This window comes from Osmerus mordax, chromosome 9 (assembly GCF_038355195.1).
Source record: "Osmerus mordax isolate fOsmMor3 chromosome 9, fOsmMor3.pri, whole genome shotgun sequence".
NCBI lineage: Eukaryota > Metazoa > Chordata > Actinopteri > Osmeriformes > Osmeridae > Osmerus > Osmerus mordax.
Window position 1 is genome coordinate 4911069 of NC_090058.1, and position 140833 is coordinate 5051901.

Consider the following 140833-nt stretch of genomic DNA (forward strand, 5'->3'; position numbering starts at 1 on the left):
CAGGCAGGAGTAGCAAAACTGGAAAGGAGATAAAAATTTCAGGACAAAGATCCAATTTAAAAATAAACGTTGAAATGCCAGTTCCAACATGCCGTGAGCCCAGTTCTGGTCTATGTGCTGTGTATCTGCCAGTCTGACCTGGATAGCAGAGCTCATCATTAGGACTGGCAGGGAGACAGGGGCTACTCTGGGCTGTCCGTCATCATCTGCTGTGACCTTCAACACTGATAGGCCCCACTTGAATCAATCTGACTGTGGCTAATGATGCCAGGGTACTGAGGACACAGCCTCATAAGAAGGAGACCCGGGAGAGCAGGTACATAACCACATGTAGCAGAGGTGGTTCAGAGCTACAAACAAACGTTCAAGTTGAGTCGGTGAACAGATAGCTGCTTTGATCCACTCTGTAACGTATTAACATTATACTTGACCAACACACACACACATAAAATTTGTGAACACATAAAACCATTTTTTTCCTTATAATCTTTTTCCAAGAAGTAGCCAACTTCTTGGGAACCAACATGATTTCATCCTCTTGTTCACGCTCTCTGATGGCTTCTGTGTGACTCCCTTCCTGTCCCTCATCATTCCATTTCCTGTGCCTCCCTTCCCTTCCCTCCTGCCCTGCCTTGCTGTGTCCCTGGTTCGCTACTGTCAAATAGGCCAGGCCACGCCCCTCCACCCCCCACTTCCTGCCATTCTCCTGTCACATCCTCCAGGAAGCATCTGGGTCTCTCTGACAAAGCCTGGCAGCAGAGGCCGGGTAGAAGTACTTTACTGGGAGGACATTGTGCACACAGCACATCCCTGGTGAGAGCCCCTGGATGCACTCTTCCACATTACAACAATGACTCTCTCTGAGTTTAACTTTCAGGGCTGCCGAATTCACAGACTAGTGTGGTTACGTATGTGTGTGTGATGTGGAGGGTCCCCTAAAGAAAGGAGTCACGTTTCCCCTGTTTGTCATCCCATCCTGCAAGCACTGCAGAGTTATGAGTGGGTCAGGCTGGCACATCCTCCTCACATGGTTGTTTATCCAGTTGGATCAGAGTGCGAGCCACACCAGCGGTGCACAGAGCTACGGTCTTGCTAGTTTCTCAATCGCTGACTTCCTGCATCTCCGGGATAAAAATCTGTTTGTTTTGGCAAGCCTGGATTTGTCCTGGAGGAAAAACTGACCGTCAAAGGCGGGTCAACTCTTACGGTTACACCTCTGTGACCTGAACCGTTACAAATCCTCTCCATAAGGTCTCCTCCTGAGACTTGGACCATAGCTGCTTGGTGGGTTGCGAACTACAGTTTTGATGAGTTGGGGTGATTCGTTTTTGAAGTTGCTATTGTTTGTCTGTGGCGACACCCAGCTCCACCCCCCTCTGCAGAGGAAAGAGAGAGCTGTATCAAGTCGGAGCACACTTCCTGCGCTTGTTGTCTTGGGAGGGGAGCTTAGGGGCAGCTAAGAAAGCACTGGGGAAATGAGCTCTGTCAGACTGTTTAGTCGAGGGGCTGCTATCACAGCCAGCCAGTCTGCCACAAGAGAGCTAGCGCAGTCAACTGGTGTGTCAGAGGGAGCGGCTAAAACTAGCCCTCCAGAGCTGCTCTGCTGACAGAGTTTCAGAGCAGAGGCGAGCTGGGCCGTATGAGAGCAGAGGTTCGAGGGAGATATTCTAATGACCACCATCAAGAGGCTGAGAATGGCCGAAGCTGGAAAACAAAAAAACTGGATCTATCTCTTTATTACCTTGGGGATTGCTCTCTGTGTGACTGAGGCACGTTTCACCATCAATCAAGACGTTTTCAATTTTGACAAAGCTCTGGAAGCCTGTCAGCCTGATGGCTTCCTGGCCAACATGGCCAGTTTGGAGGAGGTCTCCGATATCCTGGGAGTCATCTCAGACACACTTCGACACAATCCGACATATAATTCGACCCGGGAGTTCCACTTTCGAATCGGCTTGAAGAGTGGCAGGGACAACTGCGTGGTGTCCGGTCAGCCCCTGAGGGGATTCAAGTGGGTAGAAAACGTGATTACTGACATTCAGAATCAGAATCAGGTTGGGGTTTGGCAGTGGAGGGAGGAGCCACTTGAGACTTGTACTGGGACACGCTGTGCCTTGCTGTCTGGGGAGTTCAACGGGACAGACGTTGTGAACTGGGGCTTGATCTCCAGCACCTGCAAGAGCGAATACCCCATCGTCTGTAAAGAATGGGAGGGTGGAGCCCAGAAGGGACAATGTGACCCCTACGAATCCCCTAACGCACGATCACAGGACATTAAGCCAGATGGAACTCTAATGGTGGAGTGTTGGAACGGGGACATTCACACACTGACGTGCTCTGCTGTCACTCACAAATGGAAAAGTGATGATTTATCCGCTAAAAATGGGGACATCTGTCCCTCATGTGAAGAAGGCTCGGTGAGGGACAAATCTGGGAGCTGTGTGGATGTTGACAAATGCTTGCCGAACCCCTGTAAAAACGTATGTATCAGTAATAACGGTTCATACACGTGTTATTGTTTCAACCAACTTGGAGACATCCAAGAAGAGGGTTCACCATCATGCAGTGGGTCAACAAATACCTCAGTCCCTCCAGAAGGAGTTACCAAGCCGCATGCCAATGTGACTCAGGTCAACACCCCCACTGTTGACCTGTCTATCCCGGAGAGGCCGTCTCCCAGCTCCCCTCCGGCCCCCCCAGGATCCCCAGCCTCCCCCACAGACAACAGCAAAGTGCAAACACATTCTAACGTGTTCATCCCAGTGCTGATTGCGGTCATGGGTCTGGTAGTACTGGTGGTGGTGGTCCTGGTGGTGGTCAAGTGTTGCCTCAGGTCCAGGAGCCGGAAGCTGGCCATGAAGAAATCAGAGCAGATGGCCATGAAGAGGGCTGAGGCCTCTAAACAGGCCGGCCTTAATGGCCAAGACTCAATGGAACACACCACTGAGAAGGAGGCCACATAGAGAGGTGTGTGTCTGATAAATGAAGGTTGCTGGTTTGGACGGTTGAACTCTGTATGACTTAATTTTCCATAGAGCTCAACACTATGACGTTAACTCTGCTTGTTTGCACTGTGCCAGAGATGCTGTCTTTGAAGAGACTGTGAGTATGGTAAGGTCATTGTTCAGTCTCTAAGGAATAGGAACACCATGTCCTGTCTTTTGTTTCCTTTTTATAGTGTTCTGTAGAATGTTCTACTGTATATATGTGTGGCTATTGATTTTGTTTGTATTTGAAAGAAATTATTTGAGATATCAAGTCCTGATATTGAAGATGTTTATGGGATATGCCCATATTACACTGACCAAAGTATTGCTATAAAACAGTTTGAGTACATTAAAATAAACTTTAAAACAACATTTATTTTCTTGCACTTTCATTTTCTTGGACAATAAAGTGGAAATGAACAGTACTCAATCTAAGATGTGGTGCATTGAAAGGTGTTTTTCTTTAAATCAGCTTTGGGTGCTTTCCATTCAGTTCCTCCCTCCTTTACACTCATAGTCAGCTAGGTCAGAGGGGCAGGGATAGGTTTATTGAATATAACTTAGCCCTAAGTAGTAGATCTGACGGGCAGGGCCTGACCCGAATTTTGTCAGAATGTGCTAATTTTGTGTCGTTAAACAAATGTTTTCTGTCTTTCTTGTATTTAGGGTTCCTACAAAAAATATCTGCATGGCTTTGATAGCGCGGACAGTTCCTTATAGGCAGTATGGAGACTAAGAGATGTTACACAAATCGGATTTAGAAAGCATATGCATTAGAAAGCACATTCATTTAGAAAGCACGTGCATTCGTGCATGATAAATGATGAGGAATGAATTCATGTATAAGGTAGTGTTCACATTGTGTAAATAAAACAATAGACAATTAGGCCTATAGGACATTTTTTATTTGATGGAGTCAAATCTTATTGAGATATTGTTTCCAGTCCCGTCTGAAGGTATGTCAATAAATAATTAGACGCTTAAATTCATCCAATTTTAATGCCGCGTTTATGGAAAACATTTGCAAGTTAACAGACGTAGAAGTAACAGTCATATTAAACACTCAAGCGGCCACATTCATTTGTTCATATCATAAAGCCAGTCATTATGCTACAATGTAGTGGTCCTAGAAGTACAGGTGCCATTCCGGTAAGTGCTGTCTGATTCCATGTTGTCCGGTTGGAACTCGTCCACACTATATCCGCGACTTTTCACAGCCGTTGCATAGTAGTCTATGGGTTCCTCGGTTGCGCTATCCATCCAGCGTAGGCACAGGATTCTTTGGAAAGAACGTTTGAAATTGTCCGAAAGGAACCCGTACAGGAGAGGGTTGGCGCAGCTGTTAGCGTATCCTAAAATCACAGCCAGTTGGCTGAGTGTTGCGTTGTGCTGCTGTACGAACACGTTAACGAGCTGGACGATGTGAAAGGGCATCCAGCAGATGACAAACACGGTCACCACCATCATCACCATCAGTGTGATCTTTCTCTCCGATTTTTTGCGCTGCTGCCATCCAGCCTTCAGAGCCACCACTCTCAGCTTGGCAATGATGAGGATGTAACACATACAGATGGCAATTACTGGGAACAGAAAGCCCATGAGGAAGGCATATATCACAAACACAGCCATCCACTGGCGCTCGGGCTCGGGCATCTGCATGTTGCATGCGACAGAACCGTCTGAGTTTGGTGCTGTCGTAGAAAATATGATAATCGGCAAAATGACTAGAATAGAGAACATCCACACCCCTAAGTTAACCATTTTGGCAATTGTGGGTCTGCGGTACCGGGACGCCTTGATGGGATGTACAACTGCAATATAACGGTCAATGCTTAGGACAGTTAGGCAGTAAATACTGGTGAACATATTGATAGCGTCAACACTCAGGACAAGTCGGCAAAGGAGGGAACCGAACGGCCAGTGGTGCAGAAGTGAAGAAGTCACCAGGAACGGGACGCTTAGCATGAGTAACTCGTCCGCAATAGCCAAGTTCAGAATGTAGATATTGGTAGCCGTTTTCATTTTGGCATACCTGAAAATGACATAGATCACCATGGAGTTGCCACACAGTCCAACCAGGCACACCACTGAGTAAATAAACGATATCAGGATTGCGCTGCCGTGTGTTTCGCTGTGCGTTTCATTTCCAGATGAATTCGTCAGAAAAAATCCGTCTGTTTGGTTTAGATTCCTAAAAGAGCCGTTAGGCATCATATCTGCTTGAATATCCATCAAAAGAAAAGTGCGAGACAATATATTGTCCGTGAAATAATCCTTTTTAAACAGAGCGCGAGTCCCGAGCATCCATCTACTCACGGCAGTTGCAAAGCGCTGCGGCGCACGGTGCGTTTCAGGACCATGGAGAGCGAGCGACTGGATGCTCCAGCAGTCTCGAGACGCAGCGTCGTCAGACGTCCCTAAATGACGTTGGGGTGGGCTTGGGTCCTAATCGATATGCTGTTTTCTAGAAAACTCTCAAGGAACGTCATACCACGCTCAATTTCCGTAGCAAACTAGTGAACAAATGGCTTCATATGTATGCTGACAACGTACAGTAGAGCTTTCTCTTGTGTTCCCTGAAGGAACCAGGTTGGAACACGTCTGGTACTTTGAGACAAATGAATCCAATAAGCAATTCCATCAGAATAATTTACATGAACAGAGTTTACACTGAGATACACATACAGTCATCAACAGGTATATGATATAGCATGCCACATTTAGTAAGTTACTCAACGTAACAAATAATAAATACAAGGTTTCCTTCTTTGTTTCCAAACACAGTTGCATGAAGCGAGTCTGCTATGCCGTGGGGTCCAAGCTGGAAAGGCAGCTTGAGTTCTCATCTTGCTGAGAGGCCTGAATGTCCCGACAGGATGGCAGGTAGCGGAGCAGACATGCCGAGACACAAGCTGTTGGGTGCGAAACCACAAGAATAGGTTTCTGATTTCATAGCACAGCGGTGGGTACAGCTCACTTGTAGAGAGGTTGCAGGATCAAATCCCCCTCTGTAGGTCACTTTGCATTAAGAGTCTGCTGACTTAATACATTATTTATTATTATAGTCCTTCATTTTGTTAGTCCTCACAGGGTCATATTAGCCGCACCTGGTGTCTTAGTGGGAGACCAAAGGTGTTTGGAGACACTGCAGGTTCCTCTCAAAGGCAATACAGGTCTGGGTTAATTAAAGAGTTTACAGTACTGGATTGGTTTAACAAAAGTGTTCTTCACAGCTCAAATATGCATTGACAAAAAAATCCCATAAGAGTCTCACGATGAAAGCATGCGTCTGAATGCAGGTAATGATGTCGGGCAGGAGAGAAAAGGCTTGTCTCTATAGAATAGACAGCTTCAATCAGATGATATAGCCGACATTGTTCTCCCAGAGAATGCCCTGGAAACCCGATGGGCTGAACCAGTGTGGCCCTGGGAGGAACAGATGGCTGTATTCACACTCATCGTTTCCATCCCAGTCCTGTCTCTCTCTCCCTTTACTCCACTCTCCTCCTTTCTCGGTTGCCCCTGTCGCTGTCTCTCATTCCCCCTCACAAAACACTCCATACTCTGTATCCCTCCATCTTAAACATCTCTCTCATTCTGCCTCCCTCTCCTTCCACCCGTCTCTCTCTCTTTCTCTCCTGGAACCAGGCCAATTCCTTTGGCAGGTGTTTTTCATGCTCAGTGTAGGCCCCTCTCCTCCCCTCTCTCTCCCCGCCCTCCTCTCTTCACCCCTCAGTCTCTCTCCTGGTCGTCTGAGCTGTTTCATGGCATCTGAGTCAGCAGCTCACTCATGATGTGAGAGAGTCGAACACACCTAAATACAGTTGGTGAGTGTGTCTGCCTGCTGAAACAGAGAGCTCTGTGTGACTCAGTCTCTGCAGGCTGCAGCATCTAAAGGCCAGATTTACACAGAGTCTCACACCGTCTGGCAAGCAGCTATTACTGAAGCATTTTATCAGCTCAGTGGTGTGTTTTCTCAAGAAGCTGCCACAACATAATAAAGAGGGATTACACACACACAACACTCACACAATGTACTTTCTCCAAGGACTTGTATTACAATTAGAAGAATATCAGACAGAGAATATGCAGTGTGTCAAATAATGTTTAACGTTTCGCATTTTCAGATTGATCGCAGCTTAAAATTTGTACCGGCATCAGCCACTTGACGAGGAGCCTCCTAAAATAGCCAAAGGCTGTCTGCACGTGCATGCATGAGTGTGTGTATGTGTGCGTGAGAGCATGTGTGAGTGTGTGTGAGAGTGTGTGTGTGCGTGAGAGCATGTGTGAGTGTGTGTGAGAGTGGGTGTATGTGTGCGTGAGAGCATGTGTGAGTGTGTGTGAGAGCATGTGTATGTGTGCGTGAGAGCATGTGTGAGTGTGTGTGTGAGTGTGTGTATGTGTGCGTGAGAGCATGTGTGAGTGTGTGTATGTGTGCGTGTGTGCGAGCATGTGTGAGTGTGTGTGTGTGTGAGTGTGTGTATGTGTGCGTGAGAGCATGTGTGAGTGTGTGTGAGAGTGTGTGTGTGAGCATGTGTGAGTGTGTGGGTTTCATCCTTTCACCCGTCCATGCCCTCCTGCAGCTCCACTGCTGTCCTGTAGTCCTCCACAGCCTGCTGGGTCCAGCCCAGGTGACCTCTGACATCAGCACGCAGCTTGTAGACCAACGCATCGCTGGGCTGCAGATGGAGCACTACACCAGGGAGCAGAACACACACTTCAGATCTCTGAGAACACTCTAGAACACACACACTTCAGAGCACTGAGAACACTCTAGAACACACACACTTCAGAGCACTGAGAACACTCTAGAACACACACAACACTCCAGATCTCTGAGAACATTGTAGAACATAGAGAACAAATATGAAAGCTAGTAGGGGAGCTATCAAACAACTAAAACACATAGACACTAAAACAGTTGTTCAAAGATAGCGGGGGTGCGACACAAAGCAAATTAAACACACACAGTAGCTCTGGTAGAAACTAAATATTGAAAATAGAAGTATGTCTTACACAATGCAGTGCATTACAGCCAGTTAGAGTTTGGTTAATTATCACTTTAATTGTCTATTTGTTTCTTTAAAGTACTTTTTATAATATAGATCATGTCAGCCCATTGGAGTTCAGAGGACAGGCAAGAATTATAGAGCAACATAAGATTTTGGGGCGTAACACAACACCCTATTTGTTAATAGCTGGTCTACTTAGGAGAGGTATTGGATAATTATAATCAGTGCGGGGATATTACAATGTTTGTTTTATTGTCTCCATGGAAACCCCAGCTCCCTCTTCCACTTTACCATGAATGAGTAGTGTGTGTGTGAGCGTGTGTGTGTGTGTGTATGGGTTTGTATGTATCTGTCTGTCTGGTCTTTGTGTTACAGTGGTGTTGGCATTCAAGTGTGGTGCTGGTTATTGCGACACACACTTGTACATGACAGATCCCTTTTATAGCCAGTGTCACTCAATCTAGAGAGCTAGCTAAGAGGCTCTGTCCCCTGCTACAATAGAACCCAACTGAACAGAACAAAACAAAACACAAAGACAGAAGGTGCCACACACCCATTTCAACCTATGTTCACAGTATCTTTCAAGTAATCCTCTATTATCTAACTGTGGTTTGAAATGAATTGTGATAGAAAGATAGACAGCACCCTAAATACTAGTGTGGATCAGCCTTGAAACACACACACGGAGAATGTAAGTGTAGAAAGTCACGGGGCTGACATGTCTGTGAGTGGCCTGTCCCTCTGCATCGCAGACTGTACCTTGGGTGAAGTCTCTCTCTGCGAGGGTGTACTTCCGCAGGGAGCAGTAGAGGTTGGCTCGGTTGAAGTAGACATGAGCTGAGTCGGGGTTGAGCTTCAGGGCCAGGGAGAAGTCCTGCAGGGCCTCCGGGACCTTCCGCAGCAGCGCTCTGGTGATGGCCCGGTTCAGAAGCGCTGACTCGTCCTCTGGGTCCAGCTCAAACGCGTGGCTGTAGTACTCGCAGGCCTGCAACACATACAAGCCCCTGTAGCGTCTGGAAGGGGGATTAAAGCCAGGACTCTCTGTAAGGGCTAATGCAGTGTAAGCTAACGCCTAGGCCTTTGTGACGCCTTATGTACACTAGGCCTTTTGACATCTAGACTTGAGGCACCTGGAGCACTCTGACAAAAATGACTTATAGAGAAGCTTGTGACCTTGTGGAGCTGCCCATCACCCCTCCACTGCCCCCCCCCCCCAACCCCCCATGTGTGCCCTCTACCTGTTCAAAGCGGCTGTTGTAGAAGTAGAGGTTGGCAGCGTTGAAGTGTGCCAGGGCGTAGGCAGGGTTGACTGAGATGGCCTTCTGGTAATCTCTCATGGCGCCCACTACGTCCCCCATATACTGGTTTATCACCCCGCGGTTGGTCAGCAGCTGGTCTGACAGCGGGTTATACTACAGAGACACAAGGAGGTTCTAGAATCTTTTAACGTTCTGTTGGAACCACCAGTGCACTGGGAGTCCAAGCCTCGACAGAGTTCTACTGAAGCGGCTCCCAGCTACCATGTGTGAGGAAGATGTGAGGCTTCAGTCAGTATGGTCTCCCAGGGGAGTAACAAGGAGGATGGGTGAGACTCTAAAACACAACATACTTCCCACCTTGAACCAAAAGGATTAAAAGAGGTTGGAAGCAGCTTCCCTCAGCTCAGATACCTTCAGGGCGGAGTTGATGTCTTGGAAGGCAGCGTAGGTGCTTCCCATCTGGAGGCTCACCACGGCGCGGCCCTCCAGTGCTATCCAGCTCCTGGGGTTGATCTCCACCGCCACGGTGAACTGGTTCCAGGCTCTCTGGAAAAACCCGAGAACCTGGAGGCAGCAGATGGGTAGTTACACACACATACACTCATGCACACACACCTGTACAAACACACGCACACATAAACACACACACACTCAGACAACAGAAGGCTTTCTCTCTGCTTGTGGCAACTCTATATCTTAGGAACAGGCTGTCAAGTACAAGTTCACATGGAACTCAGTGGTCCACTAGACACACCACAATAACACCACCTAATGGATGTCGTTATTGGGCCTTTACGAACCCCCGACCTTTCAGTCTCTCAATGTGGTCTTCCTTCTCCTCTGTACACCTTGTTATCAACAACACGGAGAGACAGACATGCATGGTTCTGCTCCTCACCACTCTGCCACAAGTCACCACTACCAATTAAAACTAATTTATTCCAGTTAGACAGTGGTTTGGAGAGAGTGAGCAGCGACACAGGGACAAGCGCGGGGCACTCAGCTGTGAGGCCCTCTTCACTCTGAAGAGCTTGATCAACAAGTCTGATACCGGTCTTTTGGAATACGTCTCTCCAGTATCTGCTCGGTCTGAGCACTCTACTGATAAAGGAGTTTTTAAAGACCACTGTCAGAGCGTAGGACAGGCATAAAGCACATTAAAGGTTTGCAAACCATGTTTGGAGGTCTAGGGTATTTAACACAATCTACTGTACCAAAACACTGGAGCCAGAGACCATAACATGGGAGCATAGATCCAACACGCCTCGACTGCACATTGACATGATTACATGATACTGCCGTTCCGAGGAGACTGTTCCACAGGGACCTTTTTTGCAGAATAAACCAAATCAAACTAAAATGTTATTTTGTGGCAGTAAATCTCAAGTCTCTACTCTGTGGTTCCATGTCAGTAACTGTGACCGTTAAATGCATGAGGATGACCAAGGGTCAATCCCTGCCCGCATCACACATCCATCCAACAGTGTGTAGAGCAGCGCTCACCTGCAGGTTGTATGCCAGGTTAATGCGTGCAGTGGAGCAGAGGGGATCCAGGTGCAGGGCTGACAGGAAGTCTCTCTGGGCCTGCTTGATGGCGTGGGCGTGGCCGTAGTCCATGTAGGCGTTGCCCCGCCCCACGTAGGCATCCAGGAAGAAGGGGCTGAGCTGCATGGCATGGCTGAACGCCTTGACGGAGTCCTGCAGCTGACCTTGTCTGAACACACGTACACATGTATAAACACTCACAGATACACGTATTCACACACACACACATAAACACTCACACACACACGTATTCACACACACACACATAAACACTCACACACACACACATTCACATAAACACACACACACACACACACACACAAACACTCACAGACACACGTATTCACACACACACAAAACATTAAGACACTGCTGTTTACTAGGGTATGGATTCATGTATTTGGGCCAGAGAGCTATTCCTCCAGTTTCCTGCGCTCCCTATAAAAGCTCTGAGGTGAGAAGAGTCTGGAGCGCAGCAGCACCATGTCTGAATGACCCAGCTGAGAGGTGCGCATCACTGCTTTCCACAGTCCCTCCTTTATATTTCACCACTCTTTTACTCTCATTTTACTCTCATTTTACACACTCACTTTCTCTTTCAAAACATCCTTTCATTCTCCTCTCTCTTTCGCCCCCATGGCTCCATATTGGAGATGATTACCCACGGCAATCATAGCCCTACAGTTCCTCTTTCAGAGAATAGAGCCTGTATAAAACCTAGATGAAGATGTTTTTGTCCCTCAGAGACGGCCGATAACATTGCTCAGGATGTTTGTCTTCGCTTGAGCACAATCAGACAGGGAGGGATTGCAGGTTCTGGAAGTGACAGATGAGGGTGTCTGAGCGTGTCACGGTGAACACTTCCTCCTCATGCAATTACATGTCAGATCCTGTTTCCACGAGTTGGAAAGCATGAGAACAGACAGATTGGAGCTATAGTTTTCCCAATCAGAGAAACCATTAATAACATTAATGGGTATTAATGTTCCAGTTCCTGACCCTCGGGTGATTTTATTTTACCTCAAAAATCAATAACACAATGCAGAAGTCAAACACTAGACCTCACACAAACTCACACACACCAGACCTCACACAAACTCACACACACCAGACCACACACACACTCACACACACTCAGCCAATACGAGGGATGCTTGTCGTCCTGGAGGCAGAGTAGGATTATAGCTACATAGAGATTTCCCATACTTTGCACTGGTTATCAGCACATCAGAAAACAGAGCTAATAAGATTCCCCCATCACCCTCCATCACAGGTCCCTCAGTCGTGGTCCTCTCACCCCTCAGGCTAGTGACCCAGTTTCAGTCTATGTAGGAGAACAAATCATATTTATATGAAATATTGACCTGTGATGAAAAACTCCTAGAGCGTGGTAGATGTTAGCATCCTCAGGGCTTCTCCACGAAGCAGCTTTGAAATCCTACAACACAATCAGTACATGTACCACAGAACACAACATCAGCACAGGGGGATGGATGGATGGATAGATAGATGGATGGGTAGATAGGTGGTACCTGTAAGGCACTTTCATGGTCCCCTAGTTCCAGATAGAGGAGAGCTCGATTGATCAGGACTTTTAAATCAATGTCCTGCTTTCCAGGGACCAGTAGAACTATCCCATAATCTATGAGAGCCTGGGGATGATACACACACACACACACACACACACACACACACACACACAGACACACCAGCCAGTCTTTTAGTGTAAGTGGCATTCTGTCTTTGAGGGTGTCACAGAGTCAGTGTTTGTGATTTCAGGCATTAAAAGTCAAAGCACAGCTGCATGATGGAAAATCAAATGCAAGAAAGGACTGAAATCAATTATTGAAAGAGGCTGGCTAATCTACATACGGAAATGAGAGGAGAAAGGGAGGGAGGCACCAAATCCGAAATGGAGAAGGGAGAGAGATGGAGAGAAAAAGGAAGAGGAGAGATAGAGAATTCTAACCAGATGATAAAGTTTAAGCTGCTGGTAGCAAACTCCTCTGTTGTAGTGGGCAAAGTAACAGGTGTTGTCTATCCTGATGGCCATGGAAAGGTCCTCCACCGCCCCCTTATATGTCTGAAACACACACAAACACATACTTATACACTTTAAACACAACTACACACACACACATATACCCCCAAAATACAACCACACACACACACTCACACAAACACGTACACACCTACAACACAACCATAAATAAACATACCGTACATACACTTATACACCTGAAACACAACCACATACATACTTCCACCTGAAACACAGCCATCTCTCGCCCACACACACCATCCCCCCCTACACAAACTCTCTCTCCCCCGTCTATCTCCCACACAAGGCATCTCTCCTCCAAAACTCCCCCCCACACACCATCTCTCATATCCTGTCAAAACACCCCACAGCAGCTTCTCTCCAATCTAATAACCTTACTCTGAAATAAGTACCAATGGAGACTGATTTAGAACTGTTATTTATATCTCTATGACAGACAATGATGGGCTTCAGCAATAAGGGAGGATATTGTTTTAATCAAAAATACATTATAGAGAACTGAATAGTGAGTGTATTCACATAATACAGTAGAATCCCACCCACCCACACACACACACACACACACACACACACACACACACACCCACACACTTCTCACCTTGAGGTAGAACCTGAGTGCTCCTCTGTATAGGAATGCCCTGATGCTTTTGGGCTGGATCCTAATGGCTTCGTTGCAGTTGAGGATGGCCTTGGAGTAGCGCGCCTGCGCTCCGTAGAAGGCAGCACGACTCAGGTACACCTGCAGCACGCACACACACACAACGCCATCACACCAGAGAGCAGTCACATGACACACACCGCCATCACACCAGAGAGCAGTCACATGACACACACCGCCATCACACCAGAGAGCAGTCACATGACACACACCGCCATCACACCAGAGAGCGGTCACATGACACACACCGCCATCACACCAGAGAGCAGTCACATGACACACACCGCCATCACACCAGAGAGCAGTCACATGACACACACCGCCATCACACCAGAGAGCAGTCACATGACACACACCGCCATCACACCAGAGAGCGGTCACATGACACACACCGCCATCACACCAGAGAGCAGTCACATGACACACACCGCCATCACACCAGAGAGCAGTCACATGACACACACCGGCATCACACCAGAGAGCAGTCACATGACACACACTGCCATCACACCAGAGAGCAGACACATGACACACACCGCCATCACACCAGAGAGCAGTCACATGGGCTGTAAAGTAGGAGGGGGACGGGGAGGAGGAAGGAGAGGGGGGGAGGGACGGTAGAGTTGGAGGAGGATGGGGAACAGCTGGAGAAGGAGGTGTTGGAGAAGAGGGGGGGTAGAGCCAAGTACTGCAGTCCCAGAACCATTCACGATGGTTCAACAGGCCAACCACTCACATTCAAATACACATACAAGGACTCTAGACTGGATTATAGACTCTCAATTCCAGTGGTTGGCCTGTAGCCTAAACTGACCTGGAAGAGGTTGGGGTTGATGCTGAGGGCTCTGTTGAAGTCCTGGACGCTCTTGGACTGCTGCAGCCTCATGCGACACAGCCCCCTCTGGTGGTAGGCTTCTGCGTAGTCCTGGTTGATCTTCACTGCATTACTGAACGCATCCAGTGCCTTACACCCATCACAGACACCCACAAACACACACATCATATTCACGCACAAACACACACATCCCATACACGCACAAACACACATCAGGAATTCACACATTTACACAACATGCCAAACACACATCACGCACATATCTCACAAATATCAAAGCGCATAACCAGCTCAAACATATTCAGGAGAGATTTTAAAGAGCTTCTTTTGATGGCCATCAAAACATTTCATCCAAAGCACTCAAAGGGATTCACTGAGAGGTTTTCAATCAACGTAAGATTGACTAGGAAGCGCTCAGGGGGGATCTAGAATTTGAACTGTTTTGTTGACAGTTTCATTCATCCATTCAGGTAAAAAAAGCTAGCTACTTTATTTTTGCCTGGCTGTCTGACTGGCCTAATGCACATGAGATTTCTTAATACATTTTTAGTTTGAATGAAAGGCTTTGAATAATAATCCTCCCTCCCTCCATCCCTCCCTCCATCCATCCATACCCAGATGTACCTGTGTGAGGAGGCTTTGGTACATGTAGCAGAGCCCTATATGGTAGAAGACCTCTGCAGCCTCTGGGATGGTACACAGGTTGGTCTCAATGGGGCTGAGTAGAGTCAGCGCCTTCCTGAAGCTCTCTACTGCATCCTGCAGCAGCCCTCACAGTAGTTTACACACACACACACACACACACACACACACACACACACACACACACACACACACACACACACACACACACACACACACACACACACACACACACACACACACACACACACACACACACACACACACACACACACACACACACACACACACACACACACACACACACACACACACACACAGACACAGACACAGACACAGACACACACACAGTAACGTACAAAACATGAAAGTATGCAGTTATATTATAGTGCAACCTCTCAATAGAAATGAAATCAGATGGCTCAGGGCCAAGATGGCTGAGCGGTTAGGGAATTGGGCCATTAATCAGAAGGTTGCCGGTTTGATTCCTGGCCGTGAAAAATGACGTTGTGTCCTTGGGCAAGGCACTTCACCCTACTTGCCTCAGGGGGAATGTCCCTGTACTTACTGTAAGTCGCTCTGGATAAGAGCGTCTGCTAAATGACTAAATGTAAAATGTAAATCAACCATAGCAGATATCAAGGAGGGACAGGAGGAAGCAAAGGACTATGGCAGGCTCAGACCCACCATGAAGTTGCGGGTCTTCATCTGGGTCTTGCCCAGGAGCAGGAGGATGGGCAGGGACGGCTTGTTGCTGGAGGCCTCCTCCAGACAGGTGATGGCTTTGTGGTCATTCCCCAGAAAGCACTGCACAGCTGCCTGCTGGAGGGGAGACGAGCCTAGGGCTGGAGGGAGAAGGAGAGCTTGTGTGTGGGAGAGGGGAATGTGGGGCTGTACAGGATGTTTGTGTGTGGTTTGTGTGACAGACAGAGTGAGGATGCTTTCACTATTTGTTTCTGGCATGTAAGACTTTCCAACAAGGTCAGAGAAAGCTGAATTGTGAAGCTAACCATCGTGATCCAATTGTCTTCTCTGGTGTGTGTGGAGTCATGTGGAGATGAGATGTCTACAGCCGAACAATGCAGACAGGTTCTCCCTGAAGACAGGTTGTCTCTGTTCAGGGAGAATGTTCTGTGCTGTGAGTGCCTGGTACCTTTGTTCATTTCAGCAGCATACTGGATACAGAAGGTGGCCAGGTCAAACTGCTCCATGTCACATAGATACTGACCCCTGGAGGAGGGAGGAGGGCGGGAAGAGGAGAGGGGAGGGGAAGGAAGACATGATAAGGACACATGGATGCCACTTAGAACTGCCCCAAACATTTCAAAATGAGGTAAGTACCTCATGATGTAGAATTGTTGGGCATCAGGTCTCATGTGTGTGGCTCGAGTCAGATCCGTTAGAGCTCTTTTTATGTCATTCGCCTGGAGGAAATGGATGGAATCTGGTTGGTCACTATTGGCTTTGAAGTAGGAGGTATTACCCTGTGGTAGGCCGGTGTTCAGGTCTAAGAAGGAGGTATTACCCTGTGGTAGGCCAGTTTTCAGGTCTAAGTAGGAGGTATTACCCTGTGGTAGGCCGGTGTTCAGGTCTAAGTAGGAGGTATTACCCTGTGGTAGGCCTGAGCACGGCAGATGTAGCCTCTGATGTAGGTGGGGTTGGCTTGCAGGGCGTTGGTGAACATCTTGATAGCCTGCATGTTCTGGTTCATCTTCAGCATGTAGATCAGACCCAGGTTCACATGGGCCACGGCCACTGATCTGCCCGGGCAGCAGCAACAACAACATCATCCTCAACATCATCCATAACATCAATAACATCAATAACACAACCTCTCTCTCTCTCTCTCTCTCAAAAGCATCTTTGGTCTTTGGACCAGAGAGCAAGGCTGAGCCAATCTCAGCGAGGGGCCTAGTGGTACAGTACCCCTGTACACACACACACACCCCACACACACACACCTCACACACAGCAAGGGGCATGCTGGTTGAGTACCTGTCCAGCTTGATCACAGCTTCAAAGTCAGACACAGCCTGCTGCCACTGCTTCCTCTCTGTGTAGAGCAGGCCCCTGTGCAGGAAGGCTTTCAAGTTGTCCTCCCTATCATTGATCAGAACTACACACACAGACGGACTACACTTATAGACATCCACCATAAACGCACACTTAAGTAAGCTTGTACTCTTGAAAGCATGTGTGTGTGTGTGTGTGTAGTGCTCTACCTGAGGTGCTGAGGTCCTTGAGAGCCATGTCAGGGTTGATCCTGCGGAGCAGACAGCCCCGGTTGTAGAACGCCACCCAGTTGTTGGGGTCCAGATGGAGGGCCAGGGAGAAGTCCTCGGTGGCCTCCAGGTGCTGCCCCAGCCTGAAGTACACGCTGGCACGGTAGGTCCTGGAGGTCATAGGAAGACTCATAGGAACAGAAATGATACAGAGACACTCTACGAGGGTTGTAAGAGGTTCGATGAGGATGATGGTCCTGTTGTCACAAAGGTTATAGGGCACCCCGAGGTACTGAAGATGAGCAGGCTTGCTTAAAGATAGTTATACAAATCTATAATCTTGTTTAAGGAGTCATATGCACAGATTTATACACACATGCATACACACACACACACAACTTCACAGACCTGGCCTTTGAGTGGCCTGGGTCCTGTTGCAAAACCTGGGTGAAGTCGTTCAGAGCCACCATCCAGTTGTTGCTGTGGAAGTAGTGCAGACCGTGGATCATCAGGGCATCAGTCCGCTTGGGGTTGATGGTGGACGTCTACAGGAGAAAGACAGGGACAGAGAGAGAGACAGGGAGAGACGGAAAGAAAGGGAGAGAGAAGGAGATAGGGTGAGTGACTAGGTGAGTGAGTGAATGAGTGGGTGGGTGAGTGTGTGTGTGGGTGGATGAGAAAGTGAGTGAGTGGATATGTGTGTGTGCATATCTGTGAGGTGTCATGATCACTTTAGCATAGTCCTCCATGGCCAGAAGAATTTCCTTCCTCTTCTCATACATCTGAGCCCTTTTGAAGTAGTTCTCATCATCTTCCGGTTTACACTTGATAGCTTGTGTGTAGTTGATGATCGCCAAGAGGTTCTCCCCTCTGAGCCGGTAGATCTCTGCCTTGGACTTAAAAGCATCTTGGACACACAAGGAAACAGAACCTGAATCAGGTCAAAGTTCAAATGAAAAATCAGAGTCAGACGTTTGATAGATACTGAAACTTTCCCAAACCATTTAGGTTATTCCAGAAAATGTATGACAAGCCCTTTCCATCTAACCGAGGCCCTTTTCAAATCAGTATATCTTCATCTATCAGTCTACTCCAGTCTGCAGTCTCAACCTTGGCTGCTCTGATGCTGTTAGACCCGACATGATGCACGGAGGAACAAACTGTACAGTAATCATGTCAGACATCGGGATGAATTCTGTGACAGTCTCTGGTGCTTTCTGAGTGCTGCCTTGATGTTCATGAAATAGAGTGCTCTAGCAGTCAGGTAAGACGAAAACTGAAATGAAAATATTCAAATGTAGGTCACGAGTTTGAAAGCCTCTCCTAAATTCCTGTCGCTGCTGGAACGAGGAATTACCCTAAAAGTGTGAATCTTTAATTCATATCAATATGGTTGTGCAGTACTGTAATACACACTAGCTTGGGCTAGATGTGTGCTTCTTAGCTCTGTGCTTGATGATGAAGTTCCTGCCTGCGTGCTTCCTGTTGTGCTTGATGATGAAGTTCCTGCCTGCGTGCTTCCTGTTGTGCTTCCTGTTGTGCTTGATGATGAAGTTCCTGCCTGCGTGCTTCCTGTTGTGCTTCCTGTTGTGCTTGATGATGAAGGTCCTACCTGCATGCTTCCTGTTGTGCTTCCTGTTGTGCTTGATGATGAAGGTCCTACCTGCATGCTTCCTGTTGTGCTTGATGATGAAGGTCCTACCTGCATGCTTCCTGTTGTGCTTGATGATGACATTGAGGTCTTCCAGGGCGCTGGACGGCTTGTTCCTGAGCAGGTGGATGCTGTGTCTGTGCCAGTAGGCGTTCAGCAGACGGGGCTCCAGGGAGATGGCCTGGAAGAGGGAGGCGACGGACACTGATTACAACACCACCAGCTGGATCACAGTACACGACGGTCCAACTTTATTTCCTTTAAGAAGATATGTGATTTTTCCTGTCAGATATTGTCCCTAACCCTTTTGAAATTGTTCAATCCTGTGACAGAAAGGAGAGGGAGTACAAATGGCAGTGTGGTTTGGGGTTCCAGGCACTAACACCTACAGCGTTGAGGTCCTCGAGGGCCAGGTTGAGGCGGCCCAGCTTCCTGTGCAAGGCCCCACGTCGACAGAGGTGGAAGGGGCTGGGCTTGTCAGTCTGCTGGGCCAGGGTCTGGCTCAGACGAGCCACCTCGGCCTCCAGGTCTGCCGGGGTCAGGTCTGGCTCCAGGCTCAGGGACAGGTCCACCTGATCAAGGGTCTGGATCTCATCTGGAGTCCGCTCCTTGTCCCCGGGTCTTTTGGAGGCGAGGAGGGTAGACGAGGGTAGAGAAGAGAAATAGTTAACAATGAACTCCTAAAACTGCTAATCTCATCACATATTTTATGTATTATCATAGTATTTTGCGCTTTTTCGCCCTCTACCTCAGGGTGTCGATTGGGCCCTCCTCCCTGCAATCGGTGCTGTTGCTTTCGTCCAGGGGGGGGAATACCTCGTCAAACCAGACTTCCCAGATGTCCCTCACCCACTCCCGGGTGGGCCAACCCTCCGGGATGCCCCCCCTTCCCTCCGTGAAGCTCTGGAAGTCCAGAACCAGGGGCACACTGGGGCAGTGGGACAGGGGTGCCGGGAGGGGGGACTTCCCATGGGGTTTGGGGGGGGGTTTGGATGATAACTGGAGCATGGATTCACTCCTAGGAAGACAAGGAAGGAAGACGGAGATTATAAGTAACCGTCCTGCTGTTACAAGAGCCTAGCCCACATAGCGAGAGTTGTCAGTATATGAAGCCACCTGAGGATAATAGGCATGTAGTACCTGATAAGTATGCGCGGTGGCTTCTTAAGTGTCTCAAAAATGTGGGCCAGCTTGGCAGGGCTCAGCTTCTTTCCCCCCCTCATCCTCCTCCTGCCGTAGAACACAGAGGTGCGCCGCCGACTACCCCCCAGCACCACCGCCCGACCTTCATCTCGGCGCTGCTGCTGCGGGGGGAACGGCCCTGGGCTGCCCCCCGGGGACAGCTCCTCTCCTGCAGGGGGGTTTTGGGGGGAGTCCTGCTGGGAGGGGGTGGATGCGGGCTGCCCCAGGGGGGCCTCAGCAGCACGGGCGGGGGAGGAGAGCTGCTGGCTGACCAGCTGGAGCTCCTTGGTGATGGTGGCGTAGTCACAGGACACCTTGAGGGAGGCCTCGGGGTCCAGGGGGGGGTTGGGGGCCGAGAGGGGCCGCTTAACAAAATATTGAACCATTTATGTAATGGATATGATACACAGTACATAGTGGTTACAGTATATATTTAGGAAAAAACATATTCACATTTATGTAGGATACAGGATATCCTCATACAGGATATCCAGTTATTCTAATGTGAACCACACCTGACTAAAATGAATACTCTATCAGCAGGCCATAATTCATCTCCTAATGCAGACTAGCACCAGTATATTTCAGCAGTCTGTCTGTGTCTGACCTGCCTGATGGAGGACAGGTCACCTGACGGCTGCAGGGTCTGGAGATCCACCACAGACTGGAACTTCCTGGACAGCACATTCTCCTGAGGAGGCGTATTCAAGGTTCAGACAAGATGGTTATGGTTACGCTATATGGTTTTTGGAACACTGAACACAGTGTGGCAGGTCCTCTAGGTTGAACACTGGGCTTAAACTTTTTTTTAACTCCCATCAAATGATTCTTAAAGTCATGGGAGGCAGAGATGAAACCAGGACATTACAGAGAGAGAGAGGTCAGAGGTTGCATGACTGACCATAGAGAAGTTTATCTCCGTTCCAGTGACATCCAAGCCAGATTCCACCCGGTCCGGCAGGTCATCAAACAACTCCTCACTCGACAGATCGTGCCTGGTTGCCTGGGTGACAAAAACCATGGGTACCAAGCAACAAAGTGAGGCAGAGTGGCTGAGGTCAAGAGTCCTATACACAAGATTAATGGAAGGATTCTGGGTTATTTCATGATTGGAACGAGTGAGGAGGTGTATTTATAGGCATTGTGCTGCTGCTCAGAGGGCCTGTCTGCAGTCTCTCCGGTCTGGCTTGAGCAGATGGAGAACATCTCTGAGGCGATGTCTGTTTCTAGTCTGCCTGCACCTATGTGTGTCACTTTGCACACACAACAGATACTGAGCTACGCCTGGCTACAGTCTGCCTGTACCTATATTCAATTCAATACACTTTGACCCTGAGAGGCCATTGGCACAGTCATGTAGAGTAGTACCAAATGTAAGGATACATTTTTTAAATGACATACAATGCACACACAGTAATATACAATACTAATGAGCCTGTCTCCATACACACATATGCTGAGCTACATGCCTTGCCACAGTCTCTCTGTACCTCTCTGTCCATGCACACGGATACTGTGTCTACCTGCATTCTCAGAGTAGTGGTCCTACTGCAGTCAGACCGAGACTAGTGGTGCTATGTCTGTTCCTGTCTCTAGTGAACAAGCCCATCTGCAAACACACGCCCAGGCTCAGCAGTGGATCATACCTGGGATTTAGCTGAACTTGCTGAAGAGCCCCAACTAAGCTGTACCAGTGCTGTGTTGGTACACACACACTGTCTGCCTCACCTCTTCTTTGGTAGAGAGCTGTTTGCGTTGGTGCTCAGCTGTAGTATGTATACTACAGGTGCGATATACATGTTGTATGTTGTAAATCTGGTGCTGTATACACTGTGTGTGTGTGTGTGTATGGTGTGCAGTATCTGATATTTTGCATGCATTTGTGTTGCATGTTGTATATCTGGTACTGCATAGAGTGTGTGTGTGGTGTGCAGTACCTGGTATTCAGGGAAGAGTTTGTGCTCAATGAAGGCAGGGGAGCAGCTGAACTTGGGGGGGGCTGGGTTCCAGAACATCTTCAGCTCGTTGGCACAAAGGGGGCTCTGGGGGAGGGGGGGCGTGCTCAGTAACTAGAACAGACAACCTTTCAAGAGACCTGCTTAGTGATAACTAGTTGCACATGTAGGTGGTGCTATCTAGTGGCCAAAGACAGAATGATCAACATCCGGCTGAATCGCCATCTTTCTTCAAGTCATCGCTGATCTAACAGGTGTTGAATGGTGAAAACAAGTATTCGAGCAAGGGAAAAGATGAATATTCTGACTTTGAAGGACAGGAAGTAACCAGATGCCCTTCAAGGGAGACTAACCATATGTCCCTGCATCACCATCCTGGGTTTCTCCACATAGTGCTCTGCTATCCTCTGCCAGTCTGCCAGGCTGTCTGAGGTGGCAGGGGGCAGGTGGACCACACTGTCTGGTACCTCCTCTGGTAACTCCTCATAGGGTTCGCCTTCTGTCAATATCCTGGTACAGCCAATGGGAATGAATGATTAAGGGTTCGATTGGTTTCTTACATTTAAGTTAACTTTCTTTTCCAGGTTTTGTTTTCACTCTAAGTTGTGTTGATGCTCTGTACATGATTAGTCTTATTTGTATTTTATATTAAAAGTTAATTCGCACAACTCCACTCCAACGCAGGCAGTGAATAATAAAATTACAATTTCAACAGGTTTTCTCTCACCTGTGACGGTCAGGATGAGCGGCGATGAGGTCCAGTGCTGCCCTCTGCTGGCAGAAGAGAGGTGGTGCTGCGAGCATGCCGGGGGTGTGGCACACACGGGAGGCTAGGCACAGCTCCGGGCGGAAGGTGTGGCTAGCTGGGGTCGTACACAGGTGATGGATAGTCTTGTACTCTGAACAGCTTGTTGGAGGGGGAGAGGGAGGTCGTAAAGGGAGGAAAAGATTATGTCACATAACTGTAACTGCCATATGTTATGACGACCATAAGTCTTGATGAGCTGAGGCCATATATTTCAAAATATGGGAGATGTTTATGATAATACGTATTTCTACAACTCTTTAGTGTTTCTATGGTGAAAATATGACAGCCAATTAAACCCCCTGTGAGTCTTGAATTGTGTCATTCAATAACAGTATGAAGACATGCTCTCAATCCAGTGCTGTCTCAAGCAGCTGTTGGCCCGTTCCCCGAGGGGGGAGTGGACCTACAGAACATGTGTCACTTCCAAATGCCAGACTATGTTGAGATATACTTCTATTTCTGGAACAATAGTTGGCAGCAGCAATTCATAGCCCACATATACAGAAAACATTCTCAAGGCATTGGATCCTCACCCCACTGTTTGCTTTGATGGAGGTGGAAAAAAAACATTGATTTGTTACGTTCAAGAATGTCAACGTTTCAACAATCCCAGTGTTTTGGAGCTGTTCCGCGATCCTGCCCGGGAGCTGGTCCAGCAGGGAGGCCCTCCCTCACAGCCTCCCCAACAGATGAGCTGGGGGTTTATTTGTGCAGATCATCCGCTGCCATAACTCCTCAGTAGCCTTTGAACTGCAGACAGACACAGGCCTGTGGTCTAGGTCTGTGTGTGGCCTCTTTGTGCTGAAAAAGAGGCCCTCCTCCACCATCCCTCTTACCAACCCACCTGACTGTGGACATTCATTGGACCTAGCATGTTCACTGTGAGGCCTGGCTGAAGGGAAGGAGAAGGCTCACTCTGGCTGTAAAACAGTTTGCTCAGGTAGCACAGCCGCCTAAGCTAGCTAGCACAGCTACACTAGCTAGCTCAGCTCCACCTAGCACAGCTGGTCAGGTAGCACGGCTAGGTCAGTTAAGGCCGGCTAGGTGTGCTAGCACAGCAAGGTTTGCTTTCATGCAGAGTTCAGATAGCTTGGAAAAAGAGAGACTGTGCATGACTGTGCATGTGTGCAAACCTTCCTGGGTCTCTGTGCTCTGTGTGTGGGGGGTAGTGGAGAGAGGTGAGAGCTCTGGGTCTATCAATCTTTCCACACTCAGCCTGTCATCCATGCAAGAAGAAAACCTCTCAATGACCCACAACACATACAAGTACACCCCACTAATTAAATGGCTTTTGTTGTGGCTACATTATTCCTGAATGGGTGGAGTGGCAAGGAGGTAGAAAGACAGATAGAGACAGAAAGGCAGGCAGGCAGGCAGGCAGGCAGGCAGGCAGACAGGCAGGTTGGCAGGCAGGCAGACGGGCAGGCAGGTTGGCAGGCAGACAGACAGACAGACAGGCAGGTTGGCAGGCAGGCAGGTTGGCAGACAGACAGGCAGTCAGGCAGACAGACAGACAGACAGACAGACAGACAGGCAGTCAGGCAGACAGACAGGCAGGCAGGCAGGCAGTCAGGCAGGCAGGCAGGCAGGCAGACAGGTAGACAGACTGGCCACCCCAGGAGACAGGTAGGCAGAGAGAAAGAGACAGAAGTAGGCAGGCAGAACGGGCAGACCTCCAACTCACTACTCATGTAGAGTATGTTAAAGAACGTGTGTCATAAAAGCAGCATAATTACTCTCTGCCTGTCAGTGGAGATGACTAACTGAGAAATGGGAGTTTACATTATTGCCTTATGACTGACGCACACCCCATAAAAGTCCCCCCTCCTCTAAGCAACTCCAACCCCACTCGTAAACGCCAAGGTGGGAGAGATGGCAGGTGAGATAAGGGCTGAGTCGAAGAGGTCACCGGAAACTTGAGTACAGAGACTCATCCCTAATAACAGTCATCAGGCACCATGTTATGTCCTCATAGCTCTACCTAAACAAGCCCTCCTTGTGATGATTGAGACACTGTAGTCTATCTCAATAGTCAGAATCAGTAATACCTCAATATTCAACGCACTTAGAATTTGCTGAATTTTGTTGTTGTTGAGATTTTACACGTGTGGGTGATACAAGTACAATTATAGCATGATATTATAGATCTCCATAATCGGCTCATGAAACTCAACTCTCCATAACCTTGCTAAAGCACTTCCAGAGGTGTACCTGGTTTTGGGCCTCCAAGTAGCCAGCAGGGAGAGATCCTGCAGGGTCTGGGTCTGTAGGGAGACCCTCCTGGGCCTCTGGGCTCCGGACATGGCACCTCCTCTCACCAACAATACATCCTCACATGGCACCTTTAGAACAGAAAAAGAAAGATGATTGAATGTAGACACTTGGAGTATTCCTCCTTCCACAATTAACTAACTTAATTGAACATATATATTTTTAATCCAAATTCACCTTTAGTTGATGGTGTGTGTGTGTATTTTTTACTGTATGGGTCAACACACAATACTGTTCATAAACATAAATAGTGAAGTCTAATGAATTGTTGGGTCATGGGAGGATGATGGGTCCATCTCCAGCAGGTTACCGTGTGTGGGAGGGTGGTGGTCATGGAGACGATGTCCTCCTGATCCTCTGGTCCTGGGGTGGCCATCTTGTAGATCCTTGAGGAGTCTGGTCGCTGGGTGGACTCAGAGGGACTCATCTCCTTCCTCACCCACCTCTGAGGAACGTAGACCTCTGTGTAGACTACCTCCTGGAGGAAGTATGACAGGACACACATGTGCAGTTATCTCTTACAGACACACAACAAAATACCTGACTTAATAATGAATGAAATTGTCTTCTGAATATTTGAGGAAAGAACTATGAAGGGCCCGGTGTTGCAAACAGCGGACAAAATCATCTCTTCAAAAAGGTGACATAAAATAATGACTTAATCGATGTGGTTTGTACAATGTGCCTTTCTGATCTAAGAGTTGGTCTATCTGCAAGGGTACCTTTTTGACACGGCTGCCCTCCATTTTCTTTTCCTTCACACGTTGAGGTTTATACTTGGTTAGCTCCTCCTTCGTGATGTAAAACAACAATACAAGGTCATTTGTAGCCTATGCATAACAGTACATTGATAATGCATTCAACAAACCTATTTAATTGCTTCACTGTGTGTTTTATTCATGTTGTGATTGTATAATCAGAATTCTGCTGGTGGCAAGTACAAATGTACTAGTAACCACTGGAAATCAATAAAGGAATCATTTGCTTATCATTTCCTTCTAGTTTCTGCATGAGTATTCTGGGAGTTTGTAGCTCACCTGGTAGCTGCCTCCCAGCACCTTCTCCATGAGCTCCTTGATCATCTGATCGGAGGCTGACGGGGTGTCATTCGTCCCGCTCTGCAGCGAGGCGATAATCTCATCCACCGTCCTCCCTCGCTCCCTGACTAACATCTTGGCCACTTCCACCATCTCCTCTGGAGTGCTCTGCTGGCCGTGGAGGTCTTCACCCACCGCCTCTTCCCCAGGGCCGACCCCAGCGATGTCCTGCGCCTCCCGAAGGAGCTCCTCTGCTGAGCGGACGCTGCCTCCCCCCCCAGCGGCCTCCACGGGGGTCCGGGTCGCCCGAGCCTTCCTCTTCTTTTTCTTCTTCCCGAGTCTCCGACCCACGGAGCTACTCCGTGATTGGTCAGAGCCCAGGTCCGAGCTGTTCGCGCTCTCATCCTCAGAGCTGTCAGAGCTCTGGACCCGCCCCCCGCGAGACCTACGATAACTCCTGTCCGACGGTTTGTTCACCGAGTCTTTTGTCTGGTTGGCAGACTTATTGGTCTTGTGTGCGAGCGTCCTGGTTGTCGTGGAGGGGTGCTCTGAGCGGGGTTTGGAGGGGGGGAGGGGTCTCTGGGTCATATGTATGACTCTAGTGGTCCCTGCTAGCTGAGCAATAACTGGCCTGGGCTCAGGCTTCTGTCCAGAACAGACAAACCCTCTGGCGGAGTCTAAAGCCTCTTTGGCCTCCCTCTCGTTAGCCAGGTCTTTCAGAGGTTTCCCCTGGGCCCTGCTCTGCTCCTCACATCTACTCCTAAGCAGCTCTGGATGAACGGCACTGTGTGTAACAGAGGCTGGTGGGGAGCGGAGCAACTGCACATTGAACTCCACAGGGCTGGTGGACAAGGGGGGAGGCAGGGGTGGAGGCAGGGGTGGAGGCAGGGGTGGAGGCAGGGGTGGAGGGGAAGTACTGGTTGTAAGTGCTCTTGTTTGGTTCCATGGTTCATTTGATGTTGTAGGGTTCACCTACAGGGGTGTAAACAACATATATTTCAAGGTCAAGGTCAATTATAGCTGGATGGATGAATTTGTTATTTATCATGTTATTTATGTCAAGGATCATAAACTGCACAGATAAATTGACCCTGCCTTAGCTGTTGTGGGCTTAAATGTAAATGACTAAAATGTAAAATGTAGTCAAACTGGAGGTAGTCAAACTGTAGAGAAAGGGCCAGAAAGTGTAGCTGCATGCCCCAGGTGCTATTGTCCTTTACCTCTCTTGCAGACTCAGCGCCTGGGGCTACCGCCTTGGTACTAGGGTTCCTGTGGGAGTCATAAAACAGCTTCTTCATCTGCAGAATGTCTTTCTGGCAGTCTCTCTTCAGTGCCTCTACTTCCCTTCTCCTCTTCTGCTCATCACTGTGACTCGGCAGCTTCCTATCCCTCTGCATGGTCCCTGCTGGTGGCTGCGAATGAACAAATGAATCAATAAATCAATCTATTATTAACTAAACAACAAATGCTTTGATAATTCTCAGGGCAAAACTGTAACAAAATACAATATATTAATGAAAAAAACTGCCACTGTACGATTTGTTACTAATGTTGTATCTTAACTTGAATGTTTGCTACTGTGTTACCAGTGCTGCAGCATTACCGAAAGAACAGAGGTCTAACATACGTTGGCGTAACTCACCTTGAGCTAGCATTAGTAGCAAAACAACCCCCCCCCCCAAAAAAAAAATAGTTTCCAATTGTAAGCAGTCACTGCGTTTAAGACAATTGAATGTTGCTAACACGTCGAATGTTTGTATTCCATGTGTTGACCAAACTGAAAACCAGATAGTTAATGCTACACTGTTGCCAAACTTTTTTGCAAGTTCTGACATTTACCACTTCTTTGCGCCAGCCGGCACAATCTCCTAGCAACCAAACTAGACAACCAGGCTGTACAACACAGACACCACGTGGGTAAAAACTCCGACTGCCAAGAATTGCACGCGCTTGGACTAGCTAATAATTTAGGAATAGTATAATTAAGTTAACTAGACACATCGCTATAATAATAATAATAATAAACAATCAAGCAACAAACAAATAAATAAATCCGACCAAATAAGTGTGAATTAGAAATGGCAAGTAGAAAAACGATTAATTCCTTCCATCACACCTAAATCGGAACAAATGAATGTATCCATCAAATTTACAGTAAGCTTTTGCTGAATAAAACAACTCAAGTTTCAGTCTATTTTGAAGGGGGGGGGGGGGGGGGGGGCATTTAAGAGCGTCATAAAATAAATACAAATATCCTACTATGGTTAACATAAACTTTTTTGTTTAGCATTTGGACTATTTTCTTCCAAATATGTGCCTTCATTTAAAACGTGAACTGTTTGCTGTAAAACGATTGCAATCCAACCTTGTATTGGACAAAAGGGCATACTTTAAACAAATATAGATAAAATCATCAAGTTATCTATCCAAGTAACACGATATGTCCAGTCCGGTCCATCGCATCAGAATTCAAATGCAGCAAACCTAATTTCCCCTGCTTGTGGGACGTTTTAATCCGCCTTGAACAAATCGATTTTCCCTGCCTGACGGTGCTACAGGTCAGATCACCCAGAGATAATCCCGATGTAAAGGGGTAATTATCGGTGTTATTCGCTCATTAACGGGGTCAGAATCGAAGGAGCACAGTTGACAAGATAAGTGATGATGCGGCTCTTTTCACGAGATGCTGGCACTTGTTTTATCAAAATAAGGTGTCCAGCCACCTGAATTTACATTATGGTAAAATATTTGTATATATGCCACAATAGCCCTAATGTTATTGTTATGGCTTTAGATAGGCTAAGAAGCCTACAAGGCTAGGTAACAGAATACAATATATGTCAACAACTTATCACCAAATATAAATCGGTTACATTTCAGTGTAGACTAGGCCTACAGAATTCCCTAAAATACTGAATAACGTGTTATAACAAAGCACGATCTCTATATCCAGTCTCCCTTCCAGTTGTGATTTTACGTTTTTATTATTAACATTTATTATTATTATTTTGTTGTTATTATTATTATTATTAGACCGATCTGTAATGAGTGGGACTTTTCATAGATTCTTATACATTTATTTGAACTAGTCTTTTTGTCATCTAGGAAATTTTTGAAGGACGCGCGCTTTCTTGCATCCAAAGACATGCTTTGACGTACAGTAATTGCTTTAACCATGGTATTTCAACAGTCCTTTGTGTGACAGTTTACATGGGCAATTTTACGCAGGCTGCTCCTCGAAATGAATAGGCTTATCGAGGCTATATTTAGATGAAATGCGTAGCCAGTGTCCAGTAATGAATGCTTGTTTGATCTCTTTCAAATCAAGTTTTATAGTTGCCCTTGTTTACATCTTGCAGGAAGAAAAAAAGAAACTTTTGTCTTCACTCGGCTATTTCACCAAAGACGCAGTTGCTGAGAACAAGAAGAGAGGTGTGACGCTAGCCTGCAGCTGAGGGAGAAAAAGCCAGTGAAACCAACACTGAAAGTGGGTTGTACCCTCGACGTAACAGCAGAGGGAAAGCTCTACACTACAGGTCACGCTGCATTCAACATCTCCACACTTTACTCTTTAGCTACCCCTCCAGCAGCCAGCCAGTCAGAGAGCTGCGTTGTTCTGGATACATTTTTCTGCTAAACTTGGGTTCTGCGGAGCTGCATGTTGACGCCTTGCGGATCCCGACCAGAATGCTGGGCACTGTGAAGATGGAAGGTCACGATACCCCAGACTGGAGCAGTTACTACAATGACGCACAAGAGGTTCGTGTCTCATACTTTTATTCCATTTGGTAAACAATTAAATAATAAGTTCGAATATTTGCGTTCTGTAAATGTGTGTTCAAACTATGTGTTTAGATTTAGCGTTCTTAGGGGGACGTTGTATTTATGTTCTTTATTATAGTAAACTGTTTTTTTGGGGGGGAATATTGTTACTAAATATAGTTTGGGTAGATTTCTCCAAAATGAGAAGTCTAATCCAGCCTGGTGGCAGCAGTGAACGCAGTATTGGGGGTTTAACAGTGCCAATTGGTTCAGACACTAACTTCCCACATAACAAAGCTTGTAAATATAAGACTGTCTTCAAATAAAATAAATTATGCACGTAGGTTTTAAATAGGATGCGGCCTCAAGAGTAGACCCAGACTGCATGCAGTCAGGCGAGTTGGTTTCAATTCCACGTTCCAATAAAGTTACTGTTGGATCGGGATGCTCACGATCTAATTTCGAACGTTTGTTTGACCCCAAAAGATAATGCACTTTGGTTGACCTGTGTGTTTGCGCAAGCAACAAGACATAGATTGCAGTCTTTATCTCTTAAACGTTAACCTGATTCTATGGCTTCAGTGGCAGCACCAGATTCCACGAATACAATGAAGGAATATTTAACTGTGATCTGACCCTGTTTAGCGTGGATAGTCTATTTACCACAGTTTACAACTGAAATTGTACTTAATTGGGAATACATGCTTATCGTTTGATGTTAAATATAATTCTGTGTTTGTTTTATTGTAATGACTTTTGTTACTTTCACATCAATAGGTTAAACTGTGAACGTGTCCGATTATGTTACTGCCATTACATTTTAATACAATTCTATTTGTCAGAGAACAAAACATAATCATATACAGTCATTTTCATCTGAATAGCCTATCTGAATAACACATTTTCTATCCGATTTTAGGTCTATTCACCGATGACAAACAGCGGCATGAACGCGGGCCTGGGTTCTATGAACACTATGAACAGCTACATGAGTATGTCTACAAGTGGAAATATGACATCCAGTTCATTCAACATGTCCTACGCCAACCCAGGTCTGGGGGCCGGACTGAGCCCAGGAACCATGTCCGGGATGCCCCCAAATGGCCCCGGCGCCATGAATGGGATGGGTGGAGGGGTATCGACCATGGGCACAGCTCTGAGCCCGACCAACATGAGCGCTATGTCGGCCCAGCAGGCCTCGATGAACGCTCTTAACCCGTACGCCAGCATGAGTCCGACCATGAGCCCTATGTCCTATAGCCAGCCTACCCTCAACCGGGCCCGGGACAACAAATCGTTCCGGAGAAGCTACCCTCACGCCAAGCCACCGTATTCGTACATCTCCCTCATAACGATGGCTATACAGCAGGCGCCAAGCAAGATGCTCACCTTGAGCGAGATCTACCAGTGGATCATGGACTTGTTTCCTTACTACAGACAGAACCAGCAGAGGTGGCAGAACTCCATACGGCACTCCCTGTCTTTTAACGACTGCTTTGTCAAAGTCTCTAGGTCACCGGATAAACCCGGAAAAGGCTCGTACTGGGCGCTGCACCCTGACTCTGGAAATATGTTTGAAAATGGCTGTTACCTCCGAAGACAAAAGCGGTTTAAATGTGATAAAAAGTTATCGTCGAGTAAAGGGGATAGGAAAGACCCATCTGGCGGGTCCAGCTCGCCTCAGAGCGACAGCTCCAACACCAAGACTGGGCACATGGACTCGAACTCTCTCTCCACCTCCAACCAGTCATCCAGCCCTCACGGTATGGACCATCGGAGCACTTCCAGCGCTTCGGACCTAAAAAACAGCGGCCCACCGATCCATCCCGCCGCCAGCTCAGCTACTTCCCTCTCCTCTCTCCCTTTACCTCCGCACTCGATGGCGCACGAGTCTCAGCTGCATCTAAAAGGGGACCCCCATTACTCCTTCAATCACCCGTTCTCAATTAATAATTTAATGTCATCTTCAGAGCAACAGCACAAACTGGACTTGAAAGCCTACGAGCAAGCTTTGCAATACTCCTCATACGGCTCAGGGATGTCCAGCCTCCCTCTCGGCAGCGCGTCTATGGCCGGCAGAGCAAGCATGGACCCGTCCGCACTAGAGGCGTCATACTATCAAGGTGTGTATTCCAGACCCGTTCTCAACACCTCTTAGTATACTCTCTTACTTCTTGCTTGACAAAAGGACGACAGAAAAAAAAAAAACATTTATCTTATTTTTGCATGCACTTGGTGCATAAGGACTGTTACTTTAATGTATAAGAAGAATGTGTATGAGTAGCCTAAAATACAATAGGCCTGTAAAGTGTTACCATTGAATGATTGTATATCCAGTTGTAAATCATTGCTAGTGTATTTAAAACAATTTTGAGCCTGTAAAATAATGTTGTATTACCCCCAAACTTGTAGTCTCAAACTATGAATATATGTCCATGTGTTACAATGTGCATGAATGAGAACCAATAGGTGACACAGGTAACCCGCGCCCTGAGATACCCGCTGTCCCTGACATAGGCCTACTTTTTGATATGGATGTTGTCCTTTTACGCACCGCTTTCGTTTGCCACACATCTGACAAACATATGTCCAACCCAGTCTTGTATACTACGTTATTAAATCAACCTGGAAATGCATTCTGAATAAAGATGTGTTTCTTCAGACAACGATGGTCCAGTGGTTTGTGGTAGCCGGAGAATGGGGTGGTTTGTATGTGCAGCCTTTGTCGACGTTTTGTCTCTCCCTGTTGGTTTTGATGAATCTGCATGTTCTTAACTTATTCTTGTTAATTTTCAAATAAAACTATTATAATTTATTCCCTGATTGTTTTAATCATTTATGTTAATTTAAGTATACCCTATTTTAACGCACAACATGCAAATGTGTAAAATTCCTTGGCTCTGTAACAATGCAATTGCTTTGTTATATTATATCTTATATTATAAGTTTATTATTATTGGTAAAACGTCACATTGTACTGCGTTTTATTAAAGTTTGGTACAACACAACAGGCTATAACCCAGTATAGACAACAGCTGCTTTGTTTTGATCCTTGTCTAATATTGTTCAATCCTAAATGCGTAAAGGTAAAATAATCATATATTTTATAAATCCTCTTCTTTATTATCGTTAAATAATTAAATTATGATGAATTGTAAATTGTGATTTTCATAATAATTATAAAATCCTGTCTGTCAAACTCTTTAGTCTTCTGACGCACGCTCGAGTCGGTTGATCAATGAGCCTGAGCAAAGCCAAATATAACAGAAATATAGCCGCAAAGCCCTCCTTCAAAAAAGACGCGGGCGTGTTGTAAATGGATTTTCAACAATATCAGAGAAAGGCCAAAGCATCTTTTTTTGTGAACCGTAACCTACATGATGGGCTCGTGAACCTGAACAGATTTCACTTTGATCGTGGTATTTTGCAGACACACATTTTGGCTGAGTAACCGTGAAATGTGTTTAATTATCATGTAATTGCCCCCCGAAGCGCAAATAAAATGGAGAGTGGAGTTGAGTGTCGTAATACCGAGGAGAGTAAAGGATGTACGCTCTGCTCTCCACACAACTTGCCAAATTAAAGATTACTTAAATTAGCGTGCACTAATGTTGTTCAAGCGAGGAATAGCCATATATTTATAAATACAAATTAGAATACAAATAAATATAAATACATAAATGACATACATGCAGGTAAATGCGACTCCAATGCACCTGCCCATTGCGTAATGCAGATACAAACTAATGTAGACAATGTTTAGATGAACTGAAGCTAAATGACGGACAAAATCAGTTTCTTTAGCTAAACTTCAATATGAAGAATTGGCTAAACGTTTAACATGTGAACTGATATGGGATATCCCGGATTACTACCCGTACAATGTTATAGCCTATGGGCTTGGTTATGGTCTGATCAAATATAATTCACAGTAATGTTATTAATACTTATATTATTATTTATACATTGAAAATAAAACGGGCCTATAATACACAATTCATTCATATTTCCAATTGAGGGATTAAAAAAAAAAAGACATAAAAGTCAATTGGCACATTCAATTATGTAATATGTGAACCACTTTTAACATGATTTCGATCTCACATCCCAAATCACATAATTTGATAAGATTATAGTGTTTAATGATCAACAACATTCCAGTGAGAAGCGTATTTGAGGGATATTTGGCTGTAGTCTCAGAGAATCCAAGGCCTTATCTGGCATTTCATTTTATGTTCTCAACATTCCACCTCCCAACAAACATGTTTTAGAAGCATTGTGGTTTGTTTACATATTTAAATAGACCTACCTTAATCACACAAAACACATACATCACAAAAATATGTATATATATTTACATATAAATCAACAAATCTATATATAGGCTATATTGTCCACGCATAGGTGTGTTGCATAAAATGTGGTTTGCGATTTCGAAACGGCTCCGCGTTTCTATGAGGAAATCGTTGAACTTTGAACAAAGATCTTGTTCATTAGTTTACCCAGCTGTTGGGAAAGGCTCTGCAGTGCGCGTTTCAGTATGGAGGCAACCTTTTCACCGTCGACAGTGAAACAGCAAGGGACACGGCGACTCAATCTGGCTGTAGTAGCCTAGGCTACTCCGTGTGGTGTTCATCGGTTGAGAGGATCGAACTCTTATCGGTCACTCAAAGTGGACTATTGTCCTTAGAGAAGTAGAAATAAAACATTTGCCTTAAATTATTGTCTTCTACTAAGTAATGCTATGTGAGCTAACTGCAGTCTCAGCATACGACCTGGTAAAAATAGCCTTTAATTAATTCAGGAAAATAATGTAATGTATTTGTAAGGGTCCTTTTAAAAACCTAGCGCCTGAAGGTCATCTTACTAAGACTAGTTTTTCAGCCAATAAGCAGTTTTTAATATTAAAATTACGATTATGGCCAGTTTGACAATTACAGTTATTTGATAGGCCTATTATTATGATCTTGTTATTCGTTTTAGGTCCATAAGGACATTATTGTTGCTGACTTTGTCATTATTATTGCAGGCAATTAAATTGTGATTTACAAGTTTGTGTTATTAACCTTTACATAGAGACCCTATTAATGATCTGTTCACTATTTGATTTAAACTTATAAACTGGTTCTGCATCTCCTCACAATAAATAGTCCTAATCAGTTGAAGTTGACCAACCTTTATTAATGTGTGACATATGTTATCAGCGGGCAGTGTGCCCGGTGGTTTCAGCAGGGTCTTGCTTCCCCAACTCATGTGGCATTTCTCGTTACCCCATCAATAGCGGTGGCGCTTTCTTCAGCCGTATGGACTACAATTTCGACAACAATGCGCCATCTCCTTTACATCAAAAGCGGCCATCAGCTAGCCTACCCGTAGACCTTTCTTCTCTCTCCTTTCATTCTCAGTTTAGAAAGCTACTACAGGCCCAAGGCGCGTCTAATACCTTTTGATGGGGATTGAATTAATTATCTCCAATAACACAATTGTGCTTGGCCAACGAAAAGAGCAAAGCAATACCCCTTCAGATTCAGAGACGAAAGAAAAGAAGGGGGCTTTCAAAGGGTGCGGGAGAGAAGAGGGAGAGATCTCTATCCGAAATCAGCTTTAAAAGCAGCTGGTTTTCCATTAAAAATTATACGGAAGAACTTTATTAGGGCTTTGAGAGCCCCTAATATGCATCGACTAAGTCAGGTTGGTGGTCCCGGGTCTCGCCTGCCTGTGGATCCCGCTCTGTCTTCATTAAAACCTGCCAGAGGCCAGAGAGAGGGACTGGGGTTGTTTTTAAGTTAACGGAAAAGTCCACACAAACAAATACTGATAGAAATGAATAGGCCTATCGTGGCAAGGCATGTAGAGGCTTGAAATAAGTGCAGTTATTCAACTGTTTTAATTGGTTCTGCATTTTTGATGTGCTTTGTTACACGTCGACTAAACATAGTAATAAAACAATAAAGTCTGAATAAATAGCCTCCATTTTCAAAGTATATTCTCTCTGAATTCAACAATGTATTGATGCTTTGTTATTAAAAAGTTTGCTTTACGGCCCCATGTTCCATTTTTGGTCTAGGTGTAGGAGGCCAATACCAATTTTATTCGTTAAGTGGAAATTGACAAGAATGTCTTCCAAGGTGGAAAGATGGAGTGCACTATTGAAAAGGAATATTTTGAGTCGTTATAGCAACAGGGCCAGGCCAGCAATGGGTTTCTACTGCAGGTCTTTCAAGCCACTGCCCGCTGAAACACATAATTAAAACGTTTAAAAGTACTTTCGTAGTCCTCTCAGAATTGTTTTTCAAAATGGATACATTTGATTCTTCTATGCACGCGTTTATAGAGCGTGGGGGACATTTTAAACAAAGCCAAACCAAGAACAAAGGCTAAGGTCAAATATCATAGCTAAATTACATTCATGGTGTAAAAGTAATAAAATCAGAAAAGTCCACATTAAGTATAATTTTTTGAGTGACTAATCAATGATGCCTATGCCTTCCATAGACTGATTGTCTGAGGATAACTGAATATCAAAAGTTTTCAGATTTCAACAAAGTGGAAGATTTAGCCAACGTATTTAGAACAAGGCGGATTATCTGACGGAGAAACATACATTGGGAGGACCTAGTGGGATTAAGCGCGAGGACACCCAAGTTGTGAGATCTCCACGGATACCAGCGCGCAAGGAATCGACAAGCTTGTCAGTGTCACGCCTTAACGAAGGGGAGGGCATCACAGCGGCAAGTCCCGCCCAGACAAGGCCTCCTGTCTCCGGTATACCGCAACTGGAGGACATCGGTGAAATGAACACATTTCAAGAGTAGGCCAGATAATCGATTGTGGGACGCCCATACAATCTCTGCGCGGCCATGTCCATTTAATTTAAGGACTAGGCCTACAGAGAAAGTAGAACTCGCAAGGGAGAAACACATCAACAAAATAAAGAGGAAACGTAAAGGATGCTGATATGATTGTTGGGTGTGTGGACAGCTGTAAAGGTCGTCCGATCTCTGGCCTGCAATGTTCGTAAATTATCAACGTGTAGGCTAAGGAGGTGGGAGAGTGGGTATGTAGGCTACAAAGGAATCCAAATGTGTTTGCTTTTAAAGAAGCAACAATCAAACGCCTCAACATGTAGAAGCAGGCAATGTCCATTCAACAGAATCTGTACAATGGATTTTAAAACGTTTTATTGCACAACAGCAGATTGTCGAACCCCATTGAATAAAAGCCAGTTCCCCTGAAGACCTTATGCCCAACACATGCGTATCGTTTCACACAAAATTGACGTGCACGAGAGGAAGTTAACAAAATACACGATATACTTTGACCTTCTTTTTAGAGTTCTAAAAAGTTAATATTTCCTCTGGAAAGTATTAAGTCCGTGGGAGAGAGCAAGGAAGATAACTTTGTGCAATTTAGACAGGTTTGTCATATGGATCTTACAAAATTAATATCCGAGGTAGTGTCGTTTTCTTCCATCTCTCTTTAAGACATGCTCCAAATTAGCACAGGTTCAGAGCAGAACCCTAAATAAATAACAGCGCTAGAACAGTTTTAGCTTCGATTAGGAACAGGGATAGGCAATTATCAGACCAGATATAAGAGACACCCAAAAACTCTAAACGAAATACTGCCTTAAAATTACACAAAACGCTTGAAATAATTAATCATACAACCTATATTTGAACACTGAATAGATATACAGTTTGATTGTTACATATTGAATAATAATATTATGTATGTGTTTTTATTCAACATTTTACATTACATATACCACAAACAAATGAAAGTCGGTCCATAAAACAGAGTAGTAATTGTTGACCAAATACAATTGCGTTAAAATACAAATGTGTAAAACACTCATGATGTAACCTAGTTTGAAAACACTGAATTGGAAAAATATAACCAAAGGCAGTATACTGTAGAGCTCTGCACCAGCATATGCAAATACATTTGCTGATTATCTGAAAACAACAATAAAAAAAGTATAGCAATAATAATAAGACCAAAGCACCCGTCCTTCAACTCAGACTGACCAAGAGAATGGTAAAAAAAAATGTATACAACACGAAAAAAAAAATCAATTTTAAGCACTCTGAATTCAAAGTGTGCCCAGAGAGAGGGAAAGAGAAAAAAATAGCTGTGGCAACTAACAACAACAACCAAGTGGTTAAACATTGACGGTGGGGCTGGAGCAAGGGTCTGGAATGGGGCCTTGAGAGTAGCACTTCTAACGACTGTTTGCCCAGTTAGGGCCGGCTGTTTGTTCAGCCCTAAACGCTCTGACCAGGACTGCCTGCTCCCCAGATGTGCATCCCACAGTCAGGTTGCTCCAGTCTGGACCAAAGTGACAGCTCCCCTGCCCCCCCCTCCCCCCCCCCCTCCCCCCCCTCCCCCAAACACTTTAGATCACCGTGCGGACGCTCCCTGTCCCAACCTTTTTCCTCAAGACCTCCACCAGCCGCTCCAACCTGCCGAGGGCGAGAAGAGGGACCAGAGGAGGGAAAAGAGAGGGAGGGGAAGAAGACGATTAATGTAATGCTTTCTTTCCAACCGTACAAACTCCAGAAAGAGGATGAGGAGAAGGACAAGGAGGCAACAAGAGGAGCACCCTAACATTAGGGGTTCAGCTAGTACACACACTAAAGATGAGGAGTTTATTTAGTATGCACTCTAAGACGAGGAGGTACTTGTGGAAGGCAGTGAGACTGAAGCAGGACGCAGAGGCCACTTGGTGCCCAGCAGACACCAGCAGCTCGGCCAAACCCCTCCGCACACATCCTTAAATACAACCATGTTATTCTCCCTCTTGCCCTCCCCCCTCCCTCTCTCTCTCTCTCTCGCTCTCTCTCACTATTTGACAGGCTTCAGGGTCCAGTGCTGCAGAGGTGGAGGGACTCTCAGGGTGTCCTAATGGTGAACAAGGAAAGCAAACGATTCCCTGACAGTCTGGAAAAAAGCGAGGGAATTGATGGATGGGAGGAATGCGTGGAGAGAGAGAGAGCAAGGGGCTGGGCGACGCCGGGAGAGAGGAAACATTACTGCCTTTTATTTGGGCCCTGTGCAAACGAGACAGGAGAGGTCGTCCAAAACTGCTGGGAGCAGCCTCCAGCTACAGTCTAATTTTAACTTCGCTCACTTACCACATCAGATGCACTGACATTTAAAATATATCACCAGGCTAAACATGAATTTAGACATTTAATACGTGTATATATATTTTTTTGATTTAGATCACGTTATGAGTCTTGAAACAGACGCCATCATGCATCATCCTCAGCCTCAATCTGGCTGAGGATGAACCTGGGGCTCAGAGCTCAGGTGTGAGAGACTGAGGGGGAGTGGGGGGGAGTGGGGGGGCAGGTTTTACTGTGGGCCCAGAATGCTCTCTTCGTTAACGCGTAATCAGATCCCATTTCACACGACTTGAGAGCATTTATCTCTCTCAATGACAAAAGAATTCCATGATCATGTCACATGGAGGAAATCATAAGCAGCCTAAATCCCAATGAAATGGGATTCTCAGGAGTGCCCTCGCTAAGAGTGGAGGATGGGAAGGAACGGAAGACAAGGAAATAATATGGAGGAGAGGAAGTTGACCCCTCCTGCTGGAGGACGAGAACAGACTGAGCAGTGAGAGAACCAAATTAAAAAACCCTAATGTCTTCATAATTGGCGGGGAGCGATCTGTCGGCCAGGGAAGTTTTCCTGTTCGTGTGCAAACAGATCTTTTCCGTAAAATCTAAAAACTTCGGTGCACTTAACGGTGGGAACCCTCCCGCTGTGAATGAAATTAGAGACGAAAGCTGCATCTGAGTCCTGGAACACAGAGCCCTCTGCAATGGAGGCAAGACTTAGAGCTGGCGGGATGAGCATCTTATCCCCATCTCAACCGTGACTCCAGCTCACTGGTGATACCCAGATATAGAAATATGGAAACGAATGGGACACAGTGGGGAAGGCTCACAACACCTTTCCTGTGATAAGCATCAAGAATATGAAAACAAATTCTTCCTTTCTGAGGGCTAAAAGATTTCAAAATTGATTAAAGGTCTCAATATGATTTCCTGTACAAATTATAATTTAGTTGTGAGGATGGTTATAGTACCTTTTGTATACAGGCAGGTTATCTGTTTGTCTAGCACTCTACTTACTAGATGTATGAAGTCAAGTTTGTTTTGTGTGAGAGTTTGTGTTTACTGCCACGTTAGCAAGGGGGACAAAAAATAAGTCCGAAAGGCTTGTGCATGTTTAGGAAAGGTCAGTGAGACTAAATGTTCAGGCCATGCACACAGTCTCGAACACACTGACACATACGCAAACACTGTACTGGTTCACATGATCAAGAGATTGGACTTCCCTGCCTACTCTCTCTTTCTCACACACACAAACACACAACATGCCCCGTTTCTAAATATATGCATTAGCTTCTCTGTCACGTTTGCACAATCAGTGTGTTTTCAGCAATTGCGTGTGTCATTAATCTGTGTGTTTGTGCGTGTCTATGTGTGCGTTTTGTGCTACGTGTCCGTGTGTGTGTGTGTGAGAGTGTGTGTCCGAGGTGCGAGGTGTTGGTGGTGGGGATTTGGACGTTGGTGTTGACAGAGGCTGCTGAGTAAACCCGGACACACACGCGAGGGAGGAGCCAGGGAAAACATAAATCCTGATTAAGAATTCACAGTGTCCCAAAACCAACAATTATAGCTGCAATAAAACCCAGTAAACACGCAGCTTGCCTTAATTTCTAAACAACAGCCTCTTTGCCGTAGAGACATCGAACGGACACTTGCGAGTGGAGGGATGTTCTGCCGTCATGCCTACGGTTAAAATACTTTACGGCTACACTCGTTCGTAACATCCACCACATGACAGCATCAGACTGAAACCAGAGATGGGGCCTTTAGCTGTCCTTCTGTCTTCTGATCTCGTGTTTACCTCTCTTCTTCTCTCCCTTCCTCTCTCCTCCCTACATCTTCTCTCCTCGCCCTTCATCTCCCCTCCACATCTCTTCTCTCTTCCCTAACACTCTTCTCCTTTCCTCTCCTCCCTACATTGATCTCTTCTCCCGTCCTCTCATCTCCTCCCTACATTGATCTCTTCTCCCTTCCTCCCATCTCCTCCCTACATCTTCTCTCCTCTCCCTTCCTCCCATCTCCTCCCTACATATTCTCTCCTCTCCCTTCCTCCCATCTCCTCCCTACATATTCTCTCCTCTCCCTTCCTCTCCTTTACTTCCCCTCCCCTCTCCTTCTGCCCTCTTCAACTCAATGAAAGCCGTCTTTGTCCTCCATGGCCAAGTGTGCTCCAGAATCCATTAGACATCCAGTGAGCGGGCCTGTCAGAGGAGCAGCAGCGCCCGCACAGAGGTGCCACATTCTGGGACGCCTCTCTGCTTCCTCTGGCAGGATTGACCTGGACTGGAGGTGTGTGTTTGAGAGAGAGAAAGAGAGATATGGAGAGGATGACTGCGAGTGTGTTTGTGAGACAAAGTGTACGGGACTGTACGAGCGTGAGATTAAGAGTGTGTGGGAGAGAGAAAGCGCGAGTGTGTGTGTGTGCGCGCGTCTGCATGTGAGTGTGTGCGCATTTGTATTCATCCCCCCCCCCCCCCCCTGCATTCCTCTCACACTAGTGTGTGACAGGGCTCACGTCAGAGTGGATTCCCACAGTCCCCCCCCCCCCCCCCCGTTTCCACCAACACACACACCCAACCTACCTGCCCACCCCCTATAACCAACCCACATCCTCTCTCTCTCTGCCACCCCCCCTCCCCCCCTCCCTATCTCAGGACCAGGGTGACCCATGCAGGGTCAGCTAGCAGGCGAGTGTGAGGGCTCTGATCACAGCTTCTCTGAACTCACCCCTCCACTCCTCTATCGCCAGCCGGCCTCCTGGTACCTACCCCGTCACTGGCTGCCCCCTCTCCCCGGCCCCTCCTTATACCCCCTCCACAACCGCCTGCCTCCGACCTCCCAAAACTGACAGGCCCCTTTCTAAGAAACCAGCCAAATGATGGAGAGAAAGGAGGAGAGGTATAGACAGAGAGAGGGTCGAGTGTGTATTTTTGTGTGGTTTATATATGTATATGTGCATGTGTGTGGAGCTTCGCAGTGGTGAGAACTTCCCACCCCCCCTCATTCTTCATCCCCTCCCTCCCCCCGGTAATTCAGCAGGCAAACAGATGAGTGGGACCAGTGTTGTTTGTTTAGGGTGTGGAGCCCCAGAGTACTGGGGGGATGGGGGGGGGGAGAGGCTGGTGGGGCAGAAGAGTTGCTATGGCAGAGATGTGGCTGGGAGGTGAGGAGGGGGCCTTGGGGGCAAGGAGAGGATGGGATGGGACTGGGGTTAGTGAAAAGTGTGTGTGTGTGTGTGAGTGTGTGTGGTGGGGGGGGGTACGTTTGGGGGTGCAGCCCCAATCCGAACACAAAACGACCATAGACAGAGCGGGTGAGGGGGAGCATGGAGAGTGGTTCTGGGGTCATGCTTGGGGCGCCGAGGCGGGAGATGAAGGGGAGTCAGGCTGGAGGTCAGGGGTCACCGTTTCACGGCTACAGTGCGGACCAATCATGTGTTCATTCAGATGCTTTTATTCAAAGCGATATATACGGGGGGAAGGGAGGATTTGAACCAGCAACCTCATCATTTGAAGCCAAATGCTCGAGCACTGAGAGCGATACCCAGTGGGGTATTCTTGTGGATTGGTCTGGCCATTCCATCTTAAGTTTAGAAATGCTCAGCAAAGAAGAAAAGGACGCAAGCAGGTGTCATCTTCAGTATTGGCTTCACCCTAACCTGCCATGTTTTTGTTACTCACTTCTGGACTCTCTCATTGGCCTCCCTCTCCGCCTGCTGGCTCCGCTGCAGCAGGACCTGGGTGCTGTGCTGCTCGGTGGCCATCTGCTGGAGCTGGGCCAGGAGGGGGGCAGGCTGGGCCAGGCTGCCCAGGGGAGAGGAGGCGTCCCTGGGTACCAGGGTCTTGTCAGCCCTGGGGGTCAGGAGTGAGGGCGAGCTGAGGGAAGAGCCAGGCTGGCGGTGGTCACACTGGGACTGGTGCAGGCTGGGGAGAGTAGACAGTTGGAGGGGGTGAGAATTTTTTGGAAACATTTTGTTATGTGTAGAAAGACTGGAAGATCCTCTGATATGATTATATCTTGTTTAAATGAGGATGTACTGTACTGCCAGGCAATAGGACACACTGTGCAGGCCTTAAGCAGGCCTGGTTTGCTCCCTAACTAAACGCCCGTGGCTGGACACACGCCTCTTTACACAAACAGACAGACAGCTTGACCTGAATCACACAGAGCCTGACTCCAGTTTACCTGACAGAGGACAGCGTTTCTCTGTATCAACAGCCCATAGCAGAGAGAGCATCTTCATATTCAAACACAGCCCAGATACAAGACACAATAACTGTAGGCAATAAGACCACTGAATGTCACAGGAATACATTAAAGAGAGAGAGAGAGAGGGAGAGAGGGAGAGGTGGGATTGTGCCACAGAGAGTGAGCAAGCAAAAATAGAGAAAGACAGAAAGAACAGTCAAATGAGGACTCAAGGAAGTGCTTTGGCTGTGAAAGAAGAGTCACCTGACGTCTTGTTATCTTTTAAATGACTGGATATCACCAATGGTAGCTTACTGTTATTACAACTGAAACACTACTGATCTATCCATGAGGGGTTATCATCATCATCATCATGAATCATGAAAACTGTATATACATTTTCTTTTCTTCCAATGAATATTTACAGTATCCTTCACTGGAACCGTGTCTGTAACCATGGATATCCACCAGAGAGTGACTTTATTAATCCAAACCAACTTCACTGCATGTTTTGGGACAATCACATAAGATGCCCTATGGATGACTGATTGAAAAATATATTTGAAAAGAGGTCTCACTTGCACTCTGATTAAATTGAGCTAGGGTAATGAGTTTCTACCTCTTAACCTCAATCTCATCTCTCGCCTTCTCTCCTCCTCCTCTCTCTCTTATCTATCTCTCCACAGACCAAAGAGTCATTACCACTCCTCAATTTAGATCAGAGCTAGTAATTCCACAGCATTAATATTGACCCTACAGAAATAACACACATAAATCATCATCCACAATATAAATAGAGAACATCATAAAAAAATAAATGCATGAATCTGGTTTTAGCAAAAAAGAAAAAAACGACTTTAGAACGCAAGACCTGAGGTTTGATCATCAACATACGAATCGTTTAAGCAGCTGTTGATGACTGAGTTGACAGGCTGTCGTTGCAGTGGCCAGCTCTGCTGACAGGCTAATCATGACTAATGACCCTGCAGCCCCAGGTAGACCTGCAGGTCCCTGTGTACACACTGCTCAACATCATATCCATCATCGTCTTCAGCTACGGTGCCGCTAATGAGTTTGAGGCGGGTCAGGGGCTTCGCTTTCTCCTACTCCAATGGAACCTAAAGGTAATCAATACCGATGGGATATTGATAGGTGACGGGAAGTGCAGTTGTAAAGCTCCGTGTGTGTGTGTGTGCGTGTGTGTGGTGTGCGGGTGTGTGCTCGTTCTAATGAAAGGTAAACATATCGGAGGGAGGTTGACGTCCAATACCTGAGGGAGGTCGAAAAGAGCACAGCCAGGGGACTGTAGATTCACTGTGTTTACACTCACAACACCCCGATTACTGAGAATTATTATTAAGATTATATCTATATATATTATATATATATTTTAAGGGTGTCAGGTGGCTGAGCGGTTAGGGAAGCGGGCTAGTAATCTGAAGGTTGCCAGTTTGATTCCCGGCCGTGCAAAATGACGTTGTGTCCTTGGGCAAGGCACTTCACCCTACTTGCCTCGGGGGGAATGTCCCTGTACGTCAGTAAGTCGCTCTGGATAAGAGCGTCTGCTAAATGACTAAATGTAAATGTACTATCATGTACTAGTTTTATGAAAACAAATGCTTCACGTGTAAAATTCCCCTAATAACACATTTAGATGAATTCATTTGATAATCAGACTTCCAAGGAGAATTACGTCACATTTACTGAGAACATAGGTTGAGAACCTAGACCAGGATGAAGCCAGGAGGCTGGAGGCAGGAGGCAGGAGGCTGGAGGCTGAGAGGAACTATCTGTTGGCCACGCTGACTTCCTTATCATGATAAAAAGAATAGCTAACCTAGCCAGGGATATTCAGGAACTGTATCAGTCCCCCCCTAATGAACTCTCTAAAAGTTGGTATATGCAACCCATCAGTAAATGTGTATGTAAGGTATGTATTTATGCTATTTACATTAACCCTCTTATTTCTATAGACATAGGGAAAGAGAAAGCAGTAAAGTTAAGGGGATGACAGTAGAGAAGGAGTGTGAGATAGAGACAGACACAGATAGGGTGAACGAGAGAGATCAGTGATATATTGTTTGTCCCATATATTTTCTTTATCTGAGGGCACAACAGCCAACTCCCAACGACTCCTGTCATAAAGGGACAACGCCAGATGACAGCGCTAATGGCACCGCGCGTCCTCTCTTATCTTCACACCTGCACTCTTACGTGACTGTGGGAGAGTGTGAGAAAGGGAGAGAAAGGGAGAGAAGCAGACAGATAGAGAATATATGGTGTTTCTGTGTGTGTGAACCTGACCTTCCTGCTCTAGTTGGGGAAGGAACCACTCAGCATGGTCTATTGTTAAACATCAACCTCTTTCATCAGATAACCGCTCCGCAGAGCTGTGCCTAACCAGCCTGCCTCTGCACACACACCCTGGTTAACAGGGCTGCATCAAGCACAGGGCTGGCACGTACTAGTGCCTGGTGCACCTCGGTTTAGTGTAACCAGTAAAAGGAAAACTAGAAGACAAATAAGGTGCACCTCAGAAGTGTTGTGGTTTTTTAACGGTCAGAATGGTGGAGCTCGTCCTAACTGGAGGAGATGTAACTAGCCCAGGTCTGGTATGAGAGTTGGGTACATCCATGTTCGTAGTTGGCTCGTACTGGAGGTAAAAACGTGTCGGAAGGGCTGCATTTGACAGAGCGCCGCTCTGATACACGCATGCGGTTTTGCCCGCTTTTGTAACGTTTTCCTAAACCCTGAGCACCTCCTCCTGCCTCCAGCATGTAGGAGCACAAAGCTATTTAGGCAGGGGTTTGCCTGGGTGCTGTGAGCTCTAATAGCAGTTCCTGTGTCAGGCTCTCTGTGGAACACGCTTGCTGGGAGGGGTTTACACAAAATCCTGCCAATGTATTGGCCAGCACAGATAGGGAAACTGGCTAGCTCTCAGACACTAGTAAACTTAAAAAAATATATTAAATACATAGTTTATGAACTGCTTTCAGCTTTGGCTGCTAGAATAGAAAAGGTACAATCCCCCCCCCCCCCCCCCATAACAAAAAAAAGGATATATAGATATATACACACATATATATATAAAAACACTAATACAAATAAGTATAATTATATTTAAATAAAGAATAATATCTCAGTCTAACATGTTAAGCAAGGTCTGGTTACGTGGACATGCGTCTCTCCCGGGCCCCAGCACAGCTGCATCTCCACAGGAGCAGGTCTGCCGAGGGCTCATCTGCACCCTCTCCCCCTCAGCCTGGACGGATGCTAATCACTATTGAATTCTAGGTGTTAAGTGGAGAAGCAGTCATCTCTGTGTTAAGTCTGTTCCACAGGGACCTGCCCAGCACCAGGACTAGAGGGACTCACTGAAGTGGCTGACTGCCTCCACCTCTTGAGATCCAGTTAACTCACTGCTAACGGCCTGTCTCTAGGGAGCTGGCCTGACTGACTGGTTGGGCTGACTGATCGGTCAGATAGTTGAAGAAACAGTCATCTCAGTGACAACCGGAACATAAACATCTCCTGCCAAACTCACCTAACACACTTAAGAACTGACTCGGATGGTGGTTGGTTGGATGGTTGACTAGCTGAATGATTGCCTAACTTAACTGACACACTAACTAACTAGTTTGTGCGTTGACTGGTTGACTATGTGTACTTGCTGGCTGGCTGATAGCTGGCAGACTGCCTGACTCCCTCCCTTATTGGCTGGTCCTCAAAGGCCCAATCCCCCCCATCCTTCTGCCATACCCTGTCTACTGCAGACCAAGGCCAATGACAACCCATTAAACAGCAACCCAGTCTGGCTGATCTAGTAAAGAGCTCTCTATTTTTGCTTTTTAATCAACAGGGGTTTCCCTAAACATACCCCCACCATGAGCAGAGTGCTCCTTCTTGTCTTGAGTTTGGGGTATCTTTTTGTGGCGCCTGCTTTTCTCATTGTTCTCTACGTCTCTTTTTCTCCTTTCATGTGACTGGTTCTGTGTGTTGTCCAGGCGACACAAAGGAGGGTGTGTGTGTCTGTGTGAATCCTCAGAGTAAACACCCTGAGCTATCTCTCCCAGCCTTTGTTGGGCTGGAGGATCCCACCCTACAGAAAGGTCTGGCTCCACAGGACAAGGGGCAGGACCTCACACACGTGCGCACGCGCGCGCACACACACACACACACACACACACACACACGCAGACAGAGAGACACACACACACACGGCTCTCCCATGCACAACTCATTCTCTCTCTCCCTTTCCTTCTAATAATAATAATAGATTTCATTTGTAACGCACTTTACATTTGAAACAAATCTCAAAGTGCTAGTGTTCTACGTCTCTCCCTCCTTCTTTCCCTGTACCAATCTCTCCTTTTATCACTCCTACATCACCGATTCTCTGGGTGAATGCAACACATTCTCCTGCAGGTAACCATCTGTGAAAGGACCACGTCAAAGTATTTCATCCAAAGGGTTTATCATGATATTCTCAGCACTGTTGAAATATAGCAAGCTAATTTCTGCGGTATGCAACGGCAATACAGTTCTGCCTTGCTTAGATTACATCCTGTGGAGAACACATGCCTACTTTCCTCCTAAGGTCTACTATGCAGATGAGTTCTGGGGAAAGGGTTACAACACCAGGATGTGATCTAACTGAACAGGATGTAGGAAGTCACCAAACCAGATTGGCAACTAGATGAGCCAATGGCAAACAGGTGTTGATGGAGGACAGTCTGTGGAGCGGGAAGAATTCCTGGAGAGCAGCTCCAATGTTTGCTTAACCGTTGTTGTTTCTTAGATCTTACACAGCTGAACAAAAAAGGCAACACATCTATCAAGGGAAGACAAAAAAAACAAATCTATACCAACAGCTTTCCTTCCCCTTTTTCATTATATCATCTTCTTCATTCATTTATTTTAAATTCATTTTAATTTTAAAGTTCTGTGACCTAATTTGGGGCCCTTCGCCTAGCCTGCCACACCAAAGCAAACAGCTGCTGGGCGTCCCAGCCTCAGGTCTTCATATCCTTGTAGAGAGCAGGGGGAGCAGGCAGCACCTAACATGTCTCCCAGGCCTTTTTAATAAGGGCCAGAGCTGAACTGCAGCGCCGCGCGTCAGCCTTTATTAATACGTTCAAACGGGGCTAGGTTTTCTGACTCCCTCAGTGGAGGGGGTTGGGTGGACAGGGGGAGAGGGGGGTGGGTGGAGAGGGGGTGGAGAGGGTGGGGTGGGTGGAGAGGGGGAGTGAATGAGCAGAGGCGGTGACACTGCGATCACGATGCTCTGGAAACTGGCCAATGAATAACGGGCAAAACAATGACACCTTACATCACAGTCAATTACACAACTATCCACCAACAATACATTTACATTTAGTCATTTAGCAGACGCTCTTATCCAGAGCGACTTACAGTGAGTACAGGGACATTCCCCCGAGGCAAGTAGGGTGAAGTGCCTTGCCCAAGGACACAACATCATTTGCACGGCCGGAATCGAACCAGCAACCTTCTGATTGGTAGCCCGATTCCCTAACCGCTCAGCCATCTGACCCCAATAACTGATTGCGCAAGATTCCCTGTTCTCTCAAAGCTTCTCAAACACCGACCTTTACAGCGGATTTGATTATTTGTTCCCAGCACTATGTATCACCTTAGCCTGCCCCTTATCAGTGAATCCAGCCGTTGGTACTGAGAGTGCACCTACTTCCATAGAGGAGGCAGCTGGCTCACCTGGGCCAGGTAAACAATGTCCTTTAATGGGGAAGTGTTATTGCTTTGTACTTTTTGTCCACTGTAAAGTTCTCTCACAGGAGTCTTGAGGAAGTATGTGCAGGTAGAGGGGAAGTACGTGTGTGAAATGGGACGGGAGAGCATAGGGAGCATGTGTCTGACCTCTGATAGGTGCGTAGCGCTTGGAGCTCCTCCTCCAGGCGTTGGCTGTGTTCCAGAGCCCTGTCTCTCTCTCTCTGGACCGCGTCCAGCTGCTCCTGAGACACACGAGACACGACACAGTCAAGTAGATGAGAGGACAGTAGAGTTGAAGAGAGGAGAACCGATGAGAGAACAGTACAATAGAGTAGAGTAAAATAAAGAAAAGTAGATGACAGTAGAATATGGTAGAGTTGAAGAGAGCAGATGACAGTAGAGTAGAGAACAGTAGAGTAGAGAAAAGTAGAAGAGAGGAGATAAGGTGGATGCTAGCAAAGCAGCCGTAGTGATGACGGGCCGTTGAGAAGATGAACAGCTGTAATGAAGGTCTGCCCTGTCCTGGCAGCTGGGAGAAGAGAGTACAATAGGAGGAGGAGGAGGAGGAGAAGACAAACACACAGCCAGGGGCACACTGTTAACACCTGACCCTGGGGAGCAAACGGAGGTGTGTGTGTGTGTGTGTGTGTGTGTGTGTGTGGCGGGGTAAGCTAGAGGGCGCACCTACAGAGAGGCCGTTGAGGAGGCCTTTGGATTTTCTCTCTGGCTGTATCATAACATGACATATGGTAACATAACATTACACACTGAAACATAACATGGGCTCACCAGAGGCCACGGCACCAGTACCCCACTGACACAACCACAACCACACTGAACCCGCCAACATACACATGTAAACCCCCCGCGCCCTCTGGAAGCGTGTAGACTCAACTGCTGCAGCGTTGATGGGAACGAGGATGAAGGTGTTTGTGTTTCTGAGGCCTCGATCCGGGGTCGCACACAACAGCCGCTTTAAAGAGGTTTTATGTCCAATCTGACAGGGAGACCCCTGGCGTGACGGACACGCCAAGACTTGTGTCTAGTCGTGGTCTAGTCAGACTGCAGACGGGGATGTCCTGTGGGTTGGGGCTGCCAACTCTCCATGTCATCCAGGCAGCTTTATGTCCTCCTAGGATCCAGCATGGCATCCTGTGCTTTCTGCCGACACGTTCGTTCAGGCGTTAGGAGGGAGCGAGAGTGATGGAGTCTCTCGTCCTCTGTGTGTGGTGGTGGCAAGCCCAGCCTCCCCATCTCCTCCACCTCTGTCCCAATTACCCCAGCCCCAAGGTCTCCCAGTCAAAGAGAACATCAAAAAGAGAGCCAACCTCTAGAGTCAATATGTACTTTTCTCCAACCGGGAAGGCAGCCCCACTTCAAAGACTGTTCCTTTTAATCATATGTATTCTATCAGCATTCATTAGAATAATATCCAAATTAGGTTCACAAAGTAGCTGGTTAACCTGATGGGATAAGGGGGGGGGGGGGGTCTGTGTGTGTGGTGGAGGGGGGTGGGGGGAGGGGGTTGTGGGGGTGACCTTTTAGACGCGGGGGTCAGTGGGGGGGGACCAGGGGCAACTGAGGGGACAGAGGGCGACAGGCAGGCTGGCAGTCAGGGAGGGAGTGGGGGGGCTGGCATTTCAGTCTCTCTACAGAAGGATGATCAAGTAAAGCCTGCAGCTGGGCTGTTTGTGATGTGGAACCCCAGAGGGATGGCAGACTGGCAGGGACGGGTAGTGCCCGGAGGCACTGGGACCAGACTGCTGCCTACCTGCTGCCTGGTGCATTTGGGATGTCCAGATAGAGAGCTTATTTACAGTGGGATCACTACATAGGGAACTGCAACTGGAGATGAGAGGAATACCGTTTTTAGGGGAAATCTGTTTGATACGAACCTATAACGACACAAAAACAACGCCAGTCCATCCAGTATCATCAAAGGTTGTTGACAGAAGCAGTCAAGCTAACCGTCATTAGTTTATTAGTCCAATCAATTTCTTGGTTTGACTGATTGTTCATCCACATTTCATAACCGGTGAGGCAACTCCATAGAGCAGTTGAACAAACACCTACATATGGTCTACACACTCCCCCCCCCCCCCCGCACAATGTGGGTCTAAATCACCTGCTGCTAATCATCCATCACACTGGGGTTATAAACCCAGGAGATAATGAACCTGATAGAGAGAGACAGAGAGACAAGGAGAGAGAGGGAGTGGGAGCACATACCTGTCATGCAGGCAGAAGTACAAACTAGACAACACACCTCCATTCAGAACACACTGAGAGCTGATCCACACAAACTGCACTAAACACATCTGAATTCTGTTTCCCTTGGATTTTCTCTTATTTTTCTCCAACGGAAATAAATCATCAATCTACTAAATCAGCCAAGCCAAACCATTAAACTTCACATTCTATTTGTGTCGATGAAAACATACAAAAGCAAACAGTTTTTACTTACTGTTGATATCAAATAAAACTCTCCCTCTCTCTCTCTGACACACACACACCCACACACCCGCACACACACACGCACACACACACACACACACACACACAAAGAGGATCCGTCAGTGCTCCAGAGAAAAGCTGGTGAGCAAACACAGGTGGTTGAGGGCTGGGGCAGCTCTTACACCAGACCAATACAACAGGCCACTCCAGATGACCTGGGTCTGAAGGACACTTCACCAGGTCCTCCTCCACCTCCCCACCCCCTCCCTTCCTCCCTCCCTCCCTCCCTCCCTCCCTCCCTCCCTCCCTCCCTCCCTCCCTCCCTCCCACCCCCCCTCCTCCTCTCAGACACTCCTGCATCCCCCCCCTCCCCCTCCCCTCAACCCCAGCCTCCCCCTTAACCCCGGCCAATTTCAGAGGGCCATAAAGTCAGAAACGTCTTTTAGTGCCGAAGACGCACACATGGTTTTAGATGAAAGACTGAGTCAATGTTAACAGTTCACAATCTAACCACAGGCTGATGAGGTGATGGGCTGGAAATTGACCAAAAACATGATCGTAAATACAGAGGTATCACATTGACTCATGGAAATAATACAGCAATATTTACATTTGTAACGAACCAGTCTGCATAAAGAAAGAATGTCCTGGTGATGATTATTATTATTATTGAACCCATATTGGTCATTTTTACAAACACAGCAACCCACTATTCAATGTCCTATTGACAAATTTAAATCATCAAATAGAATGAAAATAACTAATAATATTTCAGCGGATAAATCTTACACCCACCAAAAGCCACTTTTAGACATCTCTCACTTCACACAACTCTTTCCGGCAGCTTTTCTTCTAAGTTTTATTTCTTTAAAAGTGAAATGTAATTTGATTAGAGGAGACATGTTCAGTTTTAAATTGTTTTGGAGGATCTGTTCTCGGCTACTGTTGACTAATTTTTCTGACAGCTGTTCGCTTTCCAATCTAAATTAAAAACCCGGACTTCGTAAATCCCAGGAGTCAATCTATAATTAAGGGGATTTATAGAAAAACCGAGCGCTACATTAATAACAAAATGTAATATATTTCTTAATAAGGCTGTGAAGGCGGCCTGGTGAGATGAGGAGTGTGAGGGCTGGCAGGCGGTGGAGGAGACCAGAACACAGAGGATATGCCACACACTGACCACACCACAGTGTACACATGAAGGTCACCATGACCGTCACATACCGGGGGGCCGTTTCATGTGTAATGACAAGGACATTTCCATACAACTTCTTCTCGCCGTCATCACAAATCTATCCTGTCGTGCAGTGTCGAACCAGCCTGCGGTGTTAGCCCTTCGGCTGACATGTTTGCCTGCTGGCCAGCGTCTCTGTCAGCTGATTGGTTAATGTGTCAGAGCTGACGAGCTTGAGGAACTACAGGAAATGTAGGCGAGAGAGATAAGGAAATGGCCCGGGATGGAATCGAACCATGGCCCCTGCATTCAGGCCATAGGCTACGTGGTACACGATTTATTCAGTAAGCCACCGAGGCACCCCTATCTGATCATCTCTGCTGAAGGTCAGAGGTCAGTCTGGGATTCTACAAGGAAATAAACCCTGAATAAACAAGACAATTATTCGTGTAATATGAGAGAGAGAGAGAGAGAGAGAGAGTTGGTTGGTTGGTTTGCATGAGCGTGTGTGTTGGGGCAGGGTGGGCTTATGAAGGCTGGTATCCAAATACGACCCTGTGCATGTGGAGGCGTCCATGTTTGAATACGGTGTTGTTGGCAAACACCACCTCTAGGGTTGGCATGGTAATGTACACACACGGCAGACCTCCACACACAGACCTGGAGGAGGAAGCCAGCATGGGGGTGGGGGTTTGGAGAGGAGGACACGGAGAGGTGGGGTTGGGGGCGTACAAGACAATGCGTTTAGAGGGGGGTGTTGTAGAGGTCCATGGGCTCTAAATTAGGAGGTGAGAGGGAAAGGGGGGGGCATCGAGGTGACAGGGTAGAAGAGGGGAGACGGGGGTGGGAGGGGGGGCCAGTGTACCTTGCGAGCACGTCCCTGGTGGTGGTCTTCAACGAGGTGTCTGCTGCTGCTGCTGCTGTTTGCTGAAGTCTGGCTCTGCTCTCTGACCATCCGGAGCTCCTGCTCCACACGCTTCCACTGAGGAGAGGGAGGAGGAATCACTTACAATACATTACAGCCCCCCCCCCACACACACACACACGCACACGCACACGCACACACACACACACACACACACAGGGGGGCGGAGGCATGCAAACACGCATGTGGACGGGCGTGTGCAGAGACACACAGGCGTGCGCACACACACACATACTGTGAGTGAGTCAGGCGGTGTGCATGCCCAGTATGTCTGTCTGTCCTGCGTCACAGACAGCCAGGAAACGGGAGCTCTGGAGCCAAACCGCCGTGCGTCCCACAGATCGCACACACGTCTCGTCTAAACGCCGCTCTCCAGACACGCGTCGTCCATAGGATGGGGAAATGGAACGCTTTTTTTTCTTTAAGAGAAGAAGAGTTTATTCTGTTTTTTTAAGAGCTGGCTCCTTCTACAGCACGTACACATACATTTCTTTGGAGAAATGAGGACGCAAACCTTGTTAGCATTCTTTAAAACATCCCAGGAGGAACTGGGCTTCTAATGTATGTCAGACAGACACAGAGAGAAACACACAGTCAGACAGACAGACCCAGCAGTAGACAGACAGGATAAACAAACTAACAGGCAGAAACGACTGATGGTCTCTCTCCGTCTCTGTCAGGGTTCTCCCAGTGCTTTTGTAAGGCCTGTGTGTGCTGTTCCAGGTCTGAGGGACACCCTCCAGGAATGTAAACCATGATGCAGGCTCCCTGACAAGACACCTCGCCTCCCGGCTCCCCTTTCCATCCATACATCCCTACCCTCCCCTTTCCATCCATCCATCCCTACCCTCCCCTCTCCAACCATCCATCCCTACCCTCTCCATACATCCCTACCCACCCCTCTCCATCCATCCCTACCCTCCCCTCTCCAACCATACATCCCTACCCTCTCCATCCATCCCTACCCTCCCCTCTCCATACATCCATCCCTACCCTCCCCTCTCCATCCAGCCCTACCCTCCCCTCTCCATCCATCCATCCATCCCTACCCTCCCCTCTCTATCCATCCATCCCTACGCTCTCCATCCATCCATCCATCCCTACCCTCCCCTCTCTATCCATCCATCCCTACGCTCTCCATCCATCCCTACCCTCTCTATCCATCCATTCCTACGCTCTCCATCCATCCCTACCCTCCCCTCTCCATCCATCCATCCATCCCTACCCTCTCTATCCATCCATCCCTACGCTCTCCATCCATCCCTACCCTCCCCTCTCCATCCATCCATCCCTACGCTCTCCATCCATCCCTACCCTCCCCTCTCCATCCATCCCTACGCTCTCCATCCATCCCTACCCTTTCCATCCATTCCTACCCTCTCCTCTCCATCCATCCATCCCTACCCTCTCCTATCTTTCCATCTGTCTAACCATCCATCCTCACGGTCTGCCATCCATCAATCCATCCATCCCTACCCTCCCCTTCCATCCCTACCCTCTCTTCTCCTCCCCTCTCCATCCATCCATCCCTACCCTCTCCATCCATCCCTCTCCATCCATCCATCCCCAGCCTCTGCTATCCCTCAACCCATCTCCCATAGCTCCTCTGCTACCAGCCACCTTGGGGGAATTCTACATTTCAACATCATAAACGCACGTGTACAATACGACTGTATACGGCACTTCGATATCCCCAGTCCTCAGTCTGACCCTCACTCCATTTTCTTAACCCTCACCCAAACAACACCGTCTGCGCCTCCGGACCGGCGCACCCCGCTCCCTCCCTCTCTTCCTCTGCAGACTGGAATAACAAGGGTCGGGTCCAGACCAAACAGCCCGCTCCTCTTTAGTGTCAGCCTGAGTTATGGCCCCCGAGCAGCAGATGTTTAGGGGGACATGTATTTAAACCACAGCAGCCTACTGCACCTCACTCCTCACACAGACGGCAGCGGCGCACGGCTGGGGCCAGCGGCACCAGAAATAGCAACAGCCGAAACAAACGCACCTCCCAGACAGAGAGAGGTTACCTGCTGTTAGCTACCGGGCTGTAGTGCATGACCCTGACCGAGAGGTTGCCTGCTGTTAGCTACCGGGCTGTAGTGCATGACCCTGACAGTGGCACCTGAGGCCTAATAACTACCCCAAAATACAGGACAGTCAAACAAGTTCTCTTAAAAATGAGACTGACACCAAACAAGTCCAAGGCCGTTTCTCAGGTGGGGTAGAGAGATGGGAGGAACACCTGGGGTGCAAAACTACTTCCACAACAGAGACTTGACAGTCATCTAGCTTCCCTCTCCCTCTGACAGAGATATGCAGGAGACAAATAGAGAGATAAAGAGAGAGCAGGAGAGACAGGAAAAGAGAAAGAGACAGAAAATGAGCGAAAACACCAACCAAGAGAAAAGAAGAGTGAGAAAGAAAATGATTAACAAACGCATATAACAAATGAGGAATACCAGAAGGGAAGAGAGGAAACGAGAGGACGACAGCCAAATGACAAAGGAACGAGAGAGAGAGAGAGAGAGAGAGAGAGAGAGAAGCAGGAATAGAGAAAGAATAAAAGTGAGATCAGCGTTCCTGGTTCTCCCAATACTCTTCCTCCTCCTGTGCCTCATTTCCCAAAAGCCTTGTCGGCGGCTCTCTGGTCGGAACGGCGTGATAATCCCTCCGAGATGAAGAGAGAAATGAAGGGGGGGGGGATCTGGAGAGCGGCAGGGGGGTGCAGAAATCCTCTAGGATAGAGTGTTGGCCCGATCGCCACCTTGCAGAGAGATTAGCAGCATCCGCAACATACTTTCACCAGTGAACCCCCAAGATGAGTTCCCTGCCCTCCGCCAAACGCTGGGGCACAGATACCAGGCCACAGTGTTAACAGGGGGGGAGCTTGTGGAAAGCTGGATAGAGTTAGTGAGAACATGGTGTTAGCTAGGTAGTGTTGCTGCTGGCATGGAGCATGTTTTGGGTATGTTGTAGTGTATGTAGGGTGGAGTCTCACAGTGATTGTGCTACCGTATACCTCCTGTTCCAAGTCCAGGGTCTTGACATTGCTGGGGCACCCCTCAACTCTAACCTCAAAACTCAACTCCCAACTCTAACCTAAGGACTCGAGCACAACCCTAACCCCCACCTTCACACCCCCTCCCCCAACCACCACTCAACATCATCTCTAATCCCAACACTCAAACCCTCCAACCCCCACAATATTGGGGGTCCAAATCCCTCAGGATCACATAATCTATATTGGGTGTTCATACCGTATTCACCCTCAGTTCCTCAGGATAAAACAACCATCTGGATAACCTACAGCATGCCACTGTATTCATGCACCATCTTTGCTATCGTTCACACCATCGAACACATCTTTAACTAGCAACAGCGTTTGTTTGGATGCTGACATCTACCCTTCTCCCCCTCACCTCCGTTTCTCTCTCCCTTCCTCTCCTCTCCCTTTCCCTCCCACGCCCCGGTTCTACCGTGATCTCCATGCTGCTACATTACCTGGGCAGCAAATCCATCTAGAGACCCCCTCCCTCCGCTCTCTCTCCTCCCTCTTTCCTCTTGTTGCCTGATGGTGCTCTTTGTGGTCCTGCCGCGTCCGCCTGGTGGCCAGTCTGTGAAGGTGCTGCCTGACTGCCAGCCAGTTAGACCTGGGGCTGATGTCCCACTGAGCGCCAGTAGACAGAGGGGACCCATCATACATACATAATGTCATTTATCGTCAACAGCACCCCACACACACGCACACACACACACGCACACACACACACACAACCAAGAATGCCCACTGGATCTTCACACAGAAATATATCAACAGGATATCAGACCTCCAGTTACAAGGCTGGTTGTGTGTGTGTGTGTGTGAGCATCTAGTCTGAGATCACTGGCATGATAAAACCAGCCCTGTCTGCCACAGCGGCCCTCTTTGCCAGGTCTGCTGAGGCTGACACTCTCTAGGGGACACTGATAGAGACACTGACACTGATATATACTGTATTATGTCTCTGTGAATATGTTTGATGAGCACATAGACACAAGACCTGTGTTAACTATCCTCAAACATACACAGTTGTAAAACAGATCCCTGACAAGCACAAGCATCTCTGTATCTGGATACACACACATGCACCCACACGCACACACACACGCACCCACACAGGCAAATAGCGTCCCTCTTCACCTCAATGTTGAGGCAGAATATCTGGGTGTCAATATTTGTCCCCGGACACTTGTTTGTTTTTAAATGATTGAAAATATGCATGTCAGATTGATACGTCAAATATTTGTTGGGCAAGCAGATCAGGTGTAAGGCCAGTTTACCAAGCCGAATAAATGACTTAAGACTAAAGCCGGCCGTATGAGAGGGACTTAAGCAGGCCATCACAAGCCCTGAACAGGAAGAAGGGAGAAAAGGAGGAGTGGAGGGATATGATGTCAATATTGTTGGAGATTTCAGGTGTGTTTTCAGTATTTAGGCGTCTGGCTGAGTACACACAAGAAGTACGTTGAGTGTTTGGGGTTTAGTTTTTAGTATTAGGTGTTGTGAGTTTAGTGCTTGGGTGTTTACTGCAGATCAGGTTTGGGTGCAGGTTTCTCCTGCTGCTGCCTAGCTGCACCTCTTCACACCAGCCCTTAAACTGGAGGACAGCGCTGTTCGGACACGTGTTAGGATTTTAGTCAAAAGCGTTGACGTCTAAGTGAATTCATGCAGCTTGATAAAACTGATATTTTATTCTGGTCTAGTCTCAGCCTAAGGTTTAATCATACAGCATGTGCATGATTGGATAGCTTTAATGTTAAGGACCGATTCTTGGTTGGCCTGGTCTGTATATACTGTATGAATGAATGAATGAATGGCACAGTGTGGTGTAGAGTGGCGGGTTTGGGGCGTACCTTGGCCTGTGCTGTGTCTCTCTCCTGCAGCACGGTGTTCATCTCCTCAGCTGTGATCTTCCTGTGTCTCTCCCTGGCCTTCTGGAGAAGGTCCACCAGCACGGCTCCACTCCGCTCCAGGCTCACAGCACTGTCGGCACTGTTCACGCGGTTCAACAACTCCTCCAGGTCCTGGTGACACACACGCATGCACACACGCATGCACACACGCATACATCAATTTATGTACGTAAACATACATAAATGCAAAAGGTATCCCCTATTAACAATTCACCTCGAAATCAAGAATCTAAGCCTGCTTTGTTTAAACTGTCAAGATGCCTTAGCATAATAAAGATGTCTTGACACGCAATTTCAAAAGGAGATTACGATGTTATCGCATCCTATTGTTGAGATATCCTCAGTTATGACTGTTCCCTGCAGTCAGTTCATCACTGAGATGAGAGAGAGAGAGGACTGTGGTGGAGCCAGAACCAGAGCAGAAAAACGTGAGCTCACATGAGCCACTGAGGGGGGGGCTTACCACATCACTCTCCTCTGGGTCAATACTCTCCATCCTGGGGAAAGAGGCAGGTACGGAGGGAGATAGGAGGGAGGGAAGGAGAGGGATAAAGGGGTAAGTGATATTGTCATATGAAGAGGTGAGAGACAAGTGAGCTTGAATGAAAGACTGTTTGTGTGAGAGAGACGCAGAGAAAAAGAACGGGAGAAAAATCAAATCATTCTCCCCCCCCCCCCCAAATCTTCTTCCCAGCCAATAATATTGGCGTTCAGCAGGTTTTCCTGAGTCTACCAGGACCCCCAGCATATTAAAAACCCAGACAGAGAGCCCACCAGCACTGCACTATAACACCCCTGCCTTCAGCATGAAGGGACCACAGTTAAGATATTAATGTTTACTGCTATATATGACCAGTGGGATCAATCGCTCATATGTGCTGAGATTGAGTCATTTGTAGGTTTGCAGTATTGAACAGCTTTACAGGCGTAAAGACTCCTGTAATTACAGAATGGCTGCCTGGAGACTGCTACCTGGTGTGTGACACACACACAAGTGAATGTGTCTGTATTCTCCCCAACAACCAGGTGACCAGTTAGAAAGAGGGAGATGGTTTGTTAGTTGACTGGTTAAAATATCTGATTAACAACTGTATTTCTCACAGCACCTCTCATTTCAACATCTCTACCGTAAACCAGTTTCAAAATGTGCATTTACCTGCGTGTGTGTGTTTGCGTGTATGTATGTATGTATGTATGTATGTATGTATGTATGTATGTATGTATGTATGTATGTATGTATCCAATCCATCCATCAACACCAAGATGTTTTTTTCTTTCACCATCTAAGGTCTTCTCCCTCGCCTTACCGCTTCCATATCTTCCATCATCATCTACCATGAAAACAACCAGTCTCTCCCCTCAGTTCGGGGGGCTTTACACAGACACTGCTGTCCTATTATGAAGGTACATACTCCATCAGCAGCCCGGCCCCTGACCACAGCCAAGCTGCAGGACATGCTCCCTCATATTCCTGCCCTCATAATAGGATCCTGCCTGCCTACCAATTACTCTCATCCTAGAGGAGGCAGGAGAGGGGGAGGAGGAGATGGAGATGAGGGGTGTTTTTGCTAATTCGATTTTTCAGCCTATTTGGCAGGTACTCCAGCAGACCAAATGCGTTTCATGCCACTCAATAAATCCACACAATTTAAATAATTTACATGTTCTGAACAAATCTGAATATGTGACTGCAAAAAAAATTTGATTTTAAAACAAATAACACACATAAGATTTTTTGTTGTTGTGGTTCTTACTTTTTTCCACCAACACTACCACAAGATTTATTAAAATATAGATTTGTTTCAGACTGTGAAGTTAGATATTCCCTTAAGTGAAAATGCAATTACGTCTAAACTGCAGCCTGCAAATATTGCCTGCCTGACGCCCCGCCCCCAAGGAGTACAATGCTGCTTTCATTTCAGAGATCTTTGTACTTAAGAACTAGCCCCACTTGTCCGTGACACACACACCCACACACACACACACACACACACACACACAAAGAAGTCATCAATTAGTGCAGTGCAGACAGAGAGGCGAGTATATGTGAAGGGTTGGGGAGGCTGATTGATTTCCGATGAGCATCTTCTCCTGACAGACACCATGGACGGTGGGGCCAGGGACACTCGCATGGAATGTCACCCCTCTCCGATATACTTCCAAACCAGTCGATGTGGGATCGCCAAATGATGCCTATGTGCACGCGCATGCACACACACATTCCATTCCCTCACCTTGTTCACCAGGCTAGAGAACAAAGTGGGTGACGGAGAGTGTAAAAAGAGTCTACGTGAATCTAATTTAATGTATTAAATGAAAACTTAATACTTTGTGTATTTTTCTTTTTTCTACACAATTGGAAGTGTACTTGAAAACGTACTGATTTTATATGTTCACACAGTCATTGACAACTTTAAATGTAAGTATGTTTGTACTTATACTTTGCAAGTATACTTTAAGTATACATTTGTTTCTCGTGGGAAACTTTGCTGCGGCTATGTCAGCCTGTTCTGACTCACGGAGAGAAAGAGGGAGACATTGAATATAAATTGACAGAGATGCACCAAATAATGCAGAAAGATTGAGAGCGTGTCGGAGAGAGCAAGAGGGGTAAATAAACCGGAAATGTTATTTACTAGAAATGTTCTATATGGCTAGTTCCTTCAAACAAATTATCCACTGGTGTGTAACTGACAGAGAGACAGTAAAAGTGAAGTGGGGTGCTGTGCTCTGTGAGTGTGTGTGTGAGAGTGTGTGTGTGAGTGTGTGTGTGAGTGTGTGTGTGAGAGTGTGTGTGTGAGAATGTGTGTGTGAGAGTGTGTGTGAGAGTGTGTGTGAGAGTGTGTGTGAGATACTGTACATACTCCGCAGCTGCTTGCTGCAGGCGTTTAGCACGGAGTAAGGCCTCGTCTCTCTCCTCATTGGCCAGTCTGAGTCTGGCCATGACCGCCTGGTCTCTCTCTCTCTGGGCCTGGTAGATCTCCTCCACTAGAGCTGCATGCATGGGTGGATGGATGAACAGAATGAGGGTAAGAGAATGAGAGAGGAAGAGTTAAAGAAACAGATTTTGGAAAGGATGAGAGTGAGGGAGGAAAGGAAAGAGAGAAAGAAAAACATGACAGGCAGAGAAAGAAGAAAAGGAGATAGATTGTTATTAGTTTCTGACCAGCAGAGGAGACATCCTCTCCTGGACAATAAGCAGGTGCACGTCCCTGAGGGAAGTAGAGAAGCTGGAGTTATTACTGCAGAAACACGACACCACCACTGGTAAGTCTGCTGGCCCCCGACTCATAACCAGGCCTGGGCTCTGAGAGCAGAGGACACACACACTCACCGACAATAACCCATCTGATACCGTCCTACAAAAAGAGATGGAGAAATATCTGAAATGTTGGTAGACCTAATAGGGTATAATTCTTGGATTAGCATTATCAAACATAGGTGACTTTATTATTTATTCCGGCACCGTCTGCTTGAATGTTTGTGTGTACAGTGTGGTCGAACAACCGTTCTGTAGAGTGCACCTTCCCTGAGATCAACCTGTATGCTAACCCCAATGTGTGTGTGCCCAGCTCCCCACAGCACCCCCAATCTGAGATTAGCCCCATCTTCATCTAGCCTGGCATAATCCCTCTGGATGATATCACCAGATCCAGGTAATATCCCTGCTTCCTCAGACAGGAGATAGCTCAATGATCAACAGCTGAGAGCAGCCTCACGTAAGCCCAGACAAAGTTCACTTCAAAAACCAATATAGCATTTTAGCTGAAATTTGCTCATTAAACACGCTTTCCCCCCATGCAAATCATATTAAAATGAGGATGGCAAATACACTTTCGTTTTTTTAATATTAAACGATGAACAGTTGCTGTGCTAATTACGCGGGTAGACTGTGTCTGATGTTGTCTTTAATTATTAAGTGGGGGAAAGGGCCCACACCCCCAAAAAAGAATGCTTGCGCAGCAGATTTCAAATATTAGTTCAGTAAGGGTTGGGCTTGAGATAAATGACATTAACAAATATGATCAGTTACAATGTAAGCTCATTGGTTTTGATAATCATTTCACTTGTAAAACAAATTGATAATTGTTTACCATACTCCAATATCTTAGTTCATCAAGGCTTTGGTAGTCCATGGGGGAAGAGCAATAGACTCTAAAGTAGTCCTTGTTTTCTTGCATTTCGCTTAAACCTTAAACGTCTTTCCCCATATCTATTCTTAGGTGCAGTTTCCCCTCCCTCCTGCTCTCCTCTCCTCCAGCCCTCCTTACCTCCCTCCTGCTCTCCTCTCCTCCAGCCCTCCTTACCTCCCTCCTGCCTTCCTCTCCTCCAGCCCTCCTTACCTCCCTCCTGCTCTCCTCTCCTCCAGCCCTCCTTACCTCCCTCCTGCCCTCCTCTCCTCCAGCCCTCCTTACCTCCCTCCTGCTCTCCTCTCCTCCAGCCCTCCTTACCTCCAGCTTTCTCACAGACCCGTGCCTCCACCTCAGCCTCCTGCAGCTCAGCGTCCACCAGCCTGCTCTCCAGCTCCTTCTCCTTCAAGGTCAGCTTGTCCTGCAACTGCACACACACACCTTTTTAGCCTTGAACTACCACATCTTGTACAAGAAAACACATTTCAACCCAGGTCGGAATGGGCAGACACACCTGACCCTTCCCTTTCTGCTGTTCCTGTATCTCCCAGCCAGCCAGCCAGCCGCTCTTGCTGTCTCATGATGATGACATCATAGCCTGAGTCCCTGTAGTGGTTTTCCTGTCTGCCCTGACCTCTCTAACCTCTTGTTACCCCGGTAACCCCAGCCGGTCCTCTGCAGCATGACTCAGCACTCCCCAGGCCTCACATCCAGCCCTCAACCAGCATTACTGTCCTGCCGCCAACCGAAGGAGAAGGGCTGTTATTGAACTCCCATAAATCTAGCCAGGAGTGATATTTTACAAGCCCTAATGATAGATTTAACCTCCTGTCTTAAATATTTTGCTACAGAGTTTGTGTTTTTTCCCCCCCTCTTCCTCTGAAAACATGCCTGGGGCGGCGGGCCGTGGGCCCTGCCAGGGACAACAGCCTGTTGGGAAATGTTCCTCCGCCTCTGTCAGGAGTCACAGCTACTTGCAAACTAAAGGCATCAATTACAGACGTTTCAGAAGGGGCCTCGTGTCTGACACACACACACTTTAGCAGAGAAACAAAAACACACTCAAATACACAGAGGCAGAAACACACACACCGTCAACTAAGAAGGACAAAAACAAAACAAAAAACAGGAGGAGAAGGTGTAAATCCAAAGCTCTGGATTTATGAAATAACTCTCATATTCAAAGTTGTATTCATTCCGTCTGAACCGGCCCACACAGCGTTCGTCCTTCAGAAAGCACAGAGATGAATGTGAATGAGTTTACACCTTATTGTTGAGGTCCCTTAGTGAGTCCAGCTCCTTCAGAAGGAAGGCTATGTTCTTGTCCTTGTCCAGGGCTGGCGATCCCTTCCTACAGGCAGGGGAGGGGGGGTCTCTGGGGGCTTCCTGGTCCTGCAGCACACTGGAGGGGGGGGGGGGGGGCAGAGACAGAGAGAGATGGAGGAATGCATACACAGAGAGATGAGAGAGAAATATTAGGCAAAAAATAGAGAGATGAAGGCAGCAGAAGAAAAAGAGCGAGAAAGAGGACGAGAGAGAGAGATGAGAGTGAGGAGAGTGGAGACAAACTTGATTAGAAACAGCTCCAATATTAAAACTCCAGGAGAGAAACAGAACCACCATGGATCGCAGTCCTTGTCTTCCCCCAGAAAAGACATGCAATTACGGAATGCACAAGGGATGCAATTTCACCTCTTTCAGGGATATTACTTTGTCTTATTTACCAGGTTATATTACGCAAAATCAGAAGGTTGACCTTTAAGTTGATATGAAGGTATTACAGAAGTGTATTGCCATGTAAATGACTTTCCTAGCCCAGAATATGACAGGATTCTTATTAAAGACAGTAGAGAATGCAGAGCCTGATACTGTTGCGGTGGTGCCAGAGCTAAAGAGGCTGTCACAGGTGAGTGTAGGCGAAGACCCTGACAAGGGAACAAAGAAGCAGTGACAGAAGCAGTGGTTGTGTGGAGAATTTACATTTACATTTTACATTTAGTCATTTAGCAGACGCTCTTATCCAGAGCGACTTACAGTAAGTACAGGGACATTCTCCCTGAGGCAAGTAGGGTGAAGTGCCTTGCCCAAGGACACAACATCAGTTGGCATGACCGGGAATCGAACTGGCAACCTTCGGATTACTAGCCCGATTCCCTCACCGCTCAGCCACCTGACTCCCAGAATGAAAGCTGAGGGTCACCTGCTGAATAAACAGGTTCAAGACAGACATGTAGGTCTGTCAGGTTTACCCGAGTGTGTGAGCCTGGCTGCTTTCAGGTGACGCAGGGGGGAGCAGGTGTCGTCTGTGGGCAGGACTCTCTGGACTCCTTCCCCTCCCTTCAAGCCCCTCGCTGGTGCTGTCTGCCCTGGGACCCTCCCCTGTGGAGGGGCTGCGGCTAGGCCCTCGGACTCCCTCCATCATCACCCTGCCTGGGCCTTGCGGGGCCAGGGACCTGGGGGATCCTGGAGACCTATCAACAAACCATACCTTTCATTTGTACAGCGCTATTATGGTTACATAGCGATCTTTACGTAGATATTATAAAACACGCTTCACATCCTTAAGCACACAAGATCAGAGGAATGGAGATAAATCAATCAGATACGTGTCACACGCAGACCTGGGCAGGGCTGGGAAGCTGGGCAGGCCGGGGGACCGGGGGGCCCAGGGAGCGGGGGACTTGTGTGGGGATCGGGGGGAGCCGGGCTGGGGGGAGGGCGATCTGGAGGCCTGCAGGTGCTGTGGGGCTAGGAGACCAAGGAGAGACCAGATCAGAACAGTGAATACCTGGGCCAGAGAGCATCCACCAGGCATGACTGACAACGTTTACCCTGGCAGGTCCAGTGTTAAGGTGTGGGATACGGCAGATATATCCGAGTACGCAATCGTCCGCAGGAGTGATTTGTGTTTTACCATCATGAGAAGGATGTGTTTGTAGGTCTAGACATTACTGTGTGTTCTTGTGTGTAGGCCTAGACGTTGGTGTGTGTGTGTGTGTGTGTGTGTGTGTAGGCCAAGAGAGTAGTGTGTAGGTTTAGTGAGGGATGTTCTGGTCCAGAGCATGGGTTGTTATTCTGGGGGTCTGGATGAGGAAGCCTGGCCTGGATGTCTGTCATGAGAGAGCGGAGAGTGGCTGAGTGACTGGAGCTGGCACCAGGCAGCGTGGTGCTCTGTCAATGTTTCTGTTGAGAACCACGCCAGGGGGAAGAGAGGGAAGGACAGGAGGGATGCAGAAAGAGAGGAGCAGAGAAGAGGGAGAAAGAGAGCATGTGAAAGAGGGAGACTTTGTGTGTGTGTGTGTGTGTGTGTGTGTGTGTGTGTGTGTGTGTGTGTGTGTGAGGCATGAATCCAGCTAATGGCCAGTCCTCTTGGCTGGCTCTCACAGGACTCTCAGTGATCACAGAGCAGACAGGGCTTCAGTTAGCATCAAGCCATCCTGACTTTGAAGTTGCATTTCAGTGCCAAATCAAATGCCTAAAGCTAGAAACAAACCCCCCGCTACTCTGAGAGATGGAGAGGTGGAGAAAAGGAGGGAGGGGTGATGAGGAAGGCAGAGGAGGGCAAGGGAGGAGAAAAGTAAGAGGGGGGGGGGGGTCAGGAGGAGTGGAGTAGGAGCAACTTTGCCCTCACTTCCACCTTCAGGTCAGAGGAGCAACACAGAAGAGTAGGAAGGGCAGGGTCAAAGGTCAAGGAGAGGGAGGTGCATGTCTGTCAGACCGCACTGTTGTCAGGGTCGTCCCCTCGCAGTCCTGGCTGACAGTTATTAGTATTCCTCTACCGAGCCAGCAGAGCAAACAGCAAACTCAACCCTGAATGACAACAACACCAAACCAACGTGCTTATGTAACCTCCCTTCGGCTCTGTCGCACGGCAAATACGGGGGGAGCAGATTTCACACCGCGCTGGTCTGAACCGGGCGCTGCTCCCTGGATGCCAGGCTGCTCCTCACCAAGACAACGGTCTCTTCATCTCCACAGTTTCTGCACTCGCGCCTTTTAAAAGCGGTATTTCACGCGCACGTTTTAGACCTTGGGGTTTCCGTCTGAATTTGCTGAACCTTTCTTAAAATTCGTCATCTCAATCTTCATCTCAAATCCTCGGTATAGCACCTGCTTGAAAAACCCTCAGCTTTTCTCAAGCTCTCTTTGTTCGTTTGTCAGATTTTCAAACATACCTTTGCACACACAAACACACACACACTGCTGCCCATACACACACACACACACACACACACAGCAGCACCCACACCGCTGCACACACTCCTCTCCTCACACACCACTGTCGCCGTCAAATATCACCGTCTCACAACCATACTGTGGTCATTACAGGCTGTTTGGCGAGCAGGGATCCGAGTGTTTTAGCTCCCGGACCCAAATGTATGCTTAAGCAGAAGAGCTCAACCTATTTACATATCAGGAGCGTTCTGGGCAAGGTGGGTAAACACACTGTTTATCTTCTATTGTCATCCACGCCCTGTCTTTAAACACACGCTTCCGTAGACGGGCGCAGGGTGTGGGGGTTAGAGGGTGTGGGGCGCAGAGGGTGTGGGGGGTGGAGGGTGTGGGGGGCAGAGGGTTTGGGGGGCGGAGGGTGTGGAGGGTGGCGGTGGAGCTATGACACTCTCCAACGGCGGGTTTTAATTATTTTATGTAAATAAATATTATTATTTCGCATGGAGAGGTGTTTGGGACACATGAAAACATGTCAAGAAGGAGAGATTGGAAGAGAGAGAGACATACTGAAGATCAGTGCGGGAAAGACTCAGTAACGTGGTTTTTTTCTCCGTCATTTGAACAGAACATGAAACATAAACAAGGCACTAGAAATAAGGACCAGGAACTATTTCGGATACATCCTACAGAAATGTACTACACGACAAGTGGCATGCTTTGGGAGATGCTACCTTGGGGCCGGTCCCCTGAAGACAGGTCCGGCACGGACAGGGTCGAGGGTGCGACTCCCGCTTCACTGAGCCTAAAATAAGACAACAGGATCACATTCAGAAACAAAGTACACAGTTTTAATTAAGAAAACACACAAACATTTCCAAATCCTGACAGAAAATTGCTGTCTTACAAAATTCTAAAATGTTTCTACAATAAAACAGCAGTCTGTAATATGAATGCTGAAGAATTTTCACCAACACGGAAATATTAAATATTTTCCATCGACTAGCCTAAAGCCTATTTACTTGACTTTGCATTCATACAATATAATAGATAGTATGATATAGAGATTCAACAATGCTTTTAAAATGCCTGTATGTTGGGTGTATTGCTGAGTAGGCAGGCACCTCTCAACACAGCCGTGACCGAGCTGAGTGACATAGGACAGGCTGAAGGTGACAGGTCTGTTTGACTGACAGGGCAGGTCATGGGTGAGACAAGCTGACATTGTCATAAATGTCACAGAGATAGGTACATGGTGCGGTCTGGTTTAAACTGGCCTGGCCTGATTTTGAAAGTATCTTCCTGCTAGGATAACAGCACTCCCACTGAAAGCTTTTTTCTTAATGTTTTAACTGTGAGATTAATAAAAATTTGGATTTTTAGTTATTTTTCTTCTATATTAATGATACAGACGTGGAGATGCACACAGCTGAGTTAGGGAATGTTTGCATCACTATGTATGTTAGGATTTTTTAAGTACATTTTAAGTGAATATGAATGTGGTCTTTTGAAAAATGAAAGTGTGTCTATTCTGGGGCAATGAAATGCCATTTGAGCTGAAAGCAAAGTTGGATACGATGTTTAACACAAGGTGTGAACACAATGTTCTGCAGGTAGCATGTTGACATAGAATACAGTGCACACATGTATCGTGATTGAGTTCATATCTTATTTAGTCAATGACAATGCTCTGTTCTATTTTTATATATGATTTTTTTTTACAGTATAACAATGTTCATGTAAGATTGAGAAAACCCACGTCAACAAAGAAAAAGCACTAAGTAAACACCTGTGCTAACTGTTCAACTCATACACTAATAAACAACAGCTCAACATATTAAAAGTCTGTTTTAATGCCATAGCTCGGTAAAAGCCATTCACAAACAGGGTAGGATGGAGAGAGGAGGAGAGGGGAGGATGGAGGGGGGAATAAGGTATAATAGAGGGGAGATTAGGGGAAAAGAGTGTGGATGGAGGGGATGGGAGGTGAGGGGAAGATGGAGGGAGAAGGAGAGGACAGGAGCAGGAAGTGGAGGTGAACAGAGAGGATGGAGAGAGAAAAGGGAGAGGGGAAGGAAAAAAGAGAATGGAGAAGAAAGAGGGGAGAGAAAGAGGGGATGAAAATAAAAATGGAGCATGGAGGAGAAGGGAGCATGGAGGAGAAGGGTGCATGGAGGAGAAGGGTGCATGGAGGAGAAGGGTGCATGGAGGAGAAGGGTGCATGGAGGAGAAGGGTGCATGGAGGAGAAGGGTGCATGGAGGAGAAGGGAGCATGGAGGAGAAGGGTGCATGGAGGAGAAGGGAGCATGGAGGAGAAGGGCGCATGGAGGAGAACGGTGTGTGGATGGAGGGAGTGGTTACCCAAGAGGCGACGTGGTTCTGGAGTACGAAGGCCTCACTGGAGATGGTAGTCTTTGTTTCAACTCCTCGTTGACTTTGGGATTAGCTGGGAGTAGGAAAAGGGGACCAGATTAATTTCAAAGGAAAAATGCATTTCATCATCCTAAAGCAACCAGCCACATTAGAGCCTCTGCTCGCTAACGCAACCTAGGGAGAGAAAAGGTTAGTCTTAATTATAGCGCCCGGTGGATATGATCTTGGAAGAACTCTACTGAGAGCAGTCTTTAATAACCTCCAGAGTTGTGCGTGAGCAACAACAAGACTGGCAGCTCTAATCTACGAAGCGAAACGTTCGGTGCTTTACGGACGCCATCAGTGTCATCGGTGCGGCTGTCTTATCGGCGGTGGCTGTGTGTACCCATGCTCTACCTCTCTCTGCCTCATCAACCCTAATGAATACCCGCAATTAACACATCCTAATCCCGCCTCTGAGGCTTTCTAATGCTTTTAGCTATCAGGAAGGTAAACAGTCGTTTAAATCAGACGAAGCCTTGTCATTTCAGATCCTGGTTAGGAGGACGACGATTACAGACACTCCTCAGGTGTAATTAAATGACGACCCGGTAATTTAGTTCCATAAACGCAAGTTAATTCATAAGCAAGCAACAAATACAACGCAAGTGATTAGAAGAAACATTGACATTCACTAGCAGCAGACATAGAGAGAGAGATCGAGTGAGGTAGAGATAAAGAGACTGTTGCTTCGGCGTGTGTGTGTGTGTGAGGAAAGATAGTGTGAGTCTCTGTGTGTGTGTGTATGTGTGTGTGACTGAGCATGCAGGAGAGGGCTACCCTCTAGTGGTGAAGTGTTCGAGACAAAAAGACCCTCTCTGTTTGTAGGTGTCGTTTGATTAGGACAAAAGGGCGGTCCTCCAGTCCTACGGGTGGTGGTGTCATGTATACCATGCAGTGGACACTGTAACAATGCCTAGTCACGTGGCTATAAACATCTATCAAGAGTCACTGAACCGCAGGTGTTTTATCATGTACATAGAGAGGGCTTGTGAAGAATATATAGGCTGGGGTTCAAAAGATGGAGACTGGGGTACATATGGAGTGAAGTGCAATTACTTTTTCTTTTATAGCATGTTGATGATTGTGCCCGAGACTGTAGCTAGAGATATCCTGGCTCACACATTAGTTAATTACTTTATTTCATTTTGTCTACCACATATATACAAAAATACTGCCAATAGTTTGACGTTAAAGGGGTACAGGCATTTATCTGGCAATGGCTGAATGAAGAACAGATGTAGGCCTAAAGAAATAGAACGTTCTAGGAGGGACATGGGCTTCAGATAAACACATTCAACCTCAAGATATAAACAGCAGCGAGCAATGAAAAAGGACGCTGAAAACTCGAGGCTGAGGGAGGGAAAGAAAGCAAATTGAGGGAGGAGAGAGAGTGCGAGAGAGAAAGGACGAGAGAAATCTTGGGAGGTTTGGTGCTTGGCGGGTGGGTGACCTTAAGGGCAGATGCCAGCAGAACGTTATCCCTGTGTTGTAAGCCAGCACACACCGTTCACACACCCCACCGCTCGCTCGCTCGCGCACACACCACCACCACCACCCTCACACATACCCACCATACCAAGACCCTATACATTCATCCTACACACCACCACAACCACTCTCACACATACCCACCATACCAAGATCCTATACATTCATCCTACACACCACCACAACCACTCTCACACATACCCACCATACCAAGATCCTATACATTCATCCTACACACCACCACAACCACTCTCACACATACCCACCATACCAAGATCCTATACATTCATCCTACACACCACCACAACCACCTCGCTCTCTGCCTTTCTTTCTCTCCCTCACAAACACACACACACCCTATTCAGAACGGGCACAATCAGGGACCACTGGCTTTTTGTGGATGACACCATGGGGCTCCAATAATCCCAGTGATGGACTCTGGGCTAAAGCTAGCTACTGGGTCTGGGGGACGGTGGGAGAGGGGGAGGACTGGGGGTGTACGAGGGGGAGGAGAGAGACCTCTAAGCTGGTAGGTAAGGCTCTGAAGGTCTAGTAATCCTTTAACACGAACATGAGAAAGTAGCTTTGAAAAGGAAAACTAGAAAAACACAGAGCACACAAACCTGACCTTTCCCTATTCTGGCAATTTTCTTTTTTGGGGAGGGGGGGTGCAAGATTCTGCACACAGAGAGATGGGGGGGGGGGGGGGGATTTGTCGAAAAGGGCGCCGCACAGCGTGACAAAATAAGAATATGACTCGTTGATTGACAGAGAATCCCACGGTGCATCTCCAAACAAAGAATTCATTTAATCAGTTCTATCTGTAATCTAGAAGCTGATATCTGTTATCTGGTGAGATGTAATGAATCGAAATCATTTCAGATTGCTAAAGGAAGGAATGTTTGAGATGAACCTGTAGAAAGCAGGCCGGTTCATCTTATTTAATGGTTATTGTGATACTGCATACAAACAGGTACTTGGTAGTACTTATGGTCATGATCACTGCCAATTATTGCTGGTCAAGACAAAATCATACCTTTGTGTGTTCTGTGGGTGGTAATTAATGTGCAGAATTGATCAGGTGAGTGTTGTTGTAAGAGTAGTAAGTGATTGCATAAATGGTCTGACTAAAATCAATGACAAAAGCCTTTGTGTGAGATCGGTTCATCCTTGCTTTCAAACTTTTCTCATTTTCTTTGTCCTTTCCTGTCTCTTGTGTGATCTTCATATTCCTGCTGCCATGTGGACTTTGAGCTAATTGGCTTGTGGGGCTACTTATTATTCATGTACAATTATTGCAGCGTAATGTCTTCAAATCCTCCTAAGTGACCATTCATGCCTCGCATTCATTGAAAACGCCTTTGAAGTCCGTCAAAGATGGAATTCTTCAAAAAGAAATTTCTAGAGCCTAAGTCCAATTTCAGTCAACCAATAACAGGCGGGGGGCTTCAGCATTCCGCCCCCCCTCCTCCTCCTCCAATATAAACTAAATTCCATTAATTTTTTAAGCTGCATTTAATACATTTTCTTCTGCAAAAGTTTCGGGGTTTGGCAGCTTGTCATTTGTATTCCAGCTGACTTGATGAATATTAATAGCAGTGTTATCCTGATTAAATGGGCTTCATACGAAATCCCAGTGAATCCTTGAGCTCAGACCTCACATCTTTTCCCTATTCTTTATGAATTTTGATACAGACGCTAATCTGCACGGAAACTTAAAGCAGAGGTTTAATTGTAATTGTGCTGCTTTGTGATGCATGGTTCACCCTCCCCTCCTGAGGTAAAAACATGGATGAGAATGTACAATGGCTTGTAAACACACTTAGGACATGGAATGAGACATGGTAACACCTGCAGTAGGGGGGGGCAGGGGGGCACCTGCTGCTCCATCTGATTGGATGATGTTGGCGGCTTGTTGGGTAGGGACCTGACTGCACTGGGATCAAAGGATTTGGATACATTGTTGCTCTGTTCCTCAGGTCGTCCTGGTAAAGCATTTGGAATGACTTCCTCACGCACACACACCTGATCTGCAATGCGGACACATGAACTAAACATATGCATCAACACATTGTACATATTGTTTGTTCAACATTGTTCCAACCCATCGTTCAATGCCACAATATAAAATATAGGCCAACTATTTATTAAACGTGCAAATAGCCTGGTTTAAAACTATTGGAACAGGTTTGGAATGCCAAAAAACAAGAAATATTGGTCACTGATGGCACCATCAATAACAACCAGTTTTCCAACCGCAACTCAGCGCTATTAATCTAAGTTGGTCAACAAGAAGAACTACCCACAAAGAGTTCCAGCATGTTCTACACAAAGCATTGCTACACATGAAGGCCACATGTAACAAAAACCAAACAGCTCATTTCTAAAGAAGTCTTAAGTGTGGGGAGCAGGGCGACTGTTGGACATGGACAGCTATATCACCTGATCGGACGGTGAGTGATGATGGCAGCGGAGTTGGTCTCAGGTCTTGAGTCAGCCCTGAACTAAGGACCTCTCCGTCTCAGGAGCTCAAACGTCAGAAACCAGTGTGAAGAAAAACAACCCTGGACTTGAGGATCTGCATTCTTCTAAACATCAAATATTGATCTGTGAGGATTATTAACCGTTTCTATGAGATGGATGGGAGGCAGAGAGAGGGCTGGATGGAGAGAGGGAGACCGTCGACGGACATCAAAGAAGCACAAAGAGAGAACAGAAAGGAAGGCGGCGGTTCTCTCTCTGTTGACCTCATCACTCACCCAGGCTTCAGTCGGCTACACCCAGTCCCTCACCTCTCAAGGTGCTCACAAGACCAATCAGTACAGGACAGAATGTCTGTGGGATTCTGTCGTGTGTTCTTCAAGTACCAGTCTGACTACCAAAAACGAGACTGTAGTCAATTTCTTATTATCAGTACAGAGTATGTGAACATGGGATGGGAAGAGAGAGGTTGAATACAGCCTACTTCCCAGAACATGACAAAAAGCCTTCAACAAAACTGTATCCAAACTTTAGCTACCAATCCTACGAAAGCAGGACCCATATCTACATATCTAAGTCTTGGACTCTCATCTCTAGATCTGCTTGAGACAATCAAACATCTATCAAGCTGGGCCCCATCATAACCCCGCTGTACGTGGACCACGTGCCTGTGGCATGATGCCACCTAGGCAGGGGGGGCTTAGTGTGTGCACCACCGGGGTTGTGAAGGGGAGGGAAGTGGACCAGAAAACCTGCGTCTCGGAGCAGCCTTGCTGATAGACCTGACTGGTGGTGGTGGTGGTTAATTGAATAGCGCTCAGGAGAGTAAGGCAGGGAGAGACTCAGCAGGGCAGATCAGGAGATCTCACCGTAGATCCCTACTCTGATGAATCTGGAAGGGGTGTCGTCGTCAACAGGATGGAACGCTGATCCATCTTGATGGTCCCCTTCCTACTACACCCCCCCCCCCCTACTCCCCGAGCATTACTCCCTCCCTCAGAGCCCCCCCCCCACCCCTCCTGGCAGAAGTAACCGAGACTCTGTGGGGATGAGTGTCTAATTTTCCACGGATCAGGTCGATTTGGGTGCAGAGAAGGAAGGAAGGGGGGAGAGAGGGGGAGACGTAGTGAATCTACAACAGGCCGGCGTCTCCCTGGTTAGCCCCACTGCTGTGGAGAAGAGAATAACTGCCGCCTCCCTGCTGGCTCTCCCAGATCAGCCTTTGAATATGTTAGCCCCTTGATGGCCTACCCCAGCTTCTGATGACTCGAAACCACTGGTGTTCATCAGGATAATAACAATGATAATAATACTAATACTAACAACAACAACATGTATGTATGATAAAGGTGCCATCTAATCTTGGCAAGCAGTGTGAGAAGGAGAGGAAGCACTGTCCAATGCTGTAGCATTTCTGATCGGGAAGAGTGTCCCTGTAGGTAGCATTGGGGTGTACTAGAATTGTAATGGTATGCTAACATACAAAACTTACATGACTTATATTGACTTTACTGGTACATACTCTATTGGGTTGCCTTTTAAACCTTGTGTTATCTTCGGGTCATTGTGACCCACCGTCGTATTGCGACAACTTTACCGCATACAAAAACAAAGTGAAGCATTTTCTTTTAACTGTTGGGATGTCTCAGACCCCCCACATTGCAAAGGTTAAAATACAATTATTTTATTTGTTTTTGCATTGGGTAAAATTGGGTAAACACAACAATGGTTTGTTATTAACCTTTGGGTCATGTGACCCGAAGGCAGCACAAGGGTTAATGCCACTATTTACTGCCACTAGCAGTAAAATACCAGGAAGAGAGCCAATTCTGATCACACACTGATTTATATAAACACCTGTTGCAATATTCGTCTGGATGTGAGGCAGGGAAACATGTTTGCTCAAAGGACACAAGCACATGTACGCACATCCAGCGCGGCCTCAGCCACCCACGCAGGCTGCTTTCAATTCTTAATTCTGTTGGACCAATTGGTACAAATCTTTCTTATCAGATAAGCCAACATCAGAGCAAATACAGTACAGATAATCTGATTTATAATGAACGCCACTCACAGGCAGCATGCTTATTTGAATTACAGCACATCTAATTACCCAGCCAGCACTTTGGGTGTTAACTGGAGCTTGTCACACGAATATAAGCAGGAATAATCTCTGTATGTACTACAAAAATTACTGGTCTGCTCCTAATGATGACAATCCTCCTTATCATCACTCCACACATCCAAGCATGCATGCAAACACACTAGAGGTGTGAATTGACACTGATCTCCCGATTCGGTTATGATTATCATGTAAGCGATTCGATTCGTCAAATACATTTTTCTATTAAAGCCATATAGGATATTTGACTTGACAGAATGCATTAAGATACTGTATAGTTCAATATAATACCGTTTTCTATATGACTTATTTCTATATTAATTATTGACAAAACGCTGTGACGACATGCCACGGTTAAAGACCGACTAACATGCACAATTCATAACGATTTCATAGAGGCAAAAGGTTAACATTGAAATCATAATAATCATAGTTTTGGCTCCAACAGTTATATTTTCATCCAAAAATACAAGTACGTTGTAGTAAGATATAAATAATATTTATTATTTAACAAAGTCTGAACACAACAGACAGCATTATTAGCAGTATTGAAAACAGAGTTGCATCATCCTCTGAGTTGCTGGCCCAGAGTTCGCGTTTTCCGCGACGAATGACGTCAGGTAAATGAGACCCAGATGAGACAGGTTAAGCTACTGAGAATGTTATTTTTCATTTGAACGTTTATGCCGCGGCCGGAAAATTAACGAGCGACATCATTGCGTTATAATCGATTATGGTCGGCCACTGTATCGATGCAGCATCGTCCATGTTCGCATCGCGATGCATCGATTATTCGATTAATTACAACACCTCTAAAACACACGCACATTACCAAACATGTTTGACCTTCTGGATTGAACACAAAAAGAGCTACTTTAAGACATACGATGTGGTGAAGACAGAAGACTTCTGGGACGTTTTTGAGACCATAGTGATCCATCTCAGGAGGACCACACAAAGCTTCATTGTGCCGTACAGACAAGCAGAGAGACAGGCAGGCAGACTGGGCCTACTAGATCAGATGAGAGGTGGCGTCAGACAAGAGAACAGACCAGTTATTACTCACCTATTCTCTCGCCTAATCTTGACTGAAACCACTCCCTCTCTCTCTCTCTCTCTCTCTCTCTCTCTCTCCCCCCAACAGAAACCACTCAGCCTGTGGGGTGGGTGTTTCTCCCTGCCAACACAGGGTCACCTGTCAATCACCCACCCTGTCCCAGGAAGTACATCGGTGGTATGATTCATAGATATCGGCCTCATTGAAAAGTTGATTCCAAGAACAAGGAGTGTTCAGGGCATGGGTATAATCAATTTCAGCTTTCCAGAAACACAGGTCTATTCATGGCTGCACAGGGAAATACACACACGCAATGATGATTTTGGTGCTAAAAGGGCTATACTGTTGTCTTTTGTTGAGTAAATCCTTTGACTAACATGCTTTGAAATTGAACTTTGCAACGGACAGGGAATGAATCCCAGTGAAGAGCTTTGGGGTGAGGAGAGGAGGAGCCCAGCTCAGGATAGGGCCTGTCCTCCAAACCCTCGCTCTCCAAACCCTCGCTCTCCAAACCCTCGCTCTCCAAACCCTCGCTCTCCAAACCCTCGCTCTCCAAACCCTCGCTCTCCCCTGCACCAGACAAGTGGTCCAGTTCTAATATCAACACTCCAACATTCCAACTCCCGCACCGGCGGAACACACACTGATCTTCACAGAGGGCCTAACCGACTGGCTGTGGCCCACAGGCGTAGGGATGCAGGAGGGAGAGAGGGAGCAGGCTACAGCCGTCATGTTTGCTCTCCTCTACGGTCAGCAGACAATGGCCTGCCAGGTTCCCCCATCTCACACACAGAGAACAGCAGGGACAACATTGGTGCAACATTGCTGCAGTGTTAGACTGAGACCCAGCTGTGACCAGACAAAAGGTCCCTGAGGGAGAACTTGCTAGATCGGGATAGGGCAAGAGCCTGCAAGGCCACGTTACACTGATAGGTTTCATGTCTGCAGATCTTTGAAAGTCTGCATAGAGCATGTGTGTGTACGAACTTGTGTGTGTGTGTGTGTGGTGCGAGTACATCATCATCCGTGTGCGTTTGGTGTGTGTACATCTTCGTGCGTGTGGGGTGGCGTCAGATCAGAATAATCAGGCCTGGCCCCGGCCCAGTTGTTCCAGTGCCCACCCTAGTTCTACTCTGTTCCTTAAATCAACACAGAGAGACAAAGAGGGACAGAGGCTGAGGAATCCCACTGTCTGCTTGTGTGTGTGTTTGTGTGTGTGTGTGCCTGGCCCTCTGCTCAGTCCTAGACCACCCACCTAGGGCCACACCACACACACACGCACAATTCACAGGCTTTTGGACTTCAATAAGACCCACATGGTAGCCCAAACGTGCCGATAGCTCGCCTCTTGGCCCTCTGAAGTGTCTGAGAAGGGAGGCAGGGAGAGGGATAGAGAGAGGAGGGAGGCAGGGAGAGGGAGAGAGAGAGGAGGGAGGCAGGGAAAGGGAGAGAGAGAGGAGGGAGGCAGGGAGAGGGAGAGAGAGAGGAGGGGGCAGGGAGTGGGAGAGAGAGAGAGAGAGAGAGAGAGAGAGAGAGAGAGAGAGAGAGAGAGAGAGAGAGAGAGAGAGAGAGAGAGAGAGAGAGAGAGAGAGAGAGAGAGAGAAAGACACCACTGTCTACTGAGAGAGGAGAGGTGGGGGGAGAGAAAACCCAGAGAGAGAGAGAGAGAGAGGGAGAGAGAGAGAGAGAGAGAGAGAGAGAGAGAGAGAGAGAGAGGCAGGGAGAGGGAGAGAGAGAGGAGGGAGGCAGGGAGTGGGAGAGAGAGGAGGGAGGGAGGCAGGGAGAGGGAGAGGGAGAGAGCAGGCATGGAGAGGGAGAGAGAGAGGAGGGTGGCAGGGAAAGAGGACAAAAGTGAGGAGGGAGGGCCCAGAGAGGTGGGTGGGTGTCAGTGCAGCAGAGGGTCGGGGGAAGGGTGGATCTCTCAGCCACCTCCTCACGTACTACAGGCTGGTGCTTCCGGGAGGTTCCATTCCTCAGGGAGCTCAAGGCCCCAGACGCTGCCTGTCTACCTCCTCTGCAGTTCCTTGGATCTCTCCATCACTGACAAACAGAAAAATAATTTGAGGAAAAAAAGAGATTGCGCAAATCAAATGGAAAGAGAGGTAGTCGGAGAGTTTGAGAGAGTGAGCAAAAGTGAGAGAAAGTGAGCGCGTGCCTGACAATGACAGACCACACATCTCTCCTAAGAAGTCGTCTCCAGCTGCTAGCAAAGCCACTGAGCGGACGGGTCTGAACCCAACATGTCCCTGGTTGGGAGGTTGATACCAAAGGACAGGGGGGGTGGGGGGTGTCAGGGAGAGGGAGCTGGGGAGCAGAGGCCTCAGTGATAAAGGTAAGGGTGAAGAGCAGGGGTGGGGCGGGGGGACCACGGGGAGGGGGGCGGGGGCAGCAAGGGTGAGGTCTAAGGGTTATCCACCTTATTCTCTGGGGCCGGAGCTGCTCTCCTCTCTGAGCCGACTCAGCCCTGCGGGACACCTTACTTTGTTTATTATCTGGGGCTTGTAGGCTGGTCTTGGAGCACACACAGACAAACACACACCAGTAGAAGCAACAGCTGTTTTAAGGCTGGCCGTCACACTAGAGAACTAAAATAAATGTAAACAGACATAGCTACATGCTACAAAGGAATAGACCCAGTTCAAAAGAGACAAACTACAGCACTCAGAACAGCGACTGCACACAGTCTGCCATTAATTCACGACATTCTAAAAAGTAGAAAATGGATTTTAAATTTGTCATAAAGTAGAAAGCCAATGTCGCCGAAGTGTAAATGCTTTCTCACTTCATGTGGTCACATAAACATACTATTCTGTCAGTAATATATATATAAAATAATATTTTTTACCTATAAACAAATGACCCACCCCCCTCCTCACTTATTAATTGTCTCTCTCTAATTCTGGCCTCCAGATCTCGGGGTGGACTCATGGTGTTAGGAGCGGAGCGTGTGTGTGATAATCCCTAAAGCATATTCATGTCCGAGGTTCCGTCAAGACAGGATTTGACACCCATTCTGTCACCTGCGTGGGAAGGATCAAAGCCACTCACACCTACGCAGCACAGTCCCCAGCTTCAGCCAGGCCCGGGGATTTGTTCCTTAGGCCCCTGACTGATGAACAAGGAACAAATTGGTGACAACATGAAGGAATAGAAGGGCTCATCTCAACATCACTGACACAGACTCTTTCAGAAAAGGTTAATCTCCAGGAATTAGACAGGCCCGGGCCAGATTAAGACTGATTGAGATTTAGATACTGTTTGGTTGAGGTCTAGCACTAGAATCTGTCTGTCAGTCTGTCATCACCCTCCATACGCACTAGGTCAAGGGATAGCACAAAGGCTCACTACTGACTGACCGGGAGACAGACAGACACAGAGATGCTGGGACCTTTTCAACCCTGTACAGTATCTTATCTATGTGGCAACAATGTAGTGAACTCTTCACCCACAGAAACTCCACATATCCCAGTGTTGGTGCCTCCAAGTCTAATTATACAGTACATAGGCCACTTGACAGACACACGCAGACTACCTGCCAGTTGGACACACCTTCCTCTGAGGCGATGCCTAGCTAGGTTTTGCGCAACACTGTATCCTGCTCCCAGGTGGGGCTCCGCCCCTGCTCTAGGATGTGGCGGGTCAGACAGAGCCAAAGCCGGATAAAACCAGCCTATCACTAGAACAACAAATGCGCAAAACGGCGATAGGACAAACAAGATTAACATACTGCACGCACACGGTTTCTCTGAGACAGCCTGCGGAGCTTTCACGGGGAACACATGCACAGAACCCACGCTGCTGCAGGCCAATGTACGGGGAATAATAAGTATCCGCAGAACCCTGTAGGCTGCAGAAGACTCCCAAGCAAACTGACAGATATGCAGGTCAACACCGTTGTAGAAAGAGTGTTTTAAACAGGTTTCCCTATCAGATACACAGATCTGAAGAAAAAAAATATATATTTTGCTATTTGTTATTTACATTTTCAAATGAAACCTACAAGAATCGTACAGAGTTACTGTGAACATGGGGAGGTCTTGTCAGTTATCACTAACATGTAACGTGATATCTGATATCACCTGAGCCACCAGGGAATCGGGCTAGTAATCTGAAGGTTGCCAGTTCGATTCCCAGCCATGCCAAATGACGTTGTGTCCTTGGGCAAGGCACTTCACCCTACTTGCCTCGGGGGAATGTCCCTGTACTTATTGTAAGTCGCTCTGGATAAGAGCATCTGCTAAATGACTAAATGAAATGACTAGTAGCACCACCAGAGTCAGGCCATGGAGACCATCAACAAAACTCTGAATTGTCAGTGTTCGCAAAACTTTCTTGTCAGTCCGACAACAGAATATGAATGAGTAGGTCCGTCTACTGTGTGTTACGCTAACTGTTAATGAAGGAAGTTTTCAGGGCAGGCATGTTTGCCAAGAAGAGGGATCCCTCCTCTCTATATACCGATGTGCTTTCGGTCTCCATCTTGTTTACCAATCAGATTATCTGCATATCAAGGACAATGGAACTTTCCTCTGTTTGTCGAGGCACTTGATATGCTGTTAAAGGGATAGTTCAATCCAAACACACATCAACAGTCCTTCCTTGACTGTAGCTGATTTCCACCAGATCCTATGGTAGCAATTCAAACTAACTAAACTTTCCTACCTAGTATCCAAGTAACAGAAGGATGGCTTAAAATTGTCAAACTGTGAAAAGAGAATTAATATATGATTTCAGAGCACTCTAGTAGTAAAATTGTGTGTTATCTTTACACTATGGCTAATACTGGTTTCAATAGGCGATACGAAAAGGGTGACTGCTCTCTGTTTGAAAAGGTAAGTGTGCCCTCTTGAGGTGAAACAAGCATTTCAATTTTTCTGTAACAGGAGTCGCTAGGAAAAGACTGACTATGCTCGTAACATCAGTAATACGTTTATATTTTAGTCCTTTGTCTTAAATAAAGTAAAACAATTATGAGGTTACGAGAAAACAATTTAACCCAAATTCATAAAATGACATCTCAAACCGAAGCAACTCTTATCTGATGGATGTGAGCATGACGTCCACATCCAAGTGTATCCTACCTTTGTACATGTTCACCAGGGAGTCCTTCAGCTCCTTGTTGTGTGTCCATGCTGACAGGCCGAGCTCCTCTTCACTCTCCGAACAGCTCTCCCTGAGGTATCAACAAATAACTACAAATTACATCATAAAGGGCTCCCATCCTGTGTCGTACGAAAAGAACACTCCATTCAAATTTTACAATACGATTTCTCAAATATTCTAGTCCTCTTCCACAGATCCTCCAGAGGAGAGAATGTGAAGGTGGGAAGGCTCGTGGACTGGTCTGAATCTCGCCAGCCTCCTCTAGCTTTCACACCATTGCAGGCAGACAGGTCATGAGATTACTGGGCATGGCTGTTTAATCCCTACAACTATGTGTGTTTAGCTGAGGCCCGGGACCCCAGACTCGGTCCCCCCACAGGCTGACTAAGACCATGCTGCTGCCCACGCCCAGACAACATTACAATATCAGGACTGGGGGATTCATTCACATTGTTATGCAACCTAATTATGGATACGGGAGGATGTTTGAAAAATAAAACAAAGATGGTTTAGCCAAGTCAAACACTTGGTTATCAGTTGCCAGTCAGCTGCATCTTCATAACCAAATTGAAACACATGATGGCGACTTGTTATAGTGATAGCGACCATCCTACCCCAATGATCTAACTCAGTAGGGTTCACAGTGAAGATATGCATGACTAGTAGTTGTGTGTTACCTGAGAAGGAGTGTCAGATATCTAACCATAATGTTGTCAGTGTCACGTTTACTAGATTACTGCACAAACCAACATATAGTAGGCGAATAGGCTGTACTATACGCTACAACAGCCATTCCCGACCTTTTCCACTTGGCGGCCCACTTGCATTACTCAAATATTTTTGCGGTCGCCCAACACATCCGTTCACTTTATTTGCGCTTATCACACATGTTTAACAACACCACAGGAGCCAAACAGTTCGCTTTCACGGCTAAATGTATTTGAGCGATCAAAGAAGACAAAGTGTCCATCAGCGCCACAGTAAGCACACATTGTAAAGAGAGGTAACCTGTGTAACTAGCCTACCACGGCCAGGTCTAGAACTTCCAGTGAAGTTTTAATAACCAGAACAGGTTGTTAACCCTTAAGTTATTGCTCTCTTATTAACCCTACACTCAGGATTGCGTGTGTTAACATTAACGACTAGCAAGCAAGCTGACAGATAATTGAGAACATTAGAATGTAGAAAATAATTGTTAGCTAGCTAGCCTAGCTAACTTTACTGCTCAAATCCAAGATAGCTAGAGCTAGCCTAGCTAGCTACTTTTACTGTGAGTTAGATAAACCGTACCTCCGTAATTGTCGATGTAGCTTGAAACATACATTTTGAAATAATTTTCCCCTCTTGCTTGAAGGGCAGAAACATTCCTATGTACATCGTTGATTGTCATTTTGGGAAGGCTACCCGAACTCTGCTATAAAACTGCATTTTATGCTAAAGACATACATCCGCTATAAAACTGCTCACTGCCGGAAGTTGTTGACTTGGCTTACGCAATATCCGGAAGTGATGCGTGCATCTTGTATTGAGGTGGGCATATACAAGTTAAGGCGGAGTGTCAGTTAGTCTTTCATCAACATGTCAAGCGTAACTACTGGCGTTTCAGTCATGATGAATGAAAGGCTAAATGATATTTTAAAATTTGTGAGAATTTTAACAATAATTTACCAACAGTACATATTTAGATATATATTCATTTTTTATACTTTTGTTTTCATTGGATTGGCGGTCCATCTGTATTACACTAGTGGGCCCCGGCCCACAGGTTGGGAATCGCTGCGCTATAATGTCCCTAAAGAGCTGAATTTGGCTATTTTGAGCTTCCATAATAAGTGCCATAATCCATTTGAAATTACTACAAGATTGACTCTTTTATCCTTTGCTAGTCATCAGTGTTCACATTCTAAAATAGAATACAGATTTACTGTGATACATTTCTCATATCTAACATCAACATACAACTTCAAAATTGTTTCAAGACAGCTGGAGAAAAAATGTAGCCTACAGTGCATTTGAGATGTCTAAACCAGAGATATGCAAGAAATCAACATAAAAGCATACAATACCTCTTGCTGTATAATCTTTACTTAAGATCAAAAATGCTTACTTTACTGAGAGTTCCCTCTCCAGACAAGATATCTTATGCTTAGCCCTCTGGAGTGCACTTTTAACATCACCCGCTCTAATTTTTGTTGCCATCAACAGGCTGTAATTCCACCGTGGCCTTGTGACTGATACTGAATAGCTTTTGTTCAGGGCACTCACTGGCAACCAGATCCAGATCCATGACAACACACACTCCAGTCTGACCAAAGCTTTCAGCTCAGGAGAGCTTCAATTGGTCATCTTCCATCTAACCTGCCACAAACAACCAATGTCAGAGAACCAAGCCTGTATAATTTATTGATGTTGAATCCAGATCCATGCTATGTCATGCTATTGATAAAAGAAGGGAGGGCTATTCGGTCCAGCTCTCCACTACCATGTAAAATTATGTGTCACAAGGCTAGTGTTAGGTGTGTGTCACATGTAGCCAAACAGCCAAATGCAGCAATCATAATGCAATGCGTCAGCATTCTTTTTTTACGGCCTCCGAGCAGCTGACCCAATAGTAAACCCTCACTTGATACTTTGTTTGATACCTTGTTACTTTCTGGCATTCCAAACATTCTTGACACAACTGTTATGAACTTGAGCATATTAGGGGCCGTTTGAGAACTCCAAAGTATTCTGCTCTAGGCTTCTTGTTCTCTTCTCTTCCTCTCTCCTATCCTGTCCTTTCACTTCACGTTTGAGAAAAAAAAAACGTTTTTGAAAGGTTGAAAAAATATTTTCGAATAAATGTTGCGATTTTTTTTTTTGGAAATGTGAATTTAGCTGAACACAACATAACGGCCACGTGCGCGAAGGAGCATAGACTTGTCATGACACTGCGGTAGAGGCCAACTAATGATGTACAGTAGTTGCTCATTATCGCTATTGTTAGCTACCTAGCTTTAGAAAGGTCAGCGTGATATGAAAAAATACATGCCTTTTTCAACTAAACTAATTCATAAGAAAGTTACATTTGAAAACACTCACCAGAATGTATTAGAAGGCAGGCATAGTTATGATTGTTTCATACTGGTTAAGCGCAAGAGTTGTGGAGTTCTTTCACTAATAATGTTAGCTTAGCCACAACTTCATGGAATTTTTGCAAGAATTAGAGGAAGTGAATGGAATGCTGTTGCTCAACTTTCTTTATCCACCAGAGAGCAGTAGAAGACCATCGATACGACTCTTACAAGCACACAGACATAATTACTATTTCCACCAAAAACAGGGACTACTTGTGATATTACACTTTCTCATAAAAATAGCGCAGCTTTATTGTAGCACCCGCCTTTGGAAATGTTAAGTAACACTGAATTGCTAGTTAAATCGCCTGTTTACCGATGGATTAATGCATTACCAACGCCATCCAGTAGAGGCGGTATAGGCTGTGGTCACGCTTGGCGCTGACAACAAAGCTATTTTCGTTGTTGGTGAATGACTGGGATGCGCTTCTGAAAGAACTGGACATACAGAGCTGTTTAACGAAGGGGTTTTGAAGAGAGAACTATAATGAGTTCTATTGGAACTGGGGTAAGTTTAATATGAGTGTAGATGCGTTTGGTAGGCGAACGATAAAAAAAAACATTAATCGTAGTTAAAGTCGGATTTCCGGGCCACAGCCAGTGCTCAGGGTAGCATGCGTTAGCGAGCTAGCAACTTTAGCCCGCTGCTGAGTCATTTGCAGAGGCCATCATTTGCTAGCAGTTGCTATCCAAGTGAAATCGAAAGTCAGTTTTCTAGCTAACACATGCTAACTTGGTAGCTAACGTTAGTTCCCATGTTTGCCTGGCATACTCTTTCTACACTAGCTTGCTTGTACTCCCAAGTTTTCTCTCCACGGAACCACCCTGTACTAGTTTGGTTGCCAACATTATTAGGTAGCTATCTTGCAAGCTAGTAGTTGAGCGGTAACGCTAACTGTAATAGTGAAATCTGACAGTCCAGGACAAGGCTAAGTTATGTTATCACTGCGCCTGTTACTGACGTATTATTCTTCCACTCCAGTATGACTTGTCGGCCTCCACCTTCTCCCCTGATGGGAGAGTGTTCCAGGTGGAATATGCCATGAAGGCAGTCGAGAACAGCAGGTGAGATATCCCATTATGTAGCTACCATGTCCATGTATCACTGATAATTGTATATAAGGCTGAGGTTCAGTGTAGTTTTAGTACACGGCTGGATAGAGGGCAAAAGTCATGGGTGGAGTGTTCTGCATCTTTCCTCCTTGCCTATATATTGGAAGTGAACCATGGGTTGTGAGAAGAGTGAGGGCTTTAACAGGGAAAAAATGAATGATTCAAATCTTGTTTTGATTTTTTTTTTTTTACAGTACGGCGATTGGTATCAGATGCAAGGATGGTGTTGTTTTTGGTGTGGAGAAGTTGGTTCTCTCCAAACTGTATGAGCAAGGCTCCAACAAACGCATCTTTAACATTGACAGACATGTTGGGATGGTATGACGATCATAATGTCTTTATGGCATGCACAGTTTTCATCAATGTCCATGCAGACAGACTTATAGACAGTATGTTGTGTATGTCACTTTCTAGTCAAGTAATTTCAATATAATAGATAGGCTGTTAATGCATAATCACAGACTGAAATTATACAATTTTCATGGAACTGTCTTCTGTTCTCAGGCTGTGGCAGGTCTACTAGCTGATGCCAGATCCCTTTCAGAGGTGGCCAGAGAAGAGGCCTCTAACTTTAGATCCAATTATGGACACGATATCCCCCTAAAGGTAAACTATACCCCTGCCCTGAATCTCTTTATTATCAACAGCAAATTCCAAAGAAGGAACAGTCGGCAGCTCGGATGTGACCAAATTAAATAGATTTACTTTTTGGTTGACTTACAGTTCAGATTTCTAGATTTGTCAGAACAGTGAGCAAATTAGATCTGTTTTCTTAAATTTTGTAATATAACAACAAATGAGAAATGTTAAATGACAGAATAAAAGTTGATTATGGATTAGTAAACAATTAATGAAACAGGTTCTTATTGGTTTTATGATTTGGGATTGTAAATTGGATGTGAAATGATTGAATGATACACAGTTTCTTTTCCATAATTTTAACCCTTATTTAGTCTGTATTCTGAACTGATCTACCTTGCTCCTTGAATGGGGACCAACTCCATGTACTCTGTCTTCACAGCACTTGTCAGACAGAGTGGCCATGTACGTCCATGCCTACACGTTATACAGTGCCGTCAGACCCTTCGGATGCAGGTAACAAGTGCAGTAGATCTATCCCTGCGTGTACTCAAATCTCTCTTTGTTACAGGTCCTTATGTGGCGCTGTATAAATCCCTCTAGTCCTAGTGTTCACAAACGGCGCATACCAACACTACAGTTTAAATAAGAAATTCCTGCTGGAATTACAGAACCTTTTCCAGGATTAACATACTTTTCTCCTTAGCTTCATCCTGGGCTCGTACGATCAAGATGACGGCCCTCAGCTGTACATGGTCGATCCCTCTGGGATCTCATATGTGAGTTCAACTAACTGTAGCTCAAGTCATTACTAAATCATTAGTAGTAACACTTTATATCAATGGTATTTGTAGAAGTAATTATGTAACCAGTTACTAACCATCCATTAATCCTAATCAGTTGTTGCAACAGATTTGTACTGGTAGGTAGATATAGATTATATACAGGTAGGTTGATGGATTGCCTAAAGGAGGATAATTGTCTCTTACCAGCTGTGCTCAGTGTTTGACTGCAGATCAAGAGGTTGCAGGTTTAATTCCCAGCTGTATAAAAGTCTCTGCTACAGGAGTGCATTACTATTATTATAACTAATAACATAAAATAAAGGTTATTTTTAGGTTGTGTAGTTGAGCATATAGAAATTAAGTGACTTTTGTTTTCTTCATAGGTTTCTTCACATAATTAAACATGCCTTCATCTGTTTTATCTAGGGTTACTGGGGATGCGCCATTGGGAAAGCCAAGCAAGCCGCCAAGACAGAAATCGAGAAGCTTCAGGTATAGAGTTTGATGGTTCCCGATGGGTCATCTCTCAATGACTAAAGAATGTTGTCTCAATTTCACAATGTGCAACATGCTGCTGGTTTAATGTTGGTGTTTTGTCTTGTGTCTCTCAACAGATGAAAGATATGACCTGCAGGGAGTTGGTGAAAGAAGTCGCTAAAATGTAAGATCATAAACATGGAAGTTGTTCAAAAGGATTCATTTTCTACGGTGAACACATGCTGACCATGATCTTGGCTTCCATACATATATCTTTATGGAAAGTATGACATTGAGCCCAGTTAAGCACTTGTTGGATTCTCACATCCAAATAGAACAAGATGTCTTAAGTTTTGTCTCTGTCTTCCAGAATCTACATCGTACACGACGAGGTGAAAGACAAAGCGTTTGAGCTGGAGCTCAGCTGGGTGGGAGAGGGTAAGGCTCCTCCTTAGCCAACGTGTTCACATATCGGCAGAATTCCTCTTTTATTGACTTTCAGAATTTGAACACAAGACTGTTGTTGGCTGGGAAGCTTGTAGAATCTTGTTTTACTGTACTTTAATTGACTGCAGTCTGAACTTGATGCGTTTACAACAACCTAACCTTCAGCATTGGTTCCACAGACAGCAATTTAGAATGTCTGAGTTTGTTCAACGCAATATGAGTGGCTTAAAATAAGTCATTTCTGTAGATGTGTGTACTTGTATGTATTATTCCTCTGGACATTTACAAAAATGCCCCAGCCTTTATAACCCTATAAATGACACTTCTCATCGTCTGCCTTCACTAGTTACTAATGGACGCCATGAGCTGGTTCCCAAGGACATCAGAGAGGAGGCTGAGAAGTATGCTAAGGTAAGCTAGCTAGACAATTCAAATGCTCTGTTCTGCAGTCTGATCTCACACTCTACCAATCCCTTCCCACTGACAGTAACTGAAACTCTGAGGTCTTCCTTCAGTTCTGCAGTTCCATTATTTTCTCCTGTTTCTCTTCATTTATAGGGACTGTGTATGTTGGTCTGCATCACTGTAAATGTGTACATATTCTAAATGATTTGTTGTATATCTGTTGTAGAAAATAAGTGAGCTTAGTAGTGTCTCATCATTCTGTGTTCCTGCCATCCACAGGATTCCCTGGAGGAGGATGATGACTCGGATGAAGATAACATGTAAACCGGAGTGCTATGGTTTACACTCTTCATAACATACTCTCGCTCTCATAGACAGCGTGCTCTTTAAGAGACACTTGGATATTCTTTTGTATGTTTTTAAGTTCATGGACCATTCCTGTCATTTATTTTCTCTGTTGGGTTTTGATGGCTTTTGGACTTGAAATAAAAATGGAGGCAAACTACTGTTTATATTAAAAGATTCTTTGGCATTTTTGTAAAAATAATGTAATCACTTATTAGGTTCTGGAGTGTAGTACTTACTGTACACTTCCAGTTTATTGTGCTTGTGAGGATTCTGAAAAGGAACCATCCTAATACATAACCTACATTGATGCACAAATGTTTAAATATTTTATAGCTAAAACCATCATGAAACACATGAATGGATGACATGCTGTTAAGTTTGAAAAAACCCCACATGACTAAATATGTCTACGATGCTTGTTTAATTCCTGTTCACACAGCATGATCAGAAACGGTGGGTGAGCTAGTGATATATGTTTAACTAGCTGACATAGCTGAGACTAGCTGACATGCTCACCATCTCCAGGCTGACCTTTTGGATCTACCTTGGTTCTTCTGTTAAAACAACCACTAAACTAACTGACCATGGACACTGTAGTTTCTGACTGCCCAAGACATTCTTTGTCAGTGAAAACGAGTATGTCTGGGGCTACCCTGGGGCCAGACATCAGCTGGCCGTATGAATGACATGCAGCTCTATCCAGGAAGAGTCTATGGGGTCCTTAATATTCATTCCAACCTGGTACTTGTACACCTGTCTCAGCCCTTCAAGTTTATTATTAAGTTCAGCTCAAATCTTAGCTTTTCTACAGCAACGCAGCCAGCTGCCTAAATAAAAGGACGTCAAAACACCGGCGTATCTTTTGAGATTGTGTAAACAGTGTGACAGCAACCCCCTTTAGGCTTTTACCTGCACATGCTTCCGGTTACGTAATCGACTCACTTGTTCTGACGTCCTACAAACAATACCAGGCGCCATTGCCTTCAGCGTTCTATCGACCTTTTCTGAGCTATTCACTGTTTGCCTCCTTTAACGCAGTTTATGAATACACAGATAAGGGGCATTTCTTCTATCCATTTGGGAGCTGTCGTCTTCGTAGGGATTACAAGGCATAATATTAGTTGTGTTCGCAATACCCACAATCCAGCCCGTTGACATACCCATGACAAGGATGCAAGGTAGGTGGATCATCTTCGTGTCACTGGCCAATGAGAATCCTGGAAAGATTATGACTGAATAGACCGGCCAATCATGTTTCTAAATTATGGACATCGGTCCTGATTCTGGTATTACCGAAGCTAAATAATGGATGTCCAATGAAGTTACGTCCATGAAAGAGCCGCTTTCATATCAACCAACCAGAAACGAAGAAAAACGATATCCTGTTTGATACGAAGCATCTGTAAACCAATCATACTACTTCCATCGGACTACCAATGTCTGTGCAGCCAATCGGCGTTCGAGAAACACAGTCTTGGCTGAACACCTTGTTCTTCGTGCATTCATTGCATCTCTAGCAAGTGGTGAGCAGTGGCGTCGTACGTAGCATGTAAGTATCAAAAACGTTCATATTATTCCTAAATGAAACGTTAACTTTATGGGTTAAATCTGTATAATCTACCAGAACACTCAGAAAGTTAAATTATGGAAGTAGTCACATTTCCCGGTATTATGATTATAAGGAGGTGGCTAGGCTAGAAATTGAATGGCAGTGGCTACGTTAGTCGGCTTGTTTTTGCAGTGAAGAAATGTATGCACCTTTTGTGAATCTGGATATTAAATAAATAATTCCAATTCGAATTTTGTTTCATTGTCGCCCACCGCTTCTCATTTAAATGAAGGAGAAGCCCAGGTTGACACCGGTTACCCAACATGTCTGACATGATGCAGCATGGCGAGCTATGATGGCGACGTGACAGACTGCTGTACGAGCATGCGGGAAGGAGCACATGTACTAGCTAGCGTAGTCTGTTTCGTTGTCCCCGTGCAACGTTCTTGTGGACATTAATTAACTTTCACATATGTTCTAGAAAAACTTATTATTCGATTCCCATTTGTTTGAGAAAGCAACTTAGACTAGACCTAGCTACATTTTCCACACTTTAGTGAATTTGTGAAAGCTGCATCGATCTTGAAAAGAATGCGTCAGAAGTAACTGGCTAATCCGTTGGACCGTTTTAGCCTATGTACATATTTTTGACAATATAGATTAACCAAGTTAAATCGCAACTTTTACACATCCATGAAATAAGATTTTCTTTCTATTTATTTTGTCTTCTAGCAATCAAAATCTACCGGGCTGGACTCCCTCACGTAGCCTCACAGATGAAGGTACCGGTAAGTTCTGTTGAAAACAGCAGTCTATCCGACGCCTCTTTTTGCCTTGCAAGATGTTATGGGTAAAAGTCTGTCTGACGGTTCACTTTACATAGGTCAGATAAAAACTGTTGGAATGCTTGACGTTTTCATATAGGTTACCCATCCACCCACCTTTTGATTATTTTTTACTTTAATCAACCAAGACTTACCCAGCAAACAAACCTTGAAACAGAAATGGCAGTAGAAGATGTATCATATCTATATTTCCATATTTTGTATACTTCACGAGCATGAGCAATATGATGATAATGAGCACTGTTTCGCAAACTCGACTGAAATCTTGTGATGTCATGTTTCTCTTGGCTATCTGATTCGCTCCCACAACACATTTGATCCATATAAATCACTATGAATGTTTTCCTTGAGTGCACAGGAGGCTCACCTCAAAGACCCTTTGTTCAAATCTTTTATGTATTCTACACCTTGACTGAAATTTCACCTTTCATTTCTCTCTCTCGCCTCCTTCTTTTTGTTCGGTGACATTAAAAGGAGAGTCTACCTCGCAGGTTGTCCATGACGACCAGGTTAAAGGGCCATTGAGGGTAAGATGCATCTTCTCTCCCTAGAATTTCTGCGGGGTTGTTTTTTAAATTTAATTTTTTACACTTCACACCAACAGGGGAGATATGATGATAATGAGAACGGTTTCGCAAACTTGACTGAAATCTTGTGATGTCATGTTTCTCTTGGCTATCTGATTGACCCCTACTATTATTACGTGTTATGTAGAATTAACTATGGCATTGATCTTTTGATTGATTTTTGTTGTTGTCCAGATGTTGGACCAACTGCCGCTAACCAACCCTGAACATTTTGGAACGCCCATCATTGGGAAGAAGTCGAATCGCGGAGGCATACGGTTGTCGCAGGCTGTGTAAGTTGACCTCGGACAGTCCTGTGTCTCTATTGGTCTTGTTCTTGTTTGTATGTAAAAAGAAGTAGACTTATAAGAGGACAGCTTCTCTAAAATATGTTTTAGGGATGTTTTCAGATTTACAGAAAAGTTACGTGTGTTGGATTTCTTCTACTTGTTCAGTTAGGTGTAGAGCAGACACTTATAAACTAGCCTACATGTCAAGTGACATCTTCACGGTTGAACATACAAAGTCTGATTTATTTTTTTACACTTCACACTAACGGGCAATATGATGATAATGAGAAAGGTTTCGCAAACTTGACTGAAATCTTGTGATGTCATGTTTCTCTTGGCTATCTGATTGGCTCCCACAACACGTGATCCATATAATTCACTATAAAATGTGTCCTTGAGTTCACAGGAGGCTCACCTCAAAGCCCCTTTGTTCAAATATTGTATGTACTCCCACACCTTGACTGAAATTTCACCATTCATTTATCCCTCTCTCGGCCTCCTTTTTGTCAGGTGACATTGAAAGGAAAGTCCACCTCGCAGGTTGTCCAGGACGACCAGGTTAAAGGGCCATTGAGGGTAAGATGCATCTTCTCTCCCTAGAATTTCTGCAGGGTCGTGAGCATTTTATTTTTTTACCCTTCACACCAACAGGGGAAATATGATGATAATGAGAACGGTTTCGCAAACTTGACTGAAATCTTGTGATGTCATGTTTCTCTTGGCTATCTGATTGACCCCTACTATTATTATGTGTTATGTAGAATTAACTTTGGCATTGATCTTTTGATTAATTTTTGTTGTTGTCCAGATGTTGGACCAACTGCCGCTAACCAACCCTGAACATTTTGGAATGCCCCTCATCGGGAAGAAGTCGAATCGCGGAGGCAGACTTGTCGCAGGCTGTGTAAGTTGACCTTGGACAGTCCTGCGTCTCTATTGGTCTTGTATTTGTTTGTATGCAAAAACAAGTACACTTATATTTTAGGGAAGCTGTCCTCTTATGTTTTAGGTATTATAAATATTTTGGGATATTTACAGAAAAGTTGGGCGTGTTGGAATTCTTCCACTTGTTCAGTTAGGTGTAGAGCAGACACTTATAAACTAGCCTACATGTCAAGTGACAGCTTCATGGTTGAACATACAACGTCTGATTTATTTTTTTACACTTCACACTAACGGGCAATATGATGATAATGAGAAAGGTTTCGCAAACTTGACTGAAATCTTGTGATGTCATGTTTCTCTTGGCTATCTGATTGGCTCCCACAACACATGTGATCCATATCATTCACTATCAAATGTATCCTTGAGTTCACAGGAGGCTCACCTCAAAGCCCCTTTGTTCGAATCTTGTTTGTATTCCTACACCTTGACTGAAATTTCACCTTTCATTTATCCCTCTCTCGGCCTCCTTTTTGTCAGGTGACATTGAAAGGAAAGTCCACCTCGCAGGTTGTCCAGGACGACCAGGTTAAAGGGCCATTGAGGGTAAGATGCATCTTCTCTCCCTAGAATTTCTGCGGGGTCGTGAGCATTTTATTTTTTTACCCTTCACACCAACACGGGAAATATGATGATAATGAGAACGGTTTCGCAAACTTGACTGAAATCTTGTGATGTCATGTTTCTCTTGGCTATCTGATTGACCCCTACTATTATTACATGTGTTGTGTAGAATTAACTATAGCATTGATCCTTACACATAGCTTTTTTTTTAAGTGTTGTGTTAATTCAGTACAACTGAATGCAACACAATTTCAAATCAGATAAACATCATGAACTCACTAGCACACGGGACGTTCTGTACCCTCTGTACTCTGTTCTGTACTTTTTGATATTTGTCTCAAATGTTTAACGGCTATAGAGCGTCTCTCTAAACATGCCTGTGGGCCGTTCAGTGAGACATAAATGACACGTTTATCAGCAGTACTGTAAACATGCCAGCATTAGCCACATGCTAGTTCATCTCAGTCTGTTCTCACCCCTCGACGATGGTCCCTTTTTTTTGGACCCTGTGATGACCCTGAGCCCTTATTCGTCTTTTGAGCCGTGACTGATCCAAACAGGCAACAAAAACTAGCGTGTTTGTTGTCTGTAGGTTGTGTGTCTCAGCTGCAATGATGAACTCTCTGTCAAAAAAGACCAATGTTTAGTGAGATCCTTTGCCGACTCCAAATTGTAAGTGTTTTACATAAGCGTCCTGTCTTTGAGAAAACAATTTGTCTATTTCATTTGGAAATATGATTCTGAACTGATCTACCTTGCTCCTTGAATGGGGACCAACTCCATGTACTCTGTCTTCACAGCACTTGTCAGACAGAGTGGCCATGTACGTCCATGCCTACACGTTATACAGTGCCGTCAGACCCTTCGGATGCAGGTAACAAGTGCAGTAGATCTATCCCTTCGTGTACTCAAATCTCTCTTTGTTACAGGTCCTTATGTGGCGCTGTATAAATCCCTCTGGTCATCTATATTCCTCTCATAAGTGTTCACAAACGGTGCATACAAACACTACAGTTTAAATAAGAAATTCTTGCTGGAATTGCAGAACTTTTCCAGGATTATCCTTTTGTAACAACTACACAACATAATGACATCAAGCCCAGTTACTTGTTGGATTCTCATTTCCAAATAGAACAATATGTCTTAACCTTTGTCTCTCTCTTCCAGAATCTACATGAGGTGAAAGACAAAGCGTTTGAGCTGGAGCTCAGCTGGGTGGGAGAGGGTAAGGCTCTTCCTTATCCAGCGTATTCACATACAGGCAGAATTCCTCTTTTATTGACTTTCAGAATTTGAACACAAGACAATTTGTTGTTAGCTGGGAAGCTTGTAGAATCTTGTTCTACTGTACCTTAATTGACTGCAGTCTGAACTTCATGCGTTTACAACAACCTAACCTTCAGCATTGGTTCAACAGACAGCAATTTAGAATGTCTGAGTTTGTTCGATGCAATATGAGTGGCTTATAATAAGTAGAAGTCATTTCTGTAAATGTGTGTACTTGTATGTATTATTCCTCTAGACATTCACAAAAAATGGCCCAGCCTTTATAACCCTATAAATGACATTTCTCATTGTCTCCCTTCACTAGTTACTAATGGACACTATGAGCTGGTTCCCAAGGACATCAGAGAGGAGGCTGAGAAGTATGCTAAGGTAAGCTAGCTAGACAATTCAAATGCTCTGTTCTGCAGTCTTGAGTCTGAATCTCACTCTCTACCAATCCCTTCCCACTGTTCAGTAACTGAAACTCAAAGGTCTTCCTTCAGTTCTGCAGTTCCATTATTTTCTCCTGTACAAATTTAATTTGAAAATTGCACTCAGACTTTATATTTTAATGTCTTTACAAGGGAAGTAAGGAAAGAAAATGTGAAGATCTGAGGAAAGGCTTACTAGCATAAGTTAATTTTATAGAGACAGTCTACGTTGGTCAGCATCACTGTAAATATTCTAAATGATTTGTTGTATATCTGTTGTAGAAAATAAGTGAGCTTAGTAGTGTCTCATCATTCTGTGTACCTGCCATCCACAGGATTCCCTGGAGGAGGATGATGACTGCTGAAGACAACATGTAAACCGGACTGCTACGGTTTTCACTCATCACATGCTCTCATAGACAGCGTGCTCTTTAAGAGACACTTGGATATTCTTTTGTATGTTTTTAAGTTCATGGACCATTCCCGTCATTTATTTTCTCTTTTGGGTTTTGATGGCTTTTGGACTTGAAATAAAAATGGAGGCAAACTACTGTTTATTTTAAAAGATTCTTTGGCATTTTTGTAAAAATAATGTAATCACTTATTAGGTTCTGGAGTGTAATACTTACTATACACTTTCAGTTTATTGTTCTTGTGAGGATTCTGAAAAGGAACCATCCTAATAAGTATAAACAATCAAAACGAGAAATTCTACATTGATGCACAAATGTTTAAATATTTTATAGCTAATACCATCATGAAACACATGAATGGATGACATGCTGTTAAGTTTGAAAAAAACCCACATTACTAAATATGTCTACTATGCTTGTTTCATTCCTGTTCACATAGCATGATCAGAAATGGTGGGTGAGCTAGTGAGATATGTTTAACTAGCTGACATAGCTGAGACTAGCTGACATGCTCACCATCTCCAGGCTGACCTTTTGGATCAACCTTGGTTCTTCTCTGTTAAAACAACCACTAAACTAATTGACCATGGACACTGTAGTCTCTGACTGCCCAAGACATTCTTTGTCAGTGAAAACGAGTATGTCTGGGGCTGCCCTGGGGCCAGACATCATCTGGCTGTATGAATGACATGCAGCTCTATCCAGGAAGAGTATGGTGTCCATATTCATTTCAACCTGGTACTTGTACACCTGGCTCAGCCCTTCAAGTTTATAAGTTCAGCTCAAATCTTTGCTTTTCTACAGCCAGCTGCCTAAATAAAAGGAAGTCAAAACACCGGCGTGTATCTTTTGAGATTGTGTAAACAGTGTGACAGCAACCCCCTTTAGGCTTTTACCTGCACATGCTTCCGGTTACGTAATCGACTCGCTTGTTCTGACGTCCTACAAACGATACCAGGCGCCATTGCCTTCAGCGTTCTATCTACCTTTTCTGAGCTATTCCCCGTTTGCCTCCTTTAACACAGTTTATGAATACACAGATAAGGGGCGTTTCTTCTATCCATTTGGGAGCTGTCGTCTTCGTAGGGATACAAGGCAGAATATTAGTTGTGTTTGCAATACACACAATCCAGCCCGCTCGACATACCCATGACAAGGATTCCAGGTAGGCGGATCATCTTCGTGTAACTAGCCAATGACAAACCTGGAAAGATTATGACTGAAGAGACCGGCCAATCATGTTTCTAAATTAGGGACTTTGGCCGGGATTCTGGTAGTATCGAAGCTAAATAATGGATGTCCAATGAAGTTACGTCCATGAAAGCGCCGCTTTCATATCAACCAATCAGAAACGAAGAAAAAGTACATCCTATAGAATACCAAGCATCTGTAAACCAATCATAATACTTCAATCGGACTACCGCTGTCTATGCAGCCAATCGGAGTTCGAGAAACACAGCCTGGGCTCAACAGCTTGTTATTCGTGTATTGCATTGCATCCCTAGCAAGTGGTGAGCAGTTGCGTCGTACGTAGCATGTAAGTATCAAAAACGTTCATATTATTCCTAAATGAAACGTAAACTTTTATGGGTTCAATCTGTACAATCTACCACAACACTCAGAAGGTTAAACTATGGAGTGGTGGTAATCACATTTCCCGGTATTATGATTATAAGAAGGAGGTGGCTAGGCTAGGAATTGAATGGCAGTGGCTACGTTAGTCGGCTTGTTTTTGCAGTGAAGAAATGTATGCGCCTTTTGTGAATCTGGATATTAAATAAATAATTCCAGTGCACATACTTTTTTGTTTCATTGTCGCCCACCGCTTCTCATTTAAATGAAGGAGAAGCCCAGGTTGACACGGGTTACCGGAACTAAATGGCTACTCATGATAGCAAGACGGTTTAAATCGCCATATCGAGAAACTATTCAGCCAGCCAGCAAGGTTAGTTGGCTAGCTGGCTAAATTTAGCCCGCGACTTGGGAGTAATCTTATACTGTTCTTTTGCTCTAGAAAACACCGATATTTCATTCAGGCTATGTTAAGAGGTGGGAGCCAACATGTTAGCTAACATAAGATGACTGAAGCTACCACACATTTCTTTCCAGCTGCTGTGTGTATTTCACGGGCAGTTTGTAATGAGCCAGTGTCTGACATGGTGCAGCACGGCGAGCTATGATGGCGACGTGACACAGTCAGACTGCGAGCAAAGCGGGAAGGAACACACGCACTAGCTAGTCTGTTTTGTTGTCCCCGTGCAACGTCCTTGTGATTTGCGAACGTTGGACATTAACTAAAGAACTTTCACATGTGTTCTAGAAAAACTAATTATTAGATTACCATTTGTTTGAGAAAGCAACCTAGACCTAGCTACATTTTCCACACATTTTTGTGAATCTGGAGGGAGGGGGGCTGCATCGAGCTTGAAAAGAATGCGTTAGAAGTAACTGGCTAGTCCGTTAGCCCGTTTTAGCCCATGTACATATTTTCGACAATATAACTAAGTTAAATCGCAACATTTACAGATCCATGAAATAAGCTTTTCTTTCTATTTAATCTGTCTTCCAGCAATCAAAATCTACCGAGCTGGACTCCCTCAAATAGCCTCAAAGATGAAGGTAAGTCACTTGGCTAAGCTCTGTTGAAAACAGCAGTGTAGCCGACGCCTCTTTTTGCCTTAGCTTGCAAGATGTTGTGGGTAAGAATTGTCTGTCTGACTGTTCCCTTTACATAGGTCAGTTAAAAACCATTGGAATGCTTGACGTTTTCATGTAGGCTACCCATCCACGCACCTTTGATAATTTTTTTTACTTTAACCAACCAAGACTTAACCAGCAAACAAACCTTTAAACAGAAATAGCAGTGTAATTGAGTTGTAATCTTGTTATTACCCTTTATGTTGATGTGTAAGATCAGAAATGGGATATCTGACCTGTCAATGCAGTGTAGCAGTAACTGAGATGTCTGTCACTTTCCTTTAGGCAGCGGATGAGCCTGCCTACCTGACCGTCGGGACGGACGTGAGTGCTAAGTACAGAGGAGCCTTCTGCGAGGCCAAGATAAAGACTGTTAAACGTATGGTGAAGGTGAAGGTAAGAGGAAACACGCCATCATGGACACGTGAAGCATAATTTACATTCCTTCAAAAAAAAAAATGCTTAGTTGACAACGTATGAGCATATCGGAGAAGCACATAGTGTGTAAACGCCATCCTTTCTTTATAACCAAGACTCACCAACAACCATAAGAGAGACACAACACAATTAATGTGGTATGGCTGATGGTTCTGTCTATTTTTACCAATAGACAGAGAAAATGTCATGTCTAGTTCCAGAATGCCAACTGGTTACTGTAGTTCAGCGGTAGGGAGCTTCAGATCACTTTGACATTGTCCTTTACTCTGTCTGCAGCTCAGTGTAGATAGATAGTTTCCTTCTTCTAAGTTATTCATCCAGTTTAAGGTGACAGTAATGATACACAAGTGAACCACACCATTACTATATGTGGTTAATAAATCTGCCAGGAACAGCTGTCAAGCAGGGACTTGTTGTCTGAACAGTTAGTTTCAGGAGGCAACCTGTCCTGTTCTGTGCGGATCCTATAGAGACATAGCAAACTTGTTCTTGATCAAAAGGTCAGTCTTAAGTTTACACAGTGAACCAGGTCTGAACCAGCTATTTTTGCACTTGCTTTTGGTTCTGATGTGATTATTTAGGACGCTGATTGCCTAGCTGTAGGATCTGCCTCTTAGACAGCTTCCTGTTTGTGGCTGTACAGGGTTTTGTAGGGTTTACAGTACCCCCCCATAAGCAGTAGTCATAAGCAATAGTCTGTCACTGAGTCGGTGCTGCTAGCCACATAAAGACCAGGTGTTTTGTTGCTTGTATTCTCCACTGTTCTCCTGTGCCTAGATGGGCCATTATTACTGTCACAAGGGCACAGCCATTGACCCTCTTCTCTCACAGAATGTCAGAACAATCAAGAGTGTTACAGGAAGCAGATTCACAACAGTATGACTCAGCTGCTCATGTCAGCCCCCAAGAACCATGGAAAGTTGTCTAATAGTTGGTTTAGCTGCATTACACGCAGGTACACATTGAGAGCCACACAGAATTCTGTGCCATTGAGCTCACACTCATTTAGAGGGACCCAGAAAGTACAGCCATAACTGTGACATAACTATCATGGTAAGCTCTCATTTAGTGAAGTACAGAAGTCATCGATCACCAGGGTTTTACTGTTTCACACCTGCAGGAGAAATATGATAATGAGAACGGTTTCGCAAACTCCACTGATGTCTTGTGATGTCATGTTTCTCTTGGCTATCTGATTGGCTCCCACAACACATGTGATCCATATAATTCACTATAAAATGTATCCTTGAGTTCACAGGAGGCTCACGTCAAAGACCCTTTGTTCAAATCTTGTATGTACTCCTACACCTTGACTGAAATTTCACCTTTCATTTCTCCCTCTCTCGCCTCCTTCTTTTTGTCAGGTGACATTGAAAGGAGAGTCCACCTCGCAGGTTGTCCAGGACGACCAGGTTAAAGGGCCGTTGAGGGTAAGATGCATCTTCTCTCCCTAGAATTTCTGCAGGATCGTGAGCATTTTTTCTTTTCTTTTTTTACACTTCACACCAACGGGAAATATGATGATAATGAGAACGGTTTCGAAAACTGAAATATTTTGATGTCATGTTTCTCTTGGCTATCTGATTGACTCCTACTAATATTACATGTGTTATCAGTTGCGTTAACAGTCATTCTAACTGAATGCATAACGCCATTTTAAACATTGCATGTCTTCAGCTGAACACCATGCTCGCCCCTCTTAAGCATCGTGAATATTCCTGCAGGGTCGTGCGCGTTTCTGCGCTGTTGTGAGCATTTTCTTGTTCCTTAACTGAACGTCGCTCCTCCTCTGCCCCCCTGCAGGTGGGCTCCACAGTGGAGGTGAAGACCACAGAAGGCGTCTCCAGCGAGGCAGTTATCGGTAAACTCACAGATGCCAGCTGGTACACCGTGGGTAAGTAACACAAGACGCCAGGCAGAGGCGGCAGAAGTTCATTTCTGAACAGTAAATATGACAGCTGTAGTCATAGTTAAGTTTTCTGTACATTTCAAAAAGTTTGTTTCTTGGCTTATCTTCCGAAGTATCTCCCTGGGGTTATCTGGCCACCTACCAGATCTCCACTAGCAGGTGTCCGTATAGTTTGTCAGTTAGGGTTCCACCCCTGTTGCTTCAGGTCTGACGTGGAGCTGTGTCTTGTGTTCTAGTGTTTGACGACGGGGATGAGAAGACCCTGCGCAGGACCTCCCTGTGCCTGAAGGGGGAGAGACATTTTGCAGAGAGCGAGGTGAGGAACGGGAAGCCCCATCCCCACCAGCACCACGTCCGCTGGACGCATCTCCAGTCTGAGGGGAAGCGTGGGGGAACATCTGACACGTTGAGTTACACTGTCTTTTTTGTTGTTGTTGTTGTCGGTCAGACGTTGGACCAACTGCCGCTAACCAACCCTGAACATTTTGGAACGCCCGTCATCGGGAAGAAGTCGAATCGCGGAGGCAGACGGTTGTCGCAGGCTGTGTAAGTTGACCTCGGACAGTCCTGTGTCTCTATTGGTCTGGTTCTTGTTTATATGCAAAAAGAAGTAGACTTATCTTTTAGAGAAGCTGTCCTCTGGTCTAACAAGCAGGATCTTCAACGCTGGCTATCATCATTTCTTCCTTTCTGTCAGAGACGGAAGCATGGCAGCATGGTCGTTATATATCCTGTAGTCTGAGAGTCTCCCTTGACATGCTTACAGACAGATTCCCAGACAGTAGAATTACATGTTTTTTTGACATTTGTTTGCCGCTTCAAGTCTTTCACACTGAAATGAGCATTTGATGGTTGTTGTAGTCAGATTCTTGCTGGGTTTTCTAGAAATCTCTATCTGTTTTTGGACTGAATTGACCTATGAGTTTGAGAGCTTGCATTGTATAAAGCGTTAGAAATCCTTGGAGTGAAGATATAAGGAATGGAGAAAAACATATCAATATCCTATCAATATCAGAATATAAACTGAAGCGAGGCACAGCTTTATAATTTTCAGAATAGCGCAAAACATTTGATGATGCATCCCAAGGAAATGTGTTTATATAAATTGTAAAGCAAGAAAGGCTGTCACCTTTATGAGCCTTTTATGTTTTAGGTATTATAAATGTTTTGGGATTTTTTCAGATTTGCTGAATGCATAACACAATTTCAAATCAGATAAACATCATGAACCCACTAGCACACGGGACGTTCTGTACCCTCTGTACTCTGTTCTGTACTTTTTGATATTTGTCTCAAATGTTTAACGGCTATAGAGCGTCTCTCTAAACATGCCTTTGGGCCGTTCAGTGAGACATAAATGACACGTTTATCAGCAGTACTGTAAACATGCCAGCATTAGCCACATGCTAGTTCACCTGCAGTCGGCTCGGGTCTTAGTCTGTTCTCACCCCTCGCAGAGCGGATGATGAGAAAGAGTCTTCCTCCAGTGAGGAGGAGGAAGACGACAAGAGGAGGCTCAATGACAGTCTGCTAGGAAAAGTGACCAGCGTCCAGATTGGCTCTGACAGGACTTCCTGGTACCTAGCCCTGGTGAGTCACTTCCTGTCGAGGACACGCTCCGACACCCTGGTCCCCTTTTCTTTCTTTTTTTTGACCCTGTGACGATGCACCTTTACTCTCTTTTTGAGCCGTGACTGATCCAACCGATATGGCCCTGACTCGTGTGTTTGTTTTCTGTAGGTTGTGTCTCCCAGCTGCAATGATGACCTCGCTGTCAAAAAGGACCAATGTTTAGTGAGATCCTTCGCAGACTCCAAATTGTAAGTGTTTTACATAAGCGTCCTGTCTTTGAGAAAACAATTTGTCTGCTATTTCATTTGTAAATGTGAAAGTACATATGAGTGGGAACAGAGGGGTATGAGACTGTTTGTACATCATGACTGAACAATTTCTCTTCCCCAGTGTTACTGTTGCAAGAAAGGACATCCATGAAGTAAACCTGGACAGCATCAGCAAGCAAGAGTTTTCCACCAGGAAAGGTAAAGCTCCAGATCGTGCACTTGAGTTAGGTTTTAGAACAGAATGTTCAGACACAACTTGAAATTGAACCTGCTTGTCTCTAATCCTAACTGTCTTTCTGTCTCCTCTCCTTCTCCCCCTACCCCTCATCTCCCTCCCCCCTGACCCTCCTTCTCCCCTCATCTCCCTCCCCCCTTACCCTCCTCTCTTCCCCTCATCTCCCTGACCCTCCTCCTCTCCCTCCTCCCCTTATCTCCCTCCCCCCTGACCTTCCTCCCCTCATCTCCCTGTACCTCACCCTCCTCTGCTACCGTCTCCCCTGCTGTCCTCCCAGGGTTGGAAGGGGCTCTGAGTTTCCTGCAGACCAGGCTGGTGCCAGAGAGCTGGAAGATGGACATGAGTGAGATCCTGGATTCCTCCAGCAGCGATGAGGAGGATGCGGAGGGCAAGGAGAGTGAGGAGGAGGAGGAGGAGGAAGAGGAGGAGCAGCATCAAGAGGAGGAGGAGAAAAAGAAGAAGAAAGCAGTGAAAGAGGAGGTAAGACCCAACTACAGTTATGTGAAGAGCCTCCCAAAAACATTGCAGCACTAATCGTTGTCTTGGAAGTTGACTTCCTATAGGCTACTGTTTGCGGTCTTGAGTGTTAGCCAGCCTTGATTACGTTTTGTTTGTAGCTGACGTTTAGATGAGTTGGGGTGGATCTAACTGTTTTACACCACTGTAATAATGTTAGCATCAGTGCTACTATAAATCCACTTGTTATGCCTGGAGAGCTTGTGTCACCCTCACTGTTTTCTCTGTAAAAACAGGAAGTGGAAGCGGTCTTCACTTTATCTTAAAGGGATATTGCACTGTAAAATCCCATTATCTTGCTACAGTTGAAAAGAGTAGTGTGCCTTTAATCAGTCAGGGGCTTAAATGTCAGAAAGCTCTGTTGTGTTGGCCTACACCAGTGCCCAGTGCTAGTTAAAGGGACAGTTCACCCCAAAATCTGAAATACATATTTTTACGGGTATAGCTCAGTAGAAAGAAAATAATTCTTACATGAAACTGCTCACAAGTTCTGTGGATTATTTTGAGTAACCTGGTCATGATTTCTGGAAAGAGACATTGCTGTTGAGTTTCACAAATACCTTTTTGGGGCACAAGGCCCTGCATTCCTCAGTGTGGCTGTGACACGGTGGACACTGAACCACCGTGGCGAGCCAGCCTGGTGAATAGGGCCCCAGCATGTGGGAACCCTCCCCGTCCACCCCGACGACAACAATGGTTCATTCTTCCTGCTCCCACGACTCCCACAAATGGCCATTCGTGTGGCTTCCGACTCCGTTCCCATGGCAACCCCCAATGCCTCGCTGCGGTGGCTACTTCCTAGCGTTTCAGAGAGGTGCTGTGTGGGGATTGGCCGAGGGCCAGTAGGGGGGTGTGGCCAGGCCGGGTTCCTTTTGGATGGCATGTGCTCAGTTCCGATGGCTTCTCTAATCTGGTCCAGTCACAGCAGGGGAAGGAATGCTGCCATAGCAGACGCAGAGATAGAACATGTGCTTCTCTACAGCTGTTCCATCATTCTGCTGCCATTTCTCCATGTCAGTTCAGTGATTCCTATGAAGACCATGGTTTAGCATGGTTTGCTGTACGCAAAACAGACAGGATAAGTAGGATCAGCTTGGGTATGGTGGTGGAGCTTTGGTGCTAGAGGTATTTTAAGGACTATGGGCCATGTGTTGTTCACATGGTTCCTGGGTATTGGCTTACTGTATTCATGCCCATCCATCTCCAGTCATATCCACAAAGTTCCCTGAATTCTGTGTGTAGGCAGCCCATTGCATCCCTACAAGGACAAAATATGTGTTGACAGTTGTGCATTAAGTCACTTGACTTTGCAACAGTTTTTGCAACAGTTTTTCCTGGCTATTTAGTTAACCCCTTGTAATGCTCAACACCAATTTCACGTTGAATGAGGAATCAACCAGCACCACCTTTGAACGACCACCACTGACTAAATGTTGAACAAACACTGGTGTAACGTGACGATGGCATGAACCAGGAGGTTGCTATGCAACGTCTTGGCTGAGCATCTGCTACATCTTCCTCCGTGTTGCTGTTAGGTCTGCCTGTGTTAGTCTCCGCCACAGAACATGGCAACCATCACTAGGCTGGCCCAGTCAATCAAGATTCTAACATGCGTGCGTGTGTGTGTGTGTCCCAGCCTCCAGAGGACGAGCCTGACCCAGAAGAGAGGGACCACTTCCTGCAGCAGCTCTACAAGTTCATGGAGGATAGAGGTGAGCAGTGTTACCTACCACACACACCACGTTTGACCCAGGGAAAAAGGTATCAGTGCCAACCAGATTTATCTGGTTAGCAAGGAAACAACATGGGTTATTTCCACAAAGTTTGTCCGTACGTACAAACGATCCAGCGGACGGGGTTTTGCAGTGTCTTCAGTCACAAGGAAACATGACGTGATCGTTCCTATGCTCGATTTTTAATGTGCTCCTCTGTATTCTCCAGGGACACCAATTAACAAGCCTCCTGTGCTCGGCTACAAGGACCTGAACCTGTTCAAGCTCTTCAGGCTGGTCTACCACCAGGGAGGCTGCCACAGCGTCAGTCCTGTTACATTATACAGCTCTGCTCTCTCACTGGATCTCCTTCTCTCTCGCTCTTGCTCTCTTGCTCTCTCTCTTGCTCTCTCTCCCATCAATAGGAGTAATATGATGATAATGAGAATCGGTTTCGCAAACTCAACTGATGTCTTGTGATGTCATGTTTCTCTTGGCTATCTGATTGGCTCCCACATTCCATGTGATACGTAGAAGTAACCATAAAACGTATCCCGTTTCATAAGTCGTGGAGTGGGCATCCTCGACTCGCGTTGGGTCTTGTGAAGTCTTCAGCTATGGATAGCTCGTGTACATGCTGGAACATAATTTGATTTACTGTGTGTGTGTGTGTTGCAGATTGAGAGTGGCTCAGTGTGGAAGCAGATCTACATAGACCTGGGCATCCCCGTCCTCAACTCTGCAGCCTCGTACAACGTCAAGACTGCATACAGGAAGTAGGTGTCCTGAGCGTGGCGTGTCTTAAGATGAGCTAAAAGCTGATCTACAAACATAAGGATCAACTGGTTGTTTAGGACTGGTGGCTGATGACTTGTAGATCGTGGGCATGTTGCAAACAGCTTTACTCTGGTCATGTTCCTGGTCAGGTTTTATGTGCTGTGTGTACAAGTGTACGTGCTTTATGTAGGAACGAGGAGGTATTATTCTAACTGAACCCCGTCTCTTCTCAGATACCTGTACGGGTTTGAGGAGTACTGCAGATCGGCCAACATCCAGTTCAGAACCATTCACCACAACAACCCACGCCCCCTCGCCCCGCCCAATCAGAAAGCGCCCGTGGTCGAGCCGAAGGAAGGCCCGCCCCCGCTCGTGAAGATGGAGTCGGCGGAGGAGAAGCCCGCAGCAGAGGAGGAAGCGGAGTCTGAGAGCGACAGCGACAAAGAGGAGCACAAGGACACGCTCTCCTCCCCCAGGGTAAGAGGACGGACGGCCCCTGCTGTCGTCTCCGGGCAGCGTCCGGGACACGTGAGACGACTCAAGATTTATTTTCCATGTTCGATTTAAGGTTGTGATCAATGTCCTGTATGTTTCAGAGTTCTGTCGACATTGTCCTGTGTGTGTGCGTGTGTGTGTGTGTGAAGTACACACACTGCTGGTGTGTTTCTGTCCTGTGTGTGTGTGTGAGACGTACACACTGTACTGTGTGTGAGTTTGTGTGACGTACACACTGCTGGTGTGTTTGTCCTGTGTGTGTGACGTACACACTGCTGGTGTGTTTGTCCTGTGTGTGTGACGTACACACTGCTGGTGTGTTTGTCCTGTGTGTGTGACGTACACACTGCTGGTGTGTTTGTCCTGTGTGTGTGACGTACACACTGCTGGTGTGTTTGTCCTGTGTGTGTGACGTACACACTGTGTGTGTGTGTGACGTACACACTGTGCTGTGTGTGTGTGATGTACACACTGTGCTGTGTGTGTGTGTGTTTCTGTCCTAACCCCCGTGTGTGGCCGTCTCTCCAGGGGAGGAGGAGGTGCACTCCCATCAAGGCTGAGGCCAAGGAGCCCTCCAAGCTGGACAAGATCAGGGAGGAGCGGCAGAGAGAGGAGAGCCGGGCAGGAGAGACCAGCGGGGAGGAGCAGAGAGAGAGGCCCGATCTGGGAGAGCCCCCGGGGAAGAGACGCAGCCACCGCCATCTGGATGAGTCTGACAAGGAGTCGGAGGATGAGGAGCAGGAGGACGAGGAGGACGAGGAGGACGAGGATGAAGACGGGGAGAGGAGTCGACACAGAGAAAGGTGCGGGGGATCTTGTGCCTCTTGCTTTACCTCTGTTAAGAGCTTGCAAAAAGTTCTATGTATATATAAAAAAAAAAAATCCATGTTTGAAGTTGATGAATGAAGAGTTCCTCTCTGAGTGGAATCATCATTAGATGTTGTCACAATTCAGTGGTCCAATAGGAATTGTAGAATTGTAAAATAAACACATGCAACATGAAGTAAAGCGTGGTTTAAAGGTTTGAGTGTGTGCTCTCGTCTCCAGGGGCGAGGAGGAGGAGGAGGGGGACTCTGTGACCGGGACGAAGGTCCGGGTGAAGTACGGCCGAGGGAAGACCCAGAAGATCTACGAGGCCAACATCAAGAAGACTGAGACGGATGAGGGCGAGGCGCTCTACCTGGTGCACTACTACGGCTGGAACGTCAGGTATGGATCTAGCAGCAGACCTGTTCCTATCCTCCCCAGCTCTCAAACAGAAACGGTAAATGGCACCGGCTAAAGGAGAATGTTTTTTTGTCTCTTTAGAAAAGTTTTGTTGTGCTGGTTTATACTTGTTGACCCAAGGGGAAGAAAAAAAAAGTAGATATATTTAAGCAGGCAAGTCATTAAGAACATATTATTATTCACAATTGCGGCCTGGCAAGTGGCAGCAGTGTCTTGAGGGGTAGGGTGTCTGGACCTAACCCGTGCTGTGCCCTCTGCCTCTCTCCTGCAGGTATGATGAGTGGGTGAAAGCAGACCGGATCATCTGGCCCGTGGACAAAGGTGGAACAAAGAAGAAACAAAGAAAGAAAGTGAAGGTGGGGTGCTGCTTCAGCCTTCCTCACAGCCTCCTGACCTCTCATGGGTCCCTACAGGGTGGAGCACCCCTCACCCCTGACCTATGACCTTTAGTATAGGAGTACTAATCTGTTATATAATGTTATAACACTGCCAGATTAGGTTAGATGTACTGTTGTGTTGAGTTGCCACGTCACAACAACAAATTAGAATCCCGAAAAAGGAAAATGCTAAATACAAACATTTCTTCCCCCCCCCCCCCCCAGAACAAAGAGAAAGAAGAGGGGGATAAGGAGGACGACAAGCAGGGGAAGACGGGAGTGAAAAGGGGCCGTCCTCCCATGAGGACCACGCCCCCCAGCGCGGGCCGCAGCGTGTCCAAGACGCCCAGCAACGAGGGCCGCTCCAACAGCAAGAGCAGCCGGCTGTCAGACACCTCGTCGCTCCCCAACGGAGAGGGTGAGCCTGGCAGGACCCTCGTGATGTGGCAGTGACTCTGGCCACGCATGCACGCTTCAGCTACGCTTCAGCTACGTCTGCAGCTTGACTGCTAGTAGAGGCTCACGCGTTGGTGTATTTTAACTTTGCTTCCCTGGTGTGGGAAGTTTACACCAACAGGGGCAATGTGATGATAATGAGAACGGTTTCGCAAACTCGACTGAAATCTTGTGATGTCATGTTTCTCTTGGCTATCTGATTGACTCTTAATGCTAGCATTACATGTGGTGTGTAGACCGAAGCTAAGCTCCTAAGCCAGTTTGGTCAAATCCTGTGTGTACTGAACACCTTGACTGAACTTTGACCTTTCACGCTGTCTACGTTGTATCCAGGATTCACACAGATTTGTTCTCTCTCTGTCGGTCTCTCTCCGCGTCTCTCCTTCAGGAACCCCCCGCAGACGGACAAGAAGGACGTCTGGGATGTACGACTCTGACAAAGAGTCTAACGGTGAGTCAAGATGACACACTGCCTCCCGCTTCACTGCAGACGCTTCCTCATCTCTACCTGACAGTGGAACATTACAGTGTGTTTGTAACATGGTACTTTTTTTTCTCTCTCCCGTAGAAGAATCCGTAAACTCGTCAGACGACAGCGAATCGGAGGACTCCCCTGAAAAGAAGCCGGCGTGGGCGGAGCGTACCGACCCTGCCACGGCCAGGAAGCAGGAAGAGGAGGAGGACCGGAGGGTGGAGAGAGGCAGAGCCGAGGCTGCTGCTGCTGCTGCTGCCGCCGCCGCTGCTGCGGCCGCTGTTGCTGCGGCAACCGCTGCTCAGCCCCTGCCGTGTCCCAGCATGCCTCAGGAGCAGACGGATGTGGACAAACTTCAGTCATCGGAGAGGCGGGAGGCAGAGAGGACAGAGGAGCCGGCTGCCGTGTCTCCCGTGACAGAGAAACAAAACAAAATGTCTCCCGTTTCCGACAAGCAGCTTATCAAAATGTCGCCCGTACCAGACAAAACCAAAATGTCGCCCGTCTCGGAGAAACTAAACAAAACGTTGCCCGTCTCGGAGAAGCCACTCAACAAAATGTCACCCGTTTCCGAGAAAAACAAGATGTCTCCTCTTCCAGAGAAGCAAAACAAGATGTCCCCTCTCCAAGACAAGACCAAAGAGGAGGATGGCAAGACGCCGACGCCTCCGACGCCTCTCTCTCCCAGGACGAAGGGTCGGAGGAGCCTCTCCAGAGAGGCTGGCTGTGACACCCCCACCAAGATCCCCAGCAGCAACACCCCCACTCCCAACCACACCGAGGCCTCGGACGCCCTGTCGCCCGTCCCCCGCAGCCTGCTCAAGAGGCAGGACGAGCCCATGGTGGTGCTGCACTGCCTCCCCGCCCAGCAGCTCCCGGAGCCCCACGCCGACTCGGACACCGACTCGGCCCCCGAGGAGGAGGACGAGGAGCTGGCCTGCAGGGAGGAGCGCGTGATAGGCGTGGCCAAACGCAAAGCCACCGAGCAGAGGACGCCGGACAAGAAGGTTCGACTGGAACGGAGGGACGAGGTCAAGATGGCCGCCTCTCCCAAGACCCTCTCCAGCTCTCCGCTGAAGAGGCTGGAGGCCGAGAGGAGGATGGAGACGGGAGCGAAGGGAGAGGAGCGCCCCAGGAGGCCGGAGGGCCACAAGGAGCGGGCGGAGGACTGCCTCTCTGCCGCCAAAGAGCCGGACAGCAGAGGGGAGATGCCCTCCCTCACTCTGGAGGTGCAGCGTTGCCACGACGACGCGTCGTCGGGAGGAACGGGCCCGGCGGCGCAGCGGCAGGGCCCCACGGTGGAGGAGCTCATGCCCCAGATAGGCCCCGAGGCGCTGGTGTGTCACGAGGTCGACCTGGACGACCTGGACGAGAAGGAGAAGCCCGCCACTGGCGAGGAGCTGCTCATGATGATGAGCGAACAGAAACCTCTCCCCATCCTGCACCACCATCAGCACCACCACCACCACCACCACACTGCCCCAGCCTCGGGCCCCTCGGCCCCCCCAGCCCCGGCCAGAGTCTGCCCCCCCACCGTGGCCTCCAGCCCGGACGAGTCCCACAGCACGCGCAGCGAGAGCGACGTGACCATCGAGGTGGACAGCGTCGCCGGGGAGAACCAGGAGGGGCTGGGCGAGAACGAGTCCACGCAGGGCTTCGACGCCAGCGCCAGCTCCTCCAACTCCAGCCTCTCTCTGGAGGGCAAGGACCGAGGTGAGTGCTTCGAGTCTGGAGCCTAGGCTGAACTTGTCTTTTCGAATGTTACCTGGTTATTTGCTTGGTTTTGTGGAAGTGGTAGAGTCATCACAGTCTTGAGGTCATTTCATGGAGTTCTTGAACTCACGGTAATCCACTGTAACCCTTCAACAGTCGCCTATGCAACCTAAGCGGTGGGTGTAACATGCCCTGTCCCTTCCTCCCATCCAGGCCAGAAGAGGCTGATGGACTGCAACAGCAGCTCCTCCGCCAAGAAGCAGAAACGCAACCAGAAGCGACCAAGCACAACCTCCAAGATGGAGAAAAACGGAGCAGGTAAGACTGAGGACCATCTCTTGAAGATAGTTTCCTTCTTTCCCTCGTCACACCATTCCTACGTCTTCATTTTTTCACCTCTTCTCCCTTCCTTCCCCAGGTCACAGCAGTGATAGTGAGGACTTGACGTTACTGGACTCCAGTAAGCTGACTCCAGTCAAGCATTCGTCATCCCTGTCCAAGGCCCAGAAGCTGTCCCGCTCCCCGGGCCTGTCCTCGCCCCACAGCAAGGACATGGACAAGCACAAGGACAAGCAGGGCTTCCCCTCACCGCGCACCTACAAGTGGACCTTCCAGCTAGGTATGCTGCCTGCTAATGCTACTGTTAGCTACTAGTTACGTAGTTGTTACGATCAATACATTAGATAATGCAAACTGGAATTCTGGGTTTGAGGAAATGAACAAAGACTGATAACTTCTGACACTGAGTGTAGCTTTGTGTTGATATCCTTATCTGCAAGTTTACCTTGACAGCTACTGTTGATGTCCAAGATTCCTGGAGACATGCTTGTTGCTCAAGTTTCTAGCAGTTGGAAGTGTCAGCGCTCTCTATTGGTTCAGACCTGCTTTGTAACAAGCATTCTGTTTGTCTCCTTCCTGCGCCCCCTGCAGCGGAGCTGGACAGTATGAACAGCACTGAGAGGATCTCCTTCCTCCAGGACAAGCTGCAGGAGATCAGGAAGTACTACATGACCCTCAAGTCCGAGGTGGCCTCCATCGACCGACGCAGGAAGAGACTGAAGAAGAAGGAGAGAGAAGGTATTGTGTTCGCTGACGGCCTCTGCCTCTCTTCACTGGTAATGAACCTTTGCTAAAGCATGTTTACCTTACGTGTCTCTCTCTTGATCTCTCCCTCCCCCCAGTGTCTCACACCACGGCATCCACCTCCTCTGGCTCCTCAGATACAGGCATGAGCCCTTCGTCTGCCTCGCCTACCCAGAACACCGTGGCGGTCGAGTGCAGGTGATGGCACGCCTCCTCTGGTCCGGGCCACGCCCTCCCTCCCCCCCCCCCCCCTCTGCCTTCCCAGCATCCCGCTGCCTCAGATGGACATGCAAGAGAAAGCAGCCTAAAGCACTCAACTGCCCCTCCTGGCCCTGCCTCACCTTCTCCCAGTCCCAGCTGCCAAGCGGTGATCCCTAGTTCCTGCCCTCTTCCTGTCTCCAGTCACCTGTCTCCGTGGTGGAAAATGGACTCTCCCATGTGAGTTGAATGTATGATGGAATGAAACTCCCTCCATGATCCCTGGATTCTTCCCTGAAGCCCTCTCTCTCCTGCTCTCTCACTCTGACTCCATCCTCAAACTGTCCAAGGCACTTTCCCCTCTCCCTCATTGTTGTCAACCACAAAAGTAACAACCTTGAGGTCCTGAACACATGGACCCGAACGAGGATGCAGTAATAACCAGTATGTTCCGGTCAGCAGAACTCGAGACAAAATACAACGTTCAAGTAGAGTCCCGATGTGTTGATAATGGTCACTTAACCAGCTGGACATGGTTTTGTATAAAGGTCAATTCTGTTCACTTTGCTCCATCAGAACTGCCAAAGTACACATGTTACAGCAGTGTCCTATTTTGGAGAAGTGGGATAAGTTCAGTCGTGGAAGGGTCATGTAGTTCACTGAAAACGGCTATTGTTGTCTTCCACTTAAGCAGTGTATCAGCACAGATAATTATGCAAACTATTTTTCTGTTCTCTTTTTAAGAAAATTAAAATGAAAAGTAAAAAAAACAAAAAAACATTGCCAGTGGAACACAGGAAGAAACCTTTTCAGTGGACTAGACTCCCTTCGCGAGTGTATTTTGTCTTTTTGTATGTAATCGCAGAGTTTTTATTTTAGTATGGAAAATTTCACAAAGTATATATCACAGTCGTGAAGTTTATTTAATGAAAGATTTCTAGACCTGAATTTTTTGTGTAAAATAAAGGTATCTTGCAACTTGTTAAATATATTTATTCTGTCGGTGGACATCTTTTTGTATGTTTTACAATAGAGAATCCTTCCACAGTTGGGACGGTGGGGATAGTATGACGTTGAATGAATGTCGTGTGCTCATCCTAAATCTCAGCAAGACTATGTTGTTTCAATTGGGTAGCTACTGTGCAGTACGTATGCCCCCCCCTCCCCCCCCTTCATTTCAATAGGGCCCAAGTCTGTCCCCTTTATAATTTGATCATACTATTTTGGGGTGACACCATAATGTGGTGGCCTTCTTTCTCACCATGTATTTTGCTTGTATTCATATTCCTTGGTACTCTGTTATAAATTAAACATCTATTCTTATTTTCAACATTGAGTTCTGACCAATCAAATAAAACCTTTGCTAAAGGAACATGTATTTCAAAACCAGGGGTTTCATATGATTGTTTCTTTTGTACATAAATCTTCCAAAACCATGTATTTGAAAAATACATTTTACACAAACTGTAAAGAATGATTTATATTATTTTTTAAAACCATCTTTGTACCGGTATATTAAGAACATTTTCTTTTTCTATGTCACGTTGGTAGAAGCATTAGTATGCATCTGTACTGTAAATACTGTATACTGAACCTGTGAGTTTCAGCCTGATGTGGTGCAGAGAGAAATGAAACATTGAACATTTCTATGTTTTATAGACTTGGTTCCTTGGTGAAAACACTTCCTAAAGTGCTCAGTATATCCAGGGGGTCTGGATGAAGGACAGGATGACAAATCTGAGTTAAAGCCATTGTATCTTTATGTAAAATAAACAGAGCTCTCTTCGTTTCTAATAAAGTTTTTAAATATTGATCCTGTGTGCTTTTGGTTTGAGCAAAACTTGTGCTGCACTGGACACAGTTTAAGCCTAGTCTAAAACCAGGGGAGCTTCACTGACATGTGGAAATAGCTTCTGTGTAGGAAAGTGTCACAGACCACACAGGATTCATGTCTTCGGGACAGATTGTTGTAGTGTTTCCATGGTACCAGCAGAGGGCAAACTTTCCAGTAATTGGTAAAGGTCAAACAGAAGGACATCACCGTGGATACCCCAAAGCATTATCCTGCCAACGATTTTAATGAATTGAGTGCCAGCATAGACATCAGTATAATTCTGCAGCTCATAGGCAAACAGGGAGCGGTGGGATATTTAAACAGACATTTAATGGTACAACTGAAAGTTTGACAAAGGCTTTTTTACATGTATACTCCAGGTTAACATTCTTCTACACTTACATAACACACACAAAAAGGTAATTCTTACTTCCTTACATGTTCCGCCAGGGTCAAAACAAAAAACAACTCAGTATGTTGTGTCATGATCAGATACAGGCTGTTCTTTACCTTAGGGGACCATGGCGGCCCTCTGTAACAGAAGTGTGCAAGCAGTCATCATCCCAGGCCCAAAGAGGTGAGGTAACTATCAGCAAGTTCAAGGCTGATGTTGGGTGTCCACTTGTCCAACCATACACAGAGACAAGACTCCCCCGTGTCGAAGGGGGCCGAGGCAGTGCTGTGGCCAGCCAGGATGTGTTGGCTGTGACTCCTCTGATGCTATCTGTCCATGTGAGCAGCTGTAACGAGGAGGGTCAGCAGGTTTCTAGCGAGGCTGTGCCAGTAGGCCAGCTTTCGCAGCCAGGGCTTCGTTCTGTTGAATGTGGTACTCCTGGAAACGCATGGAGATTCGCTGGGTCATCTTCAGGTACTTCTGAAGGCAGCTCTCTGAGCAGGTGGTCTGGAGGAAAGATTACAGCAGGTCTACAAATATCCACTCCTGGTGCAAGGCAAGGGCTTTTAATTTCTGGTTTAATACTGATATAAACCTTGCAGTTTAGACATTGAAAATAAAAGCATGAAAAATATTTAAATGAGGTACGTCAAATGAAGCCACTTACCTCCTCTGCTTTAACTTCTCGTGTGGTGAAGTCCTTCACACAGTCCATGAAGCAGTTCTCTGTCAGCTTGTTATAGGTTCCCAGGAACTCTTTGAACTTTCCAAAACAAAGATACAGAGAGTTTTATCTGACACTTGTCACTATGGTAAACACGCCCTTGCCAGATGGTAGAACTAGTCATTACCTGTTTAATCTGGTCCGATTCAGAAATTTGGGCTGCCATGGTTCAGGTCAGTGTAGTTTCTGTTGGTGTAAATGTTGTAAATACACGCAAATCGGGTTAACTGTTGAACCTGCAGTGGTTGTAAGAGAGGATATGCGCGTTGAACATCTTGGAAAATATCCACAACAAGAATTAATAGTGCCCCATCATGTTTAAGCCATTCATAGACAGGTGACGACAGTAAACATTCTAAAGACTTGATCCTTTAGCATGACATCCACCACCATGGCCATGGGATGCATGATTCCAGTCCAACCTGATTGTTGCTATCAATCTAACGTTAGCATGCTCCGCCCGTTGAGGGCCAAATCATTAGCTAAGGTTATCTAGCTAGTTGGAAAATTAAAATACATTTTCAGCAAGTCAGTCTATGGCTTAGTATGCAATTTACCTTTAGATAACAATATACAGGCAAAAATGTGTCAATTCGAAAAAATGTACGAGACCTGGACACTGCAACGATTTCAGTAATTCACCTACCTTGCTTCCGAAGGACATGTGACATGTTGTGAAAGCGCTGATCGTGAACCGAGAACACAGATTCGACAACTGAAATATAGAAAATATTCTATGGACAATACCGTTTCCTTGATCAAAGATAATTTTGTAAAATCCATCAAATTAGATTAAAATCAAATTATAAAACATAAATACAGCTACTGAAAAGGTCGAAGTTATTTATATAAAGTACTTACAGTAAACATAAGTTATAAATTCGGTGTACTTGCATAAACCATCCGATGTAATACAAGTCGGGTTTATGTACAGTTCCATAATGTACCCGTTGCTCTTGCCGCTTGCTTGCCTAAATAGCACCAATTGGGCAGATTTGGCACTTGTCTTAATAATTGTTCTTGCTTCATTATTCATGGATTAATTTATTGTTCCCTCGTTGTATCGCCGCAGCATTATTAATGCTGCAATCATGTGTCAGCAGATGGCGACATTGAGATGAACAGTTCATTCTTTTCTACTTCTCTACCCTATCTACGGAAGCTAGCCTGTTGTCAGCAACAGTTGCTGTGAACGTTTTGGTTGAGCTTGAGTTGTTGTTATCTGCCTGGTTATATACAGCCATAAACTTAGCACTACTGTTGTAGAAAGGTTCTTTGCGGATACTATTTGGATCATGTTATTGTGTGACACTGGAACTTGGAAGAATAATTTAGCGTATTATCTCCTTCTGATATGAAGCGGGAAGTTTAAAAAACGTCAGCTACGTTTCTGTCATTCTAGCTAACGCTAGACATGGCTCAAACTGTTTTTAGTTCAAACGAACAACTAAACTTTGCAAGTCATATAAATCTCGATGACTCGTCTTTAAGCTCTGATGCCGGGGACATCTTAATTCGTTCAACTGGAATAATCTTTCCCGAAACAACCAATGTTCGCGATTTAGGGTCGACGTCAACCAAATATAACAAACCAGACAACGTTCAGATTACGGCGAATAAACTGCGCAGTACTACCCAACATGTAACAAACGAGGTTCAGAAGTCGAGGCGGTCCAAGAAGCAAGAGTACGTCCATGTCCCTCCCGCACTGAGAGCCAAGCTACAGTCCTGTTCCCCATCAGCCCCAGTGTCAATTTCAGGTAATACCTAGACATTTAGATGCTATAAATACTTCATTTTCTCTGTATATTATGTTGGAGGATATTGCAACTATCCCATGTGTTACAGAGGGATCTAAAGTGCCGAAAGGTCATGCAGTGATAAAAACGTCCTCCGAAACACGAAAAAACAAGCAGGTTTGTCATGAGCTATGATGATATTTAGTTGTACACATTTATTTATTTATTTGAAAAAAATACATTGTCATATTATTTTTTAATAATTGCAAATTACTTGCTTGTTCTGCAAGCCTCACAAATATGGGAAAGGGACACATCAGTCATCTGCTCAGATCAAGCCCAGTGGAGATGAGGGTAAGAGTTTAGTTACAGTTATGCTGACCTCAGCACTGGTCCTGTGGAAGCTAGAGAAATTACTGATCAGCTATTTCTCATTAAGCTGTGCTAGTAGAGCTTTTTCCTTTACGTAAGGATCTATACTAACTATATGTTCCCAGGCCATGAGGTTGTGATATCCCGCTATGCTGCTGGAGGGAAGGGTGCCATAATGGCTGCCCTCAAACAGAGGTGGGTACAGCAGACCATCACTAAGGATAACACTTCAAGTTGATAAACAACTTCAAAAAGCAGAGAAATCCAACTAATTTCTACAGGCCCGTCAAGCTCCTTGAGTCAGTAACAGTTAAGGTTCTCTTCTTTCAGGTCTCAGAGCGCCCCCCTGAGGAGAGAGGTGAAGGTGCAGCTGCTGGGGCAGAGGTCTGCTGTCCAGAGCCCTGAGTTTCAGACTGTGACTCCCATCTTTGGTAATCAGGGCCCAGGTCTGATGCTGGATATACAGCCTGGTGCTCTGCCTTACGGAGACCAGGGGTGTCAGAGCTCAGAGCCCCAGCGTCGGGCTCTCCTCTCAGGGGACCAGGGAGCGTCAGCTGCCTGTACTGCAGCTGTGGTCACGGCTGCTACAATCGCTGCCACTGCTCCTCTCCTCAAGGTACTGCAGCTGCTGTGAACAGAACTAGAATCCGTGAATGCATAGCTAATGAAATGCACATATGTTTGACCCATTAGAACATACATGGAATCCTGTTTACACTGTACGTTATAAATTGTTTCCCCATTGTTTGTGTGTGTGTGTGTGCTTGTTGTGTGTGTGTCCAGGCTCAGAGTGACATGGAGCTTCGTGTGTCCCAAATGTCTGAGGGTCTGAGGAGGCTGCTGGAGGCTGACAGACTTCCAGGCCAGTCCCTGGAGCGCAGAGCGGGGAGGGATGCCAGTGAAAGCAGGGAGGGGAGGGAGGGGAGCCGGACCCTAGACCGTGTCGCCCAGCTGGAGCAGCAGCTCAGCTCCCTGACCCAGCAGCGACTGCAGCACCTGGAGCTGATCCAGAACCAGCAGATGGGACTGCAGGCAAGAGGACTCTCCTCCCCTCTCCTCTTTCCTTCCTTCTGTACTCTGCTCTTCTCTCAACATCGCCAACTCGTCGTCTCTCATCCAATTAGAGCCGTCTTTTGGAGTCTGCTCTCAGCGTTGTGACTGGCCACGCCTCTGTGCCCGCTGCCCCCCTGCGGCCCCCTGACCCTACACCTGTACTATCTGCTGGTCTGCCACATGGACTGCCAGGTTCTCTGCCTGTAGGCCACTCTCAGACCCATCTGACGGTGGTTGACCTGTCTACTGATATAGGTAGAGTAACAGAGTAGTAGATGATGAGATCTCGTCATGTCCACTGGGGTTTTAGATGTAGGAGTGCTGTAGACTGACGGTCTCCTTTCTCCCACCCTTCCAGCCCAGCCCAGCCAGAGGACAGGATCTGGAGGAGGCCCGAGCCCCCCGGAGACCCCTGCCCCACGCAGAGTGATCCCTAAACCCACACACTGGAACTCCAGCACACAGGACACCCACAACCCCCAATCCAGCACTCGGAACGCCCAAAACCTCCCAACCAGGACCCAGAGGTCTACACACCCTGGCTCTAGAGACCCGGGACCCAGGGCCGTCCACACCACCAGGCCTGGACCAGCCAAACATACTCCACGATCAGGCTCCAAACCACAGAGAACACCCAGCACAACCCCAGGTCAGTTAATGAAGCCAAGAGTTGGCTTGTCCCTTCTGATACAGGATACTCAGCGTTCCCTTCCATATTAGTGATGATGTGAATGTACTAGAGTAGAAGGACATCTGTCTCAAAGCTTTGTAATTCGCCGAAAATGACACTTCAGATATCCATGCATGTGATTGCTGTAGTGTTTTTTGCTTTCCACCAGGGGGCAGTAGCGTCACTGAGCTCAGCAGAAAGGTTTAGGAGAGGTAGATGGCACAAAACAGACATACCCTGGAACCAAACAAGACCATACCGCTGGCACTGCAGTTTAATATCCATAATACTGACAAACTGATCTGAAATGCGCAATTGTCTAGTTCAGCAGATCTGAGTGTCCTGATTGGGTCATGTCATTTTCACAAGAATGTGTCAGAAAGTTGGACTGGATGGGGACCCCATAGTTGGTGGAAACTGAATCTTGTAGAAATCCCAACTACTCCTATCATGGGAATAATCAGTGGTTATATCAGCTGTTGGATCAGGCACTCTCCCACTCCTATCTGCTAAACAAAAGTACTGCCGTGGCTTTCTCATAATACGAGGGTCTCTTTGCTAGGTAGTCTGCCAGACTGAAAGCCACACTCTTATCACCTATCGCTGAATGGTACACACAGTTTTATAGTTACAGCGTTCCAATCCCCTTAGGATCTTCTGGTGCTCATCTCCGGAACACACTGAGTGACGGGCCGGGGGACAATCTCCCCTCTAAATCTAATCTGCCTCTTCTCCAGAGTAGTCTTGACTGGCCAGGGCCAGCCAATCTCCCACGGCAACCTGGAATTGGCTTCTCAGGTGCAGTGGCCTCTGTCCCCATGGTGATTGATGAGTGTGGGCGATAATTGTGGCTTGCAATGCACCACTGTGTGTGTATTTGTTTGGTGTATGTGGAATGTGTGTGTGTGAGGAGGTTGTGTGTGGGTGTCTTAACAAGGACGATGATTGGAAAAGGCTTTAGATTTGACACCCTGTCTTTTCTGTAGGTCTTACCAGGCCTGCAGTCCAGTCCCAGGGACATGGAGCCTGGCTATCAGGCCTGGTGCAGCCCAGTCTGGTACAGCCCAGCCTGGTACAGCCCAGCCTGGTACAGCCCAGCCTGGTGCAGCCCAGTCTGGTACAGCCCAGTCTGGTGCAGCCCAGCCTGGTACAGCCCAGCCTGGTGCAGCCCAGCCTGGTGCAGCCCAGTCTGGTACAGCCCAGTCTGGTGCAGCCCAGCCTGGTACAGCCCAGTCTGGTGCAGCCCAGCCTGGTACAGCCCAGCCTGGTGCAGCCCAGCCTGGTACAGCCCAGTCTGGTACAGCCCAGTCTGGTACAGCCCAGCCTGGTACAGCCCAGCCTGGTGCAGCCCAGTCTGGTACAGCCCAGTCTGGTACAGCACAGCCTGGTGCAGCCCAGTCTGGTACAGCCCAGTCTGGTACAGCACAGTCTGGTGCAGCCCAGCCTGGTGCAGCCCAGCCTGGTACAGCCCAGCCTGGTACTAGGGGTCTGACTGGCACATCGGGAATATCCTCCTGCAGAGACAATGCTAGGATTAGCATAAGGCAAGACAGATAGGCTAACGCTACTCACTGCATAAACATGTTAGGCGTGAGTGAGATTGTTTCAGGTTTTTTTTGGTCTCGATTAGGGCTGTGAGTTTGTGTGCGTCTGTGTGAGTTGTCATTGTGCTGTGTAAGATGTCTGAGGTGGCACCATTTTGTAGCTGCCTGTCTGCCTGCATGGTGCTGCTTGTGCCTCGGAAAAGCTGGTTGTCATGGCAACCACTCTATTTCTACCCTCAGCTTCCTTCTCCATCTCTTTCTCTCCTATTATATTATCTCGCTCTCCCTCCCCACTGTCTCATTGAGAGTTTTCTATTTTTAGTGTCTTTGTCTCTGAAGCCCAGCGATGTTGTCATGTTAGACCCCGGGTCTGAGACGAACATTAAGGCCAGTTACATAGGATCTCCGTCAGGCTGGTCAGCACACTGACCTGCAGGACTACATCATGATGTCATCACCAACCCCGGAGGTGATGTGTTACCGGTCACAAGGTCGCTCGCGATCAGAGGTTTCCTCTATGGCCGGTCAGATCTGGATGGTCAGAGCCCTAAGGCCATGAATGGCTGTCGGGTTACCTGCATTCCTGTCATCCCTTGCCTTCTCTATGGGAGCGTTCTGTGAGCAAAACAGACATTGCCATCAGCGTTGTTGTGTTCCCATTTCAGGCAGCGCCCTGGCTCCGTGTGCCTCTAGGGGGGGCTGACAACTGGAGCAACATTCGGTTTATCAATGCGACAGACTTAGACCGTCTTCCAGGATTGGAGTCGCATCATTTTCAGCTCAGTCGATTCATGCCTGAAATATCATTTTCACGATTGCAGGCCACTTATTTCCACAGATTTTGAACACAATCGTAAAAAAAGCCTTTTTTTTGGTTGGTTTGTTTTCTATTTAATCTCACTACCTGAGCTGAATGGGCCCCTGTGCAGCCGCCGCCTGTGTCCCCAGGCCCTCGTCACAGACTCCTGTGAGCCCCCTCCACGCCCTGCTCACACTGAGCTCTTCCTGTTTGGAGGATGTGATGTCATCTCACAGTATTTCATCATCACTCATCCATGCTGGGAGTGCTACTGAGGCTACACACGCACACACACACGCACACACACACACACACACACGTCTGTCAATGGAAGTCTAACGTTGATGAATGACACTGCCTTTAGACCACCAGTTTTCAGAGAGAGAGAAGGGGGGAGGCGGGGGGGAGTCTCCCCCCTCCACCATACTACAGGAGATCACATGAGATAATAGCTTTCCAGCTCATCTGCATAATGTCACAGCATCAGTAGGCTGCTGCTGACCTCGGTGGCTTCGCTCCGCTGTTTGCCAAACGTAATGCCACCTTCATACCCGATAATAGAAATAATTACGATCAATGATTTGGTCACGCAGGGTAAAAGGCTCTCTATATTGTAGAGACATGTCCCTTTACAGACAGTATCACTAATGACATCTGACTCCAGGCCGGTGGATCTGAACCCCCTCCTTGGTTGAGGACTGCTGTGCCACCTGGCAGTGTGTGTGCCAGGGGGTGAACATGGCATGGTCGCAGTAACCTGTAGCGATGCCCTTTGGAGTTGAAATGGCAGACTGTATTATTAGATAGTGGCCTTAAAACCCGCTATCGCTAACTAGGTCTGACCTCGGACAGCAGACAGCAGGAGGGTGGTGTGTGTGTGTGTTTGTTTATGTGCGTGTGTGTGTGTACGTGTGTGTTTTTGTGTGTGTACGTGTGCGCGGGGAGACAAAGTATGTGTAGGACTGCCACACTGAAAGGTAAAGGTGTGTGTGGTCTATGTGTTTGTCCCCGACAGGAAGTGGTAGACTCCCGGAGGCTATCCATGACGGCCGCCGCCGCGGCAGCTGTACAGCAAGGACCGGAGCGAAGTCCGCCACGGTTGCCATGGCAACACCCCAAGACGGTGACGGACCACCGGAGCAATTCAGGTAAAGGAGAGAGAGAGAAAGGAAAGAGAGAGACAAGCGTTCGTGTTCATGTCCACTCAGTGCAGCCTCTCCAGTAACGGTGTCTGTACAAGGTAGGTCTGTGCTCCCCCCGGCATGAGGAAAGGAGAACCAGACATTCTGTGGAGCCCACGAGAGCCAGCATCAACAGGAGCTACTGTGTCTTTAACCTCACAGTCCAATCCCAGCTAAATGTGTGTGTGTGGGGGGGGGGTGTGTGTGCGCGTGTGGCGGTGTGCGTGCGCGCCTGTCAAGAGAATGCGTCTGTGTCGACGGGTACAATATTTGCATAATTGCATACAGAGAGAAAGGCAGAGATGGTAATTCACAGGACCTGCTCCTCTCCTCCTCCCCTTCCTCTACCTCATCTCATCCTCCCTTCTCTTCCCTCCTCCCCTGCCCATGCCCGCTCGCCCCAGCAGCTCTTCTTTGCCGTCGTCTCCATGGCAACGACGACAGCATTTATCAGGCCCATCTGAGAGTGAATCTGCATGCCCCTGGCATCGTGCCAGCGTCGGCAATGAAAGGGCACTTTGAACCGCTGCCAAATTGGGGAGAGGAGGAGGAAAGGGGGGGTCTGTCAGGCCTGCTTAATGTTGGCAGTTTTGTACTTGGCAAGCCTCACCTTTTTCCCAGAATCCATCTGGCTGGCTGGGTGCCAGGCTCTTAGCGGAAGCTAAAAATTAACCCCTACGGTTGACTGGGGAAGCTGGAAATTTTCCACATGGAAGGAGGGAAGACAGGCGGAGGATTTAAGAGAGGAGGAGAGAGACAAACACAGTCAGGTTCTTGGCTGTTCTGTACATATGAGGGGCTTTAAGGACAGCTCTGTACTGGAGCTTTTCAGCAATGGAGGGAGAGAGGGAGAGAGAGAGGGAGGGATGGATGGATGTCCCCAGGCAGAGCACATCTCTGTTTTTGCTCTGCTACTCCTCTTCCCAACAGGCTGGGGGCTCCATCGCTGTGTACAGCTGTGCTCTTCAAATCAAATCCAGCCATGGCAGGGGCATGTGACATGCCCCTCTCCAAAGCCTTTCTGGCGTTTTCATTCGGTGTGTCGAGTGGTGGTCACCTCACTGTAGGAGAGAGCTGCCTCGGCTGGTCTCTGCTTCCTACCACCACTGCCTCCGGCACAGATAAACAACAAACATCGATCTGTTGTCCTTCCCATCCAACCCAGCCTGTCAGTCTTTCACCATTTGCTGATTACCTTCCGCAGATTTATGCGTTACACATGAGAGGACATTCAGAAGCGTTCCGTGTGCGTGATTTGGATCTATATGCTGACATATCAGATCTGTTGACTTTTCTCTGCGTGCCCATATAAGACCACTGTTCCTGGTTCCAGGCTACATAATATCAAATGCATCCACAAATATGTGTAAGAGGGTTTAAGTTTCCAAGAGCTTATTCTTGATTGTGTGTTGAAAGCGACGTTGGGCTGGAGCGTGGCCAGGCCGGCCTGGTGTCTCTCTGCTGGGTGGACACACTGTGGCTCTGTGTCTGGTATGTGCAGACTGCAGTAAACCCCGTTCCTCTGCTCTGTGCCGCGTCCCCATGTTCCTCCCTGTCCTTACGCTCTGTCTCTCACTCCTTCATGCCCGCACGTGCTGTACATCTGCTTTGTGGCACAAATGTTTGTTTTCACATTCTCTAAATTCCAGACACCAGAACACTAATGCTATTTAACACTCTCCGACACACACACAAACACAATTGTGCTCTTTTTTAAATGTTCTTCCTTTTCTGTTTTCTGTTTCCGTCTTTAGAGCTATCATCCTCTCACACACACATTCACAGACACACACAACATGCGATCTGTTTCTGTCGTTGTTTCAGAGGGTGGCTGTAGCTCTGGTTTCCAGTCTGGGCTGGGCTGAGGGGGGCAGGGTAGTGGGGGTAGGGCTCTCCTGCCGGGCTCTGGGGTAAACAAGCAGTAGGTCGGGAACCCTACCTCGCCCAGCCTCGCAGGGCTCCCTGCTACGGCTGGAGACTGCAGACTGGCCTCACGCGCCTTTTGACACGCAGACATTAAAATCAATGGGATTGGTTTCAGTTCAATTGCTTCAAAAATAAGTGTTTTTCATTCACAATATGAAGCTAAATGCATTATTAACTTCAAATTGTAATATTTTTTGTATACAGGTGTTGGGCTACATATATATTGTGGCTCAATAAATTAGATTTCGTTTTTTCGTTTCCTTATTTTATATAAAAACAATTGCTGACAAAGGCAAAAGTGCGAGTAGTCGACACGCATAGTTCATTCTCACTTTGGCTGGTATCGGGCACGTTTTGCAGTGTGAAACCTCCTCCGTGGTTTCGCCCAGCCTACTGCCAGTTCTGTGCAAATCGTATACTGTTCTCTGCTCAACATCGTGCGCCTATTTCAGTCCATTCAGAAGATTGCAGGGAGAGAGGGAGTGGTTTGAGGCTCGTGCGTTTGGAGAGCAACAAGTGGCATGTCATTTGTTTCAAAGGAACTGCGGAACGTGGTGCATACGTCACCGCTCCAGCCAGGTGGCATTCCAAGCAGGGAGAGGAGCGAAGACGTGGAGGCACAATCAACATTCCCAATCAGAATCCTAGTCAGGATGTAAGGCGCGCGTAAAGCAAATCTCACTCAAGCACGATCGAGCGAACACCGTGCGCTACTGGCACCGAAAGAGGAAGATACGTTCAAGATTGCTTTTGTGTTTGGACGCAAAAACTCAAGGACTTAAAAAAAAAAAATATATATATATATTTTACAAACAAGTGATCTGGGTATACAGAAAGACCACGGGGAGGACATTCAACATGTCTTCTTCACAAGTATCGTCATCCCGGAGACAGTCGTGCTATCTCTGCGACCTTCCCCGCATGCCCTGGGCTATGATTTGGGATTTTACCGAAGCAGTATGCAGAGGCTGTGTGAATTACGAAGGCGCGGACCGGATCGAGTTTGTTATCGAAACGGCACGGCACCTCAAACGTGCTCATGGTTTCCAGGAGGGGAGATCCCCCGGTCCACCGCCTCCGACCACCGTGAAGACCCAGGCGGCAATTTCGACGAAAGAGACGGTGCAGCATAATCATGTGGACGGCCCGTCTAAACAGCAGCCCTCCGGTATGGATCGCTACTCCCTCAGCAGCGACAGACCGCGCTTTGACTACTCCGGTATTGGCGCGCACACCAGCAGGCTCCCCAACGGACTGAGCGGTCCAAATGGCTTCCCTAAACCAGATGACGGACCTCCAGAGCTGAATCGACAGAGCCCGAACTCCCGTCGGAGCCACGGGATGGTAGCAGTCCCAGGACAAATGGCGGTGCCGCCAAACCTGCTACCCCAGACCTTGTTGAACGGACCCCCGTCATCTGCAGTCATTGCCCCGCATAGCTTGGCCAGTCGACCCCCACCGCCCTCTGTTGTGGGCTCCGCTTTGTCTCTGGGTTCTCAGACCGTGTCAGACCAGGGCAAGCGACCTGGGTCCGTATCCAGCACCGACCAGGAGAGAGACCTGAAGGAGAAGCAACGGAACGTCGAGGCTCTGTCTGAACTCAGTGAGAGCCTAAGGAACAGGGCAGAGGAATGGGCAAACCGACCCAAAATAGTGAGAGAGACTCTTCTTACGTTGTCTAATTGCACGCCGTTTGATGTGAGGTTTAAGAAGGACCATTCTCTCGTGGGTAGAGTGTTTGCGTTCGATGCAGTGTCCAAACCTGGCATGGACTACGAGCTAAAGATATTTATTGAATATCCCAGTGGATCTGGTAACGTGTTTTCCAGTGCATCTGGGGTGGCCAAGCAGATGTACCAAGACTGTATGAAGGACTTTGGCAGAGGTCTGTCGTCCGGGTTCAAGTATCTTGAGTATGAAAAGAAGCATGGTTCAGGGGACTGGCGACTGCTCGGAGACTTGCTACCAGAGTCTTTGCGCTTCTTTAAAGAAGTGTTAGGCGCTGAGATGTTGCCCCAGCCCTACGTTGATGCCAGCTGCCCCTTGCTGCCCACCTCTCTGGTTAGCATGCCCCGTGCCTTGCCATCAGCGAGTGCCCCGAGGACTGGAGTGCGGAAACGTAAAGCCTCTCCCGAACCGGACTCAGCTGAGGGAGCTCTCAAATTGTCGGAGGAACAACAACGGCAGCAGTGGATGGCCAGCCAGAGCGAAGCATTGAAGCTTACCATGGCTGCCGGATCGTTCGCTGCCTCCCATGGGGGACCCCCGCCCCTCGGACCTGGCCATTCGGTTCACTCCAGTCGCGCCACACCCCCTGAATCCGCGCCCCAAAACGGACAGTCCCCTATGGCCGCGCTCATGTCTGTGGCAGACACTCTTGGCAATGCGCACTCGCCTAAGGACAACAACTCGGTGCACTCTACCACGTCAACTAGACATGGCAGCAGCAGCCCGGTTTCCCCCGCCTCCGTGTCTGGTCAGCGGCGTTTGGCCTCTCGTAATGGGGAGCTAAATATGTCTGGCGCGCCCTCTCAATCCAGTGCGCATTTGGGCATGGATCAAGTTCACGCGCAAAACATTCCAGATTCGCCCATGGCGAACAACGGACCTCTGTGTTGTACCATTTGCCACGAACGTTTAGAGGATACACATTTTGTTCAGTGCCCGTCCGTTCCTAATCATAAATTCTGCTTCCCGTGTTCACGGGAGAGCATCAAAGCGCAAGGAGCCACCGGGGAGGTGTACTGTCCCAGCGGGGAGAAGTGTCCCCTGGTTGGCTCTAACGTGCCTTGGGCGTTCATGCAAGGTGAAATAGCGACCATATTAGCTGGGGACGTGAAGGTAAAAAAAGAGAGAGACCCTTAGATGTAATGTAACTGGGTTCCTTCTAGAAAACAGATTTTTAGTCGGAACATATAAATATTATACATGTGAATATTCAAACTGACAAAATAGTCAATGTACAAAGGCGCGTTAAATTGCTGTTTTGAGTCAAAGGAACGTTACAAACGACAGTACAGTGCGTGATGTCACTTAAATTGAACGGGGATGTTGTGACGGTTGCTCGTGTTGTTTTGGACAGCTGTGGGGAGTTAAATGTACTTGGTGATAACTGCTACAGGTGCTCTCCCCTCAACTCATGCATTTCTCATAGAACGGCCAGTTAATAGTCCTGACGAATATCCAACTGTATGTTTGTAAAATGGAACTACGTGTAGAAAGATTCAAAAACAGATGTTTTTAGTAAATCACTTAACTATTCGATTTGAATAGCTTACAAATAATTCTGAGGATTTTTCATTTTACGTTAATTTTTCATTTTTATATATATTTTTTACAGCGATATATCTAATTTCTTCTTGTGACAATTTTACCGTGTATTATTCATTTTCCTTCGTCCCTGTTTTGATATTTGACGATGCACGGGCGCAAAGATAGAGCACACCGCTGTACATGGACGTAAACTGATTGTTTATACATTTCTGTAGTAACAGATGACTTGTAAACGTGCCTTGGAGCTGAGTTAATTGTAATAAATTCCATTGATATTAACCCCTTGTTGACCTGTCCGTTTCTTCCCCTGCCAAGGACGTTCCATTAGCAGATGAAACGGTGTGTTACAACCGTGATCCGTTGTGCCTCCAAGATCCTAAGTCATTAATGCAATTCCCTCCGTGTCTGTCGTAGACGATCAGCTGTTACCAGATGGACTCTTTGTTATGGCTCATTCACAGTTACAGTGGGCCTAATGGCTCAAGCACTACCATCAGTGTGTGAGAGTCTGGGTGAAAATGCTTGCACATGCTAGAGAAAGCCCAAAGGAGGCTTTCCTCAATTAGATTCCAGCAGGCTGTCATGTGACCTTCTCCCTGGTATTGTATTGGCTAAAAACACAGTGGGTGCGTGTCTGTTGCCATGAGCCAAGCGAACACTCACTAATCTGTGCTAGTAAGACAAAGGGACACACACACACACATGCAGTCAGTGGCACATTTCACGCACACACACACACACACTTTGTGCAGCAAGGTAGACTGTTTGCAAACATGCACGCTACTGGGAGTGTCATACTCCCTCCTCTTCCATGCAGTGTGCAGTTAAGGTCGTGCTCACACACCACCTTTTTGTCTCTGTATCTCTCACACACGTACACACAACACAGTGTGCTTCCTGGCAAGGTGCCAAGGAGAGCCTTGTCAGCGGACTGGCACATACATACACATTGAAAGCCCCATGGCTGAGCCAGACACCAGAGTTGTTGGTGTATAATGCATGGAGCGAGTGTGTCATTCCAACAGACTCACTCGCTTCCATGTCCTGGTTGCATCATACTGGCATCTCGTACCCTGCTTAGCTCCTCAACTTTTTTTCCTTCTGCCGATAGCTAAACTCAGCTCAGGAAACCTTTTCCTGGCACATAAAAGTTAGGACTTCCTGTATTACATTTACATTTAGTCATTTAGCAGACACTCTTATCCAGAGCGACTTACAGTAAGTACAGGGACATTCTCCCCGAGGCAAGTAGGGTGAAGTGCCTTTCCCAAGGACACAACGTCATTTGGCGCAGCCGGGGAATCGAACTGGCAACCTTCAGATTACTAGCCCGCTTCCCTAACCGCTCAGCCACCTGACTCCATGTAGGTATTATAGGTTTAGATTATTATAGGTTTAGTCGATCAGGAGGAGCAGGACCAGAGCATTTCAATGTATCTGTACTCGTTACAAATGGCTAATAAACTTGAAACTTGCAGATAGATGGCAGCATCCGTAGGGAGATTCACATCGCTGCCATAGTCTGTATTTATATATAGCCTCTTTGTATCCTGGAGACCAGGGGCTGTATCACCCAGGGGATAGCACCGATCCTACTACTGGGGCCGGGTAATTGGTTGAGCATCAGAGAAGGAAAGAGACTGTTGTTAGTGTCGGGTTTCACAGATTCGCTTCAATGCAAATTGGCTCGTCGGTTTAACGGCAGTTTTAAAGCAGGCGTCTGAGAATGCAGCCCCACTTCCCCCTCCTACACAGACATGCACACACACGCCAGCTCTCTCACACACACACACACACACATGTAAAACGTCTCAACGTTCTTCTTCCTGGTCATGTGCCCTGTGTGTAGTGCTTAAATGGAGCAGAGACCGGCTCAGTGAGAAGGATCAAACCTTTGGAGGACGAAGAGAAGTTAGCCGAAATACCTTTTTTCAGCGTTGAAATAAGAAACCAGTGTGCGTTGGGTAGCTGCAAGCCATGATTGATATTTACCAGCACGCATGTCGTATTCCCCCGTCTCGTTTCCCTTCTGGCTGGGATCCAGCCCGTAGCTGCCTAGATCGTCCCATGTACTAGCAGGCCTATGTACTGCTGCATTGCAGAGATCTAGACGGGAGCAGCCCATCCCAGGTGCTCTGAGGCCACCAAGCACCTGGTGTGCGCGTGTGTGCGTGTGTGTGTGCGTGTGTGTGTGCAGTGGGCCATGTCTCTCCATTGTCATGCTAACGCCCAGCTCCTGGTTAAGGTGCCCTTGGCTGTCTCAGCGCTCATTTGGGCTGCAGGTTACATCGTGCATGCTAAAGAATAGCCCAGACACCCCCCTCTGAGGGGAGGGGAGGGGGGGGGGGCTCTCGCTCTTCCTGTTTAGAATTCACAGGACTCCGCTTCACAAGTTCCCAGTCGTCTGAATACTAAACGCCTCTCTCTCTCTCACACGCGCCTCGCCATCTCGGCCCCTTTTAATGTGTTAAACACTGACCTGTTTTTCGGTTGCTGTCGTTTGCCATTGAATGCCAGGCGAGTCATTAGATAAGCTTGTGTGTGTGACAGGTGAGTAGGGGACCTCATCACAGCGAGAAGGCCTGTTAAGACCGGTTTAACGACAGTTTAGTCATGGCCAAGAGAAAGAGACCCATGCTTAGTTTAACATTCACATTTATCACCTTGCTGCAAGGAATCCAGCAACATCAATATAATATGTCTGTACGATACTTGCCAGATACACAGTATCTCTCTGATTCCATGTTTAGAGCTTCAAAATAGGACAAAAGCCATTGTCAGCTTGGTTCCGGTCCAAGTCTTTCTGCATGGCTCAGAAAGCTGCTCCATTCTAGCCTGCAGCCCAGTCTACTCTGACCTAGCACCGCCTAGCCCAGCCCTAGAGAGGAAAGGAGCTGCAGCTCTCAGCTCAGATTCTCAAATCACTGAAGTCTGGCTTTGCTTTCCCTCCGTCGACCAGGGAAGCCAGCCTCTGTGCCCCCCTACACCCAACCCATCCCCCACGCACGCCTCCCCTCCCTCGCCTCCACCTTCCCGGTCAAGAGAAGTTTCCAGCGGATAAAAATACACCCATCCCTCCTCCCTTTATTCTCCCCCCTCCCCGTGTAAAGGTTATTCTGCAGTGCCACCGTGCAGCGCGCCGTTGCCATTGGTTACCAGCCTTGTTCAAAACATCATTTATTCAGGAATGTGCGGCGGACACAAAGAAGGGAGACGGCAGCGCGGGCTTAACCCCTCGCTCGCTGGAGCATGTTTTCCCCGGAATGGAGAACAAATTCTTTTGTGTGTTTCATAACAGTATTATCCTTTATCCACAATGTTTTTTGCAGCAGCATTTCTTTTGCATCTTGCCTTCTCTTATTTGGCAATTTAGCAACCTTGTTTTTGTTGAGGTGGTCGTGTATTTTCTAGAAAGATGTAACTTTCACAAAACATGGTGCCAACATGCTCATTGTCATCTCTCATCATACACGTTAGCGTGTGTGTGTAATATGTAAAAATACTGATACTAAACACTGACAGCATTGTCTTCCTGGTAACACTCTGCCACGACCTGAAACAGAGTTGTGTAATTCTTCTGCAGCAGCCTGGGTTGCCTGTCTTGTGGGGAGGTGTGTGTGTGTGTGTTTTTGAGTGAGAGAGGGCGAAAAGAGAGGAAGGAAGGAAAGGGTTATTCCCATTTCTCTCCCCCTCCCGCCTGCCTGTCTTCCAGCCGGGCTCATTTAAAGAGGGTGATGTCAGCACTATCTCCTCCTGCCCCAGGCTTCTTCAGACACACTCACAATGTATGCAATCTCCAACATTCCTCTCGCTCTCCCCACAGCCAATCAGCTGCTCAGAGCTGCGGGCGTGTGCCACCCCCTCCTCCCACCCCCGCTCTGCAGAACCACAGTCGCTGCTGCAGAGAAGAATGGATTCTATTTCTTCTCTTTTCAGTCTTTTCTTCCCTTCCTCCTTCAGCTTATTTCCCGGAGAGCAGGAATGAGAGCAGGGGAGATGGAGGGGAGTTTATGTTGCGCTGTCTTTGAGCTGCAGTTGTTGTAATTGATTATTTTACGTTTACCTTTAGCTGTGACTATGTTCTAGTTTTCCTAAAGCACAGGACTTGGAAGAGAGTCAAAGGTTCAGGAAACTTTTCGTATTTCATTTATGTTCACATTTGGACTATTCCTCTTTTCGTATTGCAGGCATTTGGCATAGTCTGTGTTAATGGCTGCATTGTTGTAGCTCTGTCCCGTTTCACTAAACCTCAGGCCAGAAGTGCAGGAGCCAACATAAGTCCTGGAGAGGTCGGGAGAGTTCACAGTACACCCTGTTTTATTGTGCTGCACATTTCTGCTCCTGGACAAAAGAGAATTCTAATGAGTATTCGGAGCCGTTGCCATGGAGACGCCCCATTCACAAGTTTTCCCGCCAACACACAAGACCTCGGGTTAGGGGTCAGAGAGAGGGGTGGGATGCATGGAAGGAGGGGGGGGTGGTTGCTGTTAGAAACCTGACCTGGATCAATATGGAGGTTGCCCCACCCTGTCCAGAAAGTCAACTGAGGGGGTGAAAAGGCTGGCAGTCTGTTGTAAATCTACACCCACCCCCCACCTCTCTTGTTTACATCATGTATCTGGCAGCCATCTTGTGTCAGCGTGCCACATGCCTGAGGCCACTTCAGGTTTTTGCTCTCCTTCTAGACAGTTCTAACACTCACTCACCCCCACACAAACCACTTTTTACTGCAGCACGGCTCACTAGGATGTCGTGGCTCACTAGGATGTTGTGTCTGTATGTACTGTAGCAACTGGAGTACTGACTAAACATCGCAAACCCTTACCCAAACCCATATCATATAATAATATATATATATAATATAACTAGACTGATGCCATAGAACAGAAATACTCATACTATTATCTTCCAGTCGCCTCAGCAGAGAAGATGAAACCTCTGGAGCTCAGATAGGGAGGACATTTCCATATCTAAGGCCACACCATGGTGACATTATCTGGTGACATTTGGTGCCTCTCTGAAGAGTCTCGAACCCCCCCTCCCCCCAGACACTTTCCCTCTCTCTGTTGACAGGACAGGAAGGTGGCCTATCAGTGGACAATTCCCTGTGAAAGCGCCTCAGTAAGAAACGACAACACACACGCACAGACAGACGGACACATGCAGAATGTTCCAGTGTTGCCGCTGCAGTCACCTCCCACGTCACCACAGTGGAGCGTATTGTTTCCTGTCCTGCGTAACCCTGGCGACCCATCTGTTGTGTGAACGGGGCATGATGACTGCTAATTAAGAGGTGTGAGCTGTCTCTCCACTGTCGACACGTGAGAGACCTCACGTGCACACACCTCGCACAGCTTTCAAGTCTTTCAAAAAGGATAACTGGAATGATACCCGAGAGTTTCTGTCACTTACTAATCAGCTAATGAATGGAGCTCTTTCAAGGCTCCGATTAAAGCCACTCCATGCTGGAAACTGTAGATACTGACGAATAGGTCAGGCTCTGTGCGGACTCAAACATATTTAGTATATGTAAAAACATTCATCAATTATAAATCGGTACAATGCTCAGAATATGAGATGTCAGGTTATTGGACTATTAGCATGGCTTGTCTGAGTGACTCCTTGGAGGTCTTAGGTCTGTTGTGTCTAGGCTTGTTTCTTTAGGAGAGACCAAGCCCAGTCTCTCAGGTAAGATCATCAGATAAGACAGGCTTACTTTGTTTCCGGACAAAGCTGGCTGCAAAACTGTCTGCCTGGTTTCACTTTAGCCCATACTGTGGAATGTGCCTGACACTTTGAGACACGGGAACAGGTCTTGTAGAATCATAACTAGTCCAGTTTCAGACCCCTATCTTTTGAATGGGCTTTCTTTGTAGGAAGTCATGGATTTTGTAGATGCTGTTGTGCTCATCAGACATTCGTGATAATATCCAGCTGGAATAATACACATACTCTCACATTGTGTTCGACCACAATATATTTCCACCTCAGAGTGCTGTAGAGATGCAGTACCCCAGAGCTTGTGCACTGTATCTTTCTGTCTTACTGCCTATTCAGCGCAGTCTCTCTGCATTCAGGCTGCTGTGTTTTGAATACACACACACACCCGTCAGAAACATATGGCCCTTTATGCAGCAGACAAAGAGCCAATACTGTAGCCTTCCAGTTAACACACACACACACACATTGACACCCCCTACACGCACACATTTGAGACTTGAGTCTCTTTCTGCTGTAGTCAGCAGGATCAAGGTCTGAAACAATCTCTCTCCCCGGGTCAGATAAATCCTGCCTACGATGGTAATAAGCTGGGTTTAGTCTGGTGCAGGGCTACTTTCCAGGTCCACTCCTTGCAATTGTACTTGGTGGTTCAGAGGGCTTGGAAACCATGTGGGCTTTACACTAATGTAGCTGAATAATACGCTTCTACTACTGTAAATGAACATGTTTAAGTACTGACCAGGAGTAGGTTACATGTGGAGATTTGATTATGTTTGTGTTGTTTCTGTCTTCAAGCTTTAAAGATGGTGATTGACGTGGGTTAGAATGTACTCTGTGTTCCTCTTATCCAAAGTATCGACAGATTAGACTGAAACGTGGAATTATTAAGTCAAGTATAGCAATTTCTTTTGATTGACCATTTTGCCATCTCACAGCTGCTTTCTAAATTCAGTGCCAGCGCAGCAGCCATCCAATAATAACATCTACGATAGACCAGACTGGTTACCCATGGCAACATCTCATGCTGTCATGAACGGTTGCACAGTAACCTGGGCTACTGCCTACAAAGGTTCCTGTTACCATGGCAACGGAGCCAGCGCGTGAAGCTGATTGGATGTCATCCATTCTCTTTTTCCTGCCTTCCTTAAAGCTCAGAGTTTTATTTGAGCTTTTTACATTTATTTAACCATTTTCTCTGTGAGTCTTTGAATGTCAACTTGAATGGGACATTTCAGGTCAAGACAGAGACTAAAATGATTTATCTTGATGAATTTATTGATGAATCACCGTCTTCCAAATATATAGTATATTTCAATTCTCCAGAAACTGCACAAGTGCGTCTCTAGTCCTAGTATGTAGAACCCCAGGTCACCTGAGGTCATGATTGTGTCATACCTCATGTTATTCTCTTATTTATGTCCTGAACATGGCCAGAATAGTGAGGTCGTAATGCAGGTATCACAAGGTCTGGCAGCCCTTGTGTGCACTGCCATGAGGACTCCTGCTGGCCGTGCTGTGGTAGTGCAGCCATCCAAACAACAGCAGCCATCTTCCCTTTGCTGCTTTTACACAAGTACTGCAGGGACTTTGTACACACACGTTATGCCGGGGAGGTGAGAGGACTTGGCCACTTTTCTCTCCTACCTCCATTTCCGCTAGCGTAGAACTCTGTCCTGATACAACTGCTTCTCTTCCTCCTCCACCTTCTCTTCTTCCTCCTCCACCTTCTCTTCTTCCTCCTGCATCTTCTCCTTCTCCTCCTGCTCCTCCTCTTTCTCTTCCTGCTCCAACCCCTCCCTCATGGCATCACTTGTAGAATGGTGATAGTGGCCGAGTTGCCGTGGGGGGGGGAGCAGGGATGGAGGGAGCAGGGATGGAGGGAGCAGGGATGATGGGAGCAGGGATGGAGGGAGCAGGGATGGAGGGAGCAGGGATGGAGGGAGCAGGGATGGAGGGAGCAGGGATGATGGGAGCAGGGATGGAGGGAGCAGGGATGGAGGGAGCAGGGATGGAGGGAGCAGGGATGATGGGAGCAGGGATGATGGGAGCAGGGATGGAGGGAGCAGGGATGGAGGGAGCAGGGATGGAGGGAGCAGGGATGGAGGGAGCAGGGATGGAGGGGGCAGGGATGGAGGGAGCAGGGATGGAGGGAGCAGGGATGGAGGGAGCAGGGATGGAGGGGGCAGGGATGGAGGGAGCAGGGATGGAGGGAGCAGGGATGGAGGGAGCAGGGATGGAGGGGGCAGGGATGGAGGGGGCAGGGATGGAGGGGGCAGGGATGGAGGGAGCAGGGATGGTGGAGGTAGCGAGGACAAAGAGCAATGGCGGAGGATGGAGATTGTTGTGGAGGTTGGTGGGGTAGAGCTTCTAATGCCATCTCAGTGTGACAAGCGAGGATGACACAGAACTACTTAGATGCAGACTTGTAGTTGCGTCGGCGGTAATGGAGTCCTGATGGCCTGATGAAGGGTACTCCCTCGGAGAAAACGCGGCTGCATTCTCTTCACCCCCTGTTGTTCTGCCCAGAAGACGTGTTTCTTTCTGCCTCCGAGAGCTTCTAGGGGAGAATGCCGTCGCTCCATCACACGGTCTGTCTCCCGTCTGCATAATCAAAGCTGGTTTATCCCGTTCACTGCCTGGGGAGAGGAGAGGAGGGGAGGGGAGAGTAGAAGAGGGGAGAGGAGGGCGAAACGACATGCTCCCTCTCTGAATCATCGTACGTGCCGTGGGGCCTGGAGAGGAATGCCAGATGATGGCCTCCTGAACTAATCTGACAGTAGAACCGCCCCCCCCTGAAACCCCGGCCATCATTAATATGGATGGACCCACGGTGCCCCTTCTCTCATTTGAAACAGACTTTTTCATTCATTTGAAAAAATGTATTGCACAAGCTTTGTATTAACACGGGCTAAATATTATAAATATTAATGAGGATGCGTGCTGTGTGGGGTGGGTGGTTGGTTGGGGGTTGGTGTGGGTGGTTGTGCTTTAATAACAAGCATATGGCGCTTCAAGGCGAGTTGGGCACTGGGCTAGGATAAGGGGGTGACAGGGGTGCGGCAGAGCAGTGAGCTGAATACTAATAGGTCAGAAATACCTCTGTACTGGTCTCCATGTCCTCTGTATTGTCGTATCCCTCCCTTCTCCTGTTAGGTTTGGTCCAGATAGAGGAGGATGTGTGTTAGGTTTGGTCCGTATAGAGGAGGATGTGTGTTAGGTTTGGTCCGGATAGAGGAGGATGTGTGTTATGTTTGGTCCAGATAGAGGAGGATGTGTGTTAGGTTTGGTCCGGATAGAGGAGGATGTGTGTTAGGTTTGGTCCGGATAGAGGAGGATGTGTGTTAGGTTTGGTCCGGATAGAGGAGGATGTGTGTTAGGTTTGGTCCGGATAGAGGAGGATGTGTGTTAGGTTTGGTCCGGATAGAGGAGGATGTGTGTTAGGTTTGGTCCGGATAGAGGAGGATGTGTGTTAGGTTTGGTCTGGATAGAGGAGGATGTGTGTTAGGTTTGGTCTGGATAGAGGAGGATGTGTGTTAGGTTTGGTCCGGATAGAGGAGGATGTGTGTTAGGTTTGGTCCGGATAGAGGAGGATGTGTGTTAGGTTTGGTCTGGATAGTGTGATGCATGTTCCTCTTCACAGCTTTATGGAAACAGGTAGAAGAATAAATCGCAAATCTTGTTTTGTTTCACTGTCATCATTAGACTGAATGTAGATGGAACGTTCTCTACTAAATGGCCGAGAGAGAAAGATCGTGTTAAGGAGAGAACGGGACAGAGAGAGGAAAAAGGTGAAGGGGAGGTGAAATGTAATGGCCTGTTGACGGTTAATAAATGGTTCAGTATGAAAACCGTTGAACCGTGAGAAAGTATTGATCAGCTCAGCGCAGTCTCAGAGCTAGTGTGATGTGTGGCATGATAAGAAAGATATGTATTATCGATCCATGCCTCATATTCACTCTCAAACTGCCATCACTTTATAGATTTTCCATCGCGCTGTCGTCAACCGAGCATCGTTTCTCTATTTCTTTCTCCCTCTCACACATGAGCACAGACACACACAGCCACGCACAGCCACACACAGCCACACACAGCCTTAGAGTGAGCCAATCTGCTCGAATGTCTTTTTTTCTTTTTTTTTGGCAGGGGACATTTGCATACACTGACCTCTAATTGGAGCATTTGTCCCTGAGACTCTGTATCACCCAATCAATGTAAGCAAGATCAAAAGAACTGGCATCACCAACACCCCCCCCCACACACACACCCACACGCACACAGGCACACACACACAGAGACATGCATGCACACACGGTCCCCCTCTTCAAATGGATTAGCTGGTTGTGAGGCATCTTGTCGCTGATTGAAGACGCAGGGCTGAGTGGAATACATCAAAGTTGGCGCAGTTGCCGTCTGACATTTCCCTTCATGTTTATTTATTGGTACCCTCCTCGTCCACACACACTCTCTCACTCTCCTTCGCTCTGTCACACACTCCCCTCACACACACACACAACCTGAGAGGGGAAAATCAGCATCTGTTCTCTGTCTCAGGTGTCCGCAGATGCCAGACCCACAAGGACAAAGTCCATATTACCCACCCCTAGGAACGACTCTGCTGCTGTGCCATGCAGGATGTTTCTGTCTCCGGACGCATGAATCTCTCTGTCTGGAACCTCTAGACTATGTATGGTGTCCTTGAACGCAGGCTTCCACTGTTACCAGGACCAGACCATATATAGAAAGCCCTAACCTGCTCCTGCCTAGTCCCTGTCCTGACTAAGACTGATAGTACAGTACAGCGTGTCCTAACCTGGATTTTCCCCTTTCTGTCGGCCCACAGGGACGCACACCCGCAACAGGAGACTTTCAGGGTTTCCACGGCAACCCTGGGCCAACCTTCCAGCTCAGCGCCAGCTAATCACGGCGACAACTCGGCAGTAGAAAGAGCCAATCGGATGCTAAAGGACCTGGGGCGCCTCAAGGCCGAGATGCGCACCCTGCTGACGGTGAGACAGTGCAGGGACGGAGCTAATGGAATAATCCTCAAATCAGTGCCAACTCCACCCTCCTGGCATGCCGGGATATATAAATCAAATACACCTTCATTACGTCAAACTTAAAAGCTGGTTTCCCAGGCACCGAACCTCGTTACGAGAGAGACGGATAGTTGTGGGCTGTGCGTCAGATCGATGTGGTACCACGCTAGTTTGCCGGTTTGATCGTGCTTCTCTTCCACCCCACCGCCTCTAACAGCTTCTGAGCCCCACTCGGCTGCCTGCACCACCGCAGTCAGGAGATCTCTTGCTGCGGCCCTTCACTGTCACTCTGCCTTCAGTACCTCTGGGCTTCAGTATGGTAATGTCCTAGTAGCTGCCGCACCACCTATCTCTATCTCTCTAGCACCGCTGTGGCAGAGGCAATGAGATTACCTCCTCCTCCCAGTTATTGGTTGGCGTATGTGTGCAGAATTGTGTGTGTATGGCAGTGCGTGGGTGTGTGCGTGCAGATTTGTGTGTGCGTATGGCAGTGTGTGTGTGTGTGGGGTGTGGAGGCAGTGCGCGTGCAACTTCCTCTTGGCAGCTCCTCTACTTCCTCTAAGTGGGCCAATGTCATCGTCTGTATTCAGCCGTGAGACGACAAGCTAATCTAATTGGTCCTTTAGCTCTGATGAAATCAAGCCAGAGACACAAGTGTGACTTGTATTTCAATGAACCGACACCAATTTACAATTGTGTCTCCAGCCGTCTCCTCACATCTCCACTCCCCCCCCGCTCGCCTTTAATAAATGACAGCTCGCTCTATCCTGGCCCAGCATGGAGTGTGGCGGGCTGCTTTTTCCCTCCATCTTGTCACATGGTAGCAGGGCTAGTAAGGCCCAATGATTTCCCGTCAGCTGGCATGTCTGTCTGTCTGTCCGTCTCTGCCAACCCACATGCCTGTTGTGTGTCTGTCTGTCAGCCGACGTCTGTCTGTCTGTCAGCAGCCGGAGACAATAGAGCTGAAGAAGCAGGGAAGGAATGCTGATGTGCTCACTGCTGTCTCACTGTCTGTACATGTGTATGTGTCTGTGTGTGTGTGTGCGTGTGCGAACGTCCCTTTTTCTCTGTCGTATTTCCAGACAGGAGATGCTTTCCCTGGGCAGATCAGCAGGGACACGGCCCAGCCTAGCTCTGGCAGTCCCAGCAGCACCAACCGACCGCCTGCTCCCCACATCCCCGCTGCCCCCGCCGCCACCCTCCCTCCCCCTGCCGGCTCCGTGGTGGGTTACCATGGCAACCCTCGCCTCTGCAGTGCCAGTCCTCCTCTCCCCTCCTCTCCTCTCCCCTCCTCGTCCCCTCTTCTCCTGCCCCCTCCCCTCCTCTCTTCTGTCTTTTCCATATGTCCAGTAGCAGATCAGTGGTGTTATCTGTGTTGTACACACGGACACAGGACGACACTCAGTGACAGCTGAGCAAAGCCTCATCCATGTCATTAGCTGCTCCTGTAGATAGAGACACAGGACGGGGAGCGTGTGTGTGTTTGTTGGTGGTTGGGTCTTCTATTTTTGAACACCTGCTCCAAATTGGTCTAAGGATTGACTTGGCTCGAAGATTGGGCAAAGTGACAGAGTTGCTGTCGGGAGACGTGAGATGGAGGACAAGCTGGCTGCAGAGGCTAGCAGAGCGCCTGCAGGAGGCACTGGGGGAGGGAGGGAGGGGAGGGGGGGGGGGGGGTCAGGCTGACACCACCCTGGGAGCAGAGAGAGACGCCAGACCAGGGCTCTGTTTGATCCATGCGTAGACACGTGTGATGTCGAGTATGAAAGAAAAGACCTTGGAAGGGAATCACAGCGATGCAGCACGATGGGCAGAGAGAGAGAGACCGAGACAGTGAGAGAGAAGGCAGAACGAGGAGGTTTATTGAGATAGATTACGTCTGAACCAGCGATGGCTCCCTTTGTTTCGCTCTCATCGCCACAGGGCAGAGGAGAGGGCTGTTTGTTAGATGTGTCAGCTGGGAGTGCACTGCAGGCTCTAGAAAACACACCTCTCTCTCTCCCTCTGTCTTTCTCTTTTTCCCCTCTCTCTCCCTTTTCTGACCTAAAGTGACTGTCCAACTCCCACGTTCTAGAACATTGTCCCAAACTTCTGTTTTCGGTTTCCACTGCCTATCAAAGTTATTACTTTACTAACATGGTTGTTTACATTGATGCATTGATTCATGTTCCTGTCTGATTGATAACCGTTATATGACCACAAATGGATGTATGTGTATATATTGATAGGTTGAGCAAATAGTCAGCAAATTGGATCAGCTATGTTGTATTATATCATGTATGCATTGTGTTCCATGGAAATGGGCTGCATTGTGTCGTCTTGTATTGTATTGTGCTTTATCCTTTCGCAGCCATCCCAGAATGCAGCAGTAGAAGTGGTATCTCCATCCGTTCCCCCCCTCCCCCGCCCCGGACCCCCCCCGCTCCAGAGGAACCCCCCAGTGCCGTCCATGTTTGAGGACGCCGAGAAGGTTCTCCGGCAGGTCCAGAGGAACAAGAAGGTTCTAGAGGAGAACCTGCAGGCCATGCTGAGGGCCAAGGAGGGAGAGGTTCTCCACTGCCAGCTGGAGGCTCTTGCAAATAACAGGTAAACATACATGCAACCTGGCTGTCCCCCATGCCTGTCCATTGACCCCAGCACCAGCCTGCTGGTGTGTCGTACAAAGCACCTGTGATATCAGGATCACCTGTCTTGTTTTTCTGAACAACATGTTGAATCCCCCTAAAACACTCAGCTGGTAGCTGTGGGTTGTTGTTGTCGAGCTGAGAGTCTCAAAAGGGTGTATTGGGTATGCCGGGGTATTGTCGAGAGGGATGAGCTGTGTGTGTGCGCCTGTGTGTGTGTGTGTGAATTGTGTCTCC

At 47.0% G+C, this 140833-nt stretch overlaps 10 protein-coding genes and 7 non-coding genes across 20 annotated transcripts; 13 read left to right on the forward strand and 4 right to left on the reverse strand.

The window, feature by feature from the left end:
• The first annotated feature begins 1184 nt into the window (after positions 1–1184).
• clec14a (C-type lectin domain containing 14A) lies at positions 1185–3359 on the forward strand. Its single transcript, XM_067243486.1, has one exon. It carries the CDS (start codon positions 1671–1673, stop codon positions 2961–2963), a length of 1293 nt encoding a protein of 430 aa, XP_067099587.1. The 5' UTR covers positions 1185–1670; the 3' UTR covers positions 2964–3359.
• Positions 3360–4097: 738 nt separating this feature from the next.
• sstr1a (somatostatin receptor 1a) lies at positions 4098–5291 on the reverse strand. The gene has a single exon (XM_067243287.1). The coding sequence runs from the start codon at positions 5289–5291 to the stop codon at positions 4098–4100; it is 1194 nt and encodes a 397-aa protein (XP_067099388.1).
• A 2255-nt stretch (positions 5292–7546) lies between these two features.
• On the reverse strand, positions 7547–27523 carry ttc6 (tetratricopeptide repeat domain 6). The gene is made up of 31 exons (XM_067243260.1): positions 27276–27523; positions 26127–26967; positions 25400–25567; positions 25030–25160; positions 22738–22917; positions 22364–22520; positions 21993–22097; positions 20957–21058; positions 20663–20746; positions 20014–20420; positions 19622–19891; positions 19263–19494; positions 18925–19054; positions 17954–18129; positions 17631–17767; positions 17223–17392; positions 16996–17116; positions 16610–16760; positions 16342–16424; positions 16154–16230; positions 15688–15845; positions 14338–14487; positions 13464–13604; positions 12773–12886; positions 12336–12455; positions 12168–12241; positions 10762–10972; positions 9652–9822; positions 9238–9390; positions 8759–8984; positions 7547–7680 (listed from the first exon to the last, which is right to left on the reverse strand). Exons 1-31 carry the CDS (start codon positions 27521–27523, stop codon positions 7547–7549), a joined length of 5622 nt encoding a protein of 1873 aa, XP_067099361.1.
• Positions 27524–29813: 2290 nt separating this feature from the next.
• foxa1 (forkhead box A1) lies at positions 29814–32695 on the forward strand. The gene is made up of 2 exons (XM_067243399.1): positions 29814–29885; positions 30808–32695. Exons 1-2 carry the CDS (start codon positions 29814–29816, stop codon positions 32044–32046), a joined length of 1311 nt encoding a protein of 436 aa, XP_067099500.1. The 3' UTR covers positions 32047–32695.
• Positions 32696–38276: 5581 nt separating this feature from the next.
• Positions 38277–84641, reverse strand: mipol1 (mirror-image polydactyly 1). The gene is made up of 15 exons (XM_067243700.1): positions 84506–84641; positions 81403–81494; positions 69120–69204; positions 67493–67563; positions 65210–65336; positions 64838–65059; positions 63855–63990; positions 62910–63015; positions 61323–61452; positions 58922–58955; positions 58399–58569; positions 53446–53562; positions 49097–49191; positions 42697–42939; positions 38277–38353 (listed from the first exon to the last, which is right to left on the reverse strand). Exons 2-15 carry the CDS (start codon positions 81410–81412, stop codon positions 38287–38289), a joined length of 1614 nt encoding a protein of 537 aa, XP_067099801.1. The 5' UTR covers positions 81413–81494; positions 84506–84641; the 3' UTR covers positions 38277–38286.
• Positions 84642–84937: 296 nt separating this feature from the next.
• Positions 84938–88856, forward strand: psma3 (proteasome 20S subunit alpha 3). The gene is made up of 11 exons (XM_067243669.1): positions 84938–85048; positions 85523–85605; positions 85848–85971; positions 86158–86259; positions 86675–86748; positions 86939–87011; positions 87444–87509; positions 87632–87678; positions 87865–87932; positions 88288–88352; positions 88626–88856. Exons 1-11 carry the CDS (start codon positions 85028–85030, stop codon positions 88668–88670), a joined length of 768 nt encoding a protein of 255 aa, XP_067099770.1. The 5' UTR covers positions 84938–85027; the 3' UTR covers positions 88671–88856.
• A 1371-nt stretch (positions 88857–90227) lies between these two features.
• Positions 90228–95702, forward strand: LOC136949400 (uncharacterized). Its single transcript, XM_067243676.1, has 11 exons — positions 90228–90243; positions 90976–91031; positions 91563–91615; positions 91850–91947; positions 92455–92520; positions 92753–92848; positions 93367–93432; positions 94251–94324; positions 94618–94675; positions 95042–95106; positions 95483–95702. The coding sequence occupies exons 6-9, from the start codon at positions 92753–92755 to the stop codon at positions 94631–94633; spliced, it is 252 nt and encodes an 83-aa protein (XP_067099777.1). The 5' UTR covers positions 90228–90243; positions 90976–91031; positions 91563–91615; positions 91850–91947; positions 92455–92520; the 3' UTR covers positions 94634–94675; positions 95042–95106; positions 95483–95702.
• On the forward strand, positions 91695–91775 carry LOC136949654 (small nucleolar RNA SNORD53/SNORD92). The gene has a single exon (XR_010877456.1). It is a non-coding gene; the product is annotated as a small nucleolar RNA SNORD53/SNORD92 (small nucleolar RNA).
• On the forward strand, positions 92214–92294 carry LOC136949647 (small nucleolar RNA SNORD53/SNORD92). Its single transcript, XR_010877448.1, has one exon. It is a non-coding gene; the product is annotated as a small nucleolar RNA SNORD53/SNORD92 (small nucleolar RNA).
• LOC136949650 (small nucleolar RNA SNORD53/SNORD92) lies at positions 92598–92678 on the forward strand. Its single transcript, XR_010877451.1, has one exon. It is a non-coding gene; the product is annotated as a small nucleolar RNA SNORD53/SNORD92 (small nucleolar RNA).
• LOC136949648 (small nucleolar RNA SNORD53/SNORD92) lies at positions 93124–93204 on the forward strand. The gene has a single exon (XR_010877449.1). It is a non-coding gene; the product is annotated as a small nucleolar RNA SNORD53/SNORD92 (small nucleolar RNA).
• Positions 93510–93590, forward strand: LOC136949652 (small nucleolar RNA SNORD53/SNORD92). Its single transcript, XR_010877454.1, has one exon. It is a non-coding gene; the product is annotated as a small nucleolar RNA SNORD53/SNORD92 (small nucleolar RNA).
• A 1333-nt stretch (positions 95703–97035) lies between the features above and the next one.
• On the forward strand, positions 97036–113519 carry arid4a (AT-rich interactive domain 4A). 2 transcript variants are annotated; one of them, XM_067243670.1, is made up of 25 exons: positions 97036–97097; positions 98130–98179; positions 98543–98653; positions 100060–100125; positions 100499–100589; positions 100841–100920; positions 101053–101150; positions 102062–102194; positions 102345–102424; positions 102567–102643; positions 102958–103160; positions 104833–104908; positions 105138–105232; positions 105587–105684; positions 105919–106162; positions 106709–106983; positions 107228–107389; positions 107679–107763; positions 108010–108202; positions 108629–108691; positions 108809–110425; positions 110639–110743; positions 110844–111044; positions 111356–111502; positions 111607–113519. In XM_067243670.1, exons 2-25 carry the CDS (start codon positions 98174–98176, stop codon positions 111708–111710), a joined length of 4410 nt encoding a protein of 1469 aa, XP_067099771.1. In that variant the 5' UTR covers positions 97036–97097; positions 98130–98173; the 3' UTR covers positions 111711–113519. The 2 variants fall into 2 exon arrangements, with proteins under 2 accessions (XP_067099771.1, XP_067099772.1); XM_067243671.1 differs by lacking the exon at positions 97036–97097 and adding an exon at positions 97490–97505.
• Positions 105336–105417, forward strand: LOC136949653 (small nucleolar RNA SNORD53/SNORD92). Its single transcript, XR_010877455.1, has one exon. It is a non-coding gene; the product is annotated as a small nucleolar RNA SNORD53/SNORD92 (small nucleolar RNA).
• LOC136949649 (small nucleolar RNA SNORD53/SNORD92) lies at positions 108364–108444 on the forward strand. The gene has a single exon (XR_010877450.1). It is a non-coding gene; the product is annotated as a small nucleolar RNA SNORD53/SNORD92 (small nucleolar RNA).
• Positions 113520–113765: 246 nt separating the features above from the next.
• Positions 113766–115333, reverse strand: timm9 (translocase of inner mitochondrial membrane 9 homolog). 3 transcript variants are annotated; one of them, XM_067243675.1, is made up of 4 exons: positions 115305–115333; positions 114786–114844; positions 114602–114697; positions 113766–114441 (listed from the first exon to the last, which is right to left on the reverse strand). In XM_067243675.1, exons 2-4 carry the CDS (start codon positions 114822–114824, stop codon positions 114307–114309), a joined length of 270 nt encoding a protein of 89 aa, XP_067099776.1. In that variant the 5' UTR covers positions 114825–114844; positions 115305–115333; the 3' UTR covers positions 113766–114306. The 3 variants fall into 3 exon arrangements, with proteins under 3 accessions (XP_067099776.1, XP_067099775.1, XP_067099774.1); XM_067243674.1 differs by having other exon boundaries at positions 115216–115313; XM_067243673.1 differs by lacking the exon at positions 115305–115333 and adding an exon at positions 115216–115299 and having other exon boundaries at positions 114786–114894.
• A 9268-nt stretch (positions 115334–124601) lies between these two features.
• irf2bpl (interferon regulatory factor 2 binding protein-like) lies at positions 124602–127488 on the forward strand. Its single transcript, XM_067243840.1, has one exon. The coding sequence runs from the start codon at positions 124801–124803 to the stop codon at positions 126805–126807; it is 2007 nt and encodes a 668-aa protein (XP_067099941.1). The 5' UTR covers positions 124602–124800; the 3' UTR covers positions 126808–127488.
• Positions 127489–140833: the final 13345 nt, after the last annotated feature.

Coding starts and splice junctions, on each gene's coding strand:
- clec14a (XM_067243486.1), top strand. CDS start 1,671: ATGACCACCATCAAGAGGCTGAGAATGGCCGAAGCTGGAAAACAAAAA.
- sstr1a (XM_067243287.1), bottom strand. CDS start 5,291: ATGCTCGGGACTCGCGCTCTGTTTAAAAAGGATTATTTCACGGACAAT.
- ttc6 (XM_067243260.1), bottom strand. CDS start 27,523: ATGCAGAGGGATAGGAAGCTGCCGAGTCACAGTGATGAGCAGAAGAGG. Junction 22,521..22,737: donor GCTCATCCTGACCGTCACAG/GTGAGAGAAAAC, acceptor TGGCTGTACCAG/GATATTGACAGAAGGCGAAC. Junction 7,681..8,758: donor AGAGAGAGACTTCACCCAAG/GTACAGTCTGCG, acceptor TCCCTGGTGTAG/TGCTCCATCTGCAGCCCAGC.
- foxa1 (XM_067243399.1), top strand. CDS start 29,814: ATGCTGGGCACTGTGAAGATGGAAGGTCACGATACCCCAGACTGGAGC. Junction 29,886..30,807: donor ACTACAATGACGCACAAGAG/GTTCGTGTCTCA, acceptor ATCCGATTTTAG/GTCTATTCACCGATGACAAA.
- mipol1 (XM_067243700.1), bottom strand. Junction 67,564..69,119: donor AGAACCACGTCGCCTCTTGG/GTAACCACTCCC, acceptor GTCTTATTTTAG/GCTCAGTGAAGCGGGAGTCG. Junction 63,016..63,854: donor TAAGGGACCTCAACAATAAG/GTGTAAACTCAT, acceptor GTGTGTGTGCAG/TTGCAGGACAAGCTGACCTT.
- psma3 (XM_067243669.1), top strand. CDS start 85,028: ATGAGTTCTATTGGAACTGGG. Junction 87,510..87,631: donor CAGAAATCGAGAAGCTTCAG/GTATAGAGTTTG, acceptor GTCTCTCAACAG/ATGAAAGATATGACCTGCAG. Junction 87,679..87,864: donor GTGAAAGAAGTCGCTAAAAT/GTAAGATCATAA, acceptor TCTGTCTTCCAG/AATCTACATCGTACACGACG.
- LOC136949400 (XM_067243676.1), top strand. CDS start 92,753: ATGTTGGACCAACTGCCGCTAACCAACCCTGAACATTTTGGAATGCCC. Junction 92,849..93,366: donor GCAGACTTGTCGCAGGCTGT/GTAAGTTGACCT, acceptor CCTTTTTGTCAG/GTGACATTGAAAGGAAAGTC. Junction 93,433..94,250: donor AGGTTAAAGGGCCATTGAGG/GTAAGATGCATC, acceptor CTGTCTTCACAG/CACTTGTCAGACAGAGTGGC.
- arid4a (XM_067243670.1), top strand. Junction 102,644..102,957: donor AGAGTTTTCCACCAGGAAAG/GTAAAGCTCCAG, acceptor CTGTCCTCCCAG/GGTTGGAAGGGGCTCTGAGT. Junction 107,764..108,009: donor AACAAAGAAAGAAAGTGAAG/GTGGGGTGCTGC, acceptor CCCCCCCCCCAG/AACAAAGAGAAAGAAGAGGG.
- timm9 (XM_067243675.1), bottom strand. CDS start 114,824: ATGGCAGCCCAAATTTCTGAATCGGACCAGATTAAACAG. Junction 114,698..114,785: donor AATCGGACCAGATTAAACAG/GTAATGACTAGT, acceptor TGTTTTGGAAAG/TTCAAAGAGTTCCTGGGAAC. Junction 114,442..114,601: donor GAGAAGTTAAAGCAGAGGAG/GTAAGTGGCTTC, acceptor TCTTTCCTCCAG/ACCACCTGCTCAGAGAGCTG.
- irf2bpl (XM_067243840.1), top strand. CDS start 124,801: ATGTCTTCTTCACAAGTATCGTCATCCCGGAGACAGTCGTGCTATCTC.